The sequence below is a fragment of the Neoarius graeffei genome, chromosome 14 (genome assembly GCF_027579695.1).
Source record: "Neoarius graeffei isolate fNeoGra1 chromosome 14, fNeoGra1.pri, whole genome shotgun sequence".
NCBI classification, from domain to species: Eukaryota; Metazoa; Chordata; class Actinopteri; order Siluriformes; family Ariidae; genus Neoarius; species Neoarius graeffei.
Window position 1 is genome coordinate 47,065,136 of NC_083582.1, and position 144,179 is coordinate 47,209,314.

General features: G+C 41.3%; 4 protein-coding genes across 12 annotated transcripts; 2 read left to right on the forward strand and 2 right to left on the reverse strand.

Moving 5' to 3' along the window:
• Positions 1-21,796: 21,796 nt before the first annotated feature.
• shisa8b (shisa family member 8b) lies at positions 21,797-62,126 on the forward strand. The gene is made up of 4 exons (XM_060939834.1): positions 21,797-22,633; positions 36,484-36,605; positions 59,822-59,938; positions 61,403-62,126. Exons 1-4 carry the CDS (start codon positions 22,080-22,082, stop codon positions 61,879-61,881), a joined length of 1,272 nt encoding a protein of 423 aa, XP_060795817.1. The 5' UTR covers positions 21,797-22,079; the 3' UTR covers positions 61,882-62,126.
• Positions 62,127-64,444: 2,318 nt separating this feature from the next.
• On the reverse strand, positions 64,445-114,993 carry mrtfab (myocardin related transcription factor Ab). Of its 6 annotated transcripts, XM_060939824.1 has the most exons (19): positions 114,864-114,993; positions 110,902-111,105; positions 107,939-108,132; positions 83,494-83,559; positions 78,481-78,536; positions 77,001-77,076; positions 74,571-74,717; positions 73,430-73,584; positions 73,167-73,283; positions 72,784-73,040; positions 72,494-72,665; positions 72,021-72,416; positions 71,139-71,822; positions 68,592-68,795; positions 68,390-68,506; positions 68,066-68,209; positions 67,840-67,926; positions 67,646-67,706; positions 64,445-65,874 (listed from the first exon to the last, which is right to left on the reverse strand). In XM_060939824.1, exons 2-19 carry the CDS (start codon positions 110,922-110,924, stop codon positions 65,342-65,344), a joined length of 3,489 nt encoding a protein of 1,162 aa, XP_060795807.1. In that variant the 5' UTR covers positions 110,925-111,105; positions 114,864-114,993; the 3' UTR covers positions 64,445-65,341. The 6 variants fall into 6 exon arrangements, with proteins under 6 accessions (XP_060795807.1, XP_060795809.1, XP_060795810.1 ...); XM_060939826.1 differs by lacking the exon at positions 110,902-111,105; XM_060939827.1 differs by lacking the exon at positions 114,864-114,993 and having other exon boundaries at positions 110,898-111,105.
• An 8,126-nt stretch (positions 114,994-123,119) lies between these two features.
• Positions 123,120-135,592, reverse strand: rgs9b (regulator of G protein signaling 9b). 4 transcript variants are annotated; one of them, XM_060939830.1, is made up of 18 exons: positions 135,303-135,592; positions 134,151-134,260; positions 131,970-132,066; positions 130,465-130,515; positions 129,675-129,781; positions 129,514-129,565; positions 129,259-129,317; positions 129,044-129,120; positions 128,833-128,914; positions 128,423-128,485; positions 127,846-127,875; positions 125,865-125,926; positions 124,943-125,056; positions 124,738-124,853; positions 124,346-124,433; positions 124,003-124,141; positions 123,826-123,908; positions 123,120-123,699 (listed from the first exon to the last, which is right to left on the reverse strand). In XM_060939830.1, exons 2-18 carry the CDS (start codon positions 134,214-134,216, stop codon positions 123,546-123,548), a joined length of 1,440 nt encoding a protein of 479 aa, XP_060795813.1. In that variant the 5' UTR covers positions 134,217-134,260; positions 135,303-135,592; the 3' UTR covers positions 123,120-123,545. The 4 variants fall into 4 exon arrangements, with proteins under 4 accessions (XP_060795813.1, XP_060795814.1, XP_060795816.1 ...); XM_060939831.1 differs by lacking the exon at positions 130,465-130,515; XM_060939832.1 differs by lacking the exon at positions 134,151-134,260 and having other exon boundaries at positions 123,121-123,699; positions 135,303-135,587.
• Positions 135,114-141,916, forward strand: gna13a (guanine nucleotide binding protein (G protein), alpha 13a). The gene is made up of 4 exons (XM_060939835.1): positions 135,114-135,453; positions 135,973-136,199; positions 138,710-138,760; positions 138,887-141,916. The coding sequence occupies exons 1-4, from the start codon at positions 135,174-135,176 to the stop codon at positions 139,457-139,459; spliced, it is 1,131 nt and encodes a 376-aa protein (XP_060795818.1). The 5' UTR covers positions 135,114-135,173; the 3' UTR covers positions 139,460-141,916.
• Positions 141,917-144,179: the final 2,263 nt, after the last annotated feature.

A 144,179-nucleotide genomic window follows, 5' to 3' on the forward strand; every position in this document is an offset into this window, starting at 1 on the left:
GGACTATTTGTGTAGATTAATGGCAAAAAAAGGTAAATTTGAATCATTTTAAATTAAATCTATAACAAATTATGTAAAAACCAGAGGGGTCTGAATATTTTGAAACCCACTGTATTGTATACATTTTAGTGCATATTAATGTGATCCTCTACAAAAAATTATATTATTAAAAATTACATTGTGTATGTTTGGTGTAGTTTGGTTTTGCAGTTGTGTTGCAGTCAAAACAATAAAATAGAAATTATCATCCAATATTGTTAACTAATCAAATGTACAGTGTCAAAAAAGGGACGGAAAAAGATATTAAACTGTCCTAAATGATAAGCACTGATACCTAGTTGGGCATTTAAAATAATAATAATAATAATAATAATAATAATAATAATAATAATAATAATAATAATCTATTTACACATACAGTACATTATATGACAAAATGGATTAAAAGGGTGAAAAACAAAAAAGCATAATCTGGGGCCTAGTGTTGCAATGTCACATTTTCCAGTTTAACAATAAAAAAAAATTGGATTCCACCTTGTGGAGGAACTGTTTACTCACTGGAGGAATTTGTGTTTATAGTTCATAAATACTAGAAGGTGACACCAAGACATGCGTCATATACTCACTTCTATTATTAGTTCCATTTAAACCCTCTCTGAGTGTTTTACTATTCCTCAGAAGTGGAGTTGAACTGTAATCTCCCTCTTCCTAAACCTCTTTCTGAGGGGAATTTCTACTGTCAGATCCATTAGCTCAAGAATCAAGCCTTCCTTCCTCTATTAGTCCACAATTACAGGTCATCATCAGTCGTAGTTGGAACATCGATAAAATCACCTAGCTTAGCTACACTGTTGAGCATCTTCTCAAAAATAGAAAGTGACAGCTCGTAGTCATCTCTCAGTTTTCTCATGCACATTATTAATGCATTTCACATTTCACTACACACACAGTTCACCTTGTGAGGTAGTGAAGTATGAATTCCATTCTTGTTATTCTGAATATGCTAGTAACATCAAAATAAGACAAGAAAAAGGAAGGGGTGCATGCTATGCTTTGTGTGTAACTTAAGAAAGATTGACCAGAACAAAGATGGCAAAAATGAACACTGTCACTACATATGCCCTATGGCCAAAAGTTTGTGGACATGTTATAGTCAGCTCCATATGTGCTTTTTGAACATCCCATTCTAGATTTAGTCCCCATTTTGCTGTTATAATAATCTTCGCTCTTCTGTAAAAGCTTTTCACTTGATTTTGGAGTGTGGCTGTAGGGATTTACTCATTCCACCACAAGAGCATTAGTGAGATCATTCACTGATGTTGGATGAGGAGACCTGTGGTGCAGTCACAGTGGTGTTCCAATTCATCCCAAGGTGTTCAGTGGGGTTGAGGTCAAAACTCTGTGCAGGTCACTCAAGTTCTTCCACACCAACTGTGGCAAACGATGTCTTCATGGAACTCGCTTTTTTTCTTTTTTTTTTGCACAGGGGCATTGTCATGCTGGAACAGGTTTGGGCCTCTTTGCTCCAGTGAAGGGTGTGGTGGTCAGATGTCCACAAACTTTTGGCCATATAGTGTATTATAAAACATGGAGGCTGACAAAAAAAAAAAACAAGAAACAAACCCTATAAACAGAAAACTTGGAAGACAAAACCAAATTGTCATTTTGAGTTGTACTTTGATTCTACTGTTAGCTGAATGGTTATTTCCAGTAGTTTGCCATCTCACTTCTTGGTGAATACAAGTTGCAAACCCCTTTTAAGGAGAGGTCACTGCAGCAGGGTGGTGCCTCCCAGCAAGAAGGTTCCAGGTTCGAATCTCACAGCTGACGGGGGCCTTTCTTGTATGGAGTTTGCATGTTCTCCCCATGTCTGTGTGGGTTTCCTCTGGGTGCTCCAGTTTCCTCCCACTGTCAAAGACATGCAGGTTAGGTAAAATGCCCAGCCATTGGGGTTACAAGCCAGTGCATACTTAATGCTGGTCCCGGATAGATTAGTAAGGGTTGTGTCAGGAAGGGCATCCGGTGTAAAAACCTATGCCAGATCAAATATGTGGATCATGAAGAAGAAGATTGCAGCTCAGTTTAAAGTTATTCTGATTGATGATGTTTATCCTATGATATGCCCTCCACCACCATAGTCTGAGCATGGGTCAGCACTGTTTGGGGATTAGCTCCCCCCCAGCAGTGAATTGAGTGTGTGTGTGTGTGTGTGTGTGTGTGTGTGTGTGTGTGTGTGTGTGTGTGTGTGTGTGTGTGTGTGTGTCCATGAGCAGAGCAAAGCCAAAGCCATACAGAATAAACAGCATCTCATCTCATCTCATCTCATCTCATCTCATCTCATCTCATCTCATCTCATCATCTCTAGCCGCTTTGAGCTAAAATGATTCAACAATATTTGTATTGCAAAAAAATTACTATTGTGTGAGTGGGCAATGTGCACAGTTAAAAAAAATCTCACATGTGCTATTAATAATAATAATTCAGTTTGTTACTATACTCTTGACCTATGATACTCTCTAAATACCATTTAGTATAATTTATCATGGGCGGCATGGTGGTGTAGTGGTTAGCGCTGTCGCCTCACAGCAAGAAGGTCCAGGTTCGAGCCCCGTGGCCGGCGAGGGCCTTTCTGTGTGGAGTTTGCATGTTCTCCCCGTGTCCGCATGGGTTTCCTCCGGGTACTCCGGTTTCCCCCACAGTCCGAAGACATGCAGGTTAGGTTAACTGGTGACTCTATTGACCGTAGGTGTGAATGTGAGTGTGAATGGTTGTCTGTGTCTATGTGTCAGCCCTGTGATGACCTGGCGACTTGTCCAGGGTGTACCCCGCCTTTCGCCCGTAGTCAGCTGGGATAGGCTCCAGCTTGCCTGCGACCCTGTAGAACAGGATAAAGCAGCTAGAGATAATGAGATGAGATGATAATTTATCATTACACTGCCTACCGTTAGGTAAAAGTTTGAAGCAGTGTGGCAGGCATTGCTGTTTGAAATGATCATGCAGTCATACAGTAGGACTGCAGTTGTCGTGAACAGTTTTGCACTCAAGTTTCCATCAATGAAGAGTTATAACATCAACGAAACTAACTTCATGTTAAAACTGTTAAAAATGTTATAATCACGTTGTCTGTTATCACCCAAATGAGGATGGGTTCCCTTTTGAGTCTGGTTCCTCTCGAGGTTTCTTCCTCATGTTGTCTGAGGGAGTTTTTCCCTTGCCACCATCACCACAGGCTTGCTCATTGGGGATAGATTAGGGATAAAATTAGCTCATGTTTAAAGTCATTCAAATTCTGTAAAGCTGCTTTGCGACAATGTCTATTGTTAAAAGCGCTATAAAAATAAATTTGACTTGACAGTACCAGCCACATTGAAATGGACCAACTGTCAGACTGGAGCCCAAACAAGCCTTTTCCCTGAGGACTACTGTTTGTGGGATCAGTCAATATTATGGGTCCTATTTTGATTAGAGAATGAGTGATTAAAATAAGATGGAAAGCCATGAGTATTCTCAGTGGATCAATGCAATTCCAGAGCAGCTCACAATAATAATGAAATCAATACATAAACATCCAGTCATTAACATGTCTTTTCAGTCTGTAAAGGTCACGGTAGACAGAGAGGCCCTCAGATATTAGACTGACTTTTGTGTGTGTGATACTGCTATAGGAGTACATGCAGCTTACCAGAGTATTTTAGTGTCATTAAAGGATGTTGCTCTGAATATTCACTTCTTTCCTTTCATCTTGAATTTGCTTCTCCCCTTCTGTACAGATACATCCTTTGCTGAATATATATCTCTTTTACTGTTTATAATATTTTTGTTAAAGTTAAGTGTCGTTTTATCACGAGTGCTGAATTCTGCGAATGGAAGGTTCTCTGTATCCTGCATGCTCTTCTGATGAATTTTAAATCAAAATGAATAACAGAATCACTTTGAATTTATATAAACACTCGGTGGTACTCAGCACCTGCTGGTTTTTATTCGTATTGTGTTAATAATTCAGTTAAACTTGTCTCTCTGGCAATGACAAATTAGTGCTTATGTGGTGTAAGTCCAATTAAAAATAAAATCGTATGTCATAGGTTTATTCTATCTTCTTCTATATTCAATTAAACAGCTCTGTTTTTGCCTTTGCGCCTTCAGGAAAATGTTCAGGTATGATAAATAATGATCATGATCATTTAAAGATCATGCAAATAAGGTGTGTGTGGGGGAAGAGAGCAATTGTGGCAAACTGTAAACAAATAAATTCATGTTATTGTTGTATGTATACAATGGATATAAATTCTATACACCCCTGTTAAAGTGACAGATTTTTCTGATGTAAAAAAAAAAATTTAACCCAAATAAATAATGTTAAATCTTTTTCCACTTTTAATGTGATATGGCAACCAAATGATTTATCCCTCTATTATCTGTAGCCACTTATCCCGTACAGGGTCGCAGACAAGCTGGAGCCTATCCCAGCTGACTATGGTGGGGTTTACATTAGACCGTATCAGCGGATCATCAGATTAACGTTTTTAAAACGATTAGCGTGCACACAGCAACGCCAATACACGATTCGCGTGCACACAGCAACGCCAATACACGGATACGCTCAGCTCCGCAGGCATCCTGCACTCCAAATCACTCCGCCCTGAACAGCGAGTGCCCTCTGGAGGGTGCGCATTCCGGCCCTGCACAGCTCACAGAGCACGCGAGTGAAGTGCACGAGCAGTGATTCGGGACTGAGCCGCTGTGTGTGTGATCTCAGTGCATGTCGGGCATGCGCGTCACTTACCACTTGCAAGTGGAAGGATGGCAAGCCTAAAGACAATCATAACTACACAATGGGCAGTATTTGCATCAGTATTTGCAGTATTTTCATACTTTTATACTCTTTAATGAAAGGTGATACAAGGCGGAAGTCCGCGCCGTTTTTCAGCAGTCAATGTTTACACAGCACCGGACCAGACACGATCTGGATTGAATACGTGGACCCTGGCGGATTCCCGTTTCCCGGCGTTTTAATGTAAATGGACAGTGCATCCGCGAAGAAAACGAGACGGATACGGTCTAATGTAAACTTGGCCTATGGGTGAGAGGTGGGGTACACCCTGAACAAGTCACCAGATCATCATAGGGCTGACACATAGACACAGACAACCATTCACACTCACATTCACACCTACGGTCAATTTAGGTGGGGTTTACATTAGACCGTATCAGCGGATCATCAGATTAACGTTTTTAAAACGATTAGTGTGCACACAGCAACGCCAATACACGATTTGCGCGCACACAGCAACACCAATACACGGATACGCTCGGCTCCGCAGGCATTCTGCGCTCCAAATCACTCCGCCCTGAACAGCGAGTGCCCTCTGGAGGGTGCGCACTCCGGCCCTGCGCAGCTCATAGAGCGCGCGAGTGTAGTGTACAAGCAGTGATTCGGGACTGAGCCGCTGTGTGTGTGATCCCAGCGCACATCACTTACCACTTGCAAGTGGAAGGATGGCAAGCCTAAAGACAATCATAACTACACAATGGGCAGTATTTGCATCAGTATTTGCAGTATTTTCATACTTTTATACTCTTTAATGAAAGGTGATACAAGGCGGAAGTCTGCGCCGTTTTTCAGCAGTCGCGTCACATGACCAACGCCAGCGAATCAGGAAGGTGGATGTCACAGTGACGTTGTCCAATGACGACGCCAGCTAGAGCTCAGCACAGCGTATCCGCGTATTCTCAATGTTTACACAGCACTGGAGCTGACACGATCTGGATTGAATACGTGGACCCTGGCGGATTCCCGTTTCCCGGCGTTTCCAGGTGGTTTAATGTAAACGGACAGTGCATCCGCGAAGAAGACGAGACAGATACGGTCTAATGTAAACTTGGACTTAGAGACAAACAACCATTCACACCGATGGTCAATTTAGAGCCATTAATTAGCCTAACCTGCATATCTTTGGACTGTGGGGGAAACCAGAGCACCCAGAGGAAACCCACGTAGACACAGGGAGAACATGCAAACTCCACACAGAAAGGCTCCTGTCGGCCACTGGGCTCGAACCCAGAACCTTCTTGCTGTGAGGCAACAGTGCTAACCACTACACCACCGTGCTGCCAGACTGCAATACTAATTAATAGTAATTGCTATACTGTGGATATTTTGGGACTCATTTTATGCTTGAAGCTGATGCATAATTGTCAGCTCTCTTCTTTTCATATTGTAGTTTCTGTTTGAAAACAAGAAAAGGAATCCACTGTTGGTTTCATCTCATCATCAACTCACATTTCAACCAGATAAAATCTTCCCTTCATCATTTTTACAAAACAACTTCAACACCATTGATTAACATTCAGCTTGACCTTTTAACAGAATGTTAGATAGGAATGACATGTCTAACTACCTTCCACAGATTCTTCAGAATATAGATGTTTGTGCGAGCTCACCGTGTTAATATTTATATTTCGGTGATGAATAAAGTAAAAACAAATACCTCTTAATGTTTTAAAGATGTAATAATTTATTACATCCAGCAAATCAAATGTTTTATTTTATTTAATGTTCCTGTTATAGGCCACCAATAAATAATCCACATGCCTATGACGCTTAAAAAGAACCTTGTAGCCACATTACATATGACTTGTGGAAAGCATTTCTCCCTACTGTCATGCATAACTAATTCTTTTATTGAATCTCCAATCCTCCCACCCCCCTTTGAAATGTAACTGGAGGCATGGTTTTTTCCACTCCCTCAGTCTAATAGGCAATTCGCTTATTCCTTTCATTTCATTCTAACCTCCCTCTCCCTCACTCTTTACTTTCCCAACCTTATCAGTAAATCCACTGCTCTCTGTTACCGTCTCAGGATGGCTGTATTTCACGCTACAATGAGTTCATCATAGAGCAATAAAGTCATGCAGAATGGGTTGTCTTTTATCAGGAAAGATGAGGGAAATAAGAAGGGGAAAGAAAGAGAAAAGTAAAGGGAAAAAAGGGAAAATCATGGGAAAGCTTAATAAATGTAGAACAAATGTGTGAATGGTGTGAGTAGAGCGTGTAGCTCTGGGCAAAGGCATCCAGGGATGCCCAGTATTCCTGATATCTGTATTTGAAATACATGTTTAAAATACAAAATACCATGTTGTAATTTGTATTTGATAGCTGTAGAAAAAAAATTGAATGCAATTTGAATCACAATACTTTTCCAACTTTGTATTTTCAAAATATAAACTGAAGCTTATGCACTTTGTTCGTGAACAGTTCATGAAAAGTGCATCAGTGCTTCCAAATGCTTGGAGGATATGGAAAAGTAGAAATGTGTCATCTGACACATTGCTTTAAGGGTTCAGTGGTAGCATTTGTTTTTTGATTCTGAAAATAAAAAGTTACAATACTACCCTCATCTCATTATCTCTAGCCACTTTATCCTGTTCTACAGGGTCGCAGGCAAGCTGGAGCCTATCCCAGCTGACTACAGGCGAAAGGCGGGGTACACCCTGGACAAGTCGCCAGGTCATCACAGGGCTGACACATAGACACAGACAACCATTCACACTCACATTCACACCTACGGTCAATTTAGAGTCACCAGTTAACCTAACCTGCATGTCTTTGGACTGTGGGGGAAACCGGAGCACCCGGAGGAAACCCACACGGACACGGGGAGAACATGCAAACTCCGCACAGAAAGGCCCTCGCCGGCCCCGGGGCTCGAACCCAGGACCTTCTTGCTGTGAGGCGACAGCGCTAACCACTACACCACCGTGCCGCCACAATACTACCCTGCTGTTGTTATAATTGAATAATCTTTAGAATAAAAAAAATGAGGACAGTTAAAGTGAATATCTGCATCCTCTTTTCCCCCTTTATTAGCTTGCCGATGTCGGCCTGACAAAGGCCCGCTGGTCATACCTTTGATGGACTGTCAGCGCAGCTGACGGTGGACCGACATAGGTGTGCTATCTGGGTAATTGCAAGAAACGCTGATATAATGTAGCTATGTAGTTAAGCTTGTGCAAAGATGGAAAAAAAAAGTTGTAAAAACTAGTATGACATGTAGATGTAGTAGATGTGTAGCCACTGCCACCACTTTTCATTTCCCATGGTGGTGTGGGGCAAACTGAAGATTAATTGGAACACTTAAAATAAATATACACAGTGGTATTTATAGACCCAGCTAAATAGCTACAGTGCAGGTGGCATCTCAAAATTTATTTACGACATTCAAATATCAGGCTATATACAGTCCCCTCCAAAGATTTTAGAACAGCAAGGTCAATTCTTTTTTTTCTTTGCACACTGAAGACATTTAGGTTTGAGATAAAAAAAAAATGAATATGAGACAATAGATCAGAATTTCAGGTTTCATTTCCTGAAAGTTATATCTAGATGTGTTAAACAACTTAGAACATGATACCCTTTCTTGATTACACCCATTTTTCAATTCTCAAATTCTCAAAAATATTCTAAAATCAACCAAAGCCAATGCACAAGCATTGGGCATAGCCAACAGAACAATTTGGAATGTCCTGAAAAAGAAAGACACCACTGGTGACAGAAACATTGCGAGAGCCGTGAGCAAAGGTGCCCAAAACAACAACCAGTGACATCACCAATAACCTTGACAGGGCAAGAAGGTATCACAATACACTGTTTGAAGAAGATTTAGAAAGTAGAAATATAGATGCTAAACCACAAGATGCAAACAATTCACCAGCAGTAAGATTCAGAAGGCCAGATTGATATTTGCAAAGAAACACACAGATAAGCCACAAAAGAGGTCATCAATCAGGCACAGTGAAGGTAGTGTCATGGCTTGAGCTTGCATGGAAGGTTTTAGTCTGGCCAAGTCAATGACCAGACCTTAACCCAACTGAACATGCATTTCACTTCCTGAAGAGGAGACTGAAAAGAGAAACCCCCAAAACAAACAACAACTGAAAAAAGCTACGGTAAAAGCATCGCAAAAGAAGAATGTAACAGTTGTACCTGTGGTGATGTCGTCAGTGGGTCTTCATACAGTTTGATGCCATTATTACGAGCAAGGGATATGCAACCAAATATTAAAATCTTATTTACTTTTAAACTATCTGTTCCTATATTTTTGCTCACCTCAAAAAAATTCAGTAGTCTGCCTCCAAAGGTGCCACATTCTAAGTTGTTTAACACATCTCGATGTAAATATCAGGAAATGAAAGCTGAAATTATGATCTATCATTACATATTCATCTTTTGATCTCAAACCCAAATGTCTTCAGTGTACAACAAAACAAAAGAACTGGCCTTGTTGTTATAATACTTTCAGAGGGGACTCTGTAATTAGAGGTTGAATGGGGAGAAGGGCACAGACTAACCTCAGAAAAAATGTACAGCAAATCAATTGAGAGCTGTTCATTTTACCACAGTAAACTTTAACTCTGTGAACCATGAAATGAAGTGGGCAATACTATTAACTCTCTACATACTGTATGTTCTAATAGTTTTTAATCTTTGCTTCCCAAACTACCAACTATTATTCTATTTTTAATAATTCAATGAAGATAATGTACAATCCCAAATCAGAAAAAGTTGGGACCAAGAAGCATTTTTGTGGGCGGTGTATGTTCAGATCTATTTTCAACAAAGGATAAAATATATGAAGATGAAAAAATCCTACACGACTGATTGACACTGTTCAGTAACTGAAATGAATGGTAATTTTTGTTTCTTGAAATTAGCAACATAATCAGAAGTATCTGCAGAATCTGCCACTAACGGGTGGCATGGTGGTGTAGTGGTTAGCACAGTTGCCTCACAGCAAGAAGGTTCCGGGTTCGAACCCAGCGGCCGGCGAGGGCCTTTCTGTGTGGAGTTTGCATGTTCTCCCCGTGTCTGCGTGGGTTTCCTCCGGGTGCTCCGGTTTCCCCCACAGTCCAAAGACGTGCAGTTAGGTTGACGTGGGGTGGCCTTGGGCTGAGGTGCCCTTGAGCGAGGTACCGAACCCCTGACTGCTCCCCGGGTGCTGTAGTGTGGTTGCCCACTGCTCTGGGTGTGTGTGTGTGTGTGTGTTCACTGCTTCAGATGGGTTAAATGCAGAGGATGAATTTCACTGTGCTTGAAGTGTGCATGTGATGAATAAAGGTTTCTTCTTCTTAACATACAACCCCAAATCCAAAAAAAAAAAAATGTTGGGATGGTATGTTGAAATTGAAATCTCATTTTCATTTGCAATTATGCTGCATTTTGTGTGAAAAACTTATATGTTATAAACAAAACTGACATATAAGTGCAGCAACACACATAAGAACAGTATGCTTTTCCACCTCATACACATGTGCTTTAGGAAGGATCATGCCTAATCACAAATCCCAAATGATCAGTGACTTCTTTAGCTTGTTTTAGACAGACAGACAGACAGACAGACAGCTAGCCTGGAAATGGAGTGAACAATGTGACAAAGTAGTAGCTTGAATTTACTTGTTAAGTTGGCAAGTGTGGGTTATAGCAAAATTATTAAACTGAACACATTTCTATGACATTCACACTTAGTGGAGACTAATCCAAAAGTATGTGCGCTCCTGTCAGGGTTGCCAGGTCTCAGTAAATTTAAAGCCTATCTACATGCTAAAAACTACCCAAAAGACTTGAAAATACCCCCAAAAGTGTTGGACATTTGAAATGGGAGACAGACGTTTCTTCTTTTTCTCAGTATTTTGCATGAGAAAAAGTTCACTGTGGTGCACATGCATTTCTGATGTGCAGTAACTACAATACATTTTTTTAATCATTGCCTGATCCAGCCATCATTCACTACATAAATTTTTTCCTTTCTCGATCCTTGCAATATATTTTACAACAGAAATGATTCTGTACATCCTAGACACACTGTATGCAATTACACTTATCCTTTGCCTATGCTTGTGGAATTTCTTTAATTCTGATTACAAGAACAAGAAGACTTTATTTATCACATGTACACTCAAGCACAGACTTAAGCACAGTGAAATTCATCCTCTGCATTTAACCCATCTGAAGCAGTGAACACACACATGCACACACAAGTGAGCAATGAGCACACACACATACCCAGAGCAGTGGGCAGCTATGCTACAGTGCCCAGGTAGCAGTTGGGGGTTAGGTGCCTTGCTCAAGGGCACTTCAGCCCAACCTTTTGGGTATAAAACAAAATCTTGGTAGCCGCAAACTTTTTCTGTCTAACTTTCCCCCTCAAAACATGCCACCTATAGATTTGCTTTTGTCACCTGCAACATTATTTCAGAATTAAGACAATTTTGTAATCCCTGGCAACCCTGCCTCCTGTGGACAGCTGTGTGAAACCCAAGCTTGAAATGCTGACAAGTGATTAAAACATAATGTTGACGTTCCTCAGCAGTGGATGCGTGTCCATCTGTCTGTGAAGCTCAATTGGACACTTGTCTAAAGGTCAGGAAGCCATGTTTCAAACAGAGTTGGCTCTCAGTCACAAGATGACGAAAGAAGACAGCTGGTTAATACTCTGTTTGTGGTACAGCAATGCAATAGTAATAATTTATTAACCGTTTATGATTTAGTGCATACCAGCACCATGGTTTCTGAATTATACTTGAAGTGCCACTATTTATAAGTGCAGAGTATTTCAGAGGTTAGGTTCCTCTGAAATACTCTGCATTTTATTTTGATACATTTTTAATCGAAATGAATGTTTATTTTTATATAGTTATATTTATTATACTTTGTAATATGCAAATCTAGGCTGTACAGAAAGAAGGGGAAAGTAACAAGGGTCACACAGACTGTTTGCTTATGGGATTTGAATGAGATGCAAATAAAAGCTTACAATGAAAAGGTGATGAACTCAGGAGCCTCTTTCCCCGGCTATGAATGTATTATGATGCTTGAAACATTTATAGAGAAAAGTGCCTCAGAAGTGCATCAAATCTGAAAATTATTCAAATGTTTGCACACACACACACACACACACACACACACACACACACACACACACACACACACACAGGTTAATAATAATCTTTTCCATGACAGAACCTTCTCAAATTTCCATGATTATTTGATTAATTAGTTTAAAAAATAATAATAAATAATTTTTAAAAAGGGGTAGGAAAAAAATCCACCTTTTGGTGAAGTAGCTTCATCTCACATAGAAAAAAAATATCCAACCTTTAATTGCAATAATTTTTTTCAGAGAAAAACAAATCCCACATCAAGAAATAATTATTTTCAACAAAAACACATGTGCCACTATTATTGGCACCCCTGGAAATGATAGTGAACACAATGTAACTGAAGCATCTGAAGTTTCCCAATTAAATTGTACGAGTTGATTGGAGTATGTAGGAACTTTAAAGCTGTAATCCATAACTCCCTGATTAACTGGGGTACAAATATGAGGTGACACAAAGGCCAAATTCCCTTAGTCATCCATCAGCATGGGAAAAATAAGAGAACACACATTAAATGCCCCTCCTAGAACTGCCACCTTATTGTGGTGGAGGGGTTTGTGTGCTTGAATGATCCTAGGAGCTATGTTGTCGGGGGCATTACGCCCCTGTCAGGGTCTCCCAAGGCAGACAGGTCCTAGGTGACAGGCCAGACCAAGAGCAGTTCACCAAAACCCTTATGGAGAATCAATCAAGAACCGTGACATCACCCGGTATGGCGCAGCCAGGGCCCCACCCTGGAGCCAGGCCCGGGGTTGGGGCTCGTATGCGAGCGCTTGGTGGCCGGGCCTTTGCCCATGGGGCCCGGCCGGGCTCAGCCCGAAGCGGTGACGTGGGCCCGACCTCCTGTGGGTTCACCACCCACAGAGGTAGCCGTAGGGGGCCGGTGCAGTGTGGATTGGGCGGCAGTCGAAGACAGGGGCCTCGGCGACCTGATCCCCGGACACAGCGGCTAGCTGTTGGGACATGGAATGTCACTTCGCTGGGGGGGAAAGAGCCTGAGCTTGTGCGGGAGGTTGAGAGGTACCAGCTAGAGATAATCGGGCTCACCTCCACGCACAGCTTGAGCTCTGGAACCCAGCTCCTCGAGAGGGGCTGAACTCTCCACTTCTCTGGAGTCGCCCATGGTGAGCGGCGGCGGGCTGGTGTGGGCTTGCTTATAGCTCCCCAGCTCAGCTGCCATGTATTGGAGTTTACCCCAGTGAATGAGAGGGTCACCTCTCTGCGCCTTCGGATTGGGGAGAGGGCTCTTGCTGTTGTTTGTGCCTACCGGCCGAATAGCAGTATAGAGTATCCGGCCTTCTTGGAGTCCCTGGGAGAGGTACTGAGAGGTGCTCAGACTGGGGACTCCATTGTTCTACTGGGGGACTTCAATGCTCACGTGGGCGACGACAGTGACACCTGGAGGGGTGTGGTTGGGAGGAACGGCCTCCCCAATCTGAACCTGAGTGGTGTTTTGTTATTGGACTTCTGTGCTAGTCACGGTTTATCCATAACGAACACCATGTTTGAGCATAGGGGTGTCCATAAGTGCACGTGGCACCAGGACACCTTAGGTCGGAGGTCAATGATAGACTTTGTTGTTGTTTCATCTGACCTCCGGCCCTATGTCTTGGACACTCGGGTGAAAAGAGGGGCTGAGCTGTCAACTGATCACCACCTGGTGGTGAGTTGGATCCGCTGGTGGAGGAGGAAGCTGGACAGACCTGGCAGGCCCAAACGTATGGTGAGGCACGGGCGCAGATAGAGGGGGGGACGGGGGGGATTCGTCCCACCCAGATTTAAATTCACCTCGTTCGGTCCCCCCCACTTATAGGGAGGAAAAAACGTCTATGCTGTCTTTCTTTGCATAAGGCAAACCTCACGGAAAAATCAAAAGACTAATTACCATTCGGTTTATTGAGGTGCACGGCAGTATATACACAGTTGCAACTGCGCAGACTGCACAGGTTGTGAGCTCGAGCTTGGTTGCTATGGTTACCCACAAGTTTGACAGGCATATCGGGGACAGCGCCTCCTAGTTCAGGACCCCAAAACAGCATGATGAAGGGTGCCAAAAGGCAGAAAACGATTGCATCGTTTTTTTTTTTTAAACGACTGTAAGTAAACTGTGCCTTACTTTATCATATCACCTTGCAATTTTTTGATAGTCTGTTCAAAGTAATGTCGTAGTGAAAGTAAAATCGTACGGAGTAGAGATGCCTTTCTGGTAGCCTCCTTCTTTCGGTGGCAGCCTGTAGATACAGTGCTCAGAAGGCAGTTTTAATGTTTAATCTGGCGTTCCCTGCCATAATTTCAGCGAGCATATTGTTTCATAAGGAAACTTTGCGATGAGTTGTTGACTGACTGCCGCTCACGCAACACACAGGCACAGTTAGAAAGTCAGGATGCACTGGTTTACACTTTACACACACACGTAGCCCAGCCTCTCGCTATGGTTAACAGTTGGAACTTAGCGGTTTTAAAACTAATTTTGCAGTTTTGCAATTTCTGTGCGTGATGATAATGTGTAAACTTTGGATTTCCATAGGCTATGTTAAAATGTTATCATTGTCCTGGCCTGGGCGGCACGGTGGTGTAGTGGTTAGCGCTGTCGCCTCACAGCAAGAAGGTCCTGGGTTCAAGCCCCGGGGCCGGCGAGGGCCTTTCTGTGCGGAGTTTGCATGTTCTCCCCATGTCCGCGTGGGTTTCCTCCGGGTGCTCCGGTTTCCCCCACAGTCCAAAGACATGCAGGTTAGGTTAACTGGTGACTCTAAATTGACCGTAGGTGTGAATGTGAGTGTGAATGGTTGTCTGTGTCTATGTGTCAGCCCTGTGATGACCTGGCGACTTGTCCAGGGTGTACCCCGCCTTTCGCCCGTAGTCAGCTGGGATAGGCTCCAGCTTGCCTGCGACCCTGTAGAAGGATAAAGCGGCTAGAGAGAATGTGATGTGTGTGTGATGTGTGTCCTGGCCTGCAGGTAGTTCCTGGTGATGGCAGTGAGGGAGGTGAAATAACATGTATACACACTACCGTTCAAAAGTTTGGGGTCACCCAGACAATTTTGTGTTTTCCATGAAAAGTCACACTTTTATTTACCACCATAAGTTGTAAAATGAATAGAAAATATAGTCAAGACATTTTTCTGGCCATTTTGAGCATATAATCGACCCCACAAATGTGATGCTCCAGAAACTCAATCTGCTCAAAGGAAGGTCAGTTTTATAGCTTCTCTAAAGAGCTAAACTGTTTTCAGCTGTGCTAACATGATTGTACAAGGGTTTTCTAATCATCCATTAGCCTTCTGAGGCAATGAGCAAACACATTGTACCATTAGAACACTGGAGTGAGAGTTGCTGGAAATGGGCCTCTATACATCTATGGAGATATTGCACCAAAAACCAGACATTTGCAGCTAGAATAGTCATTTACCACATTAGCAATGTATAGAGTGTATTTCTGATTAGTTTAAAGTGATCTTCATTGAAAAGAACAGTGCTTTTCTTTCAAAAATAAGGACATTTCAAAGTGACCCCAAACTTTTGAACAGTAGTATATATATATATATATATATATATATATATATATATATATATATATATATATATATATATATACACACACAAAATGGAATCATTTGCTGACAGCTCAGTCCCCCCCAGTTCAAAAATCCTATCTGCGCCCCTGATATATATATATCTACACACACAAAATGGAATCATTTGCTGACAGCTCAGTCCCCCCCAGTTCAAAAATCCTATCTGCGCCCCTGTGGTGAGGGTCTGCTGGGAACGTCTGGCCAAGCACTCTGTCGGGGGGGTCTTTAACTCCCACCTCCAGGAGAGCTTTTCCCAGCTTCCGAGGGAGGCGGGGGACATTGAGTCTGAGTGGACCATGTTCTCTACCTCCATTGTAGACGCAGCTGTTCGGAGCTGTGGCTGCAAGGTCTCCGGTGCCTGTCGTGGCGGCAATCCCCGAACCCGGTGGTGGACACCAGAAGTAAGGGATGCCGTCAAGCTGAAGAAGGAGTCCTATCGGGCCATGTTGACCTCCGGGACTCCTGAGGCAGCTGACGGGTATCGGCAGGCCAGGCGTGCCGCAGCTCGGGCAGTTGCGGAGGCAAAAACTCGGAACTGGGAGGAGTTCGGGGAGGCCATGGAGAAGGACTATCGGTCGACCTCGAAGAAATTCTGGCAAACCGTCCGGTGCCTCAGGAGGGGGAAGCAGTACTCTGCCAACACTGTTTACAGTGCGGGTGGGGAGCTGTTGACCTCGACTGGGGACATTGTTGGGCGGTGGAAGGAATACTTTGAGGATCTCCTCAATCCCACCGTCATGTCTTCCATTGAGGAGACTGAGGCTGATGACTCAGAGGTGGACTCGTCCATTACCCAAGCCAAAGTCACTGAGGTGGTTTGCAAGCTCCTCGGTGGCAAGGCACCGGGGGTGGATGAGATCCGCCTTGAGTATCTCAAGTCTCTGGATGTTGTGGGGCTGTCTTGGTTGACATGCCTCTGCAATATCGTGTGGCAGTCGGGGACAGTGCCTCTGGAGTGGCAGACTGGGGTGGTGGTCCCTCTTTTTAAGAAAGGGGACTGGAGAGTGTGCTCCAATTATAGGGGAATCACACTTCTCAGCCTCCCAGGGAAGGTTTACTCCAGGGTACTGGAGAGGAGAATTCGACTGATAGTCGAGCCTCGGATCCAGGAGGAACAATGCGGTTTTCGTCCTGGTCGCGGAACACTGGACCAGCTCTATACCCTTCATAGGGTGCTCGAGAGTTCATGGGAGTTTGCCCAACCAGTCCACATGTGCTTTGTGGATCTGGAGAAGGCATTCGACCGTGTCCCTCGTGGTATTCTGTGGGGGGTGCTTCGGGAGTATGGGGTTCGGGGCTCTTTGCTAAGGGCTGTCCGGTCCCTGTACGAACGGAGCAGTAGTCTGGTTCGCATTGCCGGCAGTAAGTCAGACCTGTTCCCAGTGCATGTTGGACTCCGGCAGGGCTGCCCTTTGTCACTGGTTCTGTTCATAATTTTTATGGACAGAATTTCTAGGCGCAGCCAGGGGCCGGAAGGAATCCTGTTTGGGAACCACAGGATTTCATCTCTGCTTTTTGCGGATGATGTTGTCCTGTTGGCTTCTTCAAACCAGGACCTTCAGCATGCACTGGGGCGGTTTGCAATCGAGTGTGAAGTGGCTGGGATGAGAATCAGCACCTCCAAGTCCGAGGCCATGGTTCTCGACCGGAAAAGGGTGGGTTGCCCTCTCCAGGTTGGTGGAGAAGTCCTGCCTCAAGTGAAGGAGTTTAAGTATCTCGGGATCTTGTTCACGAGTGAGGGAAGGATGGAGCGTGAGATCGACAGGCGGATCGGTGCAGCCTCCGCAGTGATGCGGTCGCTTTACCGGTCCGTCGTGGTGAAGAAGAAGCTGAGCCAAAAGGCGAAGCTCTCAATTTACTGGTCGATCTACGTTCCGACTCTCACCTATGGTCATGAGCTTTGGGTAATGACCAAAAGAACAAGATCGCGGATACAAGCGGCCGAAATGAGTTTCCTTCGCAGGGTGGCTGGGCGCTCCCTTAGAGATAGGGTGAGAAGCACAGTCATTTGGGAGGAGCTTGGAGTAGAGCCGCTGCTCCTCCACATCAAGAGGAATCAGCTGAGGTGGCTCGGGCATCTTTTTCAGATGCCTCCTGGACGCCTCCCTGGGGGGGGTGTTCCAGGCATGTCCCCCCGGGAGGAGGCCCCGGGGAAGACCCAGGACACGCTGAAGGGACTATGTCTCTCGGCTGGCCTGGGAACGCCTCAGTGTTCTTCCCGAGGAGCTGGCCGAGGTGTCTGGGGAAAGGGAAGTTTGGGCTTCCATGCTCAGACTGCTGCTTCCGTGACCTGGCCCCGGATAAAGCGGAAGAAGACGAGATGAGACATCAAATGAGGGAGAAGTGTGTTGACCTTCATAAGTCAGGAAACAGTTATAAAAAAAATAGCTACTCACCTGAAAATGTCCATTTCTACTGTTAGGGCAATAATAAAAAAGTGGACACCAACTGGAACTGTTACAAACTCGCCTGGAAGAGGACCCAAGTTTATTTTGCCTCCACGTACAGTGAGGAGGAGGATAAGAGAGGCAAAAAAAAAAAATCCCCAAAGATCACTGTTGGTAAAACTTAGCATTGTTGGTAAGCAAAAGTAAAATCTTGCAGTTTCCAAGTCTTCAAAACCACCATCAGACGCCACCTCCCTGCCAACAGATAATGGGGAAGGTATGCCAGAAAAAAAAGCTTTTTCTGTCTGTTAACCACAAGCATAAGTGCCTGGAGTTTGTGAAATGCAACTACAACTTTGACTGGAACCATTTTCTGTGGTCTAATGTAACAAAAAATTGAGCTTTTTGTCAATAAACACTCACTGTGGGTTTGGTGTAAAAAAGAAGGGTGGCTATAATGAAAAGAACCGGACCCCAACTATAACATATGGTGGAAGTTCTGTGAAGTTTTGGGGCTGTTTTTCCTAAAAAAAAAAAGGAACCCTTGTTAGGGTGCATGGCATCATGGGCTCCATGAAATTCCAGGACTTTTTAAATCTAAATCTGGCTGCCTTTGTCAGGAAACTAAAACTGGGTCGTCATTGGATCTTCCACCAGGGCAATGATCCAAGGCATATGTACAAATCAACACAAAAGTGATTAGCTGACCACAGAATCAAGCTTCTGCCATGGCCATCTCAGTCCCCCGACCTGAACCCCAGTGAAAACTTGTGGGGTGAGCTGAAGAGGAGAGAGTGCACAAGAGAGGACCGAGGACCCTGGATGATCTGGAGAGATTGTGTAAAGAGGAATGGTCTCAGATGCCCTGCTCTGTATCTCCAACCTTATAAAATGTCATAGGAGAAGACTCAGTGCTGTTGTACTGGCAAAGGGCAGTTGTACAAAGTATTAAATACAGGAGTGCCAATAATAGTGGCACATATGTGTTTGTTGAAAACAATTATTTCTTGATGAGGGGATTTTCTCTGAATAAATTTATTTCAATTAAAGGTTGGATTTTTCTCATTTTTTCAGTGTGAGATGAAGCTACTTCACCAAAATATGTTTTTTGTATAACCCTTTTTTACTAATCTTTACAAGAGGGGCCAATAATTGTGGAGTTTTAATAATAATAGTGTGTGGTATCATTCTTTCTCACTTGACAGAGAATAGCACTCTGCGCCACACCACCTGCCAGCGTCCCTGCACCACATCTGCACATCCAACAATCAAAGAGGAAAGGATGAGAGGGAACAGAAAAGAGGAATGTATAATGACAGAAGAGTCATAGGAATTACTCTTATGTGGCTAGATTTTTTTTAACATAGCTAGATTTTTTTTTACATAGCTATTTTTTTGTAGCTAGATGACCTCTAAATCACAAAGATAGACATTAAAGGATTTGGAAATTAAATGTGTAAAGTATGTGCTGCTCTTACAAGAGGGTTTCTGGGGAGAGTAAGAGAGAAAGGCAGAGGCAGTGTTTGTGTGGAGATAAAAGAGATCTGGGCAGTTTGGTGCAGTACCATGAGGAAAGGGAAGTTGTGAGAAATAAGATTACAACCAGTATATTTGTGCTTTGGTGAAGCAATTAATAAAACATTTAGGCTACAGTCATACAGCAGACAAACGTGGTCCAAATCTGATTTGCTGACCACATTTTTTGTTAGGCTGTTCACACTATGCTTTCACTGCTGCCTTTATATCTGACATTAGTCTGAACAGATCATGCTTCTAAACTGACCCATATGCACAAAGGAACAATGTGTCACATGATACGTTCAAGCTCACTGTCCATGTTATTTAGCCATGGGCAATTCTTTGATTCTCATCCTTGGTTTCTTTAAATTTTGCTTTTAAACTTTTAACTTTCCTTTGGCACTGCAGCCAGGTTCTCCTATGGTTGAGTTTGCCCATTTCTTTTGAGATCTCTTCAAACACAGAGTGGTTGTGAAATGTGCCTTCTAATTTTGCTTGTACAGCAACATCACTCCAAATATTTCTGAAGTCCATTACCTCACTATCTTGTCACTGATGTCCTCCTTTACTGCTATGCTCCACCTTTTCTTCCCAGCAGCCCGAAATTATGACGAATGGTGAGTTGGATTGATCTAGGGCACGGTAGTGTAGTGGTGAGCACTGTTGCCTCACAGCAAGAAGGTTCTGGGTTCGAGCCCAGTGGCTGATGGGGGCCTTTCTGTGTGGAGTTTGCATGTTCTCTTTGTATCTGCGTGGGTTTCCTCTGAGTGCTCTGGTTTCTCCCACAGTCCAAAGACATGCAGGTTAGGCTAATTGGTGGCTCTAAATTGATCATAGGTATGAGTGTGAATGGTTGTGTGGCTCTATGTGTCAGCCCTGTGATGATCTGGCGACTTGTCTAGTCTCACCTCGCCTAGGCTCCAGCTTGCCTGCAACCCTGGACAGGATAAGCAGCTATGGATAATGGATGGATGGATGGATGGATGGATGGATGGATGGATGGATGGATGGATGATATTTCACTGTGTGCTTAAGTCTGTGCTTGTGTGTATGTGTGCTTCTTGTTCTTGTAAAAGTTGCATGAATTCAATCTGCTTGTTCAGACAGAGGTCACGTTGCCACATATCGGATACATACCGAATTTCAGTATCACATATGAAAGTGGCCCAACATGGAACTGAAAAGGTCAGATTCAGTGTGTTTTTTTTTGCTGTTCACACAGCTATGCAAGTAACAAATCTGTGTTACATTTGAAGATTTGGATTTGGGCCACTTTTGCCTGCTGTGTGAATGTAGCCCTAGTTTAATCCCAATGACACTATGGACCAAAGGAGAGAAATGTTTATGCATTTTGAAGAATCTTGATGGACAGTGGGTGGGTGACTCTTGCCAGTCATAACAGGGCTTGTACAGTTGGGATTTTGCAAATGCATGAAGAGGATTTGAGAATTGAAACCTGGATTTAATTATGCAGTCACACACATACATTTATAATTCCATGTGTTTATCTCAATCCTGCACCTTTAAGACAGTTAACAGTGACAGGCTTGGGAAGAAGAAAATTCACTACATACTACACTATAGCATGCAACCTGTGCTGATTGCTGAAATAATTCTCTCATCCTTTCCATCCATTTCCCCTGCTTACACACACTTAGAGGCACTTTTCTGCAAATATACACAATTAGGCTGGCATGAAAAATAAAAATAGGTTTTTGGTCCATAAAGCTCTTTTTAAAATTGTGATATCCTTAAATATAATATAACATCCATTCCTCACCCTTTTTAGTGAGCATCAGCTGCGTAGATAATATAATCCCCTCCTCCTACCCCCCATCATCTCTCTCTCTCTCTCTCTCTCACACACACAGAGTTGAGAGAGGGCTTCAGGCAGAGAGGAGGGATTTCATTTCTGTCCTGAACTGTTGCTTTTCACGGGACTTGAAGACTGGGCTCTGAGTGGAGTATGTTGGATTGCTACAAAAACGCCTGCTGTGAACTCTTTAGGACTCCTTACCTCAGGTAGAAGAGGAGGAACACCTCATCATAAAGGAACCACTAAATACTCATTTGTAGTGGCAAAAATTATTATGACACTGCTTGGATGTATAGGTCAGCTGTGTTGATCAGACTGCCTAGTCCAATGCTGGAAACTATTGACTAATATTCAGGAGCAAAGGAAAGCAGAAAATCTCCCATTTTTTTCTCTTTTAAGACAGAGGTAAAATATTATTTCTGTTGGTTTGATTGTGGTAATTAGTAAACATTTATTGTAACATTTATTTTACCATTTTACAGTGTTCTACGGTAATAACTTGTAAATTATTTGCATGTCTTAACAAACTGGTATTTGTCCTAGCCTAAATAGTAAATTAGTTAGCTTGTTAGTAAATTATCTAACTTAATAATTTAACTTGGTTGAATAATCTTTCAGCCCTGCGATAACCTGGCGACTTGTCCAGGGTGTACCCTGCCTCTTGCCCATAGTCAGCTGGGATAGGCTCCAGCTTGCCTGCGACCCTGTAGAACAGGATAAGCAGCTACAGATAATGGATTGATGGATGGATGGATAAATAATCATTCATTCAAAGTTCAAGCCTACATGAATAATCCTTGCTATCAGTTTAGAGAAGTCTTATAGCCCATAATAAATATTTAGAGCACCATGGTTAGCCAGTCTTTTCTACTCCACGTTGTCCTGGCTGCTTTACTTGGGTGCACATCAGAGGCCCAGGATGAGCCTATCACAGAGACAGACATGCAGCTGACCAATCAGACAGCAGATCCCACCGTGACATCAGAGAGAGCGCTAATACTGAGCTCACCTGCAGGAGAAATAGTGGAGGAAACAGTCCCACCCACAGGTACCCGGTGCCAGGGTTATTATGATGTGATGGGTCAGTGGGATCCACCATTTAATTGTAATGCAGGTATCTTCCTGTTCTGCTGTGGCACCTGCTTTTACCGGTTCTGCTGCCAGTTCCATCAGCAACGTCTGGACCAAACCTCATGCTCCAACTATGATACACCAATTTGGGCCAACACAGGTAAACCTGTGGCCACTATCACTGAGGTGCAGTCAGAGCATGAGAGGGATCGCACGCAAATGATTGTATACATAATCTGTGGCGTGGTAGCCATCATGGTTCTGGTGGGCATCTTCACCAAGCTGGGTTTGGAGAGGAACCGAGGTGGACAAAATGACATCACCAGCTCAAGGTGAGTATAAATGCTCTGTAAGTGAAAGTGCTCATGAATATATTTTGTGACCTTATTCTACAATGCCAAAAAACCCCTAATTTGTCTTATAATATACTTACTTGCAGTGTTGTGTTTGGGCCAACTGATGGGAAGGGCACATAAAAAGCTGGGACTATAATGTTTGTTTTATTCTTAAATTGATATAAATTAATCATAAATTAACTAACGTGAGAATAAATTTATAAAATACATTTCAGAATAAAACACCAAAACTTCTATCAGTAAAAATATTGGAGGTATTCTGTAGTATTATTTCCCCTCTCATAAGCTCTAAAAGCTCAACCTATCCTGCACATAGACTCATCATTTAAATATTATGGTTAATGAAGATTTTGAAAGATGACTCCCACCTTTTAGTAAAGGAAAGCAGAAAAGTTTATATACTTTCTAGGATTCAGATTATGCTGGTACACTGCTATTTGCAAGAAAAAATGGGGAAAAATTTGCAAGAGGAATAATGTAGACATCGAGTGCTCACAATTAGTACGAGATTATAAGAATGGACTGGTTTCCTCTGAATTGTTTACTTAATTGCCTTACATCTGCTCATGTCTATTTGGGCTGCTAGTCATTTAGTCGCACACATTCTTGACCACTACAGTTCCTATTATATCTCTCTCGTTCATTCTCTGAGTCAAGATTCTGACAAAATCAAAACAGTTTTGTCCTCATTTTGAATAATCAAGAACACTCTCTGAATATCAAATGACCTGTCCAGAATCATAAAGCAGAAAGCAATTCATAAGTGTGCCATGCTCTTCCCTCACCTTCCCAATGCTCACGTCTCAGACTGGGGCTGTGCTAATTATGTAAAAGCCCTTTAAACATAGGTGACATTTTGTGGTGAGAAAGACATTTTCCTAAAATTTGGTACTTTTTAAAGTTAATATCTATCTAAAACACAGCACTACTGATATGCTGATCACTGTTTCTGAGATGAACTAAGACTGACACACGACATGAAGAGTAAAGTCTTCCTTTTGCTCCCTTTGCTCTTTAGCTGCTCTGTGTGCATGTTTTGTCACAAATCCTCACTCTGCCTCTTGGTGCTTATATACAACCTCTGTATAAGACTAGTGCTTCTACACAACGAGCCAACAGTGTACAGTTTTTTTTTGTTACCTACTTAAGTATTTTGTGAAAGGTTTGTGATATGTTTAATACATTCAACAAACAAGAATACCTGTAGCATCTCTCCATCAACTACTTACCATGTAAATATCACCTTCCTTGTGTGACTTTATGGCAGTTTGGGGAGCTTTTAGCATCAGCTGAGGTGGTATAGAATAATATAATAAACCTTTAGGTGCTAATGTGGAAGGTTCCCAGTCAGTGAGTCCTAATTCAATCTGCATCTTGTACTACAGTAATAACATTTAAGACTAGCAAGTGCATGGCTTATAGAACAGATTAAAGAAAGTACTAGAGCCAGAGACATTACTGTGTAACATACAATAAGCCTCCTGTAGCCACAGAGGTAATTATGGAGGTAACTGGCAAATCAAAGGCAGTCTTGCTTCTGTTATGATGTATATGGGTGTTCTAAGGAAAGGTCTTTGAGATATTACATCTCAATAGTTTACATAATATTGGTTTTTCTGTTTAAAAAAATCACTTCAAGCATGGTTCTCTCTACTTCTTATAGTGCAACTCGTTATTATGAGAGTCACTGTAAATGTAGCACTTGGAGAAATGTGTTTTTTTTTTTGTGTGTGAAAATGAGAAGCCAGTGTTTGTACTGTATGTCACCTACAGTCCCTTCCAATCACTTCTTGTTCAAAACTGCCCAAATACATTTGACATGTACATTGGACATGGCTAGCTCAGCCCCGCGATGTGTGTGTGTGACCAGGGGTCCAGGTGTTTGTATGTGTTTCTGTCTGTCTGATTTGGAAAGTCTATTGTCTCCTGCTTAGCTGAGTCATAGTGGGTGAGCGTTGACATTTTCATCCTTCTGGCCCCCTGCCTACCCATGCCTCTTTCCCATCTTCTTCAGGCGCCCCGAGTAGTCTCGTGGCAATGCAAGGGTCCACACTCACTGACAAAACCTTGCACATCAGCATACTGTCATTTAGGGGTTTTTATGCCATTAAAATTCCCCATGGCTTTACCCCTGACCCCTTTCTGCAGTGTAGTCTAAGGGAGCCCTACAGAAGCAGACACAGTAAAGTCTACTCGAATGATCATGATTAATGGACACCATGTGCATTAACTCTATACAGCCAAAGCATGTACACACAGTCTTGGAATTATTTTGGAATTATTCTGTAATACAGTGCCTTGAACAAATATCCCCCCCAAACTGTTTCACACTTTGTAGTTAAACATTTGATCAAAATTATTTTTGTGACACAAATGTTAATGAAAAACAAACAAGCAACCCAAACATTTGTTGGTTGCATAAGTGTACGCCCCCCTGAATCAATGCTGTGTAGTACCACCTTTGATTGCAGTTACAACTTCAAATTTTCAGGGATGTGATTCAACTTTGCATATCTGGACCCTGTTATCCTTCTGGATATTTTTACATATTATTCCCATAAAAATTGCTATAACTCTTTCAGACTCCATTGAGACTATTAGCAAAGAACAATTTTTTTGTGGCGAGTCTTGTCACAAATTGAGGTCTGGGTTTGACTGGGCCATTCTAACAAATTCAGATTATTGGTTTTGAATCACTTAAGTATAGTTTTGGCAGTATCCTTAGGGTTATTTTCATGCTGCAAGGTGAACCTCTGCCACAGTCTCAAGTCTCTTGCAGAATGGAACCTTTTTTTCTAGAATTGCCCTGTATTTGGCCCCATCCATCTTGCCCTCAACCCTCAGCAGTTTCCCAGTTCCTGTTGATGAAAAGTATTCTCACAGTGAAGCAGCTTGTTGTGGGAATACATTGTGGCATTCCTGATGTTCTCAGCATGATGAGCAGTGTTCACTTTCCAGTGATTAGTAACATTGGTGTTCGCTTCGTGCCTTTTGGTTTTATCATGTATGCTGTGTCTCAAACATACTTTTGACAATCTGCAAGTGATATTACAAAATGAACTATTTTCAGTGGCTTTATTCTCACTATTCTTCCATAAAGCCCAGCTTTGTGGAGTGTCTGCACTGCAAAAAATGATGTCTTAGCAAGTAAAAATATCTTGAAAATAGTTGAAATTATCTAGTATTTCCTATTAGAAGAATACGAGACACCAATTCTGAGTTAATTAAACCTAGTTCTAGATTGCAAACAACTTATTCGAAGATGTCTTACCAAGTAAAAATATCTGTCCATGCAGAAAAAAATTTCTACTAGTATTAAGTAATTTTCTCCTCAAATTCAGTTTTCAATTTTTTGCAGTGTGAGCTGTGGCATCCTTTGATGGCTTGTACTCTGAGTTGGTGGCACGGTGGTGTAGTGGTTAGCACTGTCGCCTCACAGCAGAACGTTCTAGATTTGAGCCCAATGACGGGGCCTTTCTGTGTGGAGTTTGCATGTTCTCCCCATGTCTGTGTGGGTTTCCTCAGGTGCTCCAGTTTCCTCCACAGTCCAAAGATATACAGTTAGGTCAACTGGCTACTCTAAATTATCCATTGATTAAGCTTGGAGAGGGATGGGCTCCACCAAGTTTAAATGGCCTAAACACACCAGTGATGGACTTAAAATGTCATCAGTGGTGTCACTATGGCCCTTGCTGGCTATGGGACCAAGAAGAAGAAGACTCTCTGAGTTGTGGATCTCCAGCTTCTTCAGACCATTTTGGTTGCTCCTCTGACTAATGCCGCTTTTCCACTACAAACGCGGCTGTGCCGTGCCGAGTCGAGCTGAGTCGAGCTGAGCGGGGCTGTTGGAGTTGCATTTCGACTACAACCGCGCTGAACCGTGCTGGCTGGAAGTGGGTGGACACATTGGGTGGAGTTAGCGAAAGTGGGTGGACGTCATGTGATGTCGTTAAGCAGCGCAAACAGTGACATCAGTGACAGTGGCGGAACAAGTCAGAGCCGGGCCGGGGGCGGGGCAAATGACCGGACCCTTTATTAAAGCTTATCATAACATCATTTTAGGCTACAAAATGTCCGCAACTGCGGTGTTTACCAATTTCAACACTCCGGGGTGCAACTATGTTATTTTGTACATTAAGTCCTTCAAACGAACATGTAACTCAGAAACAAAAAAACATTCGGCGACATACTGTACATGGCTCATAATAAAACATCAATAGCCTACTGCGCGCATTATTTGAAGGGCATACGGCGAGCCTTGCGCTCCGCGAACTCGTCCACGATGCTCTGTATGTCACTGATTCAGTGAGCTTTTCAGCGGTAGTCTCACGACCCGGATAGTAAACAATAAACATGGAGGACATGGAGTCGTTAGTGTTGCTGGTCTTGGTGCTGTGGCTTGACAACGCCAACAGATACTGGCAAGAGCGTATAGATGAGGCGAGGCGCATAAGGCTTCAGAAATTCTCGTAATTCATAATTCTTCTTCTTCCGGGTTTGCGGTGTTTACAGATCCTAGCGCGCTCGCGGGGCGTGTGTGGGCATGTGAGGACACTCCTCCTCACCAATCAGTGCACAGGGGAGTGTCTGCTCACGCCCCCAGCCTCAGTCAGCACGGTTTGGCTCGCTTCAGCCCTACCCCAAAACGGTGCGAGTTTTAGGGGCTAAGCAGGGCTGAAACGAGCTGAGTCGTGCTGGTTTTTGGTAGTCGAAACGCGAGCCGTGTCGGGCTGAAGTGAGCTGAAGCGAGCTGAAGTGAGCTGAAAAAGGGTAGTGGAAAAGGGCCATAATACCCTCCTTATCTAGTCACTGACTTTCGGTGTACAGCCTTCTTTAGGCAGAGTTATTGTTGTGCCATATTATTGTTAATGTTGTGCTGCAGAATATTCAAAGCTTTTTAGAAACAACGCCTGATTGACACTTTCCCAGGACTGTGTCCCAGACCTGTTTTTATAGATCCTTCGTCTCCGTGATGCTGTTTGTTAAAAGATGTTCTTTAACAACTTCTGGAATTCCGTGAACAGGTGTATTCATAATAAGATCATGTGGTACTTTAATTGCACACAGGTGTCCTCCATTCAACTCATTAAGTCATTTCCGATTGCAACTGGATGAAGCAGAACTAATTTAGGGATTTCACAGTGATAGGGATGTCTACTTATGCAATCACAACTTTTAAATTTTTTTAATTTGTAAATATGCAATGCCAATTAAGTCCATTTTATTTCCAGGTTGTAACACTACTTAGTGTGGAAACCCTTACAGAAAAAACACATGAATTTCCCATGTATTTCACATGTGATCACATGTTACCACATGTGGAATACAGGGTATCAGATTTTGTAACATGTGTTACCATGTAGAGCACATGTGGAAAACGTTACCACATGTGGAAAACATTCCCACATGTGATTCACATAAAATTGGGCCAAAACCACAAGTTTCCCATGTGCAAATAACATGTTTCCCATGTGCAAAACACATTTTCCACATATTTCACATGTGAGAAATCACATGCGAAGTTCATGTGGTTTTTCTGTAAAGGGGGTGTTATTGTACAGTATGTGCAAAGCACTTCACAGTCTGTAATTCTGAGACCGAGCTTACAGATTTGATGGTCATTGAAACTTAATGAGACAGTAATCATGTCGCAGAACAATAAGAATTTTTTATTTTATTTTAATGGACACTGAGATGGACTTAAATGAAGGTGACAGGTCTTTAAATTGTTCACATTATGAGTCTGTATATTAGTCTTGGAAAGTGCAAAGGGGGTGACATTTTTGAAAGTGCTGTTACAAAGAGGTGTAAAGGATGGCAGTAAAGGATTTTTCATCTACACTCATGCTCTGCTGGACAGATTAGAAACTGGGAGAAAGAGGTATTGGGGCATTTCAGAATTTAATAGATAAATAGAGTCAAAGCAAACCACACTGACTATGCTAACACACTAAAACCATCTAAGGAAATATGTTGAAGGTCGATTTCTACACCATATTGTTTTTTAAACAGAGCAAGTGTATTTCTCACTTTATTGATACATGAATCATTTGATTCAATTTTAATTTCAACCAAAATTACTCACTCAGATGGGAAGATAAATTAGGAATGTAATTGCTGCTCCTGCTCAGAACTGCTGTACTGTATAATTAGTACCAATTAGTATCATGTTCAACTGCGTATCAATCAGAACATTTACAAGCAAGAAACATTAATTAAGCTGCTATTGTTTCTAGTGAAAAATGTAATCATGCTTTTAGCTGTAAAATGTGAGTACAAATTCTTTTGGAAACAAATTCTTTCGGAAAGAACAGCTGAATGGGCCATGCCTGACAAAGTTTTGGGGGGGAAGCCTTTGCTAAAAAAAAAATTCATAATGACTATTTACAGCCAAAAATTCATAAGTAATACTTTCAGTAATGTTGATTTTCATTGACTATGAACACTGACAATGTTTTCTGCAAAAAAAAAAAATTCAGCAGAAACTGTAATTCACATAAACAACTAAAAACTGTCAGAAACTGTGAGTTAGACAGGGGATTTTCTGATAGTTAAGGAATAGCGCTAGAAATGACAGATTTGAGCATTCTAAGAGTAAGGTTGAAGCAGCAGCTTCAAATTATCCTATTAAACCTTGAAAACAAAGGGAATTATGATGCATACAATTTTTTGACTGACCCACTAAAAGAAATTGTTCGTCTTCTCCTAGTTTGACAAACATCAAATAAAGTAAAGTAAAAACCCTACACACTATGCAGTGGTGGACATTAAGCCTCCAAACTTTATTTGTATTTGCATCAATCAGGATGATGGAAAACGTATTTTGCTTTGAGCATGCTGCTTTAAGTATGCCACACTTTATTTAAACCCAGTAGTGATCCCAGTCTTTAAACTCTGTACGTAACTTTGAATTAACACTGCTCTGGGTAACATTAGCTCACAAGATTAACACACTAGCTGACCTGAACATAACATATCTTCAAGCTTTTCCTTTTTCTGCCCTTTTTGTTATTTCTGGAATATGCTTCACCATTTATGCTTCACCATTGTTGTGCATCACTGTCCTCTCATGCCTCTCTGATGTGTTGTTGTCCTTATTTTGTGCCTCACTGGTCTACTGCCATTGGCGGTTTCTGACGTAGGAGAGCATACTTTCGTTCTGCAATCACATTAAATCTCATCATGGTCTTATGCCAGCCAGAAGGCTTGTTGTACATGTCTAGGCACTCACTGGGAACGCACATGTATGTTGCAGTGCCAGAGGAAATAGTATCCTATATTTCACATATGCATGTTTTAGGACTAGGTTTTGGACCCAGGATTGCTCTTGTCTTACTCAGAAACAGGTCTTCGATATCTGTGTCCTTAGTGTTGTTGTATTTCTCTTTGATATAGCATACAGTCCCTACTGAAAGTATTAGAACGACAAAGCCAATTCTTTGACATTTGTTGAAGCCATTTGTTTGAGATCAAAAGGTGAATGAGATGACTAATCTGAATTTCAGCTTTCATTTCCTGATATTTACATCTAGATGTGTTAAACAACATAGAACATGGCACCTTTTGTTTGAACCCACCCACTTGTCAAGTGATCAAAAATACTGGAAGATGTGACTGATGTGTTTCTTGTTGCCCAGGTGTGCCCTGTTAGATTAATTGTTTAAAAGGTTAATAGCTCTAAATGTCTACTCTTGGTTTAAGCCAAGCAGCCAGCCATTCTGAAGCTGAGAAAAGAGTTAAAATTGATCAGAGCCATTGCATAAGCATTGTGTATACCAGTGTTGTAGCTGAGTCACTAAACCTTGAGTCCGAGTTCACTCTCAAGTCCCCAGTGTTCAAGTCCAAGTCATTAAAGAAAATTCTGAGTCAAGTCCGAGTCGAGTCCACTACTGATCCCAGTTGAGTCTGAGAACAAGACTCTAACCGCACCATTTGATGGTGGCTGTTGCTGCCTTTATGTGAAATTGTCTCTGCTACTGTGTTGGACTAACGTTACAGCTTGACTGCCCCATTTTAGTTAATAGACTACAGATAAAAAAAAGTTCTTCATCATTCATGACGATTGAAGTTCGAGGTTGTCCCCATCGTCTCCTTGATAGTTCTACATGTGGAATGCATTTTTTCCTCACTGTACGAGAAGTCTGTATAAGCAAAGTGGATAATCCTAGGGGCGTTCTCTCCAGGCATTTTAACGCTGTTAACATTAGATTGTTCCTGAACATGACGTATGAACAGGTGAATGCGCATTCTCTTGCACAAAATTAGTATAAAAATTCATGTAGATTTATCTTATGCCAAATTATTATGGCATGTTACAAAAAAATAAAGAAAAAAATCTGAGTCCTCATCTCCAATTTACGAGTCTGAATGCAGTTAGTGCACGAGTCTGAGTCATCAGTGCTCAAGTCCAAGTCAAGTCACGAGTCCTTAAAATTAGGGCATGAGTCGAACTTGAGTCCAAGTCCTGGACTCGAGTACTACAAGCCTGGCATATACCCAATACAATAATTTGGAATGTCTTAGAAACCACTGGTGTACTACCAATCAGACACTGAACAGGTTGGCCAAGGAACAGAACAGCAATTGATGATAAACACTGTAAGAGCCAAATATTTAACAGTTATTCCATGAAATCGAGTCGTACATGAGCTGACAGCTGACGAGGAGCAGAGCAGTAAGTCAGCTATAAGCCACGTAGAATGAGATTGAGTGGAATAATTGTTTTTCTTCTATCCATTTTCACTGGATTTTGAGAAACAGAGCACTTTTTTTATTTTTTGCAAATTCGATAAATAAAAACTTCTGACAATATTTTGTGCTTAGAATGTAAACAAACTGGCGAAACGACAGTAGCAATTTGTGAAAAATGCAATAATAATTATTCTTGAAAAATAAAAAAATATGTTCTTACAATGAAATACTTTCATTCCATATATATATATATATATATATATATATATATATATATATATATATATATATATATATATATATAATTTTTTTATTTTTTTGTAATTTTTGGGGTTTTGTTTTTAAGTAGAGTTTTTATTTCATCCTCAGTTGGTTCAGTAACATGGTCCACCATTCTTCTTTAGGGTTTTTTTTGGCAGTTGGCAAACCAACTTAAAGGTGCATTAGCCGCCACTGACTGGGCTAGAGTGTGGAACAGGAGAAATTGGGGAGAGAGAGTACATTCTTTTAGCTATTTCTGTTTCTTTTAAATGCTTGATAACAAAGCGATATATCTGACTTAATGCGCTCCGCCATTATTGTTTTTCTTTACTCACAGTATATGAGCTGATGCCCTGTGATGACCTGGTGACTTGTCCAGGGTGTACCCCGCCTTTCGCCCGTAGTCAGCTGGGATAGGCTCCAGCTTGCCTGCGACCCTGTAGAAGGATAAAGCGGCTAGAGATAATGAGATGAGATGAGATATATGAACTGATAGCCTAGTAGTAGAGTACCCAATCAGAGTGTGCGATCGCTCATATCCAGTGAATGTGGATAGAATGTGTTATTTACTTGAATTTACTTTAAATCTATTTGTTACAATACTTTTACTCACCATAAGATTTGGTGGTCTCCCACGAAAGGTGCCATGTTCAAAGTTGTTTAACACATCTACATGTTGATACCAGGAAATTAAAGCTGAAATTCTGATCTATCATCTCATATTCATATTTTGATCTCAAACCCAAATGTACAACCCCGATTCCAAAAAAGTTGGGACAAAGTACAAATTGTAAATAAAAACGGAATGCAATAATTTACAAATCTCAAAAACTGATATTGTATTCACAATAGAACATAGACAACATATCAAATGTCGAAAGTGAGACATTTTGAAATTTCATGCCAAATATTGGCTCATTTGAAATTTCATGACAGCAACACATCTCAAAAAAGTTGGGACAGGGGCAATAAGAGGCTGGAAAAGTTAAAGGTACAAAAAAGGAACAGCTGGAGGACCAAATTGCAACTCATTAGGTCAATTGGCAATAGGTCATTAACATGACTGGATATAAAAAGAGCATCTTGGAGTGGCAGCGGCTCTCAGAAGTAAAGATGGGAAGAGGATCACCAATCCCCCTAATTCTGCACCGACAAATAGTGGAGCAATATCAGAAAGGAGTTCGACAGTGTAAAATTGCAAAGAGTTTGAACATATCATCATCTACAGTGCATAATATCATCAAAAGATTCAGAGAATCTGGAAGAATCTCTGTGTGTAAGGGTCAAGGCCGGAAAACCATACTGGGTCCCCGTGATCTTCGGGCCCTTAGACGGCACTGCATCACATACGGGCATGTTTCTGTATTGGAAATCACAAAATGGGCTCAGGAATATTTCCAGAGAACATTATCTGTGAACACAATTCACCGTGCCATCCGCTGTTGCCAGCTAAAACTCTATAGTTCAAAGAAGAAGCTGTATCTAAACATGATCCAGAAGCGCAGACATCTTCTCTGGGCCAAGGCTCATTTAAAATGGACTGTGGCAGGGTGTTGTGGCTCAGGTGGATAAGGCGCCATACCATAAATCCGGGAACCTGGGTTTGATTCTGACTTGAGGTCATTTCCCAATCTGTCTCTCTCCTGCTCATTTCCTGTCTCTACACTGTCCTAGCCAATAAAGGTGGAAAAAGCCCCCAAAAATTCTTTAAAAAAATGGACTGTGGCAAAGTGGAAAACTGTTCTGTGGTCAGACGAATTAAAATTTGAAGTTCTTTATGGAAATCAGGGACGCCGTGTCATTCGGACTAAGGAGGAGAAGGACGACCCAAGTTGTTATCAGTGCTCAGTTCAGAAGCCTGCATCTCTGATGGTATGGGGTTGCATTAGTGCGTGTGGCACGGGCAGCTTACACATCTGGAAAGATACCATCAATGCTGAAAGGTATATCCAGGTTCTAGAGCAACACATGCTCCCATCCAGACGACATCTCTTTCAGGGAAGACCTTGCATTTTCCAACATGACAATGTCAAACCACATACTGCATCAATTACAGCATCATGGCTGCGTAGAAGAAGGGTCCGGGTACTGAACTGGCCAGCCTGCAGTCCAGATCTTTCACCTATAGAAAACATTTGGCGCATCATAAAATGGAAGATATGACAAAAAAGACCTAAGACAGTTGAACAACTAGAATCCTACATTAGACAAGAATGGGTTAACATTCCTATCCCTAAACTTGAGCAACTTGTCTCCTCAGTCCCCAGACATTTACAGACTGTTGTAAAGAGAAAAGGGGATGTCTCAGTGGTAAACATGGCCTTGTCCCAACTTTTTTGAGATGTGTTGTTGTCATGAAATTTAAAAATCACCTAATTTTTCTCTTTAAATGATACATTTTCTCAGTTTAAACATTTGATATGTCATCTATGTTCTATTCTGAATAAAATATGGAATTTTGAAACTTCCACATCATTGCATTCCGTTTTTATTTACAATTTGTACTTTGTCCCAACTTTTTTGGAATTGGGGTTGTATTCAGTGTACAGCAAAAACAGCAGAATTGACCTTATTGTTCGAATACTTTTGGAGGGGAATGCATATTGTTCAAAGGCTCATCTTGATTTTTATAACTTTTTAAAGTCTTACAGATTAAAAGGCTTACAGGTTAAACCCACATGGAGAAAATATTCACAATTTTAGTGGAAGTATATTTTGCTGCTACTTTGCTGCTAACAAGCTAGACCTTTAAAGGAACAGTCCACCGTACTTCCATAATGAAATATGCTCTTATCTGAATTGAGACGAGCTGCTCCGTACCTCTCAGAGCTTTGCGCGACCTCCCAGTCAGTCAGACGCAGTCAGACGCGCTGTCACTCCTGTTAGCAATGTAGCTAGGCTCAGTATGGCCAATGGTATTTTTTGGGGCTGTAGTTAGATGCGACCAAACTCTTCCGCGTTTTTCCTGTTTACATAGGTTTATATGACCAGTGATATGAAACAAGTTCAGCTACACAAATTGAAACGTAACGATTTTCTATGCTATGGAAAGTCCGCACTATAATGACGGGCGTACTAACACCTTCTGCGCGCTTCGGCAGCGCATTGATACTGCGCTGCTGAAGCGCGCAGAAGGTGTTAGTACGCCTGTCATTATAGTGCAGACTTTCCATAGCATAGAAAATCGCTACGTTTCAATTTGTGTAACTGAACTTGTTTCATATCACTGGTCATATAAACCTATGTAAACAGGAAAAACGCGGAAGAGTTTGGTCGCATCTAACTACAGCCCCCAAAAATACCACTGGCCATACTGAGCCTAGCTACATTGCTAACAGTAGTGACAGCGCGTCTGACTGCGTCTGACTGACTGGGAGGTCGCGCAAAGCTCGGAGAGGTACGGAGCAGCTCGTCTCAATTCAGATAAGAGCATATTTCATTATGGAAGTATGGTGGACTGTTCCTTTAAGGAAATATATGCATACAAGTTATCAGTTATGATAAATCTGTGGGTCTGTAGTAGTTTCTTAACTGAGGAAAATCTTGCACTGTAGGCTGCTTTCTAAAATACACTCAGATTAATTGGCTATAGCATCAACATTGATAATAAAAATAACATACATACATGCATACATACATACATGCATACATACATACATACATACATGTGTCAAACCACATACTGCATCAATTACAGCATCATGGCTGCGTAGAAGAAGGGTCCGGGTACTGAACTAGCCAGCCTGCAGTCCAGATCTTTCACCCATAGAAAACATTTGGCGCATCATAAAATGGAAGATATGACAAAAACGGGAGATTACATACATACATACATATGTTTACTGTCAGAAGTTTACATACATAGACATGAATATCATCATTCATGATTTCTCTGAATTGTTCTTTTTCTGTGGCAGAATGATTGTACATCATACTACAACATACATATTTAATTCTAAAAACAATCCAAAAATTTGGTGCACAGGTTTTAAGTTATTTTTGGTTTTCTGAACTCAAGACAGGGACAAAATTATAAATACAGGGTCTAAAATATAAACACACCCAGTTAGATTATTAATTCAGTGGTGCTGAAAGTCCTAAAATGTCATTTAATATGCCAAGGCCAAGGCCTTTTAACTTCTTGTTAGTGGTCATGATTGACTATAGCTGGTAGCTTCTCTTTTCCAACATAAAAAGGGTTTGTTTGACAGCACTAATTGGCTCAACCAGCACAGTACAATGTGAAAGTCCAAGGAGCTCAGTGCAGATCTGAGAAAGAGGATCATAGATTTACACAACTCAGGAATGCCTCTTGGGTCGAACACTTGTATATAAGTACATGTTATTGGGAGATGAAGCCACTGAGAGGCTGCCATCCAAGAAAGAAGCCCCTGCTCCAAAATTGACACCTTCATTAAACCAAATATTACGTGTGCTTTATGTATATTTTTGGCCCTGTAATGTATAGAAATTGGGCCCTGTGTTGATTTCAGAAAACCCACAATAAATTGTGCACCAAATTATTTTTTTAAATTAAAAATGTATGGTGTACATTTGTACAAATGTATGGTGTATTCTGCCATAGAAAAAAGAACAGTTCAAATAAATAATTGAAAGCCCAATATTGCTATGACATTCATGTCCATGATGATGTCCGTGTACATTGTATGTAAAACCCTTAATGATTATTCAATTGTACCTCTGGGGTAACATGGTTAAGTTGTTAATACACTATATGGAACCGTAGACATTTCCCTATCACAAAAGTCGTTTTGGACACAAAGAATCTGTAAATATCCATTGAACCCCTAAAGAATCCTCAAATAACTCCATTTTTTAAAGAGTGTACTGATGTTTCCATCTTTGCTGTGCAGGACATTGCAGGAGCTGCTGAAAAGGCCAGGTGGGGATGTGAGCTCTGTAGATGGAACCATTAGCAGCAGCAGCACCATTGGAGCCAATGGTATTTCAACCCGGATGTTACGCAGCCACAGTGGTAAGACACTGAGGTCTTTCTGTCCCCACATTCAGTGCGTATATGCCATCATGGTCAAAAAAAGAACCAAAAGTCTCAAAGCATAGTTATGACTCATTGTGCACAAATGAATGCATGCTTCAGTGTATCTGTACATGTAATCTTGATTAAAAATGGATGTGCGTGTGTGTGCGTGCGGACTAGGCTATAAATCATGTGGGTAGTTCAGGAGTAGGTATAGGGCTTTCAGAAGTGAAAATGGGAAAGGAAAAGTCAAGTCTAGAAAATTTAACATCTTCGTTTTTCTGCTAGTTGATGTTACATCCACTAGCCTCATCTTAATTTTTTATTTTAGGATCTCAGTGGAGACACATAGCGCTAAAGTGGTCAAATATAGGCTATCAGTGACCTCTGTTTAACTGTGTATCCACCCCATTGCAGGTATCACTTAAATTATGCAAACGGTATTTGTGCCACCCTTGGTTAATCTTCCACAAATTACCAATGTTTTTACTGAATGTTATATTAAAACATTGGTGTTTTTAATAAAGTGCACTCGACAATTATTGGCACCCCTTGTAAAGATTGGATTCCAGACTGATTAGTTGACCTCAGAATCAAGCTTCTGCCATGGCCATCTCAGTCCCCTGACCTGAACCCCATTGAAAACCTGTGGGGTGAGCTGAAGAGGAGAGTGCACAAGAGAGGGCCTCGGACCCTGGATGATCTGGAGAGATTGTTTAAAGAGGAATGGTCTCAGATGCCCTGCTCTGTATCTCCAACCTTATAAAATGTTATTGGAGAAGACTCAGTGCTGTATTACTGGCAAAGGAATGTTGTACAAAGTATTAAATACAGGGGTGCCAATAATAGTGGCATGTGTTCTATTGGAAATAATTATTTCTTGATGAGAGATTTGTTTTTCTTTGAATAAATTCCTTTCAATTAAAGGTTGGATTTTTTTTTTTTAAGAGTGTGAGATGCAGCTACTTCACCAAAAGGTGGATTTTTTCTAACCCTTTTGACTAATCTTTACAAGAGGTACCGATAATCATGGAGGGCACTGTATATCATTGACAAGATCTTTGCTTTGGATAGTAATTAGTGCTGTAACAGAGGTACAATATGTTTTATGAGGTAAACTTCAGTTGGATGGTTTGCTAAGGTCCTTTAGTTCAGTTGTAAGGAAGATAAAAAGAGAAATGATGGACAAGAAAGAAGAACAGAGAAAAAATATGTTCTGATGCAATGGCTGTACACTCTCAGAAAATAAAGCACATTATTGTACCTTCAGGGGTACAACAGCTTGTCACTGGGGTAGGACCCTCTAAGGTATTTATTTGTACCCTTTATATATTGTTTGGGAATATAGATGCACCTTTTTGTTCATAAAAAGATACACATGGTTACCTTGAGGTACAATAGCGAGCCCTACATGGTACATTAGTGTAGCTTGTACCTTCGGGGACAGAAATGTCCTCCTGTACTCCAGTTTCTGACACTGTATGATGAAAGTCCACATTACAATGCTGATTGGCCCCCATTTCAATGCTGCAAGGAGCATGTGCTCTTTACCTTTTACCCATGTGTATGCCCAACATATATAGGAGAGTGTGTTCCATGGTGGTGTGCTCTCAGCCTTTGTACTCCTCCTATTTCCTTTTTCATGCCTCAAATTTGTATCCTTTACTCTTCTTATTCCCATTTCATTATTACCTATCTTCCTCCTATACAAACCTAATTAAACCCTCCTTTTATACTCATTCACATATACAATCAAGCTCAACAGAACTACTGAAAGTGCCACTTGCTGGAACTGCAAATGGAAGACTTCAGACCAACAGCTGATGTGGGATTTATGCTGTGCACTGTGCTTAAGTGGAGCATTCTTCTCTCCTCATTATGGCAAGGATTTAAGTTTGGCTCTCCGGTGCTCAGAGGTTTAATGTGTGTCTGACTGTACATACCTCCTGCATATCCTCTAGTTTCCTCCAGTAATAGCTTTAAGATCAAGAAGCAGTGCTGCTGTTGTCACATGGATTTTATAAAGCTTACTCAGGGAAATTGACATGTAACAGGAGGGTTCAAGAAGCCTGACATCTCTCCATGAATGCTTTGATCTGTCAGGGGTAAAGAAGGAAGATTATGGAAATAGCAGGCTGCTACACTGCCTCATATGCACTGAGCATGTTGGCGAGACCCTACAGGTTATATAATGTCTAGGTATTTATAAACAGACATAACCTGGTAAAGTGGCCCCAATGGCAATGTTGTTATTTCACTGGAAAGAAGAGCTGACATCATCTTTAGTGATGATCTTTAAAATTTAGCCTCATAGTTCCTGTTCAGATAGCCCAAACTAAATTACAAGCCTGTAAAAATTCCATGATATGTCATGATTTCATTTATCAAGACTGAGCATGTTTACCCCTTCAAGTGCTACAAAATTGTATCTGCTTTCAATTGTGACCATGTCTTGGCCATAAACTGAACCCAGAAGCATTTTTTGTGGGCATTGGATCTATTTGCAACAAAGGATAAAATATTTGAAGCTTAAAAAATTCCACACTACTGATTGAGACTGTTCAGTAACTGAAATTATTAGGGTTTTTTGTTGTTGTTGTTTGTTTCTTGAACTGAGAGACATAATCAGAAATATCTGCCACTAACATATAACCCCAAATCAGAAAACTGTGGGGCAGTATGTTGAAATTACAACTGAAAACAATGATTTGTAAATAATATTTGACCTGTATTGCACTCAAAACAATACAACAGCACGTTATTTGATGTTTTACCACATTAATTTTATTGTTTTTTGAAAATAAACTTTTACTTCAATTTTGATTCTTGCAACACTTTTCAAAACAGGTTGGGATGGTAAAGCATTTACCATTTTTTAAATGTTGTGATTCCTTCTCACAATATTTAAAAGATGTTTAGGAACTGAAGACACCAAGTGATGAAGTGTTTCAGGCGGCATTTTGTCCCATTCTTCCTGCAAACAGGTTTTAATGTGTGCAACAGTAGGGGTCGTCATTGTTATATTTTTGTTTTAAAATCCTCCACACATGCTCTATTGGGAACAGAGGGGATAGGCACCCTCTTCTTCCACAGTCATGCCACTGTAATGTGTGCAGAATATAGTTTTGCATTGTCTTGTTGAAATATCCCTGGAAAAGATGTCATCTTCATAGCAGCATATGTTGCTCCAAAATCTCAATGTACTTTTCTGCATTAATGCTGCCATCACAGAAGTGTTGGTTACCTTTGCCAAGGGCACTGATACAACCCCATACCATGACAGACCCTGGCTTTTGGACTTATTGCTGGTAACAGTCTGGATGGTGCTTTTCACCTTTGGTCTGGTGCACACTGCATCCATTTCTTCCAAAAAAGACCTGGAATACTATTTTGTCTGATGACAATGCATGCTTCCTTGGTGTGATGGTGCATCCCAGATGTTTTCAAACCCAGAGATGTCTATAGCACTTCTAGACACAGTTAACATAAGGCTTCCTTTTTGGCCCTTTTCCTTTCCTCAGCCCATCTTTGCTCTTCAAAGTCTAGGCCTTTCCTGGATACCGATTTTGTACCAAATCATGATTACAATCACCTGTTGGCATCACCTGTTTCAAATCACATAATTATTTCTAAATTGTTTTACCTCATTAATAGCCTGAATTTCCCCTGTCTGTATGTACAACCCCGATTCCAAAAAAGTTGGGACAAAGTACAAATTGTAAATAAAAACGGAATGCAATAATTTACAAATCTCAAAAACTGATATTGTATTCACAATAGAACATATCAAATGTCGAAAGTGAGACATTTTGAAATTTCATGCCAAATATTGGCTCATTTGAAATTTCATGACAGCAACACATATCTCAAAAAAGTTGGGACAGGGGCAATAAGAGGCTGGAAAAGTTAAAGGTACAAAAAGGAACAGCTGGAGGACCAAATTGCAACTCATTAGGTCAATTGGCAATAGGTCATTAACATGACTGGGTATAAAAAGAGCATCTTGGAGTGGCAGTGGCTCTCAGAAGTAAAGATGGGAAGAGGATCACCAATCCCCCTAATTCTGCGCCGACAAATAGTGGAGCAATATCAGAAAGGAGTTCGACAGTGTAAAATTGCAAAGAGTTTGAACATATCATCATCTACAGTGCATAATATCATCAAAAGATTCAGAGAATCTGGAAGAATCTCTGTGCGTAAGGGTCAAGGCCAGAAAACCATACTGGGTGCCCGTGATCTTCGGGCCCTTAGACGGCACTGCATCACATACGGGCATGTTTCTGTATTGGAAATCACAAAATGGGCTCAGGAATATTTCCAGAGAACATTATCTGTGAACACAATTCACAGTGCCAGCCGCCGTTGCCAGCTAAAACTCTATAGTTCAAAGAAGAAGCCGTATCTAAACATGATCCAGAAGCGCAGACGTCTTCTCTGGGCCAAGGCTCATTTAAAATGGATTGTGGCAAAGTGGAAAACTGTTCTGTGGTCAGACGAATCAAAATTTGAAGTTCTTTATGGAAATCAGGGACACCGTGTCATTTGGACTAAAGAGGAGAAGGATGACCCAAGTTGTTATCAGCGCTCAGTTCAGAAGCCTGCATCTCTGATGGTATGGGGTTGCATTAGTGTGTGTGGCATGGGCAGCTTACACATCTGGAAAGACACCATCAATGCTGAAAGGTATATCCAGGTTCTAGAGCAACATATGCTCCCAACCAGACGACATCTCTTTCAGGGAAGACCTTGCATTTTCCAACATGACAATGCTAAACCACATACTGCATCAATTACAGCATCATGGCTGGGTAGAAGAAGGGTCCAGGTACTGAACTGGCCAGCCTGCAGTCCAGATCTTTCACCTATAGAAAATATTTGGCACATCATAAAACGGAAGATACGACAAAAAAGACCTAAGACAGTTGAGCAACTAGAATCCTACATTAGACAAGAATGGGTTAACATTCCTATCCCTAAACTTGAGCAACTTGTCTCCTCAGTCCCCAGATGTTTAAAGACTGTTGTAAAGAGAAAAGGGGATGTCTCACAGTGGTAAACATGGCCTTGTCCCAACTTTTTTGAGATGTGTTGTTGTCATGAAATTTAAAAATCACCTTATTTTTCTCTTTAAATGATACATTTTCTCAGTTTAAACATTTGATATGTCATCTATGTTCTATTCTGAATAAAATATGGAATTTTCAAACTTCCACATCATTGCATTCTGTTTTTATTTACAATTTGTACTTTGTCCCAACTTTTTTGGAATCGGGGTTGTATATAGAAGGCCGAATGTGTAAGTCCGTCCTGGTAGTACATAGCCTCTCCAGCATTAGGACCCTAGTTGTCACCTCTCTGTGGTACCACACAGAAACTGGAGGCTTGCACCTTCAGGCTAATGCGGCTAGGGATCTTGGAGGAACTCAGCCCCCAGAGGTGTGATGTGCAGGCCCACCAGCATGTGGACATGTCCTGGCATCCACCAACTGAGCCCCAACTCTGGGTGAAATAGTGAAGACGCTGACAGCAGGGCGTTGGATGGTGTCAATGGCAGAAGAACTCTTGGAGCCAATGGCAAAGACACTGGATGGCATGCGGAGGAATCAGATTATTGGTAAATGGATGGCATTGCATGGCAAGTTAGTTGTCACTGTGGGGCAACCTTCCTACCCACCAAGTCGTTGCACCTTTGCGTACCACTTGGGCTCAGATGGGGCGGTCCAGAGAGAGAGAATAGCAGGGGCATTACGCCGTTCTGTCTACAACACCATGCAAGGCATTCTCTCAGGCGAGTGACATGGGAAAACCTATGGCAATGGAGTGAATGCGACGGCAGCAAGCCTAAGAAGCTGCACATAGGTGGCCCACACGTGATCGTCACAGTCATTACTGAATTTGAGCACCAGCAGGACTGAAGCAGCTGTGTGGGTGACCAGGCATCCCTTTTCAGGGATAGCATTGCCTGCCCCGTAAGGGGAGGCCCCAAGAAAAGGTGGGGTAAAGAAAGCGTTGTTCAGCCCTAATCCTGGCTGGCTGACTGCAGCCAGCGGGACTTCACAACAGTGGTGAGAAAAGCAAAAAGCTTAAAATGACAATCACAACATGGAATGTCAGAACGATGTTGGACGACAACTTGAGACCGGAACGCAGAACCGCTCTGATCTCAAAGGAGCGGGATCGATATGGGGTGGACATTGCTGCAGTTCAGGAGACACGAATTGAAGGACAAGGATAAATCCAGGAGAAGGAATATACTTTCTTCTGGATTGGCAAGTCAGAAGGCAGAAGAGATGCTGGGGTTGCACTGGCTATCGCCAACAGAATTGCAGATAGACTACCATTGCTCCTGACTGGGATATCTGAAAGGATAATGTCCCTGTGAGTTCCCCTCAGAAGCAGTCGTTACTTGACTGTTATCAATGTCTATGCCCCAACCATGTCATACTCAGACGAGGACGAAGAAGCCTTCTACCAGGAACTCATAAGAGTGGTAAACAAAGTCCCCACCGAGGACAAGCTACTGATCCTTGGAGACTTCAATGCCAGAGTGGGCATGGACAGCACTACATACAAAGGCGTCACTGGCAAGTTTGGCAGGGGTAAGAAAATCTCCACCACAAGTTGGCCTAGTGGTTAGCGTGTCCGCCTCTTGATCGCGAGTTCTACTCGCAGTCGGGTCATACCAAAGACCATCATAAAAATGGTAGCTATTGCCATCTAACAAGGCATGTTGCAATACAGATGTGAGTCAAACTCTTGCGGTTACCAGAGGACTAGCCCTCCACTGTAACCCTAGCTATGTAATAGGCAAGAGGCCGAGGAGATTGGCGCTGCCCTATGCGCCATATGGTGTGGGAAGGACTTCAGAAGAAAAACTCCAGTGGAGAACTCTTGCTGAACTTCTGTACCCAACACATGCTGTGCATTACCAACACTTTCTTCTGACAGCCCGATAAGAACTTCTACACGTGGATGCATCCTCGCTCCAAGCACTACCATCTGCTGGATTATGTACTGACTAGAAAGCAAGAAATGTCAGAGGTTCTGTCAACAAAGACAATGTGAGGAGCGGAATATTCTACAGATCACTATATGGTAAGATGTCAGCTTAGACTTAGGCTGGCACTGCCTAGGAGAAAGTGAGGAAGTGCCTAGGGGGAAGGAGGAATTTCCTAGAAGGAGATTGCCAGAACAATCACTAAAAACCTGAATGTGAACAAACTGGCCATAGATGAGTACCAGCAACGCTTGGCAGCTGCCCTCTCCTCTAGCCTAGATGATATATCCCTTTTCACAGGGGGTCAGGATGACACTGAAGAACACTGGTGTGATCTAAGGGAGATTGTTTACTCTACAGCGTGCAAGGTGCTGGGCTACTCTAGCCACAAGACTCCTGACTGGTTCTGGGAGCACGGCGAGGCTATCCAGAATCTCCTGGACGAGAAGCGCAAACCATTCAACTGCAATCTGAAGGAAAATTCAGACAGGAGCAAGGCATCCTTCAATGAAATCAAAACCAAAGTCCAATGGGAGATAAGAGCTTTGAAGAACGACTGGTGGTGCAAACAAGCACAAAGGCTGCAGGAAATGGCAGATAGACATGACTACCGTAGCCTTTTCGACAGACTGAAAGCAATTTATTGACCTAAGTGTAATGCAGTGACCCCCGTGAAGTCGGCTAATGGAAGAATACTGTGCACGGACATTGAGGACATACATGCAAGGTGGAAGGAACACTTCTGCACCTTGCTCAACCAGCAAGGCACTGCCAACCCTGAAGCATGCCGCTGGTTAGAAAGGAGGCAAACCAGAGAGGATCTGTGTGACGATATTTCCATGGAGGAGCTTGATAGGGCACTCAGGAGTACCAGTTCTGGAAAGGCACCTGGGCAAGATGGAATTCTGCCCAAGGTGCTAAAGCATGGTGGATGTGCTCTGAGAGAGCATCTGCTAAGACTCTACAATGCCTGCTGGCACAACATGTGCTTGCCGCAAGATTTTAAGGATGCTCTGATTGTCACCATCTATAAGAAGAAGGGAGACAGGAGTGAGTGCAGGAACCACCGTGGCATTTCGCTCCTCTCAATTGCAGGGAAAATCCTGGCCAAAATCATTCAGAACAGACTCAGAACCATCACTGAGGAAGTTCTACCAGAGAGCCAGTGTGGTTTTAGATCTGGTAGATCCACTACAGACATGATCTTCATCCTGCAACAATTACAGGAAAAGGCGTCTAAGCAGCATCAACCATTGTATGTTGTCTTTGTGTACTTCTCAAAGGCCTTTGATACTGTGGATAGGGAAACACTATGGAAGGTCCTGGAAATGTATGGGTGCCCAGATAAACTTGTGAATGTTATCAAACTCTTCCACGACGGAATGACTGGAAAAGTGTCAGCCAGTGGTGTGCCCAGCGATGCATTCACTGTTAATCATGGCGTAAAACAGGGTCGTGTCCTTGCTCCTACGTTGTTTTCCCTCTATCTAACTGCAGTACTGGAAATGATGAGCATCAACCTGAACAAGGGAGTGTACATCAGGACCAGGTCAGATGGAGGACTCTTCAACTTGGCCCGACTACGAGCGTCATCCAAGACAAGAGAGCATTGTCTGAGAGAGCTTCTCTATGCAGATGACTCTGCCCTGATCACCACTGATGTATATGCTATCCAGGAAGTTGTCGACAGATTTTCCTTTGTTGCAGAACTGTTCGGGCTCCGTATCAATGTCTCTAAAACTGAATGTACCAACCCTCTCCTGACTGTCCCATTGATGAAAGAGAACCCCAAGATGTGCTACTCAATGGTGCAGTACTGAAGAAATCTCATCACTTCACCTACCTTGGCAGCACAGTGACCAATACTAACTCATCTGATCTTGAGGTGGAAAGGAGAATTCAAGCAGCTACCAAAGCCTTTGCAGCCTCGCAGAAGAAACTCTGGAGCTGCCAGGACATTGGGCGATCAACTACAATCAAAGTTTACAAGGCTGTTGTACTACCAGCCCTGCTGTATGCAACAGAATGCATGACCCTGTATTGACACTACATCAAGAAGCCAACAAGAGTACAACTCTGGCGCCTCCGCCAAATCCTGGGCATTAAATGGCAGGATAGGGTACCTGACGTTGAGGTGCTAAGGAGAGCTGAATCAGTCAGTGTCGAGGCACTCATCATTGCTTTCCAACTTTGATGACTTGGCCACGTCTGCAGGATGGGGGACTCGAGACTGCCTAAAGAAGTACTGTACTGTGAACTTAGCCGAAGTTGGCATATGCAGGGCGGGCAAAAGCTGCGATATAAAAATGTGATCAAATGTCACATGAAAAATGTGGGAATGAGCATCCCCATGTGGGGAGATGCGGCTGACTGCATAAAGTGGCGACACCTCGTGAGAGAATCAATCAATGTCATTGAGCTGAAAAGACTGAAAGAGTATGAGAGAGCACACGAAAGAAGACACTTGACTATGGATCAAACAAGTTTCATTTGTCCACACTGCGTCTGCCGCTGCCACTCTCAAACGGGCTTTGTGGCTCACATGCGGGCCTGCCAAAACTAACCTGACAGCACAGTCATCGTATCGATGGACAGCCGAAGAAGAGAATTATTTCTAAATTGTTTTACCTCATTGATAGCCTGAATTTCCCCCCTCCCAACTTTTTTTGGAATGTGTTGCAGGCCTGAAGTGCAGGAATGGATGTATGTTAATACATGAAATGAAGTTGACTAGGGCAGCACGGTGGTGTAGTGGTTAGCACTGTTGCCTCACAGCAAGAAGGTCCTGGGTTCGAGCCCAGCTGCCAACGAGGGCCTTTCTATGTGGGGTTTGCATGCTCTCCCTGTGTCTGCGTGGGTTTCCTCCGGGGGCTCCGGTTTCTCCCAAAGGTATGCAGGTTAGGCTAATTGGTGGCTCTAAATTGTACGTAGGTGTGAATGGTTGTTTGTGTCTATGTGTTGGCCTTGCAATGACCTGGCGACTTGTTCAGGGTGTACCCTGCCTCTCGCCCATAGTCAGCTGGGATAGGCTGCAGCTTGCCTGCGACCCTGTAGAACAGGATAAGTGGCTACAGATAATGGATGGATGGAAGTTGACCAGAGAAAACAAGAAATACCTTGGGTTCATACTGTCTGTAATGAAATACAAGTCAAAGTAAATTTAGAAATCATTTCTTTCTTTCTTTCTTTGCATTTTCCATACCATCCCAACTTTTTCTGATTTGGGGTTGTATTATTTAAGAAGTTACAGTGTTTCAGGAGCCTCTTTCTTTGCCCTTTTCTACTCTGCCCCCATTTCATCTTCTCTGTCAGGTAAACTTTCTTTCATCCCTCAGTGTTCTACTTTAGCAATGCTCTTCTTTTCTATGCTTCTTCCTGCCCATCCCCCCTCCTGCCTCTGCCAAGCTCCCCACAGAAAATAAGCAAGTATCTACAACCTTAGTTACAGTACATATTTCTTTCCCCCTATCATATCCCTCAGCATGAAAAAAAATCTTACCACCACAGACAGGAATTCTCATAGAATCATGTAGTGACTAAAGTAGTCTGGTTAAAAAAAAAATCAAATGAACATAATTTCCCCAAATATACGTAGTCTGAAGTTCTATAGTATCACAGTTACACGTGAGGCTAATATTAGTGAGGCTTATAATCATCAGTTTGGAACTGTGCAAAATGCATGCTTACAATATCTGTTAAATAAGCACAGACTTGCTTATACACTATGTAGCCAAAAGTATGTGATTTTTGAACACCCCATTTCAGACTGAAGAAGGTTTTCCACTAGATTTGGTGCATGGCTGTGGGGATTTGCCCATTCAACCACAAGAGCATTAGTGAGATCAGGCACTGATGTTGGGTGAGAAGGCCTGGTACACGGGAACTTGTAATGCTATAGCATACAAAGACACCCTATATGATTGTGTGCATCCAACTTTGTGGCAACAGTTTGGAGAAGAAATACATATGGAATGGTCAGGTGTCCAGATACTTTTGACCATATAAGTATATATTTTAGGTGATGTGGGTGGTAGAAATGGGCAGCTGGACTTGCTTGAAGATTCTTGAAAACGTTTCACCTCTCATCCAAAAGGCTTCCTCAGTTCTGTCTGACTAATAGGGAGTATCAGATATTTATCCTCTCCTGGATCAGAATCAGAATTCTGATGACCAGCTCATCTAAGGTGTCATTGAGGCATCATGTTGGTGTGGGTCACTGGAGGCTGGGTGTGAACGGCGAGTCATTAGGGTGATCAAAGGATTGTCCGTTAGGGTGATCAATGGCAATCTGACTCTCTCTGTCCTCCTGTGAGTCACTGAAAACAGCTGGGTCCTGGCGTACACCCAGCCATCTGGGAAGACCACACCAACATGATGCCTCAGTCACTACGTTTACATGCACATAGAGAGAATCGAATTTCTGCCGTTGCTCGACTGAAATCGAAGTTCAAAATGCCATGTATACACCTTAATTCGGCTGAAATTGAACCGAACTTGATTTCTCGGAATCGAGCTACACGACCTAGTTTATGCGATTTCTGCCGAGCTACATTAGTGCATGTATACCCTATCGAGCTAGTTGTCGAGCTACTTCCGGAAGTGACGAGTGACGAGACCACAAGCGGGAAACACAACAGCCTCGGTCGGCATGACAACGAATCATGACAACGGCATGAATCTTTTCTTTTTGTGGCATTGTTTGCACTGTTAAAATTTAGCTCACTTATTGTATCACCAAATACATCTGTACAGCTGTTGCATAGCTGTGAATTGTGTACATAAACAAGTCATTGTATTTGTGTGTGTGTGTGTGTGTGTATGTATGTGTATGTGTAATATATATATATATATATATATATATATATATATATATATATATATATATATATGTCCAACATCTGAAGAATGTCAATAAAAACAAAACAATTGAACTTTTTGTGTGTTTATTAAGACATAAGTTAAATTGTAAGCAAAAAAAATATTTTTTTGTAAGCAAAAAATGGACTTTAGAAAAATATTATTGTGCAAAATAAGTTGTCTTACAAAACAGTGGTCTGCGCCGGACAGTTTGTAGCCATACAGTCTGTTAGAGCAAGCCTAACAGCTTGAACACGGAACTGCTAGTGTTGCCAGATTGGGGGTTTTAAATGCATTTTAGCGGATTTGAACATGCTTTGGGCTGGAAAACGTCAGCAGTATCTGGCAACACTATAGCTCTTCTTCATGACGACAACCGGAAGTGTACCAACACGATGGGGCGTGTAGCGCCACGTGTGGCTCGGGTGCACAATGCACCTTGCACAATAGCCCGATTTCACTTGTGCATGTAGGATTGGATTTCTCTGGCACCCCTGCTGGGACCCTTTGCTCGATTACCGACAGCAGCTCGATTTGGACGTGCATGTAAACGTAGTCAATGACACCTTAGATGAGCTGGTCATCAGAATTCTGATTCTGATCCAGGAGAGGATAAATATCTGATACTCCCTATTAGTCAGACAGAACTGAGGAAGCCTTTTGGACGAGAGGTGAATAGTGTTGCCAGATACTGCTGACGTATTCCAGCCCAAAACATGTTCAAATCCGCTAAAATGCACTTAAAACCCCCCAATCTGGCAACACTGGAGGTGAAACGTTTTCAAGAATCTTCAAGCAAGTCCAGTTGCCCATTTCTACCACCCACAGTTTACTATGACCTGGATGATTGAGAATCTTCACAGACATTTTAGGTGATGCAGAAATGTGATAATGTTCATTTAAGGCCACACTGAACGATGAAAAGTTAAATAAATAAAATACATACTAAACGAGCGGCACGGTGGTGTAGTGGTTAGCGCTGTTGCCTCATAGCAAGAAGGTCCGGGTTCGAGCCCCATGGCCGGCGAGGGCCTTTCTGTGCGGAGTTTGCATGTTCTCCCCGTGTCCACGTGGGTTTCCTCCGGGTGCTCCGGTTTCCCCCACAGTCCAAAGACATGCAGGTTAGGTTAACTGGTGACTCTAAATTGACCGTAGGTGTGAATGTGAGTGTGAATGGTTGTCTGTGTCTATGTGTCAGCCCTGTGATGACCTGGCGACTTGTCCAGGGTGTACCCCGCCTTTCGCCCGTAGTCAGCTGGGATAGGCTCCAGCTTGCCTGCGACCCTGTAGAACAGGATAAAGCGGCTAGAGATAATGAGATGAGATGAGACATACTAAACGTGTATACAGTGGTGCTTGAAAGTTTGTGAACCCTTTAGAATTTTCTATATTTCTGCATAAATATGACCTAAAACATCATCAGATTTTCACACAAGTCTGAAAAGTAGATAAAGAGAACCCAGTTAAACAAATGAGACAAAAATATTATACTTGGTCATTTATTTATTGAGGAAAATGACCCAATATTACATATCTGTGAGTGGCAAAAGTATGTGAACCTTTGCTTTCAGTATCTGGTGTGACCCCCTTGTGCAGCAATAACTGCAACTAAACGTTTCCGGTAACTGCTGATCAGTCCTGCACACCAGCCTGGAGGAATTTTAGCCCATTCCTCTGAACAAAAGAGCTTCAACTCTGGGATGTTGGTGGGTTTCCTCACATGAACTGCTCACTTCAGGTCCTTCCACAACATTTGGATTGGATTAAGGTCAGGACTTTGACTGGGCCATTCCAAAACATTAACTTTATTCTTCTTTAACCATTCTTTGGTAGGACGACTTGTGTGCTTAGGCTCGTTGTCTTGCTGCATGACCCACCTTCTCTTGAGATTCAGTTCATGGACAGATGTCCTGACATTTTCCTTTAGAATTCACTGGTATAATTCAGAATTCATTGTTCCATCAATGATGGCAAGCCGTCCTGGCCCAGATGCAGCAAAATGGGCCCAAACCATGATACTACCACCACCATGTTTCACAGCTGGGATAAGGTTCTTATGCTGGAATGCAGTGGTTTACTTTCTGCAAACATAATGCTTCTCATTTAAACCAAAATTCTATTTTGGTCTCATCCATCCACAGAACATTTTTCCAATAGCCTTCTGGCTTGTCCACATGATCTTTAGCAAACTGCAGACGAGCAGCAATGTTCTTTTTGGAGAGCAGTGGCTTTCTCCTTGCAACTCTGCCATGCAGACCACTGTTGTTCAGTGTTCTCCTGATGGTGGACTCATGAACATTAACATTAGCCAATGTGAGAGAGGCCTTCAGTTGCTTAGAAGTTACCTTGGGGTCCTTTGTGACCTCGCCGTCTATTACACGCCTTACTCTTGGAGTGATCGTTGTTGGTCGACCACTCCTGGGGAGGGTAACAATGGTCTTGAATTTCCTCCATTTGTACACAATCTGTCTGACTGTGGATTGGTGGAGTCCAAACTCTTTAGAGATGGTTTTGTAACCTTTTCCAGCCTGATGAGCATCAACAACGCTTTTTCTGAGGTCCTCAGAAACCTCCTTTGTTTGTGCCATGATACATTTCCACAAACATGTGTTGTGAAGATCAGACTTTGATAGATCCCTGTTCTTTAAATAAAACAGGGTGCCCACTCACACCTGATTGCCATCCCAATTGATTGTAAACACCTGACTCTAATTTCACCTTCAAATTAACTGCTAATCCGAGAGGTTCACATACTTTTGCCACTCAGAGATATGTAATATTGGATTATTTTCCTCAGTAGATAAATGACCAAGTATAATATTTTTGTCTCATTTGTTTAACTGGGTTCTCTTTTGGCCCTTTTCCACTACCCTTTTTCAGCTCACTTCAGCTCGCTTCAGCCCGACACGGCTCGCGTTTCGACTACCAAAAACCAGCACAACTCAGCTCGTTTTAGCCCTGCTTAGCCCCTAAAACTCGCACGGTTTTGGAGTGGGGCTGAAGCGAGCCAAAGCGAGCCGAGTGAGGCTGGGGGCGTGAGCAGACACTCCCCTGTGCACTGATTGGTGAGGAGGAGTGTCCTCACATGCCCACACACGCCCCGCGAGCGCGCTGGGATCTGTAAACACCGCAAACCCGGAAGGAGAAGAATTACGAATTGCGAGAATTTCTGAAGCCTTATGCGCCTCGCCTCATCTATACGCTCTTGCCAGTATCTGTTGGCGTTGTCGGTGACAACAAGCCACAGCACCAAGACCAGCAACACTAACGACTCCATGTCCTCCATGTTTATTGTTTACTATTCGGGTCGTGAGACTACCGCTTAAAAGCTCACTGTCACTGTTTGCGCTGCTTAACGACATCACCTGACGTCCACCCACTTTCGCTAACTCCACCCAATGTGTCCACCCACTTCCAGCCAGCACGGTTCAGCGCGGTTGTAGTCGAAATGCAACTCCAACAGCCCCGCTCAGCCCGACTCAGCACGGCACGGCTCAGCCCGACTCAGCCGCGTTTGTAGTGGAAAAGCGGCATTTATCTACTTTTAGAACTTGTGTGAAAATCTGATGATGTTTTAAGTCATATTTATTCAGAAATATAGAAAATTCTAAAGCGTTCACAAACTTTCAAGCACCACTGTATGTCAATCAATACGTAAGCTTCTCTCACTCATCTTCATTAACAGCTGATATCTGCGCAGAGTCCGAGCTGATGCAGTGATCACCATACACACAGAGTTTGCCCTGACAATTATCTAGGCATTAATGTCCTTGAATTCATATTCAAGAGCTTGAATTCATGCTCATGTTTATGAGTGTGCAAAATATGTGTGGATCCATCCGTGATCCATATATGCAGGGTGGCCTGATGCACACATTAATAAATGTGCACATGTGCCCATCTGCTCCTCATCACAGTCTTTCCTGCATAGAAGGCCTGTTAGTGTGCCATTACAGCCATGTCCAATGGGTCTGAGAGCTTCAGGGCACAATAGTTGCGTCTAGTGTGAGATGATGGGATTATGCTGAGGACAGTGAGTAGCAGTATACACACACACACACACACACACACCATGTCTTTCTGTTCCGTATCTCTACTGCACACACACAATGTCCAACTCGGTTTACATTCAAACCCAAAATTCAAAAACAAACAAAACCTGGATGGATATTTGCCTTATAAGCATATAAACAGTTAATCTTGTATGTGTTTGTATGCCGTGACTGTAAGGTTATACCCCTGACTCAGTAGCTCTGTGTTTCCGGGGTGGGGTGGGGGTGTTTTTTGAAAAAACAAACAAACAAACTCCCACAATATTTTGTATTCTGGAAATTCAAAAATAAATCTTGTAAGTAGGACATGAGAAGAAGGGGAAAAAAACACCTAATATTAACCCACCAGGACTTAAAAAAAGGGTTTTGATTTACTTCATAACACTTAATGAGGACATTTTTATTTTTTGTATAGCACAATCATAAATTTACTTTGATGCAGTCTGATGGAAGTTACTCGGGTTGAAAAAGACCCGGCTCCTGAGATATGCCTTGGTCTGACAGCTGCCTAATTAACCCCTACTTTTATCCTGCATCATTATCAAACAGTGGAGGGGGCTGGCTTAGAGAGAGGCAATGGCAAATGTGGATGGTGCCGGTAGTGTTACAGCTGTTGGGTTCAAGCATGGATTTCTTTTACCACTCTGTCCAGAGGGTGTTTTGCAGTATATGAAACAGGTTTCAGTGTATGAAATTAGGTTTCAAAAATAGGAAAATATCTCGTAGCTAGATTAATTTCATAAATTACTTGATGAGATAAAAATCATTGATCATAAAAGCATAGAAACATTAATCTTGTCATTTGTGTACCTAATAAGACATTAATATAGACCTACAACAACTATAGCTCTAATTGTTTGGCTGCTTAGTCTTAAAGAAATGTTGATGCTAAAGGTATAAAATTCAGAATTTTAAATTCATATTTCCGCCACAATTTTACTGTGCTGTTTTCATAATGCATATCTAAATAGTAGGTATATAACAAATTGATGCACTGAAGAATGTGCTTGTGGTTTTTGTAAGCCTTCCTTTAGAAAACTAAATATCTTCCTTGCCATCAACAGGAAGCGGTAGCATAATTCTTTGAAGATATGATGCAGGTTGGCCCGGAAAAAACACTGTGCACATTGATCATAGCTCACCACAGTGCTATGTTTAATGAGACATGACTAATAATCAATGGAAAACATGAAGTAAAACAGCAGCCAACATTCACTAATTGAATCAGTGGCCTGTCCATGTTAGCAGACAAGTGTGGAAGTAGGCCATTCAGACTGGAGCAGAGCTCTCAGCGTGGCCTGTGCCACATTTGTGTGTCAATATATGACATGGCAGGCAAGCAGAGCAAAACAGCACTATTATGCCTCAAACCAGCAAAGACACCAAATTTAAACCTGTCCCTAGTGTTTGTGCCTTTTTTTTTTTTTTAGTATCACCTTGTAAAAGTAGCACAAAATTATAATCTACTTTATTTGATTGTTTTGCTGAGCATAATCATACACAGAGACAAACAAATAGCAAGGCTTATTTGGAAACCAAATATTTTATTACCATAGTTCTAAATATATGAATAGGTAAGACCACAAGTCTCAGTACACATTTGTTTATTCAGAAGATGCAAATAGTTCTCCTAAGTGATGTTTTTATAGTCTGTAAGGCTGTTGTGTCCTCATTCAGAGATGCTGCTGAACTACAGACTTCCCCACTAGAGCACTTTCTCACAACCTAGATCCATGCATACATTCAAACCCATAACAGAAGAAAAAGGGGCATAATCTAAATTAAAAATCATAAATTGCAGAAGGACGAAAATAAATTATGCTCCGTCAAGCTGGTTTACCACAACACTTACTTATGGAGTTTTATAACCTTCACAGAGGACAAATATAAAAATTCATGTTAATGTGCTGGTCATTACAAACATACTTGTAATACACACACTTGCTGCTCAATTTATTAGGTACAACTACCATATGATTTGCTGTCTGTCCCCCATCTTTTGCTATGTACAATTTGTCTACCTTTCCCATCAGAACAAAAGGAGCCACCACTTGGCCAAGTTTACATTAGACCATATCTGTCTCGTTTTCTTCGCGGATGCACTGTCCGTTTACATTAAAACGCCGGGAAACGGGAATCCGCCAGGGTCCACGTATTCAATCCAAATCGTGTCTGGTCCGGTGCTGTGTAAACATTGAGAATACGCGGATACGCTGTGCTGAGCTCTAGCTGGCGTCGTCATTGGACAACGTCACTGTGACATCCACCTTCCTGATTCGCTGGCGTTGGTCATGTGACGCGACTGCTGAAAAACGGCGCGGACTTCCGCCTTGTATCACCTTTCATTAAAGAGTATAAAAGTATGAAAATACTGCAAATACTGATGCAAATACTGCCCATTGTGTAGTTATGATTGTCTTTAGGCTTGCCATCCTTCCACTTGCAAGTGGTAAGTGACGCGCATGCCCGACGTGCACTGAGATCACACACACAGCGGCTCAGTCCCAAATCACTGCTCGTGCGCTATACTCGCGCGCTCTGTGAGCTGCGCAGGGCCGGAGTGCGCACCCTCCAGAGGGCACTCGCTGTTCAGGGTGGAGTGACTTGGAGCGCAGGATGCCTGCGGAGCCGAGCGTATCCGTGTATTGGCGTTGCTATGTGCACGCAAATCGTGTATTGGCGTTGCTGTGTGCACACTAATCGTTTTAAAAACGTTAATCTGATGATCCGCTGATACGGTCTAATGTAAACCCCACCTAAATGTTATTGGGGTGATGGCCCATTCTTAGCAGAGCTGTGACACTGACATGGTAGTATGATAGGTGTACCTGATAAAATGGCAAGATACTCTAAAGGTAAGTCTACTTGAGTCACCCAAACTGGAGTTAAGTCAACCTATATTGTCTAGTAGAGCTGGACACAAAATATAGTGAATATATTGCAACACATTTTTTTTGTTAGTACATTTGCTATAAATAATAAAACATGGGTAAAAAGTGTCCTAAATTAATCAGAACAAACCTTGCTTTTTATGCCTTGATTCATCAAAACACCATAAAACTTATCTGGAACTTTAGAAATTAGTCTGCTGACATTTTTTAAATACATCGTTCATAATACGGTTTATTGGAGTATTGTAGGCTTCTGTATTGGAAACCTTGCAATGACAATTACCAAACTATTGTCCAAATATTGCAGTGTTTTTATACCTCAGTCCATCAGAGGTGACATGACCAACTGAAGACATTTCAAAAACATGTGTGGTGGTCAAGAGAAGCTGAAGTGTAGAATATTCACTCTGAATGTTTGTCTTTGTAAGGCAATGTTGGTTAAAATGCCTTATTCCAAATGGTGGGGTTGCTTTTATCAGCTGCATCTTTGTTCAGCAGGGCCTGACCCAAGGGTCCTGAGAACATGACTATGTGCTTTGGGCTTGTACAAAGCCCAAACAATTGATGTGGTCACTGAAATGATGAGCTAGGCTGTGGCGATTTGAGGGTGCCATATGTCCAGTCCCTTTGTCCATGTTGGTTTCTAGTTTCTGAAACTTGCTCTCTTGTCTAGCTCACAGGGTACATTTCACAGGGTTGATGTACACATGTCCAGCACTGCAGGCTATGCCACACTTGGTGTCATCAAGAAACCAGATTGGCAGAGAGAAACCCTATGTTCTGGCCTAGGTATCCCACTGCCAGGATTGAGGTATCAATGATAGCTGCAGATTGGGTTGATTGTTCTAATGCAATCAAGTTAGCAGCCACAGAGTTCTGAAAGGACTCCAAAAAGTAAGAAAATTACACTTACTGTAGCTGTGAAAAGACAACAGGATTCGATCACATGATGGAAAGGGTACCTGTAGCACTAACCACAGTTACAAATTGTTATGCATATAGTTCCACAGCGTATGTGAGGTCCGACATACAGTGGTTCTTGAAAGTTTGCGAACCCTTTAGAATTTATATTTCTGCATAAATATGACCTAAAACATTATCAGATTTTTACACAAGTCCTAAAAGTAGATAAAGAGAACCCAGTTAAATAAATGAGACAAAAATATTATACTTGGTCATTTATTTATTGAGGAAAATGATCTAGTATTACATATCTGTGAGAGGCAAAAGTATGTGAACCTCTAGGATTAGCAGTTAATTTGAAGGTGAAATTAGAGTCAGGTGTTTTCAATAAGTGGAATGACAATCAGGTGTGAGTGGGCACCCTGTTTTATTTAAAGAACAGGGATCTATCAAAGTCTGATCTATACAACACATGTTTGTGGAAGTGCATCATGGCACGAACAAAGGAGATTTCTGAGGACCTCAGAAAAAGCGTTGTTGATGCTCATCAGGCTGGAAAAGGTTACAAAACCATCTCTAAAGAGTTTGGACTCCACCAATCCACAGTCAGACAGATTGTGTACAAATGGAGGAAATTCAAGACCATTGTTACCCTCCCCAGGAGTGGTCGACCAACAACGATCACTCCAAGAGTAAGGCGTGTAATAGACGGCGAGGTCACAAAGGACCCCAGGGTAACTTCTAAGCAACTGAAGGCCTCTCTCACATTGGCTAATGTTAATGTTCATGAGTCCACCATCAGGAGAACACTGAACACCAATGGTGTGCATGGCAGGATTGCAAGGAGAAAGCCACTGCTCTCCAAAAAGAACATTGCTGCTCGTCTGCAGTTTGTTAAAGAACAAGTGGACAAGCCAGAAGGCTGTTGAAAAAATGTTTTGTGGATGGATGAGACCAAAACAGAACTTTTTGGTTTAAATGAGAAGCGTTATGTTTGGAGAAAGGAAAACACTGCATTCCAGCATAAGAACCTTATCCCATCTGTGAAACATGGTGGTGGTAGTATCATGGTTTGGGCCTGTTTTGCTGCATCTGGGCCAGGACAGCTTGCCATCATTGATGGAACAATGAATTCTGAATTATACCAGCGAATTCTAAAGGAAAATGTCAGGACATCTGTCCATGAACTGAATCTCAAGAGAAGGTGGGTCATGCAGCAAGACAATGACCCTAAGCACACAAGTCGTTCTACCAAAGAATGGTTAAAGAAGAATAAAGTTAATGTTTTGGAATGGCCAAGTCAAAGTCCTGACCTTAATCCAATCAAAATGTTGTGGAAGGACTTGAAGCGAGCAGTTCATGTCAGGAAACCCACCAACGTCCCAGAGTTGAAGCTGTTCTGTATGGAGGAATGGGCTAAAATTCCTCCAAGCCGGTGTGCAGGACTGATCAACAGTTACCGGAAACGTTTAGTTGCAGAATTTAATAATTTATTGCTGCACAAGGGGGTCACACCAGATACTGAAAGCAAAAGTTCACATACTTTTGCCACTCACAGATATGTAATATTGGATCTTCCTCAATAAATAAATGACCAAATATAATGTTTTTGTCTCATTTGTTTAACTGGGTTCTCTTTATCTACTTTTAGGACTTGTGTGAAAATCTGATGTTTTAGGTCATATTTATGCAGAAATATAGAACATTCTAAAGGGTTCACGAACTTTCAAGCACCACTGTACAAAATCAAATCAAAATTTTCTACACACAAATATACACTATAAAGAGCTGGAAACAGCACTAAACAAATGTAATATTAAGTGTAACAACCTAATATTCTTACAATCAGGGGCGCAGATACATTTTTTGAACTGGGGGGGACAAAGCTGCCAGCAAACCAACCCCAACCCCACCATGTGTTGTCAACATGTGTTGACTTTCTAACTATGCCTGTGTGTTGCGTGAACGGCAGTCAGTCAACAACTCTTCGCAAAGTTTCCTTATGAAACAATATGCTCGCTGAAATTATGGCAGGGAACACCAGATTAAACATTAAAACTGCCTTCTGAGCACTGTATCTACAGGCTACCACCGAAAGAAGGAGGCTACCAGAAAGGCATCTCTACTCCGTATGATTTTACTTTCACTACGACATTACTTTGAACAGACTATCAAAAAATTGCAGGATGATATGATAAAGTAAGGCACAGTTTACTTACAGTCGTTGTTTTTTTAAAAAACGATGCAATCGTTTTCTGCCTTTTCGGTTTGGCACCCTTCATCATACCGTGTTGGGGTCCTGAACTAGGAGCTGTCCCCGATATGCCTGTCAAACTTGTTGTGGGTAACCATAGCAACCAAGCTCGAGCTCGCAACCTGTGCAGCTCAACCAACCGAATATCAGTCTTTGTTTTGTTTTATGTGAGCTGTTGCAACTATGTCTGTACTGCTGTGCACCTCAATAAACCGAATGGTAATTAGTCTTTTGATTTTTCCGTGAGGTTTGCCTTATGCAAAGAAAGACAGCATAGACGTTTTTTCCTCCCTATAAGTGGGGGGGACCGAACGAGGTGAATTTAAATCTGGGTGGGACGAATCCCCCCGTCCCCCCTCTATCTGCGCCCATGCTTACAATGTATCAGTAATCTCAGTTACACTTTGTACAGTTGTATAAGGAAATTGGCTAACGAGTTTTTTTTCTAAGCAGAAAAAGCCCCAAGCTTAGAGAATCTTGGAGAACTTGCCACAGTTCTTCTTGAGACTTTGACTATCACACTTGCTTGTTTTTGCAGCTAAATCACTGAGCCAGCATTGATTTTATGTCTGAAAAGTGGTCTATTATGCAGAGCATTTTTTAAGGATTTTCCACTAGGAAACCAATTGGTCTGGGCAATACAATCACAGGCCCCAGAGTCCATGCGGCTACACCGCTGCGGCATATTCTGTGATGCAAATTGCCGCATTACGAATCCTCGTTTCAGCCAGCATAATATCAACATAGTTAATGCAGTGCCAAGTTTTCCTTGTTAAATGTATACTTACATGGTACTTGGTTAATTAATTGCAACTGATTGAACCAAATGATAAGACATAACTTGGTTTAAAATTTGGTCTCCCAGTGAAGCTGGTTTGGCATTGACTAGGAGACCATTTGGTCTCCCAGTAACTATGTTAAAAAATGCTCTGCTATTATGTAATATGTTACTTTCTTTACTGGCAGACATTTACCTGTAATTTCTGTTCATTTTCATTGGTATACAAGATGCCCATGTGGTTCTCACTGCCTCTGGCATTTATTTCACCCCATTAGGAGGGTTTAAATAAAATATGTGCAAAAAATAAAACTGCAGTAAGTTAACATAAATTGAAGATGGGTCTACCGGAGCACAAAAATATCTTAAAGTAGACAAGTCGGCAACAAAGTAATGAATTTCACTAACCACAGATTAATCAGTAATATGACATGTTTTTAAAGCTACAAAAGTCACTTGCTCTTGCTTTCTCCTATTCCAGAGCAGTATCACCTCAGCAGCACAGCATTCAGCCCGACAGTTGGACACACTCATCCCCAAAGCAACAGTAGTCTCTCTGGCCTCACACACAACAAGTACTCCTCACTGAAGGCTGTTGGTAAGAGACTGGATGAATATGGTCTGTCAATCATTGGAATACTAGAAACCCAGCCTAGCTCTACTGTGCTATTTACATTTTAATCAGATCCTTTTGATGGTTATCATGCAGTTCAGTTATCATTTATTCATTTGATTTAACATTCTGTGGCAGCAAAGAATTATATAAAGCCTTTCATAGAGTTTTTACTTCATGCAGCATTTGTATCAGAGCTGTTACCAAAACTTAGGGTTTTCAGGCACTGGCTACACATACCAATTTATAAAACAGGACTTGAAACACATCTCAAGACACCTGATGCAGAGTTATAGTTACTATATCTCACTCAGTATCTATGATAATGCTGATTCAGTTATAACGTCAAATCAGCACTATTTCCTGACACAAAAAGAACCAGAGAGCTATAACAGGTTATCCTGTGCCTTTAATAAGCTCTTATCAGAGCACTTTCTGCTTGATTGCAAAGTGTTTTGTCAATTTCTTTTGCAGCTAAATACTTCAAGCTTGATATGTATAATATAATAAATACAAATAATGGCTCTATTTGTGGTTTTATGTCATACCCTATTTATCAACTGACACAAATAAAGAAACACATTCAAGTAGTACATGTATGTATGACAGTGGAAATTAGCAGCTCTAGATTATTGTATTATTTGTTTACTAGAACTGGCAAACTTAATTTTAAGGTAACACATAATATGTAATGTAGAATGCCATTACATTTACCAGTTTTCAGTTGACTAAATTTTAAACCTAATAGCCAGCTTTAGCTCGTTGTTCATCTGATAGAATTCACAAAGCAGCTGACACAATGATGCTAAATTGTGATAAACCTTTGAAAGCATCTGTAAACCTGAGTGTCTAAGTCAGGATACTAAGGGGACAATAATAAACACTCAGTGTTTAGCGCAAATTGCAGGTGTTGGGGGGGGGGGGGGAACAGACATACGGTTTCATCCATAAGAAAGCATTTTATTTTCATGAATAACTACAGTAGTTATAGATATTACAGCACAATGCCATGAAAGGAAGTTCTAACAAGAGTCAGTACAGCCATTCATTGTACCGTCAGTTAATCTATTGGCACGAGTACACTTCCTCCCCAACAGTGAAAACCTAAACAAATAAACACTGAGAACATAATGAGTAGAGACAGAGAGCAGCTTCCAGGTCAACTCATGTAGAGAGAGGTAGCTCATGTCTGAGGAATGACCTTAATGCTCTGATGCACTAATCTGAAACGACACCACTGCTCCATGTGTTTGTTCATGGCACTCAGGAATAATAAAAGTTGAACTTTTAATTTCTAACTCCGTGTAAAGCCCATATTACACCAAGGCAAAAGGGCTCAACTGGCAGTTTACGAAGTTCATGATTTCATTTCAAACCTCAAGGGACTTTGTCAATTATTAGTGTGGCCAGTTCTCTTCAAACTTCTCTCTATCTCTCTCCATCTCCCAGCAGATACAGCCAGCAGAGGTTACTATAAGAGCTATCCACTTATGGACTTTTCTCAATACCAAACTACTCCTGCACCATTTCAACCCATCCCAGTGCACCAAAAAGACAAGTCCTTTTTCCATCAAGATGAGCCCTACATGCACCAGGCTCTGCCTTCCCATGACAACATCCACTCTGCTCTTTCTATTTCCATCCCCACTAACCGACCTGAGAGGAGCTGTATTCGAAAGACCAACACTCATTCCTTACACCTAAGCTCAAGCTTCACAGCGTGTGACTCAGTAAACCGACACGTCCATCGGCAGACCTCACACCCTGGACACCCTAGTCGCAGGCAGACCTACGCCAACAGAAGGCAATACAGCACAGAGATGCTTCCTGAGCTTTTCTCACAGCCCATGTCCTACAAAGGACCTTCACCCTACCCTCAGAAACAGAAGAGCTTTCATACCAACAGCAAGACAGAGGTTACTGTCTAAGAGTCATCAGTTGTTTCATTTTATTTACAGACACACCAATGATATAGCTCTCTTACCACAGCTGCTTAGCTTCCCATCAGGTTCCTCTGGCTTCAAAAGTTCAGTCTCTGTCCTCTGTTCCTTATGTCTCTGCTATAGCACACTGTCCCACAAGCACAGAGCCAGGACAGAAGTTTGCAGCCTGGAACACTAGAATGCTCCTGAAGATTACATTAATGCTACAGAGATAATGCCACCATTACATCAGCCCTAGGTCTACCTTCACAGGTGATGACAGTGTGAATTATTCATCATTTTGGGGATTCATTATTGAGAAAAACTCCACATAGTAATATAATTCATTTGTTCGGCTAACCCCAGGCAGAAGGCAACGTTGAATTGAGTAGGTGTTGATCAGGTCTCCTTCAAAGACGTACGTAAGAAGCCTGGGACGTGAAACTGAAGCTAGAGGGACACATTCTTTGTGGGGCTTATGAGATCTCCTTGTTTTCTTGGGTCATGTGGTCAGTAAAAGGCAGTGCTAAAACAGTCTGCAGGTTATAGTATTACAGATTACACATATTACATTGTGGTCATACTGTAAATTAATACAAGAGTAGTCAGTAACCTCATTTCTTTTCTCCAAGTCTCATCTGAGCTCCTCCTTATGAGAGTCAGAAGCAATTGAGCCCTCACTGTGATGCTGAGTCACATTTTCCTGAACTGTTCTTACACATCCAGCTCTCCGCAAGGGAAGACATCTCCAATTACAATTCCCATTTGTTGATCTTATGACCTAGAGCAATAATCTGGAACTGTGAAATCTCTTTCCACTATGCGCAAGACACTTTTGCTCAGAGATCTCACCAGACCTCTGACAACTGTGACATGCCAGTTTGCAAGGACAGATGAAGAATCAAGTTGCTCCATTATTAAATACAACTTATGCAAAGGTGAAATGATGAGTTTTAGTGACAGGTGACTTCCACCTTCTCACCTTTTAACTCAGTTTATGACCAGGATTAAGCAGTGTGTGTGCATCCATTTCCTAAACCAACACTGACTCACCTGTTGTGGTGGACTAGAATCTCACAAGATTATCCTGAAATCTAGGGATAGGCTGGTGGCGAGAACGTTAAAGATTCCTCGTAGATTTCTGCATTTCAAGAACATTTTATCAACAACAAAGACTGTTTAATTTTATACAATTTATAAAATGTTTGTAGTATTCAGAATATATAAAGTGCTTCCAATAATCTCCAGTATTAACATTTGCTCAGACCTCCTAACTCTGTGAACATCACATTTGTGCATTTTTGTAACCTTAAATATACATTTCATGATTCTACACATGAATATTTGTGTGGACAGCATGTGAATTACAGATTACGCTACACTTGTAAAACAACTTTGTAAGAGATTGAGATATGATGGAGTGTTTCCCTGTCAGAAAGGTTTCCAAGTAGAACCCCTTTTGGGAGATAAAAATAAACCCTTAAATATCCAATGATCCTGAAAAGAACCTATGAAGAACCATTTTATCTGAACTGTATTACATGTTATGTATATACCATTATATCTTGTGTACATACAATTATTACAATAATCTTTTAATTAAGGGCTTTTCAGAACAATTAAAAGTAAATCTTGTATGCAACCTTATTAGCAAAAGTAGTAATATCTAGAGCTACAATATTTGCACTGAATGCTTAGAGGACAGTGATGACAATTCAGAAATTATCGAAGCTGAAAATGTTTGTAATGGCACAAAAACAAAAGACCGAATGCAAAGGGTTTGTAGTAAAATTTAGTAATTGGTCTGAAAATGTCAAAAGAAGGGCACCACACAGTGCACCGAATGTGTAACAAAATCAATTTTGCCCTTAAAAGGTCAGATCTCTGCCAAATCCCTCTACCAATGCCTAAATACCTGTTTGAATATGACAGTTACTCATAGTGTATAATATATATATCAGTCTGAGTGTTTCTGTGCAGAATGTGAACTCAATGTCTGTATAACAAATATGCTAACCATGGTTATAGAAGAACTGTATACAGCAAAATATGGCAAAAAAAAATTCTTAGTCACTTATTTGTACATTGCACTACATGGTCATTTTCAGAATAAAATTATTCTAACGGTTACAAATTCTTTAATATCTCTGACCCCCCCCCCAAAAAAAAAAAAAAAAAACCCACTGAACTAAGGTTACATACAATACCACACACACTGCTGTACTAAACAGTATATGGGAACAGAATTGCTGTTATAATTTTAAATCTTCTGCATGGCAGTATATAGTTCTGCTAACCTGCTAATGTGCAGATGTCCACATCCTTAATTCTAAACACACATTTCCAAGTCCTTTCTGCTGCTTGAGCGGGCAAAAAGTTCAAATGTTACCAGTGTTTCAGCACATAGCCCATTTACGAAGAGGCAAAACACCTCTGGTTCTCATGTAGGGTGCCAAATTGCGCCCTCTGTTGGGCAGGTTGGGTACTGCAGAAGAAGAAATGCGCTCTAACGGGTTATTTCCTCACCAGAGAGAATGCAAAACTGACACAAAATAATGCAAAACTAAAATTCATTTATGTATTTTATTTTTTGTTTTTGTTTCTTTTTAAAAAATAACAATTTTCAAATATTATGAAATCTGAATCCCAAACCTGACATCCAGTAGCTAAATGTAATCAGTGAAGAGAAAGGCTTTAGTCAATAACATGTACCTCAAATACAGCAATGCATAGAGCAAGGTGAACATCACCAAACCCAGTTCCCAGCAGAGTTTTTTCAGTTGGAGGTTTCCTTAGACCAGAATACTGGTCAGGTCAGCATAAGTGCAAAGTTGAAAAGCACTGGTGTTTTGGAAGCTATTCCAAAGCCAGTCTTAGAAATTAGGTGAAGAGTATCTCTCTGCTTAATCCTTCTTCCCATTATGTGCCCATGTCTCTCAGTGCCAGCAGGGAAAATTGGGTGGAGTGACAGCAATATGGCATGGGAGGTAACTCACATAGCTAAACACCGTCTTTCTGGATATCTCCAGAAAATCCTGACATTTAAAAATCGGCAGGATTCAAATACTATTTATTCAGGACAATAAGCAACCAGCTGTGTGAGCTTAAAACCCTCATTACACAGTCACCCCAACAGCTGGTGCAACCATTTATTTGGAGGGTTTTTTCAGGGTTTTTTTTTGGGGGGGGAGAATACATTAGTTACTCTTTTTGGACAGGAGGTGAATACAGTGCACTGTACCATGTTTATGTTTGGTTCAGAGTGTAAGGGGTAATACTCAGTGCTTTAGTAGACGTATTAAGCAAGTGAATGCTTAAATATACACCAGTTTAAATGGTTTAGCATTTGAAACAGCATGTATGTTGGTGCGTGTGTGTGTGTGTGTGTGTGTGTGTAAAGGCTGTGCACTGTATACGAGTAAAGGTGCTAGGTTGCATTGTATCTGCTAAGCAATTAAGACCAAATCTACAAACAAGAGTCCCAATGGAGCTGCAGGTCTGAACTGTCCAAAAAGTCTGCTGAGAAAACACTGGGAGGTGTGTGTGAACTCAGAGGAACTAGGACTGTCCCTCCCGCATTGCTCCCTCCTCCCATGGATAAATCCAGCCAGTCCATACCATCAAGCACGGGGTCTTCAAAGTCCAGGCTGGTGGGATGGGGGGAGAAGCTCAGCTCACTTGTGTCCATTGGGGAATGGGGATGATCGAGAATACTAGAAGTGCTCAGCATTTGGTTGTGGAGGTCGTCGATCAGGGTCAGCGGACCATCAGGTTCCACACCAAGCAGCGGTGACCCCGTGGTGCTCTCCAGGAAGTCCTCCAGACGGCCACTTCCTGAGCAGGACTGATGCTGTGCGTCAGGAGGCTGATGGGAAGGGGTGGGGGCAGTTGGAGAAGTGGGGGGTGAGAGATGAAGCGGAGAGGATGGAGGAGAGGGGGGGTTGGAGTGCAGCTCTGAGAGAGAAGGGTCTGGATTGGCCTTGAATCCTGCTGAGATTTCTGGTTCAGAAAGAGGGAGAAGACAGCAGATAATAAGAGGCATGAAATTCTTCATTATTTATGAATGCATGTTTCTTTATTAACTATAGGCACATTTAGAAGAAGAAACCTTTGTCACATGCACACTTCAAGCACAGTGAAATTCATCCTCTGCATTTAACCCATCTGAAGCAGTGAGCACACGCACTCAGAGCAGTGAGCAGGCACACCAGAGCGCCCGGGGAGCAGTCAGGGGTCAGGTACCTTGCTCAAGGGCACCTCAGCCCAAGGCCACCCCACGTCAACCTAACTGCATGTCTTTGGATTGTGGGGGAAACCGGAGCACCCGGAGGAAACCCACGCAGACACGGGGAGAACATGCAAACGCCACACAGAAAGGCCCTCACCGGCCGCTGGGTTCGAACCCAGAACCTTCTTGCTGTGAGGTGACCGTGCTAACCACTACACCACCGTGCCGCCCACTGAGATGCTAGAACCTTTTTAAGATCTAAAGGTTCTGGAACAATCTATGAGAACAACATGAGTTCCTGTGTTGCATTCCTCTACACTGCATGGACCATGACCATGTATGTAAAATAACAAGTGATGCAAACTAACCAAGTCATTGTGTCACAAGGTACAGCAACACACTGAAGGTTCTGCTGTTCTTTATTATTTCACTTTCTTAGATGACTTATCACTGATGTAATTTTTCTAAACCAGCCATCTGAGCACAGAGCAATTTCATGCTTTTAGCCTTTTTTTTGGTGAACGTGGACAGCATACTACCAGAAGCGAGTTCACAATACACCCTTTTTCTTTTCACTCATCCCTTCTATACAAATACGACATTTTATTTTTTTCTTGGTGCGGTTTCCATCAAATCCTGCGCTCTGATTGGCTGGCGAGCAGGTCCGTATCCAACGGTACGGACCCCAGTTACGGACCTCTGGCGACTCACTCGTTCACAACAACAAAGATTGTAGCATTTTTTTGTCAACATTTATCTTTTTTTAATAAAGATTTATTTATAAGATTATCAAAAATCTTATAAATTTTTGCCAGCATTTCTCAGGAAAATAGCATTAATTTTACAGCATGGATAATGATAATGACAGTCTTCACAGCGAAAGCAAGTTTTACTACCCTGAGGAAGAAGAAATAAAATAAAACATTTCAGGAGAAAGCTAAAAACCTCTACTTGCTAACGCCGAGCAAAAATATAGCTGAATCCTGAATGACTCAATTTTATATAAATAGGGGACTACATAGGCGGCAAAATGTAGTTTTTTTCCTGCCATGAAAGTGCACTTGTATACCGAGGAGGAAGCAATTTGCATTACAGCTGTGAATGAGGATTCAAAATGGCGGCTCGGCTCGGTTTCCCTTTTGGGCGCTCTCGTTTTCTGTCAGAATTTGGTAAAGTAAAGAAAAAAATTTATTTACCAGCTGGGAGGTCCGTGTCGTGAAATACCGTGACCTCAGCCTTGAATACTGACCTTGGCCCAGAGGGCCTCGGTCAGTACGGTATTTCACGACACGGACCTCCCAGCTGGTAAATTATATACGATTTCTGAGACACAGAACGGTGACCAATCAAGAATGGGAACTAAAAATAAATAAATAAAATAAATGCATTTTTCATCAAGCTCCAGCCAAGGAGCCAACCTTGATCATGATTCCTCCAGAGAAACCATGCTTCAAGTTCCTGGCTTCCTGAAAATGTTCTTACAGTGTAAATGTACCTTAAAATCATATTTCAAAACATATTTTAAGAATTTTTTTTTCTTACCTCCACTCTTAATGAGAATGTCAAACAAATCATCGACATGGTGATTGTTGGAACAATTCTCCTGTGGGAATAAGAATATTATTTTAATCTATAGCTCTGATTTGCCATCAGGAAAAGAGAAACAAACATTAAAATATAGCAATGGAGCAGACAAAGCAGATGCAGATGAACAAAGTGCAAAGAGAGAGTCGTACTTTGACATGATGGGGGTTATGGGATTCCCGTTTTGGAGATGGAGGTGTAAATAAAGTGTGTCGGTCAAAACTTGGACACACCTCTCCCTGCAAGAGAGGGAGATAGATCATGGTGGAAAAGGAAAAGGGTGGCATACAAAAAGGGGAAATGAGACGTGAAACAGGAAATGTTAAGATGTTATGAGATGATGAAATGCAAAGCTGGCTGGATTGGATAATACTGTACCTTGAGTGAAGCAGGGGAGCTAGGCTCGATGAGAGGGTGGGACTCCTCACTAAGGAAAAAAGGATGAAGACTGGGCGGGGCTGATACTGACTCACTTGACTCTTGAATAAAAGGCGTTTCTAAATGCAATCCTGCCTTTTGTACCTGGAAACAGAGTTAAGACTCGTTACATACTGCAATAATTTAAATGTATTGCATGTTCAAAAGGGACATCAGCTAAATTTGTTACATGATAGAAAGCACTCCATCAAATTACCAGATGTAACAAAACATTTTTTAAACAACCCATACTACTCTATCAGTGTTAAATGCCTATTCACATACTTTCGAAGTAGGCTGTTTGACAGGAGCAGTTTTCTGAGACTGTAGGGATTTGTTCACAGGATGAGCATCCTCATTAGCCGCTTGGCTGGGTAGCCTGACAGGTGTGGACTGCATTCTCTGAAATAAATCATGCAGAATAAGCGAATCTATTTAACAGCATAAAAACTACATTTCCATAGGTCAATGCATTCATACACATTACCTGCAGGGTGATGCGTCCATTGCTTTTGCTTTGTGGAGATTCACTGTTCCGGTTATCCACACTGTTATTGGTAAGTGCAATGAGATAATGGTTACCATTGCCATCGGTGACAAGAGTGGGTGCTGGATGAGCTTTGAGAAGATCCAGTGGGAACGATGTGGTCACTTGAGTACCACTTTGCTGGTTGACAAACACTTGGGAGACCTATGAAAAAAAAGCCATGGATTAAAGTACAGTAAAGGGCAGTAATTAACTGAAGCTAAGCTAAAATTCAGACAAATACAAGTCTTTCTTTCAATGTTCTATCAAAAACAAAATCCAAGAAGGTGGGCATTTTTGGCGGTCTGTAAAGATGCTTCCTTGTAGGGCTGGGTGATCTAGCTGAAAAATTTCACACTAAAATGGCTCATTTCAGTTGATATTGATAATTATTGATAATTTTAATCACCCATTTTTAATATTACCAGGAGAAAACAAAGGTTGAATTCAACCACTTTGTTTTGAATTAAAAAATACCTTACTTTTATCAACAACTTCCTCATTGCCTGCAGTGTTTCCCCACACACTGACTTTACTTGGGCCGGTGTTCTGACATTTTGGCATACTTTATCAGAATAGCAGACCAGTAATCCAAATTTATACCCATACCTATAGGTCTGTCATACTTTAAATCAAAATAACCTATCTGCATAACCCCAACTGTAGCAGAAAACATGATAAAATTCGTCTACACACACATTAAACCAGGGTATGCCATTTTGATAAAGCATGCTAAAATGTCAGAATACCTGCTGCCCAGGAATATTAATGGTCGCCAAAAACTACCTGTTAAAATGGGTTGCCAGATAAGTATGAAGAATGAGAATGTTCTGTGAGCAATAGAGAAATAATAATGAACATAATATACTGCATCTCTAACTGTGTTGTCCTGGAATGATTGGCCAAATAGCCGACCACATGAAGGGAGAGCTTTCACGCTGTAGACAATCTTAATCAGTGTGCATGTTACATGTTATTGTCAACGTTACCATGACAACATGAAGTACCCGAATTCAGTCAATACATTCAGCTTTGTAACAGTACTTTTGTTCAAGTCCCTATTTAACTGAATATTAAAAGTACATTAACTGCCCACGCACATTTGGTCACTATTTTCGTGTCAGTAACAGAAATTAGTAGATTAAATAAATAAATAAACAAACAAAACAAAACCCAACAACATAGCATGCGTGATTTACTGAGCAGCTCAAGCAGAGAAGATTCCAATCCACACGAGTGGAGCAAATTTCAAACTGCTTAAGAAAAGATGATGCCAATGTGATCCAAAATCACATACAGCAGAACATTTTTGCGGTGGCAGGTAATGCAGGCCCTGTCCACTGGCTACGACCATAAGTACATTTAAGACCTGTGGGAAACATTGCTCATTTTCTCACTCCAAGCCGTGTCTGGTGTTCTGCATTTAATGCATTCACGTTCAACTATCAAACAATTTTTCTTACTGCTATTGATAAAGTGTCTATCGATGGTACTTACTGCTTTCGTTTTATCGCCCAGGCCTATTTCCTTGTCTTGACTGACTGGATGCTGGTTGTCCATATTATTAGTCTTTTCCCCTTCAGTACTGTGCAAAAATCTTAGGTACCCTATTTTTTAGTAGAAACTTTGTTGCAGATTTTTAACCTTGTTATCGAGTCAATACAAAAATATTTTAAAATTTACAAAACAGTTTTCCAGCACAAAATTAAATATTACACAAAAATGTTTGTATGTCAGTAAAGAAAGCAGGATATTATGCAAGAGACCACTTTTCACACAGAAAAACAATGAAGGCTGCTGGGTTTTGCTGCAAAGATAAGAAGCAAGTGTGACAAAGTCTCCAGCAGAACTGGGACTGCTTCTGCAAGATGCTCAGTAAAACTTGCCAGCTAAGTGCCTTATAAAACTGCACAAATTATACCCGAGACTACTATTTTCTTTAAAATGTCTTTAAAGCATTTGATTGTCACACCAAATATTGACTTTGTTTCATTTACCACTCTTTATAATATTTTTTTAATGTAGAAACATCTAAATTTTTTATTTCTAAACACATCTTTGCTCTACAGCATTTCTTTTTATGTGCCCAAGACTTTTGCACAATACTGAAGACTCTTGTGCACCACAGAGATTAGAGCAGATACCTTATTATGCTAAAAAGTGAAGAGAACTTTGCCCAAGATTATGAAAAACTAACAAAATTACTAACCCTACCTTTAAGACTTAAAAGAAGAGGAGAAAAAAAAAAAAAGGGCCGACCAGCATGAGTGACTAGAGCCATAAAAACAGAATAACTGTTTTATGGAAATATTTGGTTTTATTTAAAGTGGAATTCACCTGAATTAGCCAATGGGATAACGAGTTTAATACAAATACTAATTTATATAATAAGAATAAGCTATCCAAGAAGTGTTAAGTCACATTTTAGAGGCCGGGGTGCCTTACCGGCTATTATTAAACACCTTTTATACTAACTAATTGTTCATTACTCACTATAACCTGACTGACCTGTTGTGTCTGTAACGGTTGTTGTTTCTGCTGCTGTTGTTTTGGTGGCCTCTGTTGCTTCTTCTGATTGGCCTGTAGCTGCTTCGGCTGGCTCTGCTGGATAATGAGCTGCTGCAGCTTCTGTTGTTGTAGTGCCTGCGGCTGCTGCTGTTTTGACTGCTCTGACTGCATTTGCTGCTGCACCTGCAATCGGTGGATTTGCTGCAATTTGAGCAGTGTCTGCTGAGAACATTGTGTTTGTATCTTTCTCTGAGGTTGTGGCTGCGGCTCTGCTGAAGTTTCCATGTCCTCCCTTGCTTCCTCTTTTACCTTCACAGCCTCTCTATTGGCCAGGGCTACTCCTTCAGCCTTGACCGTTATTTCCATTCCCTCTATGGTCGAGCCACGCTTGCCCTGCTCAAGCTGTGAGCGCAGAGTCTCTACAAGTTGCTGTTTCTGCCTTAGCATGCGGGTCAGCTGCTCGATTTGCTTATCCTTCTCTTGGAGCATCTGGTCTTTGTCCAGCAGAGGTGCTGAGGGTGCCAGTGGGGCTGTCATTGGATGCTCCTGAGGCTGAGTAGCTGAAGAAGGGACAGCAGTAGGGTGGGACATGCAGCATGATGACTGCCCAAGAGGCTCCTCTTTAACTGGGGATGGATGTTCTGAGGATGGGTGCAGACTCAGCTGAGTGAGAGGTGAGCTAACCTATTTAGGAAGAAAGGCTCACATTAAATAATTAAATAAAACATTATGCCTTCTTGTGAAGAAGGGCCAGTAGCATTTAACAGTAAAATAAAACATGAACTGAAACATTTGATGTGAAATGTAACGTCAGCCTGGAACAATAGTATCATTTATAAAACAAATTTATAAAATACTTCCTGAGTGGAAAACAGAACCAACCATTTCTCCAAACACATCCCCATTACAGCTGGTCTCATCGGGACTCATTCCAGCCACTGAGCGTTCAGATGGTGTAGGAGATACAGGAGGGGAGGAGCTTGTACTGTTGAAGCGTGTGATTTGGGGCAGGGCTGCAGCTTGGATGCCGCTGCTCACGGTCACTGGATAGGCTGCCACCATCCCGTTGGTGTCTTTAGATTGGTGTGTGCCAGGGACAGAGGTGGAAGACTGAGCTGCCACTTCCTGAGTTAGAACTTGAACCGTTTTCACAGGTCCAGATCCTACTGCTGCACCACCATTCTGTTCCTGGTAGTTCTTCAGTCTCTCTATAAGGTCATTCTTAGTGCCAGACACAGTCAAACCCCTCAGTTTCAGCTCCTGTTTAAGTTCTGCAACCTGAAATGAAAGTAGACTAATCATGTACTGACCTTTATAACGCATTGTAAAAGTGATCCATTAGAAAGCTGGCTTACTTTGAATTCATCCAAGTTTGCAGGCAGTACTCCTGGCTTGACCCCTCCTGCCACTGGCTGGCTTGAACGATTAGCTCCATTCTGAGTGGATGCGGCAGCAGATGAGGAAAGTGATCGAGATGGAGAAGGGCCAGAATTGGCTGGCTGTTGCTGCTGCTGTTCAGAAGGACGTCTGGATGTACAAAGACAGAACATTAACATTTCCTGCTTGCTGTGGAAATGTTATACAATTTTTCTTTATTTGGTCTGACAGCAAAAAATATAAAACCCTACAAATTTCCTGAACTCACTTGGGTGGTGCAGGTAGGATGGTGTGATAGTTGTAGTGCTGCTGCTGCTGGCTGATGATCTGGAGCTGGAGGAAGAGTTGCTGTTGGTGGAGAATCTTGGCATAAGATGAATCCAGCTGGGGAGGGGGTTCACGGTCATTCTTCTGATCAGGAGGAATGTACTGGTGATATTTGAGCTTCTTCACCTTAGGTTTGTTCTCTTTAGGCTTTTTAGTCCGCTGAGCAGAACGATCAACACTAGACTTTGACAGGGAGTGCTGCAGTGATGATGCATGAAGAACAAAGATTAATAGTGACAAAGAGTAAAATAATATGAGATTGGTAAACAAATGTTTGATAAAGGAGAGATCTGCAAGAATGTGTTAGTGCTATCGGTCACTGACTTTGGCAGATCCAGTAGGAGGACGGGCACATACAACCATCGAAGTTCCGTTGGTCAGGTTTTGTGGGGAAGAGGACTCAGGAGCATTAATCAGAGATGGTGCAGCCTGGGTAAGGAACTGGAAATCGGAATTTATAAGTTAGTTATTTCAGCAACTTCCCTCTGTCTCGTACCGCAACATCAAAATGCAACATTTAATGTTTTCCAACATGTTGATTAGTTTTCTGTATCATAAGCAAGATGTAACGAAAGCCTGGAATGTACCTGTGTGGGTGAGGGGTTTCTGTTCAGATTAAGCATATCCGAGGGGGAATGCTGAGGGACAGAGCCAAGTGGAGAGTCCTGACTGCCTGGCTGTTCAGGAGATAGGCCATCACTGCTGTCCTCATCCAATGAAGAATTCTCACCCTTTGGAGAACCTGTACATATGAGAATGTAGAAAAAGAAATAGAATCTCCAGCCCCCTTCATACATGAAATTCGTTATTGTATAAGGTAAAAACAACATGGAATAGATGATAAATTTTCATTCTCACTCAGTCTTCCATAACAAAAAAATTACATACATCCCATATTCCCACCTGACTGTGTTTAATGGAATGCTACAGAGCGCGAACCTCCGCGAGATGTATAAAACATGCAAGACCGGACATGATGCATAATTCACAAGTCCATTATTGTGAAAAGCCCAAGCTAAGACATTAGCTAGTTAGCAACATGGCATGAGTCAAGCTGCATCACCTCTCTGGTGAGAGAGTTCTCTTCCTGTTTCTGAACATTTGTTTTGTTCAAGCAGAGGCCATTTATAAGATTTTTGTGTATATCTGCCAATGGTTGCTTATTGGTTTGAGTTTGCCGTTGGTTACTTTGCATTAAGGCAGTAGGAGTAGTTCTGTCACAATATCACCACATCATTTACATCACAACTGGTCAAACCGTTAATGTTCCTAAGCCACCAGAGGATATATTAAAGCTAGACGGCCTCACGATTTCTGTAATATGTCTCACAAAAAAAAAAAAAAAAAAAAAAAAAAACCCACAACCCCAGGCCATTCTGTGGCTGGGAAGTTATTTCATTGTTCTATTCGGAAAAAAAATACAATTGGAAGTCTGTGATTCAAATTAAGTAGCTTTCGGTTCAATAAACAAAAATAATTGGGTGTCGGGGAAAATTCTTATGATGCCCTACAAGTGAAAAATCTGAAAGGCAGTCTACCTTTAATGTTTCAACTTTGCTGTTTTGTCCCCATTCCCACACAGCACCCTTATAGCAGAAAATATACGGTTTTCAGTGCGAGTGGAAATGGGATACAAGTACAAGTTTAGCATGATACTACTTTGACTGACTAATGTTGACAGTGAAGAGTCTTGTGTTATGATGTGTAATTTTGTGGTGTAATGCTGACCTAAGAGTGAAGGCACAGGCAGGATGTTCTTATGGATGAGCTCAATAGGGCCGGGCCGGTGAGAAATTTTATCATTGAGGTCATCAGCCAGGCGAGCCCTCTTTAGCTTCAGTTGTTTGGCCTGCAGAGATGGCTCCACTGACGTCTCTGTGGATGGGAGAGGCGCAAACTTACAGACCTTGCAACCAGACAGCATGTGCACAGCAACAGCAAAGCCACACCGATGAGATGAGATGATTAAACTCCATTTATTCTCAGATTTTTTAAAAAATGTTATAGCTTGTTTCTGTTCATCCTAGCCATTTCTGAATTTTATTTCAGTTCAAATTCAGAAATTTAACAGAACTGAGACAAAAGCAAGCAATATCCATTATGGCACAAACAGAAATGGCTCCTTTGCATATTTGCATGCAAAATTCATTGGCAAATAAATAAATAAGAGCCGATGGCATATCTTCCTGCAGTTACAGTGGTGTTCGAGAGTTTATGAACCCTTTAGAATTTTCTATATTTCTGCATAAATATGACCTAAAACATCACACAAGTCCTAAAAGTAGATAAAGAAAACCCAGTTAAACAAATGGGACAAAAATATTATACTTGGTCATTTATTTATTGAGGAAAATGATCCAGTATTACGTATCTGTGAGGGGCAAAAGTATGTGAACCTTTGCTTTCAGCAATAACTGCAACTAAACGTTTCCGGTAATTGTTGATCAGTCCTGCACACCGGCTTGGAGGAATTTTAGCCCATTCCTCCATACAGAACAGCTTCAACTCTGGGATGTTGGTGGGTTTCGTCACATGAACTGCTCGCTTCAGGTCCTTCCACAACATTTCGATTGGATTAAGGTCAGGACTTCGACTTGGCCATTCCAAAACATTAACTTTATTCTTCTTTAACCATTCTTTGGTAGAACGACTTCTGTGCTTCGGGTCATTGTCTTGCTCCATGACCCACCTTCTCTTGAGATTCAGTTCATGGACAGGTGTCCTGACATTTTCCTTTAAAATTCACTGGCATAATTCAGAATTCATTGTTCCATCAATGATGGCAAACCGTCCTGGCCCAGATGCAGCAAAACAGACCCAAACCGTGATACTACCATCACCATGTTTCACAGATGGGATAAGGTTCTTATGCTGCTGCCTTAAGACACTGATTGGCTGGCTTATAATACACCAGCCAATCAGAATGAGGGTTTAAAAAAGTAGTTTGGATGAAAAAAAGGCTCATTTCTAGTGCGCATGCCCTGAGTAACTGGAAGCACCATTTGTAAATAAAAATGTTTTTGGTTGGAACAGGTTACAAGCATGAATTTCCGTCGATTTCTGGCATGAAACATGCTTTAAATCAAGTGAAAATTGATGACAACCTGCTACAGAACCGGGAGATATGCATGAAATGTGTCATATATGGGATTTTTGATTTTCAAGTGAGTAAATGATATATCGTATCCTCGAAAATCGTGCATGATCGAGTATCGCGAGCTGTGAGTACAGCCCTAATGCAGTGTTTTCCTTTCTCCAAACATAACGCTTCTCATTTAAACCAAAAAGTTCTATTTTGGTCTCATCCGTCCACAAAACATTTTTCCAATAACCTTCTGGCTTGTCCACATGATCTTTAGCAAACTGCAGACGAGCAGCAATTTTTTTTTGGAGAACAGTGGCTTTCTCCTTGCAACCCTGCCATGCACACCATTGTTGTTCAGGGTTCTCCTGATGGTGGACTCTTGAACAGTGGCTAATGTTAAATGTGAGAGAGGCCTTCAGTTGCTTAGAAGTTACCCTGGGGTCCTTTGTGACCTTGCCGACTATTACATGCCTTGCTCTTGGAGTGATCTTTGTTGGTAGACCACTCCTGGGGAGGGCAACAATGGTCTTGAATTTCCTCCGTTTATACACAATCTGTCTGAATGGATTGGTGGAGTCCAAGCTCTTTAGAGATGGTTTTGTAACCTTTTCCAGCCTGATGAGCATCAACAACGCTTTTTCTGAGGTCCTCAGAAATCTCCTTTGTTCATGCCATGATACACTTCCACAAACATGTGTTGTGAAGATCAGACTTTGATAGATCCCTGTTCTTTAAATACAACAGGGCGCCCACTCACACCTGATTGTCATCTCATTGATTGAAAACACCTGACTCTAATTTCACCTTCAAATTAACTGCTAATCCTAGAGGTTCACATACTTTTGCCACTCACAGATATGTAATATTGGACCATTTTCCTTGATAAATAAATGACCAAGTATCATATTTTTGTCTCATTTGATAACTGGGTTCTCTTTATCTACTTTTAGGACTTGTGTGAAAATCTGATGTTGTTTTAGGTCATATTTATGCAGAAATATAGAAAATTCTAAAGGGTTCACAAACTTTCAAGCACCACTGTATATGATTTTCTGAGTTAGAACTTAACTTACCCTCTAGTATGTGCATCCTCACCAGCTCTGACCTCTCGGGCCGACTCCTGATCTTTCTCTTCAAATAGTCCTCAGTCTAGAGAGAAGAGGAGAGAGACCACACGTGACCTGGGTGTATGCAATGTACAAAAAGTACATTGCCTGGCAAGCAAGCAAGCAAGCAAGCAAATAGTCACCATTTGGATTTAAATAAGCAAATACTTAAGAGCCTTTCGTTGGACAATTACTGCAGTGATTAATACGTTTCAGCTGACAAAATTCTTTTAACCCTCACTGATGCCATAAGTAGCTTCTCATTTCTTAAACAACCATGTCAGAAGAAAAATCACATGGTCATGGAAAAGATGTTACTGTGTTTCAGAAGAGTGAAATTACTGGCCTGCATCAAGCAAAGGAAACAACGAAGGAGATTGCTGAAATTACTGGAATTGCGTAAAGAACTGTCCAATGCATTACTAAAACCTGGAAGGATAGTGGTGAACAGTCAACTTCAAGGGAGAAATGTGGTTGGCAAAAAATCTTGACTGACTGTGATTGGAGAATCACTTCAATTCTTGAAGTCTATTCATAAAAAGGACTGACAGTAGAACTCACAGCTAGGTTTAATAGTAAGAGCGATGTTTCAAAGTAAGAGCATTTCCATACACACGGGGCAACAAGAACTCACAGGATTGAGACTAAACAGCTGTGTGATAATAAGAAAACCACTTTTCATTCAGACGAATTGGAAGAAAAAGCTTCAATTTGCTTGGGAGCATAAAGGTTGGACTCTGGAGCAATGGAAAAGGGTCATGTGGGCTGACGAATCCAGATTTACCCTATTCCAGAGCAATGGGTATATCATGGTAAGTGCAAGAAGCAATGTACCCATCCTGCATAGTGCAGTGATCTGAAGTTATTTTAATACTGTAGGTCAGGCTGAGGCTCTGCAAAGTTATGTGGTAATAAAATGAAGTCAGCTGACTACCTGAATGGACTGAATGACCAGGTTCTCTCAATGAATTTTTTTCTTCCCCGATGGCATGGATGGCGACAATGCCACGATTCATCGGGCTCAAATTGCAAAAAAAAAAAAAAAAAAAAAAAAAAAAAAAAGAGTGGTTCAGGAAGCACGAGGAATCATTTTCATATATGAACTGGCCACCAGAGTCCTGACCTTAACCCCACTGAAAATCTTTGGGATGTGCTGGAGAAGAGTTTACAGAGTGGTTTGACTCTCCTGTAGTCAATACAAGACCTTAGCAAAAATTAGTGCAACTCTGGATGGAAATACATGTTGTGATGTTGCATAAGGTTGTTGAAACAATGTCACGGCAAATGTGTACCATAATCAAAGCTAAATGTGGTCCAACAAAATGTGTGCGCAACTTTTTTTTTTTTTCTGGCTAGGCAGTGTACTAATAAGATGCCAAACCTTAATTTCTAATCTTAGAGTTCCACTCAAAAGTCAAATCAAAGGGTTTATAAAAAAGTTACTCACCCGTGCTCTCTCAAGACTTTTTCTCTGCTCATGAAAGGCAGCAGGACTCTTCAGCGCTGTTGGCAGAAAAAGGAGTGCTTATTGCTTTACTGCACCAGCCATATTTGATATTCAGGAAAACAAACAGTGAAAGCAGAACTGTCTGTTTTGCAGAATAGCAGATCAGTTGTAGACTCATAATGGAACCTTTAACAGGGGAATTCCTACAAGACACCAACTTACAGGGTAAAAAAAAAAAGGAGAAACAGAGGTTTTTTGGATAATGACCTAATCTAAACCCAACACATTTACAGTGGTGCTTGAAAGTTTGTGAACCCTTTAGAATTTTCTATATTTCTGAAATAATTATGATCTAAAACATCAGATTTTCACACAAGTCCTAAAAGTAGATAAAGAGAACCCATTTAAACAAATGAGACAAAAATATTCCACTTGGTCATTTATTTATTGAGGAAAATAATCCAATATTACATATCTGTGAGTGGCAAAAGTATGTGAACTTCTAGGATTAGCAGTTAATTTGAAGGTGAAATTAGAGTCAGGTGTTTGTCATCCCATTGATTGAAATCAGGTGTGAGTGGGCACCCTGTTTTATTTAAAGAACAGGACTCTATCAAAGTCTGATCTTCACAATACGTGCTTGTGGAAGTGCATCAGGGCACGAACAAAGGAGCTTTCTGAGGACCTCAGAAAAAGCGTTGTTGATGCTCATCAGGCTGGAAAAGGTTACAAAAGCATCTCTACAGGGCTCGATATTAACGGTTGTCCGCATGTCCGGGACAAGTGATACTTAATGTCGGACAAGCTCATCGTCTCAGTTACTTGTCTGATCGGACAAGTGCCAAAATACGCCGATATTCGGGTTACATATCAAATTTATCAGTTTATTCACATGATTTCCGAAGCATCTCACTCGCCATATTGTTTTGATGAATCGCTGGATGTTTCTATTCGGAAAGAGTGATGTGCGCATGTGCAATATTCCACTTGCGAAACCAGCCAATACCGCTTCGTGTATTTGAGCTGAAAAGTAAACGGTCGTTTATGATTGGTTTTAATCGTGTCATACACGTGGATTTGTTGACATTTCTGTTGGCGGGATCATTATTCAACTGTATATTTACGTTGAGTGTGTGGTAATTTCCAAATCTTTGAATTGTTGTTGATGGTGTTCGTTATATAGCCGAGCGTGTGTGGTGGGGTGTGCTGGGCTTGGAATGCGCGCCTGCATGCGCGTGGATTGACAGGGAGTGAGGTAGGAGTGGGGAAAGTTATCTATGAAATACCAAGCTGTCAAATGGCTGCTAATTAGGCTACCGGCTGTATTAATTAACTAATTAGTAATGGGAGTTTAGGGATTTGAAACATAGGGCTCTATAATTTAGATATAATTATGGATTATTTGAAATTACCTTTTTTTGACCATTAAATACCATACAGGAGCCACACTGAATAATTAGACAACAATTAATCAGTGGAGGATATATATTCAAAATTAATAATTTAAAAATGAAAATATATAATTTTAATTTTCTGGTTTTCAATTTCTCATAAATAAATTAATGATTGATGGAGTCCAATTGATGGAACAGAACTCAAGGGTTGATAGATGAAGATGAATAGAAACTTTATTTGTATCCATTCATCTGTGAGTCAATAGAGGTGTGGAGGTTTTCATAAGAACATATATTATCTTGTCATTTGATAACTAGATTTCAGTGTATAATAATCAGTTATTTACAGTATTAATCAGTCAAATTTTGTTATCAGTTGTTTTTATTTGTAGCATTGCTGTTATTTGTTTCTCTTGTCCAAACTAGTGATATCTCATCAAGTCGTAAATTTTATGATAATGTTACTTTTTGTGATATTTGTTACTGAACTGCAGAGTACTGATCTGTGTATATATAATGGTTAGTGTTTCTGGATCTCATAGTATATTTATTTTGTTCTTAAAACTTTATGTTCATAATTTCTACTCAATTGGAATATATTGCTTCTGAACTTCAGCATAATAATTGGTGAATTATGGTATCAATCAGTCTGTTTTACTATATTTTTTAACTTTTGCCTCAGTATATCAAGTATTGATTACTTTTGATTCATAGATATTATGCATATGTTGTGAATTCGGAAACAAATGCCATAAAGATTGTTGGGTTACAAATAGCTTATTTGTGTGTGTGTGTGTGTGTGTGTGTGGGGGGGGGGGTTCTCAAATATTTTTCGGACAAGTCAACTTCATATTCGGACAAGTAAATTTCCTTTCAACTTGCCCGACAAGGCAAGTGGTTTCAAAACTTAATGTAGAGCCCTGCTCTCAAGAGCTTGGACTCCACCAATCCACAGTCAGATAGATTGTGTACAAATGGAGGAAATTCAAGACCATTGTTACCCTCCCCAGGAGTGGTCGACCAACAAAGATCACTCCAAGAGCAAGACGTGTAATAGTCGGCAAGGTCACAAAAGACCCCAGGGTAACTTCTAAGCAACTGAAGGCCTCTCTCACATTGGCTAATGTTAATGTTCATGAGTCCACCATCAGGAGAACCCTGAACAACAATGGTGTGCATGGCAGGGTTGCAAGGAGAAAGCCACTGCTCTCCAAAAAGAACATTGCTGCTCGTCTGCAGTTTGCTAAAGATCCCGTGGACATGCCAGAAGGATATTGGAAAAATGTTTTGTGGACGGATGAGACCAAAATACAACTTCTTGGTTTAAATGAGAAGTGTTATGTTTGGAGAAAGGAAAACACTGCATTCCAGCATAACAACCTTATCCCATCTGTGAAACATGGTGGTGGAAGTATCATGGTTTGGGCCTGTTTTGCTGCATCTGGGCCAGGACGGCTTGCCATCATTGATGGAACAATGAATTCTGAATTATACCAGCGAATTCTAAAGGAAAATGTCAGGTCATCTGTCCATGAACTGAATCTCAAGAGAAGGTGGGTCATGCAGCAAGACAATGACCCAAAGCACACAAGTCATTCGACCAAAGAATGGTTAAAGAAGAATAAAGTTAATGTTTTTGGAATGGCCAAGTCAAAGTCTTGACCTTAATCCAATCGAAATATTGTGGAAGGACCTGAAGCGAGCAGCTCATGTGAGGAAACCCACCAACATCCCAGAGTTGAAGCTGTTCTGTACAGAGGAATGGGCTAAAATTCCTCCAAGCCGGTGTGCAGGACTGATCAACAGTTACCGGAAACGTTTAGTTGCAGTTATTGCTGTACAAGGGGGTCACAACAGACACTGAAAGCAAAGGTTCACATACTTTTGCCACTCACAGATATGTAATATTGGATCACTTTCCTCAATCAATAAATGACCAAGTATATTATTTTTGTCTCGTGTTTAACTGGGTTCTCTTTATCTACTTTTAGGACTTGTGTGAAAATCTGATGTTGTTTTAGGTCATATTTATGCAGAAATATACAAAATTCTAAAAGGGTTCACAAACTTTCAAGGACCACTGTAAACTTCAGACGTGAAGACTATTAGCAAGCAAACACAAATGCTTGTGTCTCACAGAACCGAAGCTGTATCAGGATATTTCTGTTCTGATTTATCCTATACAATTCACATGAAATGTAATAAAACTACTGTGTGGATAAAACAAATGTGAAGAGCAAAAAGTATAGAAGAATGACATGGTAAATGTTTGCATTAAAGAAAATGTCAAATAGAAAATCTAGCGGATACAAAAATCCCAATTTCTCAAGACCACAATACTTCTAAATATTCTACATATTATGCACAACAATGAGAAATGATAGGGTGGCAGTTACATGTTGTGTAAGAGAAGCAATTGGGTAACAGTTGATGGCATTTCCTCACTGAATGGGCTGAACACTGACCCAAAAGTGGTAATCACAATCAACCGTGTGAGTGGTCTAGATGAAACTAGTGCAGCCAGTCCCTTTTTTAATATATGAGATGATGCATGAATATAGCATGACAGCTGAAACAGACCCTCCCAACACCTGTTGTTTGTCTCTGCCTTCTCTTTCAATAATTACTTCAATTATTTTTTGAGCATGTGGCCGTCGATGTACAGTAAGATCAAGAGTTTGGATTCTTTGACGGCTTTCCAAATTCATTACACACAATGTGGGTTAAATGGCAGATGGGAACTGCATGAAGCAACAATCTTGTTAACTGCATACAGTTACATTACAGCCTTCATGTGTTATGGAAGCCATTTTTGGCTTTCACTGCTATAAGGTTTAGTTGCACTTGCTGCAACAGGACTTCCTCCTTCACACAGATAGGCAGAACAGAGAGCAGTGTGAACAGCGTGCTGCTTCTTGTCTGATGAGCAGAAGCCAGAATACGGAAGTGGAAACCAAGAGGGAAGCAGGACCACCAGATAACACGCAGTCCATTTTCACAATGATTGAGTATACAAACTCGTTAGCCAGGTCAAAGACATAGACCTCGATTTGCTAAATTGTCCATGAGAACCAATGGTTTTAACAAAGACTTGTTGTATGCAGTTATGAAAATATAGGTTAAGGTGAAGTGTACAGCATACATTTTACCCTCAGATTTACTAAATTAATTATTTAAAGGATCAGGAGGTTAAATCCTGGCAAAGTGGGGTCACCTGGCATGTACCAAAAAAAAAAAGTAAAATTTTGGATATTGCTTTTATACAGCTAAGCACTAGCACTGAAAGTTACAGATGTCGCTACAAGTCTTGCAACACGCTTCATCTGAAGCCAGTGTAAACCCCTTCCTTGTTTGCTGAGGTTTTTGAATAAAGTTAGCAATAAGTCCTGTACTCATTCAAATTTGAAGTGAATATGTAAATATGTATTTACAGTCTTGTTAGCATGCTTCGTTAAGGATTCCTCAACACTACAAATGACGTATGTTAACATTAAACATAATAATATGCCTCACTGTAGCACTGCTGGACTTTTTGCAAAACATAAAAGAATCTGCTTGCAATAATGTGCACAAATATAATTTAAGTGTTCAGCTGAATAGCAGAGAGCTGAGGACTTACGCGGCATGATTCCTTGGCTGATGAGCTCCTCTCGTGTCCTCCTCTGCTGTAGTTTGATTTGGAGGACTGCATGAGGACAGAAGAGCAGCGTTAGACGATTTAAATACACTTAAATCACATCAGATCGGTGATGTTATGATGTTTTGTCCTTCAGTGCCTTCTTCACATTTAAGGGTCTTAGACTGTCTACGCATCGTCTGAAATACGGATTGCTAGGTCTGGCTTTAGTAACGTGTAGGGGAAGGGGGGGAGACACTGTAGGCTGTTTGTTCTTACACACTTCCTGTTTCTACATGCTCAACTTTTTTTGTTTGATTCAAAAAGGGTTCTATACAGTGCAAAAGAAGGGAGGGTCAGGGTCAAAAACAGGAACATATGGAGCACTGGCACAAGTCAGAGCAAATTACTCAACAAAACTGAAAAGGAGAAATTAAGATTAGATAAAACTTTATTGATCCCTTTGGGCGGGTTCCCTCAGGGAAATTAAGAACGTGTATCACTTACCATCTGATTTGAACAAGTAGGCCTGTGTGATATATTACTCCAATTATATAAGTGCCATATTCGCCAACCTTTACGCATTTCGTACAAGAGAAAAGTTGTTACTCAAAAAAGAGCTTTTTCTCTCCAGTAAAATCACAGATGAGCCAATCGACCTTTTGATCTAGAATGATTTGTGTAGGTGTTTTGTACCCCGATATTAATCGACTCTGCCTGATGGCCCGGACCCCTTCCACTATTTCATGCTTTAAATATGTAGAAATTGTCAGATAGAAAGAAACTTGTGGTGATGTGTTCCAAATATAAATTCTTCAGTTACAGTGGATTGTGCATGGATACCACAAAATCTTACAGAAAGCACAAGTAAACTGCATAATTTTTAATGTATTGTGCCAGCGTTTAAAAGTTGTTGTTAGACATTCTCCTATGCTGATTGATGTATCTACAATGTAATGATTGCAGTTTTAAATCTGTTACAGTTAATTTTTTTTAAGTGTTAATTGTATTGCTTGATCAAGTTTGTGTTTTAGTGACTGCACATGTTACAGATCGAGATCAAGTTGAAAAATGCTGGAATAATTCGAGAGAGAGAGAGAGAGAGAGAGAGAGAGAGAGAGAGAGAGACACACACACACACACACACACACACACACACACACCCCAGATACAGAGTCCCCTCTGAAAGTTTTGGAACAGAAGGGCAAATTCTGTTGCTTTTGTAATACAACCCTGATTCCAAAAAAGATGACACTGTAAAATGTAAATAAAAACAGAATGCAAATGATTTGCAAATCATTCAAAATTTCAATTGAATACAGTACAAGACATTCAAATGTTCAAACTGAAACTTTATTGTTGTTTGTAAATATACACATTCTGAATTTGATGCCTGCAGCATGTTCTCAGAAGGTTTGGAACGGGGCATGTTTACCACTATTAATTCTTTTTTTTTTAAACAACACTCTGTAAGCATTTGGGAATGGAGGGCACAAATTGTTGAAGTTTTGAATGTGACATTCTTTCCCATTCTTGCTTGATATGCGACTTTAGTTGCTCAACAGGCCAGGGTCTCGGTTGTGTTTTGTGCTTCATAAAGCACCACAGATATTTAAAATGGGAGGCAGGCAGACCAGTTTACCCCTACACTCTTTTACTACGAAGCCCCAGTGTTGTAACACGTGCAGAACATGGCTTGGCATTGTCTTGCTGGAATAAGCAGGGACATTCCTGAAAAAGATGCCATCTGAATGGCAGCATACACTACTCCAAAACCTGCATGTACCTTTCAGCATTAATGGAGCCATCAAGTTACCCATGCTATGTGCACTAACACCCCCCCCATACATGCTGCTTTTTGATCTTTGTGCTGGTAACAATCTGCATGGTCCTTCTCCTCTTTAACCGAGAGGACATCATCCATGATTTCCAAAAATAATTCAAAGTATGGACTCGTCAGGCCACCGCACATTTTTCCACTTTGTGTCACTCCATCTCAGATGGCCTCAAGCCCAGAGAATTTGGCAGCATTTCTGAATGTTGCTGGATGCTTTGCATGGTACCGGTAGATGCAGTAATGAACCATGTTTATCGACAACGGTTTTCTGAAGTGTTACAGAGCCCAGTAACGTCCTTTATACAATCATGTCAGTGCCACCTGAGGAATCGAAAGTCACAGGTATTCAGTGTTGGTTTTCGGTCTTGTCCCTTACGTACACAGATTTCTCTGAACCTTTTGATGATCTGGATTGTCGATGGTAAAATCCCTAAATTTCATGCAAATGTACATTGAGAAATGCTGTTCTTAAACTTTTGGACTATTTGCCCACACAGTTTTTCACAAAATGGTGAACCTCACCCCATTATTGATTGTGAACAACTGAGCCTTTCCAAAAACTATTAACACGTTTACCTGTAGAATGTTCCAAACAGGTGTTTTTCAAGCATCCCAGAACTTTCCTAGTCTTTTAGTGCCCTGACCCAACTTTTTTGGAACATGTTGCAGGCATCAAATTCAGAATAAGTGTACATTTACAAAAAAAAAAAAAGTTTACCAGATTGAACATTAAACATCTTTTCTTTGTACTGTATCCAGTTGAATATAGATCGAAAATTATTTGCAAAACACATTGCATTCTGTTTTTATTTACATTTTACACAGAGTCCCAACTTTTCTGGAATGGGGTTGTACACTGGAGACATTTGGGTTTGAGATCAAAGGAGAACGAGATAAGATGGATCAGAATTTCAGCGTTCATTTCCTGATGTTTACATCTAGAGGTGTTAGTTAAATCAAAACATGGCAGACCACCCAATTTGTTAGTGAGCAAAAGTGCAGAAACAGTCTTAAAGCAAATTAACACTAATAACATTTAATATTTCGTACATATACCTTGCTTGCAATAACTGCATCAAAGTGGTGACCCACTGACATCAAACTGTTACATTCTTATTTCGTAATGCGAGGCCTGTACATGCAGCTTCTTTCAGTTGGTTGGGGGGGGGGGGTTACTTTCAGTTGTTGGGGGGTTTCCCTCCCTTCAGTCTTCTCTTCAGGAGGTGAAATACATGTTCAATTGGCTTACGGTCTGGTGACTGACTAGACCAGTCTAAAAGTGTCCACTTTTTCCCTCTCTAATTAAGTCCTTTGTTGTGTCAGCAGTGTGTTTTGGGTGATTGTCTTGCTACATGATGAGAAACTTCTGCTTTCAAAATTGGTGAAAGCAGTGGATTGCTCGAAAGGGTAGATTGTGAAATCTTCACTCCTGGAGTTGTGAAGGTTGTTGGTGATGTCACCGACTTGTTATTTTGGGGGTTTTCTTCATAGCTCTCAAAATGTTCTCATCAACCTCAGCCTCCTCAGGCCCCAGGTGTGACACGCCCAGGACTGTTTGCAGTTTGCGCACCAGCCAGGTGTTGGTGTGGAAGACACCATCCTTTACCTGCTACACCGAGCCCACTTGCATCTGGATAAGGGAAATGGCACAGTGAGGATCCTCTTTTTGGACTTCTCGAGTGCCTTCAATACCATCCAGCCCCTTATACTTCAGGACAAACTGAACAGGATACGAGTGGACCCTTGCCTGGTCACCTGGCTCTCCAGCTACCTTACCGACAGGCCGCAGTACATCAGGCTGAAGGACATCACGTCTGACACTGTGATTAGCAGCACCGGAGCACCCCAGGGCACAGTGCTGGCCCCTCTTCTCTTCACCCTGTACACCCCGGACTTCTGCTACAACTCGGAGATGTGTATCACATTCAGAAGTTCGCCGATGACACAGCCATAGTGGGGTGTAATCAGGGACGACAGAGAGGAGGAGTATAGGAGCCTGGAGAGGGACTTTGCCGTTTGGTGCAATAGGAATCATCTGCAGCTCAACACCTCAAAGACCAAGGAGCTGGTCATTGACTTTGGGAGGTCCAGACCAAGGTCACGACCAGTTCTGATCAAGGGAGTCGAGGTGGAGGCTGTGGATTCCTACAAGTACCTCGGGCTGTGGCTAGACAGCAAGCTGGACTGGACTTGCAACACCAACCACCTGTACAGGAAGGTACAGAGCAGGCTGTACTTCCTGAGGAGGCTGCGGTCCTTCAACATCTGCAGGAAACTCCTGTGGATGTTCTATCAGTCTGTGGTTGCCAGTGTCCTGTTTTACACCGTGGTGTGCTGGGGGGGGGGGGGGGGGGGGCAGCACATCCAAGAAGGACACATCCAGGCTGGACAAACTGATCAGGCGGGCCGGCTCTGTGGTCGGCATGAAGCTGGACTCTATGGTGATGGTGGCAGAGAAGAGGACTATGGACAAACTACTGAACATCATGAACGATGCTAGTCACCCTCTGCACACCGTCATCAGCAACCAGAGGAGCCTGTTCAGTGACAGAATGCTCCTTCCCAAGTGCAGGACTAACAGACTTAAAAACTCCTTTGTCCCTCACGCCATCAGACTGTACAACTCCTCTCTGGGGGGGGGGGGGGGTTTAACAGGAGGACAGAGCATGGGAAGGAGCAGTAGCCTAGCCTGACAAAAAGCAATACTGAACAATGTGCAATATAAATGTGCAATACCTCTCCTGCTAGGTTTTTTTTCATATTTATATATGTTAATACTTAATTTATCTAGAAGTTCTCTCTATTTTCTATTCTCTGTTTATTCTGTAATGATGCTGCTGGAATTTTAATTTCCCTGAGGGAACCCTCCCAATGGGATCAATAAAGTTTTATCTATCTATCTATCTATCTATCTATCTATCTATCTATCTATCTATCTATCTATCTACAACTGCTGTCGTTTTCCTTAGCTGACTTGTTTAATGTCTGTTGGCACTCCAGTGGTTGCTTTCTTTTTTCAGAAAAGCCAGACAGACAATCAATATAACAAGCCACACTTGGGCAACAAGCAACACCTGCCAGTCATGTGTGCCAATATTTCTGATCACTGGACAAATGGGTGGGTTCAAAGTAAAAGGTGCCATTTTATTTAACACATCTAGATATAAATATCAGTAAATGAAAGCTGAAATTCTGATCTCAAACCCAAATGTTTTCAGTGTACAACAAAAGAACTGGTCTTGTTCCAATACTTTTGGAGGAGCCATCGCACGCATACACAGTACAGTATATACAGAATGGGATATTTTTCTGCACCTTTTGAAATTTCCAAAGAAATAAAAATGTACATTCACCACTTCACTAATAATACTTGTACGCCTGCACATTTACCCGGTTATCCAATCACTCAATTAAGTTCAATTAAGTGGGACTATGAGTGTGTTTAGATGTTCTCAGAATTATTTGAAAATAAATCTAAAAACTGAAGTGCAGTGGATATAAAAACCTTACACTCCTCTGTTAAAACTGCAGGTGTGTGTTTTAGGAAAAGGGAAAAAAAAAAAAAGTTAAACCAGTATCAGTATCCTATAGTTGCATAAGTGTGCACAACCCTTAACTAATACATTACACCTTTTGCCTGTAATACAGCACTCAGTGTTTTTGGGTAAGCATCTACTAACTTTGCACATCTTGATTTAACAATTTTATTTCACTCTTCCTTGCAAAAATGTTTGCGATCTATCAAATTGCGAAGACATCTCCTGTGCACAGCCCTCTTTAGATCTGGGCTCTGACTGGCCCGTTTAATAAATAAATAAATAAATAAATAAATAAATAATTGATCTTGTTTTTCTGAAGCCACTCCTTTGTTGACTTGGATGTGCGCTTTGAGTCGTTATTGTGCTAGAAGGGGACATTTTTCTTTATATTCAGCTGTTTATCAGAGGCCTGCTGGTTTTGTACCAAAACAGCTTGGTATTTGGAGCTATCCATGATTCTCTTTATCCTGACTAGAGCCCCAGTCCCAGCTGATAAGAAGCACCCCCACAGCAAGATGCTGCCAAAACCATGTTCCAGCATGGATATGATGTTCTGTGGGTGATGAGCTGTATTGTTTTTGAGTCAAACATATTTCAAAATTACATCCAAAAAGTTCCATCATGGTCTCAAACAATAAATTTTGGAGCTCCTTTAATGTTGGCAGTCTCCCTAAGATTTTGTCAATTTTGCAGTGACATCCTGTTCCTGGTCATGTAACTGTGGTGCCCCATTTTCTCCACTTGTTGATGATGGCATTCATGGTGTTCCATGGTACAGTGTTTTGGAAATTATTTTGGATCCTTCTCCTGATTGACAGCTTTTGAAAAGAGATCCTGTAAATTCCTGTTTTGTAAGTTTTTGGCAGACCAGCAGTCGGATGAAACCAAGATGTCAAGAAAGTCCCACAGAAACAACTGATCTTTATTTGGGGTTAATTAGAAATCACTTTACTGATGACAGGTGTAGAATTACTTTTGATGAATAACTGATTAATTCTAAGCACAGTCACATGCACCATTATAAAAGGATGAGAGGCAACCAGATTATTGTACCCTTTTCTTCTTTTTTCATGATTTATCTTGTCTATCTATGTATATCTACCCACACACACACAGTCAATAACACATCCAAACAACCTTTTTCTGGCAAGGCTGAATACTTTGGAAAAATACAGTGCCTTGAAAAAGTATTCATACCCCTTGAACTTTTTCACATTTTTCCACCTTACAACCATGAACTTAAAAGTTTTTTTATTGAGATTTTATGTGATAGACCAACACAGAGTAGCACATAATTGTGAAGTGAAACGAAAATGATAAAATGGTCTTCAAAATGATACCTCTAAATACAATCCAGTGCAATCAATTGCCATCAGAAGTCATCTAATTAGTTAATAGAGTCCTACTGTGTGTAATTTACTCTCAGCATAAATACACTTGTTCTGTGAAGGCCTCAGTGGTTTGTTAGAGAACAGTGAAGAACAAACAGCATCATGAAGACCAAATAACTCACCAGACAAGTCAGGGATAAAGTTCTGGAGAAGTTTAAAGCAGGGTTAGGTTATAAAAAGAAAAATATCCCAAGCTCTGAACATCTCAAGAAGCACTGTTCAATCCATCATTCAAAAATGGAAAAAGTGTGGCACAACTGCAAACCTACCAAGACATGGCCATCCACCTAAACTGACAGAGCGAGCAAGGAGAGCACTGGTCAGAGAAGCAGCCAAGAGGCCCATGATCACTCTGGAGGAGCTGCAGAAATCCACAGCTCAGGTGGAAGAATCTGTGCACAGGACAACTATAAGTCGTACACTCCACAAATCTGGCCTTTTTGGAAGAGTGGCAAGAAGAAAGCCATTGTTGAAAGACAGGCATAAGAAGTCCCGTTTGCAGTTTGCCAGAAGCCATGTAGGGGACACAGCAAACATGTGGAAGAAGGTGCTTTGGTCAGATGAGACCAAAGTTGAACTTTTTGGCCTAAATGCAAAGCGCTGTGTGTGGCGGAAAACTAACACTGCTCATCACCCTGCACACACCATCCCCACTGTGAAACATGGTGGTGGCAGCACCATGCTATGGGGATGCTTTTCTTCAGCAGGGACAGGGAAGCTGGTCAGAGTTGATGGGAAGATGGATGGAGCTAACTACAGGGCAATCCTGGAAGAAAATCTGTTGGAGGCTCCAAATGACTTGAGACTGGAAAGGAGATTCACCTTCCAGCAAGACAATGACCCTAAACATACAGCCAGAGCTACAATGGAATGGTTTAAATCAAAGAATATTCATGTGTTAGAATGGCCCAGTCAAAGTCCAGACTTAAATCCCATTGAGCATCTGTGGCAAGACTTGAAAATTGCTGTTCACAGACGCTATCCATCCAATCTGGCTGAGCTTGAGCTATTTTGCAAAGAAGAATGGGCAAAAATTTCAGTGTCTAGATGTGCAAAGCTGGTAGAGACATACCACAAAAGACTTGCAGCTGTAATTGCAGCAAAAGGTGGCTCTACAAAGTATTGACGCAGGGGGGCTGAATACTAATGCACACCACATTTTTCAGATTTTTATTTGTTTAAAATTTTGAAGACCATTTATCATTTTCGTTTCACTTCACAATTATGTGCTACTCTGTGTTGGTCTATCACATAAAATCTCAATAAAAAAAACGTTTAAGTTCATGGTTGTAAGGTGGAAAAATGTTTTCATCAAGGGGTATGAATACTTTTTCAAGGCACTGTATATAGACAGACACACCTGTCATCCTAATGCAATGACATCATGATGGTCATGCAGTTGCTGTGTTTACTGATCAGTTGTTCTGACCTTCATAGACGCCATCATGGGGTTTAGTGCTGGGCTTTATTGAGCAACAGTACCATTCACACACTGCACTGTACACACACGTGCCACACAGGCTGAAGGCCAAAACACACCAAACAGTATGCAGCAGAACTATGAAAGATACTTTTATGAATATATATTTAAAAAAAATTATATATATATCACACTCGTGTCCATTTCTCCACTCCCCCTTGTGAAGTGAATGCTTTTGTTCATTCCACCGTTTTGTCTATTATCTAAAATTCTTCTCACTTTCATTTTAACAGCAGCTTTTGAAAAGCCAAACCCCTCCTCCTACCACCACTATTTCTGTCCCAGTCGCACCACTAAAGAAATATAACCCCCAACAGCCCATACCTCACTGAGACTGGTACTGTAAATCAGTCAGTCAGTCAGTCAGTCAGTCACCTTTATAATAACAGTTCTTCTTTTTTACAGTAAAGGAGGGAACTGATAAGAACAGTTTCATCAGTGACCAGACAGTGCCTTGCTTCCTGGTCCTTAGGAACCTACAGAAGGAAAGAATCAAGAGCCTAAACCCACAGCAGCCAACTGGGTTAAATTGCTAAACCTGCCAGTTGCTGAGCTCAGTTAAACAAGGCTCTTGCCCCCAAAGACCCTGAACAGGCACAACAGATAGGTCAGGCCAGTTCTCACTCTTGGCTTCAAACTCAATGTGAATTTCAGGGGAATGAGCTCAACTGGAAGATTTTACACTAGACCTCGTATGCTAAACCAATTAATATCGGCATTAATTGAATACAATTCACATTTATATAATGGTGTCGAAATGGAAAACAACCACTGTCTAGTTCTACTAAATTTTAATGCTCAAATGAAAAGTGGAAGAATGGGCCTACCTTCTTTAAGGCTATAATAGGCATGTCTGTCGTAGTTCAGCCTCGATGGCTGTTTATCTTGTTTAGTTCTGTTTGGTTGATCCTCAAAAGAGACTGTATCAAAGTTGAAGCACTGGTTGGTATCCAGCATGACTGAATCCAGCATTGACGATACTGATCCTGCTTTGGTCTCAATTTAGCATGGAGACTAAAGAAAGCAGGAATCATAAACCAATAATCACAGCTGTTTTCCTGAGGTATGAAAAACCACATGTGCAGTGGCTCACAGAAGGAAAGTTTTCCTTAATAATTATATTTGTTCAAAACAATAGCAGATTTTTCCTTCAACACAGAGATTAAGTAGTTCATGCTATGAATAACACCCAAGTTCCACTTCTGTCTAGTCAAAATGAGCACTCGCCTCTGCTTCTCCTTCTCTTCTGACTTTCCGCTTTTCTTGCAGCAGAGGCAAACTAGAAATCTCCAGACTGAACAGAGATGCTCTACCCATGAATTACATCCAGAGAACCCAGCAAAAAAAGTGAGATGCAGTGAAGAGGACAGGGACATGCTACCAGCAAGAAAAACCTGCTCTCAGGGCACCATTCACTCTCGCCCAAGTCCCAACATGCGCACACAGTTATAGGAAGAGAGTACTGAGGGTCAGTGACTGCACTGTCCACCTCAGCTGTTGCCACTCGTTCACTCATTACAACTTGCAGACTCTTATTGAGATCAAATTACACCAACCCAAACTAAACCCAACATTCATAGTATACACCCACTAAAACAAGGACTTTTACCAAAACTTTTAAATGACCTTTATGCAGTCGTAGCTTGCATGTCATCATATTAGTGATCAAAATATCTGACCTATAAAAAGGGGTTAAAAAAAAAAAATCATCAAGTAGTCATCTTCCAACACTAGATATTAATGGGCTGTTCATAGTTCATATTTCAATAAATGCTTACAGGCTGAGATCATGTTTTCTCTCATTATGTTGCAGTTTACAGTAAAAAAAAAAACAAAAAAAACGCCCGCTCCATGTTTCATTATGACTTGAAAATGAAGGACAGGAAGGTCTGAGAGGGAACGGGAATCTCCAATGACCTTTGTACTCCCGCCTTGAAACAAAGTGTAGGAGTTTCGGGCAGCATTTCCAGCTCTTGACAAGCATCTGTGTGTGTTCTCAATCCTCTGTGTAGCTCCTGCAAAATTTCACCCCCCACCCCTTGGGTTCTCTCCCAGTTTTAAATAGTATAGCCAGCTGGCCAAAAGGCTCTATATTCAGCTTAGTATCACCTGTGCAACCACTGGATAGAATTACTCACAGATATTCCTCCACGAAGACACTCGCAATTAGGCCGACATGCATTTACACATGCAATATATGCAGAATAAAAAACTGCATGCACACGCACCAAAAAGGCCGCTGACAAACATGCCAGAGTTATTTAAAACTGCAGATACTCATTTCTCATCATACAGTAGAACTTCTTCATACTGTGAAGACAATTTACAATACACTGTGGGGCTTTACAGTTTTAGTTGAACTGAAATTAAAGCCAAACAAAAAAATAAACTCCTTTATACTGACCAATAATATCCAGACATGTTCGATTATTCGTTTGTTCATATTTGTACCCATATACTGTGCACAAATTCTTTTTCTTTCAAAATAAAACTTCTCTGGGCGCTGCTCTCTTGCTTTCTCCGAGGTTCAAATATTGCACTCCGAGTGCAAATTACGCAAGAGAATACCAGATTGTGACGCATCTTAAGCTGCTTTTTCACAGGCAGCGGGAATAAGTTGCACCCACTTTCCTTCGTGTTTACACGCTCACTCTCTATCGGTGGCAAACTGAAGGTTAGACAGGTAAACTCGAAAGTGTGCATGCACAAATCAGTGATCAGACGCTTATTTTTAACTTGATTTATTGTTCTCTCGCTGCTCGTTTCTGTTTAAATGCTCGTGGATTTGGCGGTAAATTGGCTCATCGTGGCCCAATTTCTCCAAAACCAACTGGGTGTCAGCATCTCCCCATAACTGGATGAGGGGAAGAACTTCTTTAGTCCGGTTATCACTGCGATTGGCTTGGGAAATGCTTAACTCCATCGTTTAAAGGCAGAGAAGTTTGACACGGAAAAGCACTCAAGAAGAACTGACCACTGAATTTGCCAAGAAGTGGTCTTGTCCAGATGATAAATGATCCGGCTGAATGCTACTGCACATGTGTAAGCCCTCCTACTTGCCACTGATTGTGTTTAGATGGTAAGTAGGAATAACTTGCACCCGGAACAAAAATGTTTTGGAACAAGTTGCGCCCACCAGTGTCAAATTGTTCCAGAACAAATCACGCAGGCAGTTGTACTGGGGCAACTTGTTCCAGCACAAGTGCCCGTGTAAAAGCAGCTTTAGATCAACTGGATACATCACTTCTAAATTGTTGTAAACAACCCTGAAGAGGCACGAGTGTCAAGCTTTTGGATGTAAAAATAAGCCAGAACGTCGCAAAGGGAAATCGTTTTTGCCATTCCCAATCCTCTAAAGGATATTACTTTGAGGGCGCAAACAGGCATTTCATCACTTCCACTGTTTGTTTCTTCCTCCCCAGGCTCAGATTCTGATTCAAACATTTATGATTGAATCACTTTTTGTTCAGGCACATTTTCCATGTTTGCACAGCAAAACTAAAAAAAAAAATAATAATAATAAATAAATGAATAATAATAATAATAATAATAATAAAAAATTACAGAAAATGTGTATGTCAATAGGTCTGTGTTACTAAGGCAAACAGTGTACTAGCTGCACAAGCTACGTCACAAGTGGATATCCTGTTTCAGTGCAAATGGCTACACCCAGGTAAGCCTATTTTTTAGCAACCTCACAACTATAAAAATTGATAAATTGTTAAAGTTTTATCCTTAATTAAAACCTGCAGGGAAGCACATCAGGGCACTTTCTGTGATCAGCAAACAGAGTTTATTTTTCAGGTTTTGTTTAGCTTTAAGAAAGGCGGTTAACTAATGAAAAGCAATCTTTAGTGCATGCATAGTGCATCACTGCACTGGTATTATAAAAAAACTTTTTCAAATAGACAGAACACCCTGAAATTGATAAACACCATATAATTTCCATTCACTATATTAATTACATTTCCAATGGCATAATGCCCAGCCCAAAAGGCTTTGCTGGACCGCTGTCATTCCAAAAGGCTTTAAGGGAGTGGTGGCAGACTTTTATAAAAACTAAATCTATAACAGAGGTGCACAGAGGACTGTTTTATGGCCGATCCAATAAGTTTCATCAATCCTGTCTGCTCCCGCAGTTATTTTTGTTTGCAATATTTTCTTACAAATGTAGTTGGTTCTTTTTCCAAAAATCTAAACAAATTTAGTCATTTAAGTTTAATTAAGAAATTTAAATTTTCCAGGAGGAAGCAGAGAAAGCCGTTTAAAAGATCACAGTACATCAAGTTTCTCAGGGCAGGAGAGACCAGCGTGTCACAACCAACGGCGAGAGGGATCTTGGCCACAGCAAATGACTGGGAGATTCGGGTAGACCTACGAAGGCAGCTGAAGTTCCCGGAAGAGGTAACGACCACAAGTTTTAGGCCAGATGTCGTTCTCTGGTCAAAAGCCACCAAGCAGGTCGCATTGGTGGAATTAACTGTGCCTTGGGAAGAGAGGATGGAAGAGGCACATGAGATCAAGTGTCGGAAATATCAGGCCCTCATCCTCGAGTGCCAGCAGAACGGGTGGAAAGCCTGGAATCTGCCGGTGGAAGTGGGTTGTCGCGGCTTCGCAGGGAAATCACTCTGGTGGACACTAGGACAACTAGGCATTGAGGGACTGGCTAGGAAACAGCTTATAAGCAGCATGACCAAACAGGCGGAGGTGGCATCCCGGTGGATTTGGCTGAACCGGGATAAGCGATGGGAGAATGGAACATCAAGAATTTAGAGTAGGGTGTCAGGAGGTATAGGGTAGGGTATAGGTCAGTAAAGGGCTACTGAGCTGAGTGGCAGAGGTGGGGGTAGCTCCAGGATGCTGGTTCTACGGCCGAGCCCCCTGGAGGCGTCATGGGACTAAATCGGCGAAACGCCGGTGAAGGGGGGGGTGCCCATTTGACAACCCACTGAAGCCTCTCAGCTCAGGTCCTGGTGCCTCTGGAGGGGGAGGGGGTAGTGAGAGAGAGAGGGAGCCATGACCAAGCTACTGGCTCAAAGGTGGGATAGGAGGAGGGCCTGTAAAGTTGAGCCAGGTGCGATGAACAATCGTCTCATCTCATCTCATTATCTCTAGCCGCTTTATCCTTCTACAGGGTCGCAGGCAAGCTGGAGCCTATCCCAGCTGACTACGGGCGAAAGGCGGGGTACACCCTGGACAAGTCGCCAGGTCAGCACAGGGCTGACACATAGACACAGACAACCATTCACACTCACACCTATGGTCAATTTAGAGTCACCAGTTAACCTAACCTGCATGTCTTTGGACTGTGGGGGAAACCGGAGCACCCGGAGGAAACCCACGCGGACACGGGGAGAACATGCAAACTCCACACAGAAAGGCCCTCGCCGGCCCTGGGGCTCGAACCCAGGACCTTCTTGCTGTGAGGCGACAGCGCTAACCACTACACCACCGTGCCGCCCATGAACAATCGTATTCTGCGCATATATATATATATATATATATATATATATATATATATATATATATATATATATATATATAAAATCTTAATCAATTCACGGACTCATCACAGCTGTGGCTGTCTGGGTGCTTCGTTTTTAGCTTTGATAGTAGTAATACATTTGGTCAGGTGAGCTGACTCAAATGGAATAGAAAATGTACAAGAGCATTTCCACCTCAGCTGTTTTCAGCATCTGTTTGCAGCCTCTCTCTGCAGCTTAATACCATCAAAAGGATAAAGACTTTGGCTAAAGCCAACAGCTCTCAGGCAGTTACACACCTCATTAACGAGAGAGATGATTTGGAAGTGTATGAACAACATTGTGTGTACGGCACAACACATTGGCTAACAAACAGCCATTACAGGTTTCACTGTTCATAACCATATCATATTTTTTGCGCGGTGCAGTTTCCATCAAATCCTGCGCTCTGACTGGCTGGCAAGCGGGTCCGTATCCTACGATACGGACCCCAGTTATGGACCTCTGGCGACTCGCTCATTCACAACAACAACAAAACACAACATGGTAGAATTTGTCGTCAACATTTTTTTAATATAAGATTTATTTATAAGATTATCAAAAATCTTATAAATTTTTGCCAGCATTTATCAGGAGAATAGCATTAATTTTACAGCATGGATAACGATAACGACAGTCTTCATAGCGAAAGCGAGTTTTACTACCCTGAGGAAGAAGAAATAAAAGAAAACATTTCACGAGAAAGGTAAAAACCTCTATGGCCGCTTTTCCACTACAAACACGGCTGAGTCGGGCTGAGCCGTGCCGTGCTGAGTCGGGCTGAGCGGGGCTGTTGGAGTTGCATTTCGACTACAACCGCGCTGAACCGTGCTGGCTGGAAGTGGGTGGACACATTGGGTGGAGTTAGCGAAAGTGGGTGGACGTCAGGTGATGTCGTTAAGCAGCGCAAACAGTGACATCAGTGAGCTTTTAAGCGGTAGTCTCATGACCCGAATAGTAAACAATAAACATGGAGGACATGGAGTCGTTAGTGTTGCTGGTCTTGGTGCTGTGGCTTGTTGTCACCGACAACGCGGACAGATACTGGCAAGAGCGTATAGATGAGGCGAGGCACATAAGGCTTCAGAAATTCTCGTAATTCGTAATTCTTCTTCTTCCGGGTTTGCGGTGTTTACAGATCCCAGCGCGCTCGCGGGGCGTGTGTGGGCATGTGAGGACACTCCTCCTCACCAATCAGTGCACAGGGGAGTGTCTGCTCACGCCCCCAGCCTCACTCGGCTCGCTTTGGCTTGCTTCAGCCCCACTCCAAAACCGTGCGAGTTTTAGGGACTAAGCAGGGCTGAAGCGAGCTGAGTCATGCTGGTTTTTGGTAGTCGAAACGTGAGCCGTGTCGGGCTGAAGTGAGCTGAAGCGAGCTGAAGTGAGCTGAAAAAGGGTAGTGGAAAAGGGCCATAACTTGCTAACGCCGAGCAAAAACAAGGCTGAATCCTGAATGACTTAATTTTGTATAAATAGGGGACTACATAGGCGGCAAAAGGTATTTTTTTTCCTGCCATGGAAGTGCACTTGTATACCGAGGATGAAGCAATTTGCATTACAGCCGTGAATGAGGATTCAAAATGGCAGCTCGGCTCGGTTTTCCCTTTCGGGCGCTCTCGTTTTCTGTTAGAATTTGGTATAGAAAAAAATAAATATATTATTTACCAGCTTAAGGTTGGTCCATACGGTGAAATACCATGACCTCGGCCTTGAACACTGATCTCGGCCCAGAGGGCCTCGCTCAGTAGTTTCAAGACCTTGGTCACGGTATTTCACCATACAGACCTCCCAGCTGGTAAATAACATATATGTATCATAATTTCATCAATTGTAGATGCATACTGTATGTGGCTGAATTCAACGCACTGTTAGCCAGACTTGCTAGCCACCTCACACTTTTGAGTACATCATTTTTTTTTTTTTTTAAAGCAGGCTCTTCTATAGTAGACTCTTCCAAGGAGAATTTTAGCAACAGGTTTGAGCTGTGGAAGCTGTACATGTGAACGTTGAGAATTGCTCTTAAAAGTCTATTCAGACTATACACTGTATCATGCTGTATTACAGTCAAGACCAAATGAACAGAGCAGCCTGACAAGATGTGCATTTGAAATGGTTGGCATCACTCAGATAGTATTGACTTCTTTCTTACAATATTGGAGATTTTTGATTACCAGTCAAATTAAAAAAAAAAAAGAAGTAGTAGTAGTGACCTTGTGAATGACCCACTATAACTTTATAAGCTCTGCATCATCAATAAATTGCAATACATATTTTCAAGCACAGAAGACTGTAGGCACATGCCTTTTCTGTCGCTGTGCTGCCACCTTTTGTATCTGCCTCCAAAATAATTACCAATTTAGAGCACTTTTAGGGCTGAAAACGTTTGTATATACACTACCTGATTTCTAAGAATTTTTTTTTTTTACCATCCCTGACTGGAGATCAGCTTCACTGAATATCTGAATCATATGTTTGCAGTTTCCCCTCAGTGCTAGGGTATGAGAACACAGTCAAATGCGGTCTATGCTTTAAGGTGTTGAAAATGAGCTCACACCAGCCCAAAGCTGCTCACAAGCACCAATGCACCACCTTGTCCAAACAGCAATAAATAGGAAACAAAGTCCACCAGTATCACAGGTTCACAGCTACTCAAAGAACAACAGAAAGACAGACAGTAAAGAAAGAAAAAAAAAAAAAACACCTTACTGTTTGTTATGACTAATGCAGTATTATGGCTGCAAGAGTCATGAGTGATTTATTGTTTAACACTGCAAATGTAATACAGAGTGGAAACGTAAGTAAGTGGACAGACAACATCACTTTGACAACAGCCAAGAACACCACAAAACTGATATTCACACAGTCAAATTTGTATTTAAAGCACGATAATAAATAGTTTAAAAAGCCACTACACTAATCCTGAAACTGATGAATAAGTGTTGATGACCTCAAACCTTGGTGTGAGCTTTGTAAAAGGGTGTCACAGAGGAAACAGTTCTCTCTTGATTAGGTTTTTAAGTGTATTAAACTTTAACTGTAACTCCGGCCATATAAAATCACTAAATTCCACTCTACACTGCGTATTCTTTTTAACATTCCTCCCTGTTTTCCTGCACACACATGCCACATTCTCCTGGCTACGTACTGAGGAAGGAAAGGGAGTTCATCAACCTCTCTAACTCACCCAGAGTTTTAACCTGACATCATATTAAAAATATACAAATTTCCTAAAGTCTGTTGATACCACGCTCACCAGGCACATGGTCTAAAAAGAAAATAGTTTATATATTCCGTGGCTCCTGCTACTGGTGTGTCGTTTCTCATCTCCCTCATTCAACTTCTGTGTTCAAAATTCACATTATTGTTAAAGAGCCTCTATTGTTCAAGTTTCCTCTTTTATATTCTTTGTCCAGAAAACCACCTATGTTTTTGTGGTGTTATGTACCCAGTGGAGTAGTTTATCGTTTTTACATGACCATTTTCCAACTTCTCATTCTTCATTACAATTAAAATGGATAATATTTTTGTGCTTTTAAGATGACTAGATAACTACCCTTGGCTGTGACTGGCTGAGCACATGTGAAATACACTCCAGTGACACTTGCAAATTATGCAGAACTGTACAGTGGAAAAACACTGGAAGATGAAAGAATGGAATCTTATCAACACATCAACTCGATGTTCGAGCCACGATCCGGTTCAAAAATGGTCAGAAAAAAGATAAACGAGTCTAACCGCAGAGTGCAGCAGACTATTTTATATAAACAAAAGGTAGACTTTGAATATAAATTGTATATTATAGCCATCGTTCAGCTAGTAAATACACACTCACAGACACGCTGAGATGATAAACAACTGAAGATAGAAGATACTACTAACAGTGCATCTGCAGCCCAGAGAAAGCCTTGCATATACAATAGAAGGTTCATATACAATACTTATTTACAGATAAGAGATTAAAATGAAATGCATCACTTACAGGGGGCAAGTTTTGACAAAAAACAACACTGGATCATGCTTCATTCAAAAAGCAGTCCTAGCTGAAGTGTACTGGGAAAACAAAACAAACCTGTTAAGCTTAGAGCGACACCAAAACAAGCAAACACGGAAGCAACTTCTCCCCCTACCTTCTGATGGAGTATCTGGCAACACATAAAAATACATTTGCCATTCTGATAGCCAGGAACACCACAACCACCAAGAGAAATTTATTAAAAAGTGTTGTCTGTGCAGATTAGTTTGTGTTGTATGGACTGAGGACAGAACAGCAACTGTTCTGTAACAAGGGAGGCACGGTGGTGTAGTGGTTAGCGCTGTCGCCTCACAGCAAGAAGGTCCGGGTTCGAGCCCCGTGGCCGGCGAGGGCCTTTCTGCGCAGAGTTTGCTTGTTCTCCGCGTGGGTTTCCTCCGGTTTCCCCCACAGTCCAAAGACATGCAGGTCAGGTTAACTGGTGGCTCTAAATTGACCGTAGGTGTGAATGTGAGTGTGAATGGTTGTCTGTGTCTATGTGTCAGCCCTGTGATGACCTGGCGACTTGTCCAGGGTGTACCCCGCCTTTCGCCCGTAGTCAGCTGGGATAGGCTCCAGCTTGCCTGCGACCCTGTAGAACAGGATAAAGCGGCTACAGATGATGAGAATGAGACAATACAACAAACTAGATTATATTCTCTTCATTATTCTCACCACCATTAGAGGTGTTTCGAAAGTTTTCTTGTTCCACACTTTACAGCATTAATACAACAAAGTAGACTATATTTTTAATTTTTTTTACAACACAAAAGAATGGGACCAGATGGCAAATATGTAGGTTAAATGTGTCCTTTACTAACTTAAGCGAAGCAAGTCAAAGGGACAAAGAAAAAGGAGGATAATGAAATATGATCGCCTTGAATACATGAAGTAATATGAGGCACTGTAAGGAGCAGGTTGTATTTAGAAAATTAGGTTTTTCAGACAAAAGTTCAGATTTAGGCTCCTAGTTTTAGACAGAACAGCCAGAAACAATTCTAATCTGAACCCGGTGCACCGGACTTACAAGATAACGCGAGTCATTTTATCTGCAAGGTAACGTGATTCTCTGGGTTGCAAAACCAAAAGAATCCACAGCACAGAGACATTTTAGTATTCTAATCTTTTCTTAAAAACCTACCAATTCAAGGACAGAAATCACTGTTATGCACTAACGAGAACAGCAGTACAAGGTTCTTCATCAGTGTGGAATAAGCAGATGATGACTGCTTAACAGACTGCCCTTCTCGTTATTTGCTACTGATAAACTGTCCCCAGCTTCCCAGTACAATAGTCATGCTTGGTCTTTAGTATGTTTTGAATGTGTTTGATGGATACCTCCAGTGCTGTTAATTCAATCGTGGTGACAGATTCTTGGCTGCCTTACAAGAAATTAATATAAAGGAACAACAGATATATATTTGATAATGAGGTCAGTCAGCAACAATGATCGCTCACTGAAATATGTGCATAAGACATAGGAAATGGTAGTAGACATGATAAAGTCAATAGCATGTTTGAATAAAAGCTGAAACATTCACGATTGTACACTGTGTTCAGTATGACAAATTGAAAATTTGGCTTAGTTTATCAGCAGCAGATTTTGAAATGGTAGCCATCCTGCAACCAGCTGTTCTTGAGGCAGCATATCAAGTTGTGTTCAGTATACACAATGCACTTTGTTTTAGCACATTAAGCAAAGTTGAATGAATCATTTGGCAAATGAACATTTTAGGAAAAGATCCGATCCACGCACAGGAGCAGTTTTGCATCTTTCTATATGCATGTGCATACAGCTTAACTGAGCCTAAACTCCAAGACAACACACAAGGGGTAACCAACACTACGTTCACACTGCAGGCTGAAGTGACTCAAATCCGATTTTTTCACCCATATGTGACCTGTATCCGATCTTTTATTGACAATATGAACGACACAGATCCAATTTTTTCAAATCCGACCCAGGCCGTTTGGATATGTGGTCCTAATTCCGATTCCTATCCGATCTTTTCATATGCGACTTCAGTCTGAACCGTCAGGTCACATTCATCCGACTTACACATCATCAACAAGCCACAAACGTCACTATTCTGCGCTGAAGTAGGCGGCGGGTCTCTCAAAAAAAAGTTACAACAACATGGCTTTGATGTTCCTTTGAACGGAGGTTGCAGTCACTACCCCGCAGAACGCCTGAGCCAAAACCCTTGCCCTCTTCCTTCTCAACCTCCTCCTTAACATCAGGCTATTGTGCATGTTCTGGCTCTGTCGCAACAACAACTGCATCATCGCCAGGTACTCCATGCTGGCTACTGTCATACACAGGAAACTTTAGGTTACTTCCGTAAACACTGGCCATGCTCACTGCGTGTGACGTCGTCGTATCCTGCAATGCGCATGCGGAACACTTTTAGGTCGCTTTTCGTTCATACTGAGGATCACATACAAGTCGCATATATTTGTTAATGTGAACGACCTCACAAAAAAATCGGATTTCACAAAAAAATCGGAATTGAGCATTAAGCCTTGCGGTGTGAACGTAGTGCAAGGCACTGTCAGAGTACAACTGCACTACTCGTCAGCTTTTAAATACATTGATCTAGTCTAATATATTCAGAGTTGTCACATGCATCACCACAATTAATGGTAAAGTTTCTCATGTTCACAGTCTATACTTCTGCACTTGCTGAAAAATGTGCGAGATTTAGGTGAAAACACACTTTCTATAGTTCAGGGACACGTTCCATATGCTTCAGTTCAACAAACCAAAATAGAACGCAAGCAAGTCAATGCCCCGATGTAACCACATTCAGCCATTTTGCATCATTTTACAGTCAGTGTCATTTTAGACAGCTATGGTGTGATGAGGCTGAACTGCATTCATGCACAGTCGTGTGTCTCATCTTGTCAGTGATGATAAGAAAAGTCTGCTCTCGTCTTCCCACTCCATTTTGAGTTTGTGGAAGTGTGCCAGACCTCCGGTCCTTCACAGAGAGTTATATAACAGAAAACCAGAGTAGCTCAGAAAAGTAGCAGACAGCCTGCTGTCATCTCCTTACAACAATCTCTCTCAAAACGACACACACCTAGAGTTCTCTGTGTTTATAACATAATGCCTCAGTCATGTACCGGTTTCCAGAGGAAAAAAAAAAAAGACACATTAACTGTAAATAGTCCATTTTTTTTACAGCTAAAGCTAAGCGATGACATTTATATTCTTGGAAATTTACATTCTTTGAGATTCTTGGAAAATTGCCTCTGACCTTTCAGCCTAATTGGTTTTACAATAAGCAGAGCATTCACAGCCACCTGTGTATAATCCTTCATTTAAATCTGCAACTGATAGCCAGAATTATAAAATAAGCATTTATTTTAAATAAATAAATAAAATAGCATACATGTGAACATGAAACACAAATTAAGTGGAAAAAAAAAGATTAAAAACAAAATTACAGAACTGAATTTATTTGTAAAATTGCTTCCCCCCCCTTTTTAGATTTCTTAAATACTCAAAATTATAATTAATTAAACTCATAGTACTAATTTTGCAGCCTAAATACAGTCTCATTAGATGGCAATACTTCACGTCACACATACTTTGGGTAGGCTTAAAAAAAAAAAAAAAAACACAACCACCCACTGGAAATGAACCTCAGCTACGTGTGTGTGACTTCAGTTCTCGACAGACTGACTACGTTAACAGAAACAGTGATCGACAGAATGTGTGTGAGGAATAGCAAAAATTGTAATCATTTAAACAACGTTATAAAATGGATTTGGGGTGGGCGAGGAGATTAACTCAAGTAATTAACTCACTAATGTCCGAGACGCTTATCAGGAATTCCTTTGCAAATACTGTTCACAGCAACAGTAAGCCTGTGATTGTCTACATTTCACACAATAAGCATGATGTCAACCATATTACACTAGGTAAGGTCAAATACGTATAGATTTAAAAAAAAAAAATCAAGACGATGTCACAATTTATTTCCTCATAAACACACACACACGTCTAGGTTATGGGATGTGCAGCTTTCCAAAAGTTATCAGCAGCTTTCAATGCAACATTTAGATCTTGGTGTACTGCCAGAATAAATATTACAGATATTGTCAATGCGTGCATATAATGTGCACTTATTCATCCCAAGTCTAAATAAAAATACAGAAAACAAAATTCACAAACACCCCTACTTGAAGCCAAACTGAATTTCAAATGAAAATAAAAACTAAAAACGTGAACTATAACACTGCTCGTAAAAGATTAACACTGTCCTAGTTATTAGATGTTACAAGCTGAATCCTGTCTGTGTAAGTATGTGATGCCAGCTGTCATGTTCTCCTGACATATCCACTGATGAAAGAGTGCTATCTGCTGCAGCAGCCGCCATAATGTCTTAAATGTTAGATGGAGTCATAATGCGTTAACTGTGATCTTGGTTGTAATGCATTTGTAAATCAATACTGGGCCAACATAATAACTGACAGTTATGGGCACGAGTTATTGGTACTGATATTATGAGGGAAGTGCTTAAGCGCACTCTGGATAAATAGAATTAAAACTAGAGAAAGCTCCCTCCCATCAACCTTATAACACCAGCACATTACTTGACCTTGGACGACCAGCTGGATTTTCCTTGTACTATGAAGAACTCTGCAAAACATAAGCATTATTTAACCTCAGTTAAATGCAAGAGGAAAAACCCTCAAAGGTAACTATTACCAAAACAGTCCTGATGTCAGCTTTGTGCCAGTGTCCACTGATTTCACGCATCAGGCCAAAAGCTCTGCATGTTTCCGCTTCTTTTACTCCAATAACGGGAGTGTATGCACTTAACGTTTTGCTCTCTGCATTAAGCCCCACTCCCAGTCCCCCAAGAGCAGACAGCTGGTTTAGAGAGGAGAGAGGAACAGTGAAGGACTCATTCCACACCCGGCTCGTTCCAGCTGGACCAGCTTTGGGTACAGCATCATACAGTTTTATTTACAGTGCTCAGAGTGCATCAAGAACAAGCAGATTAAAAAGTTATTCAAGTATGCATCTGTTTTATTTAGTCATAAATGAGCATTTGGTGAATGTATATAATCTAGTGTGTTTTACAAATAACCACCACACTTCTTTTTAGTCTCGTTTAACACTAATTATTTCCGTTTCCCTATTGTGATGATACCGGGATGCCATTCTGCACAAAATGCTTTCGAACTGCTTCATCTAATCTGAGCAGTCTTGGGAAACCTCAATCCAAACAGGGCAATAAAGCCTGGACAACAGCATGCTTAAACAAGATCACTTTAATAACTGTCAATCACAGCCACCACACCTGCAACCAGCCTCCTCCTGTAAACTCAATTCTGCAACATGAGTAAGGACTGTAGCTGCGTCTATGGCAATATCCTACCTTAACTGAAAGTAAAAAAATGAACTCACTCGCCAAGTTCAACAATCCATTTGTAGATCAGTTGAGCAGAATAAATAACAGGACAAATAACCAAAGAAACAAAAGAAAAATGAAAACACAGAATGAATGAAGCAAAAACACTTGGCGTGGGAGAAAAAAAAAATCCAAAGGCTATACAAGGACCTGTAGAACTCTTCTTTATACATCTCACCTTCCCTCTGACTACATCCAGTCTCTCCTGAGTTGGCGTGTATGCGCACGCCCAGCCCAAGTGGGTGTGTCAGTGCAAGTTTTCTAGCTGGTTTCTTCCTTCTGATTCTCTTTTAACTCAACAATTTGGATCATTTTCCCCACTTCATGGAAAGGGACTTTAGACTGAAGTTGACATCAGTCCTTTGTCTTGTGTCAGACTTAAAAAGTAATAGCACTCAGGCAACAAGAAAAACACTGGTATGCAAACGCATTCCTGGCCACCTCTGACCCCTAAAGTGCTCCCTCCTATTTTCTCCCTGATTGCTTGGGTCTCTGCACAGAGTTACGCAATTCAGCGCTTTGGAAAAAAAAAAATATCCTGTCTTGCTCCTCTCATACAGTCCCTTCCCCCACGCTTACAAAACTTCCTGGAGATCCTACAGTACTTTGGATTTAGTTCTACAGTGTGCTACTACATTACTGCATGAGCATCTTTCAGACAAGTTACCTGCAATACACGTTTTTTTTTTTTTACTTTATTCAGGAGCCATGCAAAGACTTCCATGAGAAAGGTAAAGGTAGCAATTACCGCTATAAAGCATTTCAATGATAATGGAAAAGCCCCATTTAGCAAGTCTAATACCAGAGCGTCTCTGGGGTGAGATACATGAAAGGGGCCCTGCTATAACATGTCTCCAACTCTGAGACAGTCCTCAGTACAAGTACAGCTCCAGGGTAAAAAAGTGTGAAAGAAAAGAAAAAAAAAAAAGAAGTGGTGGCTAAAGGCCAGGAGCTGTGAGATTACACATGCCCCAAACAGGGAAGCAAAACCCCACCACTGTAATTCAGTCTCAGTAGCGTTGCAACTTCCACAATGCTTCAAGAGGTCATAATAACTCAGTATATGCATTTCTCCAAAGGTAAAACTTATTCCATCACAATGCAGCATTGTAAAACATAAAAAATAACAAAGGACACAGTAATCAGTTTTGAAAGCACAATCAAAATGCATTGCAGGAAAAATATGAGAGCGAGAGAGAGAAGAGCTTACTGAAAGTAGCATTATCTATGTGCCATCAACTCACCATTCTTCCGCTCGCTCAAAGGCAGCAGAGTAGGAATGGACTGAAGCGAAAGCTCCTGCAGCTCGCTAGTCATGGCCTCACTTTGAGGGCTGGGAGAAACGCCTGAGGCAGACACCATCCTGCCGGCACTCAGCTCCTTCCCAACCACGATCTCCTGCGCTGCCAGAGTGATGGGTGAGAGACAACAAACACACCTGTGAAAGGGTATAAACGGAGAATAATCATTAATGGGGATTCAATAAGCCTTTTCTTCAGAATATTTTGAAATGGTGCTAAAGGAAACTTGAATGGAAACATCAGAATTTCAGAATTAAGAGCAAATCACACCTGAACATCGCAAATAGTTTTTCACCTCATTCAACTGTGAAAAAGTATGTGCATCGCTAAAGATAACATGATATAAAGGGATCAGTATGAACAATTAATATGATGGCTGTAACATGGATGTTTCCTGGATTGCTTTTGATTATATTGTGGTGCTGCCAGATCCATTACCACTAGCAAACCAGTGCACTTAAAGTGCATATCACGGGTAAATTCAGGAGCAAGCTCAATGTAAATTCTCCTATTTTATATTAAACTTTGGTCAAATATGTCACATTTTGTGCAATTTTTTTACCTTGCACAATACCAGAAAAATTCAGTTGAAATCAAGCCATTTGAGGCGAATTGGTCCGCCTCTGAAAAAACTTGGCATTTGGATTTCCCGGCAAACATTGATTTTCGTGACGTCGCGTGTGGGACGCCTCCCTCTGAATCCTACGTCAGCGCTGGTTTGTTTATGAGAAAACGACCTGGTGGTTTTCTGCAAATTTCTTCAACGTTATCACGTAATTATTAAAAATGGTTAACAGATGTATCGTAGGAGGGTGTAGCAACACCAATCATGATGGGATTAGTACTCATCATTTTCCAAAAGACCGGACAACGAGAGAGAAATGGGAGCGCTTGGTCTACACAGGCTGTGCACTGAAATCGTGCAGGCTCGCGCAGCCTGCTGGCGCTTCCGCAAGTAACGTCACGAATCTGGCTCCAGACTCCCTTGGGATTTTTCCAGACGTGTTTTGTTATTTTATTTTTTTCTGCTGTAGACAGATGGCCTTATACAAAATTACCCTTCTGGATGAGTGTGTAAAGGGACATGCTTTCATATTTAAAAAAACAAAACAAAATTGGTCCAGGATATGCACTTTAAATGAATCAGATACTACTCTGGGTGCTCCAATAGATCCTAGGAAAGGTATAAGTGCTCTTGCAGAAAGCGCACAGTGAAACAGGGAGCCATATGGCAGGCTCAGGCATGCCACATGGTGTGCAGCCCCAGTTGTGCAAGACCAGTAACAACACTCAGAACACACACACTTTAAATAACATCAGCGAAAAAACTTGAGTCCTCCAGCAGTTTGTAAAGAACAAAACATTCTTGTTCATCCATCACCTATATATCCAAGAACAAATTACCCTGAAGAGCATATTTTCAGTGTTACAAATCAACAAGATGCTTTGGTCATGATGTTAATGCAGGGCTGTGTACAGTTTACACTGCTGAAAAGGAGGTCTGATTACAGTATGTATAGTGTGTGTGTGTATATATATAACACACGCAAAACACAAAAATAGCTAGTGTAGCCAAAAATAATTAGTCTAGCCAACAACACCTTTACAGAAAGCTATTTAACAGTCACTTCAAGCGATACTGGTAACATGCTGAGAACTTCAAAAGACCTTCATTTATTCTCTCGAGTTGTACTTTGTTATGTCCACAATCAATATAATACACACTATACATACATACTGTAATTAGCAGGACTAACTTTAGCATCAGTACCGAGCTGCTCAATGTGATGAGAAAAAAAAGTAATGTAGCAAAGAACGTAGGAAGAAAACCAACATGCGACTGGTAACAGTTTAACAAGACAAAATCAACTACTACCAAAAAGCACATTTACACCCCCCCCCAAAAAAAAAAATAAAAATCAGACTAAGGCTTTCCTCAAGCGTGTCATATATAAGCCTCTACCCCCAGGCTTTGAATTGCACACAAATATCCTAAACTTCATGTAATGGAAAGCAACATCTCAATTAGTATAGCAGTTAGATGCCTTGAACAGATAAACACAGTGTTCCTCAGAAAAGCAGCATTTCCACAAGAGACAAACACACTCATCTTTAGAAAACCAATGCCTTTGGCTATTCTTTCTAAATTGTGTGTACTAATTCCTGGGCAATTTCTTATCAAATGCTGAAAAGCTAGAATGTGGTTTCAAAAAACATGTAGACCATTTAAGAATGCATCAACCCAAGGAGTTTAAAGACAGAAATAAGAAATAGCGCTGGAACAGATTCTGGAAATGCCTTCATTCACTGGGTGGATCTCTAAAGTTTACAGTCTGACATCAACATGGAAAATTACCACCCGGATAAATACTTACTTAACTTCATCCATCTGTAACAACACATTAATAACACATACAATAGTCTTTGCACATCAAGCACTACCTTGTCTGTCGAGAACTATGTACAATACATCATCAATGTTGTGCAACAATTCTTGACCCACTTTAAAAACGAAGACATTTTACATGTTCTGTTCTGCTTGCAAATAGAGGTCATATAGACACTGATGTTCTCTGTGAAGTCAATCACTGGTTGGATTAGTAGCTGAGCCAAAGGTAGATTAAAAAATATTTATTTATTAAGACTATATAAACCAGATCATAATGACTCCTCGATTATGTTCTCCATGACCTAGTAAACATTAACTGATTCCACCCATCATGAGTTTTGTTATGATATCCGCATTCAGTGTGACTTGTTTGTGTAACCAAGTAATATAATAAATCTGCTCCCATACACAACAGGGAAATCGAGACTCTTGTCTGTGTTTAGTAGCTTGATGTGTCGCACACATGCACGCATCATGGTACACCATCAACTAACATCATTATAATGCATTCACCTACACAAGGGTCTCTTCGTTGCTCATGTGTTAGGAGTTACATAACTGGATCACTGCAAAAACCTAAACAAGGCTCTGCTGATGCACTTTCTGGAGTTTGCATGAGCCTCTTGTGGAAGTGAAGACAGTGTTCAGACATGCAGCATGAAAACCCTATTACAATGTAATGGGGAAGAACACATTCCTCATTCTGCAAGTCCATACCTGTCTGGAGAGGGGAGAAAAAAAAAATCACCTTTAACCACTATGCCTGGGACAAATGCTTCCACCTACCAGGCTGCTGAAACAAAACGTGTCTCTTTTCTTCCCCTGAGAGCACATCAGGAACCAGCTTAACCTGTCAAATTGGTAGAAGTGCAACTAATACATGTTATCCGCTCATTCTATACCGCTTACCCATTGCAGGTTGTGGGTGAGCTGAAGCCAATCCATCACGGGGCTAACATCTCTAACACAGATGCCCCTTTTCCACCAAATCAGTTCCAGGGCTGGTTTGGGGCCAGTGCTTAGTTTGGAACCGGGTTTTCTGTTTCCACTGACAAAGAACTGGCTCTGGGGCCAGAAAAACCGGTTCCAGGCTAGCACCAACTCTCTGCTAGTCTGGTTAACACCAGACCATATCACAAGTGAAATATGGTCTGGAATCCGCCTACTGAATTTCTCGTAGGGGAGGTGTGGTTTACGATTGTCAACGGCCGTTTATTGGACATTGCGAATGTCTATCATTTGGCATATACGTAGCCCATGGCCAATCATGGCAGTTGTACCCGGTGACGTAGTTAGAGCGACGAAGAAAGACTGAAACGCCAAACGCTGTTCTTTTTTTAAAACAAACTTTCGCTCTAAACTATTCAGAACAGTGTCTAAAGCTTGATCGAAAGTTTGGTTCGTATCGCTCGCCGCCATGTTAAATGTGATCCGTAAACAGTCCCAAATAAACTACAAGCTTCCGTTTGTCGAGTAGTACGCGTCACCGTCTTTCCACCCCTCCCCACTCTCTGATTGGCTCCCTAACTCAGGCGAGCCTTTAGACCATAGTTTCCATGCTGTCTTTTCAGATCGGAACGATTGTGCAAAGCAGCATGGGATTTCCCAGGCTAACTCTCTGCTGGGCCAGAGGAAAGAACCGCTTACGTCAGTGGGGGGGCGGAGTTGTTAAGACCAACAACAATAACAAGACCGGGAAAGATAGCCATTTTTAAGCGACGAGAAGCAGCAGCTGTACAAACGCGAAGTAATTTATTATTATTGTTGTTGCCGCTGCTGCTTCTTCCGTGTTGTTTTTGCTTTGATATTCGCGCCAAGGTTTATGCAAACGTAGCGCCGTAACTTCCATATACAGCGACGTAACTGACGTATGCAGCGACGTAATGACGTGGCTCCGCTTAGCCCCGTGAGCTATGGAAAAGCAAACTGGTTCTCAGCTGGCTCGCAAGTTGAACGAGTTGTGAACCAGCACTGGCTCCGAACCAGCCCTGGAACTGATTTGGTGGAAAAGGGGTAAGAGAGACAGACAGCCATTCACACCTAATGGCAATTTAGAGTAGTCAGTTGACATAATCCGCATGTCTTTGGGCTGTAGGAGGAAACCAGAGCACCCAGAGTAATCCCACACAGACACAAGAGCCACTTTCACACAACCTGCTCAAGGTGGAAATCTTATGCCTTTATTCAGCCTCCCGTTCTGGACAAAACATCCAAATGTGGAACAGGCGGTCTGTGTTGTTCCGCCTCTGAGCCAGAACAATTGGTAGTAACAGAGCCGGAACTGAAGCCTATGGAAAAGGGACAGCCAGAATGGAGGGACAGAGGTGTGACGCTTTTGACCTTGACATTGTACTTTGAGACAAGCATGAATTCAAACCTCCCCATCTACGGCGTCTAAGGTCCACACACTTTTCTGCCTCAGATCGCTTGCTATTTATCATCACTTTATCTTAACATATTTCTGATCCACAAACATGCTACTTGCACAAGTCTCCCCACTCCTCTCTTCCTCGTTACCTTTCTCTCTGATTCTCTTGCTTCTCTCAGTTTGTGTGCACAGTTACCTGTGACAGAATTCCCCCCCCCCGAAAAGACAGCTCAGCTAAAGAACACAAACCACAAACAGGTTAGACATACAGAGAGAGGATGTTACTTCCCTTAAAAGTGAATTATTTAAAGGAAGTGACTACATGTTCAATATGATGCTCAGCAATTTTGCTTGTGTTTGAAGAGTGGCAATACTTGTACACGGCTAACAAAAGCACCTCAACACTCAGTTCACCCGTCGTTGTTTGAAAAGCAGCACTAGTATGCTCTGGATATTCGTTTTTCCAACATGTAGATACATCACCCTAGATATCAACACTCCATTATGACATGCCTCTGGTTGCAAAACGCCAGCCTGCAACATAAAAACATGCACTGGCACGGCTTCATTTGGTTCAGTGTAAATCACTAGGGCCAGATTATTAAGGTGTCTTCTTTATGCCAACTTGGCAGAATATCCGTGTAAAAAGGGTGAAAGAGAACATGCAACCTTCACACAGAGAGGCCCCAGTCGACTGGCAGGTTCGAACCCAGAACCGTGAGGCAACAGTGCTAACCATCCCCTCGTATTAAGTCAAGTCTATTGTCAAATATGCTATACATGCTCGACATACAGCACAAATGGAATTTCAGTCCTCTCTGACCCACGGTGCAAACAGGCAGTGCAATAAATAAAAATAGAATAATTGAAATAAACAATATAAAAACAGTATAAACACTCTAGATAAGAACTAGACATAGACTAAACACTCATATACACACAAAGTCAAGGGCACTTGAGGTATAGCAGTATAAACAAACTAATAGCTGTTCAGGTGAGGTAGTGCGGAATAGTGCAAACGAGCGAGGTAAAGTGAAATGTGCAGTCCGAGTTCAGTGTGTTAATGAACGTTGAGAGTATGTGTGTGTGTGTATGTTGGGGGGGGGGGGGGGGACTGTGAGGGTCATTAATTAATAGTATGTCCATGTCATGGATCTATAAACTTTAAAGATAACAGTTAATCTTGGATGGTCATTTATCGTAGACAGTCATGTTTAACATGCAATCAGTTATTCATACAGGTTCATTTAAAATCTTAATGTGAAGAATATGAAAATGTGGCCTATGTTCATAAATCCTCTCCATCATGTCTGTGCAACACACAGCACCAGAAATATAGTGAATGCCTAGTAAGTTCAGATTTATGATCATCAAAAATAAACACCACTGAAAGCACAAGGTGAAAGAAGTAAGGTAACTTAAATCATCATCATCCTGACTAAGACCGGATGTGGATGAGAAATATGTTGGCTCAGTAATAAAAGACAAGTCGAATTTTATCATATAATCTGATATTTCCTGTCAGTGATGGAATTTCACTGCAGATCTTTCATTCTTTTTGCAGTAGCTGTTATCCTACTTATTATTTCTCTCATGTACCTCTCGAGCGAGACAGAAGCTGGAGCTCAGCATGTGTTGACTAGAAGTAGGTGTGTCCTGTGCTAGATGCCTGATGTTTTCTAATCAGAAATCAATCCGGATGTGAAAAGTGTGTGCTCGGTAAATATGAACGCTGATTTCACTTTTATCACAGTAACACCGGAGTTAGCCAGCCTCTTCCAATCACAGGAAGCGTTAATGTGAGGAATAGAAACATCTGTTTCTGTTTTTACAGTGCCGAAAAATGATCAGCTAGCACGAACCAAATGGAAATACCTTCAACACTATAACCGAGACAGTTTATTCTAGTAGATACTAAAACCAGCGTTATGATGCAGCACATAGACGACTCGCTACTTCACTCCAGCAAACCACAAACACTGACTGCAGCATTACTGGAGTCACAGCGGGCTAGCTCACGGCTAACTACTTATCAGACAACTAGCTGAACACTTTCCCCTAGAGTTCAAAGTGACGCCTGTAACTTTAACCACTATTTCTAAACAACTTACCGGGTTGCGAGGATCTAAATGAAGTAACTAGTGAGGTTTTAAAACGCTTCATTTATTCCCAAACCTGTGCCGTCATGGTTAGCATGAAGCTATGCTACTCAGCGACCCTGACTACAGCGCCTCCGCAGTGTGAACTCCCACTACTTCCGGGTGACCACAATCCACTCAGAAAGAAATTACGTCAAATGTATAAGCAGTTTAGGTTTTTTTTTTGTTTGTTTGTTTTAAATTGATGGGCACACTTAAGGCTTAACATTATATAAATGAAAATCTGTATTTATATGGAAATGTTTGAACACATCTACATTTTATGACGCTAGCTGTGATTTGGGTGGAAAAGCACAACAGTACTAAAGTTACATAACAAAGATGTAATGCAGTCTGTTTGTATGCTACACTGAGAAAACAAACTTAAGTACGATTCGCACGGGATAAGTATTACCTATGGACCTCTGGTAATTCGCAATTACCCCCGCACCTCTGTGTTATTGTGTGGCGCATTCGGACGGGATAAGCAAAAGTCTGTAATTCACTGAATTTACAGACATTGTGACCGGATGTGTCGTAAGTTCACAACATCCAGTTTCGTCTTGTAGAGATGGGATTTATGGCTCTTTGATGGGATCCGCATCTTTGTGATCCGTTCTTTGGAAAGAGCCGTTCAAAAGACTGGCTCATTTGGCTCTTTTTTAAAATATTTATTCAGTTTTAAGAAGACAGCGTCTAAAGAAGCCAGATCCCTCTGCTTAGACAGTGACATCAATATTTCTGGACATACCTTTTATATAAAGCAACCTAGACTTACATTATTGTAACCCCTAAACGCTCATAAATAACCATTAAAAAACAATGAGGGCTTCAATGAATGTCCATGCAGAACGGCTTTTCTGTAAAAAAGAAAAAAAAAAAAAAGAACCCACTCAAGAACATAGTTATCAAGAACGCAAGAATATTTTATAGAAAAACACTTGTTTTACAAAAATATTTAAGTCTGAGATACAAAATAGATACAACTACAACAAATATAACACAAGAACTAGTTATCACACAAGAACATTTTAATAGAAAAAAAACTTTCTATATTAAAAATATTGAAATTGTAACAAAAATAGATACAACTAAACAGTCAGATAAATAGATAAAGTTATAACAAGAACACAAGATTATTTTAATAGGAAAAAACAAACTATTAATGCAAAAAAAATTATTATTAGAAATAGATACAACTAGACAAACAGATAAATAAATAAAATACACAAAAATAGAACAAACAAAATGACGATAGAATAAATTAAATGAACGTCCGTGCAAAGTAGTTTTCCCACAATATTATCATTAATATCACACAACAACATTATAAACTATATACAAAACAATTTGAACTATTAGGCAAACAGATAAAACTTGAATAAATAAAAGGCAAATACTGTTTAGCCTACTTCTTGTCCTTGGGCAAAAGCTTTTTCATCTGAAAATCACAGTACAGAAAAAGAACGACAGAAAGAACGGCTCCCCCAGCTCGAGACTCGGTTCTCATCGTTCATGCCTAGGAGCCGTTCAAAAGAATCGGTTCGTTCGCGAACGTCACAACACTAGTAGACAGGAGTTCAAAATGCTTATCTGGTTCAAATACGGGATAGGCCTACTACCACTTGCCCCTGAAATGCTGTTTATCAAAATTTCACCCGTATCCTCCATTATTCACTCCAGAAAAGTGCAAGAAACGCGCGTTTAATAATTACAAACACAGACGTGCGCGCGGTGGTGTAGTGGTTAGCGCTGTCGCCTCACAGCAAGAAGGTCCTGGGTTCGAGCCCCATGGCCGGCGAGGGCCTTTCTGTGTGGAGTTTGCATGTTCTCCCCGTGTCCGCGTGGGTTTCCTCCGGGTGCTCCGGTTTCCCCCACAGTCCAAAGACATGCAGGTTAGGTTAACTGGTGACTCTAAATTGACCGTAGGTGTGAATGTGAGTGTGAATGGTTGTCTGTGTCTATGTGTCAGCCCTGTGATGACCTGGTGACTTGTCCAGGGTGTACCCCGCCTTTCGCCCGTAGTCAGCTGGGATAGGCTCCAGCTTGCCTGCGACCCTGTAGAAGGATAAAGCGGCTAGAAATAATGAGATGAGATGAGACAGACGTGCGCATTCACACGGGACTTGTATTACCACTGGACGTCTGTGTTTTGCCGAAACACAGTAGGTAATTCGCGGCGGAATTATTACTTGGCAAATTACGGACATGGCGCATTCGCACGGGACTAAGAACTCAGACATTTTCTGTAATTATTCCGAATTACCAGAGGTCCACAGGTAATTCTTATCCCGTGCGAATAGGGCTTTAGACACTATATAAGAGCTACTAGACTGTTTCTTACAGCTGGCTTGGTCTGTGGACTCGCCCAGTTATCCTTATGTGCCATCTGCTGGTACTTTAATAACAAGAACACGACACTGGCTTTAGTTATCTTATGGCCCATGTTCCCAACCTTGGTCCTGGAGTACCCTCTATTCTACACATCTTAGTGTTTTCCCTGCTCTAACATACCTGATTCGGTTAATCTATTAAAGAAGACGACAAGACAAGAAACCTTTATTTGTCACGCATACACTCATGCAGAGGAGACATTTCACTGTGCTTAAAGGGATCCTCCAGTGGATTTACTCTTAAACTTATGTTAAGTAAAAGTATTCGCTGATTTCAACAGTCAAACATCCATTTTTGGAGAACAAATAGTGTTCTAGAAAAATAAATTTTTATAAAAATACCAGACAGGCTGGGGCGGCACGGTGGTGTAGTGGTTAGCGCTGTCGCCTCACAGCAAGAAGGTCCGGGTTCGAGCCCCGTGGCCGGCGAGAGTCTTTCTGTGCAGAGTTTGCATGTTGTCTGCGTGGGTTTCCTCCGGGTGCTCCGGTTTCCCCCACAGTCCAAAGACATGCAGGTTAGGTTAACTGGTGACTCTAAAATTGACCGTAGGTGTGAATGGTTGTCTGTGTGTCAGCCCTGTGATGACCTGGCGACTTGTCCAGGGTGTACCCTGCCTCTCGCCCGTAGTCAGCTGGGATAGGCTCCAGCTTGCCTGCTGCGACCCTGTAGAACAGGATAAAGCAGCTACAGATAATGAGATGAGATGAGACTTATGTTAAGTAAAAGTATTCGCTGATTTCAACAGTCAAACATCCATTTTTGGAGAACAAATAGTGTTCAAGAAAAATTAATTTTTATAAAAATACCAGACAGGCCGGGGCGGTACAGTGATGTAGTGGTTAGCGCTGTCGCCTCACAGCAAGAAGGTCTGGGTTCGAGCCCTGTGGCCAGCGAGGGCCTTTCTGTTCAGAGTTTGCATGTTCTCCCCGTGTCCGCATGGGTTTCCTCCGGGTGCTCCGGTTTCCCCCACAGTCCAAAGACATGCAGGTCAGGTTAACTGGTGACTCTAAAATTGACTGTAGGTGTGAATGTGAGTGTGAATGGTTGTCTGTGTCAGCCCTGTGATGACCTGGCGACTTGTCCAGGGTGTACCCCGCCTCTCGCCCGTAGTCAGCTGGGATAGGCTCCAGCTTGCCTGCGACCCTGTAGAACAGGATAAAGTGGCTGGAGATGATGAGATGAGACCAGACAGGCCTCTGGTGGAAGTGACGTATGCGATGATGTGGTTTAGTGGAACTTTGGAGCAACTCAGCTGTTTCTATCCTCTGCTTACATCGTGGTTTTGTTAGTTTTACAAGTACAGTATATTGGTGGCACGGTGGTGTAAGTGGTTAGCATGGTCACCTCACAGCAAGAAGGTTCTGGGTTTGAGCCCAGCGGCTGGCTAGGGCCTTTCTGTGTGGAATTTGTATGTTGTCTGCATGGATTTCCTCCGGGAGCTCCGGTTTCCCCCACAATCCAAAGACATGCAGTTAGGTTGACGTGGGGCGGCCTTGGGCTGAGGTACCTGAGCAAGGTACCTGACCCCTGACTGTTCCCTGGGCGCTCTGGTGTGGCTGCTTACTGCTCTCTGTGTGTGTGTGTGTGTGTGTGTGTGTGTGTGTGTGTGTGTTCACTGCTTCAGATGGGTTATATGCAGGGGATGAATTTCACTGTGCTTGAAGTGTTCATGTGACAAAATAAAGGTTTCTTCTTTATATAAATGCCAAAATTATGCTAAAAAGAAGGACGAGAAGATATCTTTTCACCTGGCCAGAATCGTCCAACTATTCACAAGAAACGGATTCATGCCAGTGCCGCACGGTGGTGTAGTGGTTAGTACTGTCGCCTCACAGCAAGAAGGTTCTGGGTTCGAGCCCAGTGGCCGACAGGGGCCTTTCTGTGTGGAGCTTGTATATTCTCCCTATGTCTGCATGGGTTTCCTCCGGGTTAATTAGTGGCTCTAAATTGACTAAGTGTGAATGGTTGTTTGTCTCTGTGTCAGCCCTGTGATGACCTGGGGACTTGTCCAGGGTTTACCCCGCCTCTTGCCCATAGTCAGCTGGGATAGGCTCCAGCTTGCCTGCGACTCTGTAGAACAGGATAAGCGGCTACAGATGATCGTCTTTTCTTTCTGAATAAAACTGAAAACCCCCATTAATCTTGCTTTTAATTCCATCGATTCATCGATACAGGATGATTCAAAATGTTTGGAGCATAAGTAGGGCACCGCAGGCAGATTGTTTTGAGGTATTCTGATGGCATGAATCCATCCATCATCTGTAGCCGCTTATCCTGTTCTACAGGGTCGCAGGCAAGCTAGAGCCTATCCCAGCTGACTATGGGCGAGAGGCGGGGTACACCCTGGACAAGTCACCAGGTCATCACAGGGCTGACACAGAGACAAACAACCATTCACACTCACATTCACACCTATGGTCAATTTAGAGCCACCAATTAACCCGGAGGAAACCCATGCAGACATGAGGAAAACATGCAAACTCCACACAGAAAGGCCCCCATCAGCCACTAGGCTCGAACCCAGAACTTTCTTGCTGTGAGGCCACAGTGCTAACCACTGCACCACTGTGCCGCCCCAGGACAAGGGTTACTCCAGGACCAGGTTTGCAAACCTGTCAGTTAGCACTTTATCCTGGTCCAGGTTACAGGGGATCTGGAGCCTATCCCATAAACATTGGTACCTCCTTTCCACCAGTGCAAACTAGGTGCTAGTTCTGGTCTTGTGCAAGTGGCGGGTCAGAGTTGGTTCAACTTGTGAAATTTCTAAGAACCGGTTTGCTTTTCCATGATCTCGAGAGCCTATTTGAGCCATGTCACTACATCACTTTATATATCTGTATATGTCTCCAGTTTCCAGGCAACACTACTAGCTCTGTTTTTTTTTTTAATGGTGGCCACAAAGTTTTAGTTGCTCTTGTCATGATAATCCTGGCCCCAGCCCCTGATGTAAGCAGTTCTTGGTTGTAGACCAGCAAAGTATTGGTACCACTATCAAACTATGGCTCAAATTGTCTTGGTGGAAAGAAGGTATGGGTGTGAGATGGGAACACACTCTGGATGGAACATTAGTCCATTGCAAGATGCACATTATATAATCATACTATGAGACAGCATCGTTACCCATTGCACCACTGTGCTGCCACTCAGAACATCTCATCTCATCTCATTATCTCTAGCTCCTTTATACTGTTCTACAGGGTCACAGGCAAGCTGGAGCCTATCCCAGCTGACTACAGGCGAAAGGCGGGGTACACCCTGGACAAGTCGCCAGGTCATCACAGGGCTGACACATAGACACAGACAACCATTCACACTCACATTCACACGTACGGTCAATTTAGAGTCACCAGTTAACCTAACCTGCATGTCTTTGGACTGTGGGGGAAACCGGAGCACCTGGAGGAAACCCACGCGGACACGGGGAGAACATGCAAACTCCGCACAGAAAGGCCCTCGCCGGCCGCGGGGCTCGAACCCAGACCTTTTTGCTGTGAGGCGACAGCGCTAACCACTACACCACTGTGCCGCCCACTCAGAACATGATATTAATTATTTTATGGGATCCATAATAGACTGAGCAGGTTAATGCAGTGAATTTTTCATTTGTAAAAGTTGAATCATATTTGCAGGAGATTCTTCATTTTTTAAAATATTTTATTTAGGCACTTACACAAGTAAAATATGAACAATGACCACATTCACATTCTGTAGTGAACTGTAAACGCTTTAAAAGGTAATACATTCAGACAGTACATTTCCCATGTGCTGTCTTCCTGGAGATACTAAGTGAAACTATGAAAATATTGATGATTTCTTAAAACGGTGCATGTCAATGCATCTTTGCTAAATATAAAATAAAATAATAAACAAGTACAAAACCTTTGCAATACTAAACAACTTTACGGATTTGCTAAAAGAAAGCTCTTCTAAATTAAGGCCTCGACTTCTCATACCCACAAACAGAACAAGCAGATACAAATATAAAATCCCACAACCATGTTAGAAGCACTTTTCCATCAGCTACTAGAACATGTAGGTGCTACCTAAAAGCTATCAGAAATACAGACATGTTTGACATGTTGTTACTTCAAACATCATCTTCCAGAGTATGTCTAGGCGGAAACGATGATCACTTTGTTACACATGTGGATCTTTCTGTATGTCTGTCATGTCCTTTGTGTGGTATCTCTACCTTGCACCATCATGTTTGGTGACAGTTTCCCAAGGGCATATGATTTCCTTGACTCCTCCTTGTGCTGCACCAGGACTCTCCTCCTCCTCATCTTCCGAGTCAATGGGGTAGATGCGGCATTCAGGGGGAATGTCAACTTTGATCTGGAAAAAACTGGAGTACCAATGGCATAGGATTATAAGATTAACTAACAGGCCAAAATGGCTTATTTCATACATGTGAATTCTGTATGTCTTATTTGTTAGATCTTACTAACTTTGCAATCCTCTTGGGCTGGGGCTGTACAAGTTGATCCACTCCGAGTGGTTGTACCCTTCCTCCCCCTGCTGTCACAGTACATTTTGGTGAGAGACTGGCAAACATGGATGGGGCATTGCATCCTCGCCGAAGGATTCTGCTGAGCGACAGAGCTACACGGGACTTGGACGCAAGAGGCTGACTCTCCTCTGACACGGATGCCTCAGTGCTTTCAGTGATAGATGGGAAGTGAGATGAGGCAGGTGCCCCACCATCAAATCTCCTCTCAGAGGCTGGGGTGCTGTCTATGGCCACGCTTATTGGAGAAGGACACACAGCACTGTTGGGCAGGGTCATTAGTCCTGGAGAGGCAGTGGACTGGGCCTCACACATACCTGCGTACACAGCCAAGTGTGGCACAGGTGCTGTGTACCGACACAACTGAAATGCACAGAAGGTACAAAGTTTAAATAGCCAAAGCTAATTAAAACTTGTAGACCAAATCAAAACATATATTTATACTTTTTGTCTCCACCTATAAATTGGTTTTGTATTTCTCCTTTTTAATTTAAATATGCTTTGATGAGAGAAGCAATATATATATATATATATATATATATATATATATATATATATATGCTAGTTAATGATTTCCCATAAAATGTTGCATGTACAATGGCATTAGAAATATATTACTTTGTTCTGAATATATACTGCAATAAGAGTTTTATTTCATATACTGTATATATGAACATACACATTAAAACTTAACTCATATTACATACATATATTTGATACATTATATAATAAAAATAAATAAATCAAACAACTTTTACGATATTACTCCTAATAGTTCTTCAATTTGTCCATCTGTGGAAAGCCTTAAAGGTTACCTGTAGAACCCTAACAGATTGTTTCCATTTGAGAAAGTCTCCAAGGTACCCTTTAGGGAGTTATAATTCAGTCTTTAGAGGGTTATAATTCAACCTTTGTTGAACCTTTTATTTTATTTTTTAAGATTTAAATTTAATTTATTTGGCTTTGCCATAGCGAGATATATATATATATATATATATATATATATATATATATATATACACATAATGGCTGGGAAACTGCTGCAGCTTGCACTAATGGCAGTGGCTCCATTGTACCTAATCTGCATGTCTGAGTGGAACACCAATAATAATAATAATAATAATAATAATAATACACAATGCATTACTGCACAATTTTACTTACGTTTTGTAAAGTTCACAATAATATCTAATACTAATACCTCATTCATTCTTTTTTTTTTTTACATCAATATTTTACACTGCCAAGATACAACAACAATACCATGGAACAAAACAAAACATGTAGAACCCTAAATAAACAATGACAGATAATGAATGACAGACACGTGATTTGGAGACACAGGACAGGAACAGTTGGGAATTGGAAAATATGTATAACTTTATTACATGGATGGTAAAGAACAGAAATGGACAGAGCAATTTTATGCAAATGGAACTATATGCAAGTGATAATGTTTGAACACAAAATAACAGAATCTGACATAACACAGATGTTCTCATGACACTCATGTACAATGAAAAATATGGGCTACAAAAGAAACACATACAACACAATATATTAACCCTTAAATTCCCTTCAAGCCTTAGCTTATTCTACTGAACATATAATTATTAAAGATCTAGCAGTATACATTAAAAAGATTTACAGTGTAAAGTGCCTAAAACTAGTATTTAGTCATAGCAAAAGATGTGTTAATTTGATCTATGATGAAAGTCTGTTAAAAATACTGTGGCTGTATTTATTCTATTTGCTCATTTTTTCTGAGCCAGTTTGCTCATAACCTGTGTGATGTCCACAGGGCCACTGGCAGCCAGTTTGGCTTTTTGCGCCTCCTCCTGCTGCCTCAGGATGATGGGACTCAGGCTGGGCCTTCGCTTCTTGGCATTCTGCTCCAGCTGAGCCTCACTGAGAGGAGACAAAATGTCATGTGTATTATGACATTTGCACTCTGGAAGGGTCAGTTGGTACAGACACCATTTCAATTTTAACAAAAGAATTATTATTCTTGATGCTTTCCACTTTAAATCTAACCTGAATCTGTGCGGCTCAGGAGCAACAGCCTTTTTCTGGGTGTCCTTAAATACAGAGGACTTCAGATATCGTCCATAAGAATCCTGAATGCAAATCAAATATTATTTCATGGTTGTAAAACTCATCAGAACATTATATAGCTGATTGGTGCTGATGGTTTTTGGGAATATGCCTGACCTTCTTCATGAGCATGTAGATGTGGGTCTGAGCAGCATCCAGGACATAGCGATGTGGGTGAGACAGACCCTTCACAGTGATCTCCATGGTCTTTCCATCAATGTTGATCCAACGAGGTGCTCCACGAGCCAGGAAAGTCCTACAAAAAAAAAAATGTCACAAAATGTAACATCAGCAAAAATGAATTTTAAAGAACAGCCATTCAAATGTTGTATTCATGCGGCATGCATATAAAAACCATATTAGAAAATGACAGAAAACAGACGGTGGAGAGGATTGTGTATAATGTACAAAGAGCATTGAGAAATTTCATAATAAAAAAAGTATGTGGTGTTACAATTACTTGTAGATCTGCTGAGCTTTCTCTTGCATTGTAGCTGCAGCCCCCCATTTCAGATCTTCACATGCTTCCCAAAATGCAAGATTCTCACCTATTTATCAACAGAAACCATCTCTAAATCTCATAACACCATTGAAAACAGACACAATGTCTTGTGTCTTAAACCATCACCGTCATCATTGTCTTTGTTAACTCTCATATGCTTTGTATGAATGTGAAAATGTGGTCTAAATCTGCTTTGCAAATTTCTTTTGTATCATCTGGGAAATCTATCACAATAGAGGTTTTGATTTTTTGTGAGATGGACTATAAATTCAATGACTTTACAATACAGCAGTGGTGTAAATGTGTTTCAGAAGCAATGAGTTTATTCATGTTTATTGCATTTTACATACCACTGAACTCCTTTTTCAGAAAAAGACGGAAATCTGCCCGTCCACGTGGATCACAAAGCAGTTCACCAAAGCTGAAAGTCCAGCGCTCCACTCTCATTTTTGTAGGATTTTCAACACTTAAGACAAAAAAAAAGAAGCCTTTTATTATTTAACCTCCCCCCAAAAAAATACCACTTTAAACTCAATGAGGAAATAATGGACTTACGTTGGCATGTTAAGGTCCCAGTATGTGACATCATCTGTTAACCATGGGTTGCTTGGAAGGCATGGATAAAGGAAGGGGTCATGCTGTTTGCATGTTCCTGTGTACTTGACAAGGCTGCAGTGATGTAATGTGGGACAACAGCATTATATATAGTTAGGTCCATAAATATTTGGACAGAGACAACATTTTTCTAATTTTGGTTCTGTACATTACCACAATGAATTTTGAACAAAATTCAGATGCAGTTGAAGTTCAGACTTTCAGCTTTAATTCAGTGGGTTGAACAAAATGATTGCATAAAAATGTGAGGAACTAAAGCATTTTTTAAACACAATCCCTTCATTTCAGGGGCTCAAAAGTAATTGGACAAATTAAATAATTGCAAATAAAATGTTCATTTCTAATACTTGGTTGAAAACCCTTTGTTGGCAATGACTGCCTGAAGTCTTGAACTCATGGACATCACCAGACGCTGTGTTTCCTCCTTTTTAATGCTCTGCCAGGCCTTTACTGCAGCGGTTTTCAGTTGCTGTTTGTTTGTGGGCCTTTCTGTCTGAAGTTTAGTCTTTAACAAGTGAAATCCATGCTCAATTGGGTTGAGATCAGGTGACTGACTTGGCCATTCAAGAATATTCCACTCCTTTGCTTTAATAAACTCCTGGGTTGCTTTGGCTTTATGTTTTGGGTCATCCCAAACCCTTCAACCAATTTTAATGTGGATACCCTCAAATGAAAGCTGAAAGTCTGGACTTTATGTCCATTATATAACTATAACTTGAATATGTTTCAGTAAACAGGTAAAAAAAGAAAATTTGTGTCAGTGTCCAAATATATATGGACCTAACTGTATAATCTGAGTATAGAAGACATGTAAAAATCCTCTTGCAATGCAAATGTGTGCATGTTTTGATAAAGGACATACGCTCCAATAGACACAGATGACTTCACTCTTGGCCTCATGATGCACTGTTGAGTGAAGATGATCTGCAGCGGGGGGGCGGGAGATAAAATTGGGTAATATATGTTGAAATGTGTCATATGCAATGTAATATAGTGTCTGCAATAGTATTTTAAAAAAAAAACCCACACCATTCTTACACACACACACACACACACACACACACACACACACACAAAATGGGGTCCAAAATTCCGAGACCACTAATGAAAATGCTTTTATCTTACATTATTTTCTAATTTAATTAGTTTCAATTTTCAGAATCTCAGAGTTTTAGTATTCGGTTTGTCTCCTTTTTGCTTTAATGACAATGGCATGCATAAACCAATCTGGCATGCAAAAAGATGTAATCCATTTCAGATGAAATCCATCGTAGTGTCGTTTGAATACATAGTTCAATAGAATCGATTAGGCATGAGGAAAATCTGCCCTTTTGTACAAAGCAGTTAACATGGTCAGTATCACAAATTTGTTTACATTTAAATAGGGACCTAGATAAAGTATAGAATCCATCCATCCATTATCTCTAGCTGCTTATCCTGTTCTACAGGGTCGGAGGTAAGCTGGAACCTATCCCAGCTGACTATGGGTGAGAGGCGGGGTACACCCTGGACAAGTCGCCAGGTCATCACGGGGCTGACACATAGACACAGACAACCATTCACACTCACATTCACACCTACGGTCAATTTAGAGCCACCAATTAGCCTAACCTGCATGTCTTTGGACTGTGGGTGGTAAAAGAGAGCAACTGGACTTGCTTGAAGACATTTCACCTCTCATCCGAAAGGCTTCTTCAATTCTGTCTGATTAATAGGGAGTATCAGGTATTTATCCTCTCATGGATGAAAAAGCAATCCTAAGGTGTCGTTGAGTCATCCTGTTGGTGTGGGTCACTGGGGGCTGGGTGTGAACGGCCTAGAGAATCGTTGGGGTGATCAATGGTTGTTGGTTGAGAACTTGAGAATTTTTTTTTTTTTACAGGGCTAAAATTCCTCCAAGCCGGTGTGCAGGACTGATCAACAGTTACCAGAAACATTTAGTTGCCGTTATTGCTGCACAAGGGGGTCACACCAGATACTGAAAGCAAAGGTTCACATACTTTTGCCACTCACAGATATGGAATACTGGATCATTTTCCTCAATAAATAAATGGCCAAGTATAATATTTGTCTCATTTGTTTAACTGGGTTCTCTTTATCTACTTTTAGGACTTGTGTGAAAATCTGATGTTTTAGGTCATATTTATGCAGAAATATAGAAAATTCTAAAGGGTTCACAAACTGGGACACCCTGTGTGTCTCATCTCATCTCATTATCTCTAGCCGCTTTATCCTTCTACAGGGTCGCAGGCAAGCTGGAGCCTATCCCAGCTGACTACGGGCGAAAGGCGGGGTACACCCTGGACAAGTCGCCAGGTCATCACAGGGCTGACACAGACAACCACTCACACCTATGGTCAATTTAGAGTCACCAGTTAACCTAACCTGCATGTCTTTGGACTGTGGGGGAAACCGGAGCACCCGGAGGAAACCCACACGGACACGGGGAGAACATGCAAACTCCACACAGAAAGGCCCTCGCCGGCCCCAGGGCTCGAACCCAGGACCTTCTTGCTGTGAGGCGACAGCGCTAACCACTACACCACCGTGCTGCCCACCCTGTGTGTGTGTGTGATATTATGATTGTTTATCTGGGGAAACTGCGACAGACCTAGCAAACCAGCGGTAGATGAAGTGTGCTCAAGATAGATGCAGACAGCCTCATAAGAAGCTGGCAACTGACAGACCAATTGGCCTAAAGATTGTCCGCGTGAGTGAGTGGATAACTACATAAATGAGTAGGTCTACAGGTTAATAAAGTGGACAGGTTATTAAAGTGGCCAGTGAACATGTATGTATATGCATGCAAAGTAACAAACCATAAGAAAGAGAGCACCACTTACTATTCTTCTATAGAAGTCAGATGTTTTTTTCTGAAACATAATTAAAAATAGGACAAGATAATGCCTTGGAAAACATTGCTTCTATATGCAATGAACAATTACCCCTGTATCCACTAAATACCTCAATCTCAATTCTCTTTTAATCATACAGTATATTATAAAAATAAATTCATGTCAAGTAAAGATAATCTTCTTTCACACAGGTGACAGCAGTTTCATTCACATTTCAGGAAAGAATCTGGAAATAAAAGAAAGGAAACAGAAAAACAATCAGAAACAAAGCACTAACTTTATTTCTCAAACGATGTACCCCAAATCCTGATGCTTAAAATTAATAAGCTAAAATCATAGCCATCATAATAGCTATCTTCTGGTCCAACATATTAAGAATATTATGTCTAAGTTTAGCAAGCTCTCCTGCAACAGTGAGATTAGAAATCCTCTTGCATATAAGCTGATAGACTAGTGTCCTTGACAGATTAGAGGCATCTACTTTCTTCGACAGCATGTTAACATCTCAGCAATATGTATAACTTGTCCACAGAGGCAACTCAACAACTGTAACTTACCTTTTTACCTCCTCCTGATTGGGATCTACTAGTCGTTCCAGTCCATAGTCCATCCCACTAACTGTTCCTGGCTGTTTGGTGAACAGTAAAAAAAAAAAATAATAAATTTAAAAATAAAAGCATTGCTTTTCATGGTCACATTGCCATTTGCTACAAGTATTAAAAAGTAATTTATTTTCAGTTAGAGTGCAAAAATTAAATCACTGCATATAATACACAGTTTTAAAACAAATTTAGCAGGTCAAATTATACAGTAAAAACTTGCTTTTCTGTGTCACACATGACTTATTCATTATTTTAATGTAGATTCAAAAGCATGCATTTTTTTTAAAATGATCACTTAAATTTACAAATGTAAATTTTGCCCTTTTTTTTTTAATTACTGAGGGAAAAACCTCCTGTTGCCTTATTATCTCACCGGTGGTCTGTGTACTACCCAGTAGGCTCTCTCCTGGCAGTCAAAAACCACTCTGTCTGGTTTCTTTCTCTCTTTCCCTGCCCTGTGTGTGAAGTAAACACATACTGATGCACTTGAAAAATCTAACACCTAAGCTTTCAAGAGTCATGCTGATTGTATGAGACAGACACCACTTGCAAAATGAAAAATATAATCTATAAAACTGACAGACCTGTACTGCTCTTTAGCCTGCATCACTATGAAGTCCCACTTGTGGTTCATCCATTTATGTAGATGATTATACTGCTCCTGATAGAAGATATTTATTATTATTTTCTCATATAATGAACACCACACATGTATACTCCGGAAACAGCAACCACTAATTCACAGATATGATTAGAGCGATTCTAAAGAGGTGTATATGAATACTGTCATAGTCTTTACCTGTTCATGCAACTCTAACATCCCCTTTTTTCGTATATTCCTCTTTGCCAGGTATATTGCTTTAAAAGTTCAGAAATATAACCATTAGGTTTTCTACAGACCAGGATTATTCTACATTTTTTTATACTATAACATTCAATGGCAAATATTTGGCAAGTTCCATTTGGCATGGAAAACCTATATTCATATTGCACTGTATATTAATGAATATATTAGCAGGGGGAAAAAAGAAAAGACAACAATGTTATTACTGACCGTAATCAGTGTCCTCCACTGGCCACTGCTGTGCAGGCCAGAAATATGGTGTCTGTAAAAGTATAATGAAAAACTTTTGTGTTATTAATACCATCATCAAAAACACTGATAGTAAATCAAAATCCTGTGTGAAAATTTTGAGATAGATTCATTAACGTTACCTGAAAGCGATAGAGTGAGGCATCGGATCTGATGATTAGTCTCTTGTGATCCTGCAGTGGATAAATATATCCAAAGGCCACCATCATGGTGCCTAAGGCTCGTGCCTCTACAATCAAATAAGACAGAAACATTCTCTCACGCAAATAATAAAGCTTATACATGTATATTTGCGTTTTAATTTATTTGAATGATTGCATTTTTAACAGACAAACTGAGGAAGGCTAAACCCAGCTAAGCAACTTCAGACAATTTAGGATGACTTAGTGCGGGGGTGGCACGGTGGTGTAGTGGTTAGCACTGTCGCCTCATAGCAAGAAGGTCCGGAGTTCGAGCCCAGCGGCCAACGAGGGCCTTTCTGTGTGGAGTTCGCATGCTCTCCCCGTGGGTTTCCTCCGGTTTCCCCCACAGCCCAAAGGCATGCAGGTTAGGCTAATTGGTGGTTCTAAATTGACCGTAGGTGTAAATGTGAATGGTTGTCTGTGTCACCCCTGCGGTGACCTGGCGACTTGTCCAGGGTGTACCCTGCCTCTCACCCATAGTCAGCTGGGATAGGCTCCAGCTTGCCTGCAACCTGGTAGGACAGGATAAGCAGCTACTGATAATGGATGGATGGACTTATTGCGGTGAAAAAAAACAACTTACTGTACTATGAATAAACAATGAGATCACAACAGCATGCTGGCAATTTGTTACATGCAGGTAATGTATGCTAAAGCTTTGTGCATTTTCTCTCTCTCCCTCTCTAAGAAATCCTCCTGTGACTGGCAGAGAGAAAACGCCCCTACTTACCAGCAACATCTATTTTGAAACGATTAGAAATCCATTCAACAATATCTTCTCCTGGATGAAATGGAGAAAAATATAGCCATGATTATGTCAGTATTATGAAATAAGGAATCTAAGTATCAGAAACACAGAGAATGCTATGAACAAGTGAGACTGAGCCTGATTCTGTTCTAGCTCAGACTGTAGACTCATGCAGCCTATTAGTCTTTTTTTTTTTTAAATTTATACATAGAATGACATGCCCCCTACATTTGAACTCCATAGAGCATGACTGATAAATGTCGCAACCAATATCATAGCAGGTTGGACAACTGACTTTTTCTTTAGGTTAATTACTGAAGCATGGCGAACACATGTAGTACACATAATGTCTAAAAGTGAACTTCGATGGATCAGAGGTAAACAGCATAACAAACGGAATCGCAGTGCTGTGCTCCCCTCTGCATGGCACAGTTTCATTTTATTTATTTATTTACTTACTCAAACATTTCTTTCAGCTCATGACAGGCTTGGTAATTAGCTGTCGAGTGCTGGTGCACATGCGGGTTGAAAAATGAAACACTAATTGAAATAAGCTATTTACTTGCCAAAATGGGAAAAACAAGAGGCGCTATGGAGTAAAAGGCTAAGGATTAGACAGTCGAATTAGAAAGATTTCTGTGTCGACTACATGAATGTTTTGAGGAATCCATACTACAGTTGGATCCATTTTGTCGAAAATAAGATCTTTCTGTCCTTTTTGGTTGTTTGCCAGAAGACAGCTGAAGAGTTTTCGCAGAGCACCACACATTTATAAATTTACATTAAATGTCCTTCTATTAAGTAAACACCATTTTAATGTTCACTTGGTAAACCTGGGTGCATCTTACAACAACTGACACATCACGACTAGATTCACTTATACAGGGTCAGCATGAGCTCTTTTAATTGGGGCCAAATGAGCAGGAGTCTGTGCGAGTGAATCAGAGCAGCTTCATTAGTGATGAGGGAGGGTTGGCCTGCTGATCCAATTCATGTGATTTCACTAAATCATTCATCAACACCTTGGGTGTCCTCTCCATACCTAACACACTTTCCACAAACAGTGCTAAGCATAACTTAAACCATGTTGCACAATACCATCAGCAGAAATGTGTTTTGTGTACACAGAAGAGGAAAATAGGCTGCCCCTATTTCACATCTCAGACTGTTCATGATTTTGGAGCTAAGAAGAGAAGAGCTTTTCTTCCCTGAGACCACACAGCCTCAAGGAGGGAGTCACTGTAGCCAGCCACACTGAGGTTGTCATGGCAATGGATACTTCATAAGAGGACTCTAATGCATGGTCCACTGGAATAACTAACAATATTAAGGAGTAAATGCTCTCAAGAAATCAATGCATGTAGGAGAACTGCTCTGCAGGTCATAGTGTCTCAGACGCTTTGTATTGACAAGTGCATTTCACAGGATTCTCTGCTGCATTATTATCTACATTGTCACACAGCAACTAAAAGGCATTGTGCTTTTACCTGTGATGGCATGAGGGATGGTGGTGATGACAAGTCTCTGGGTTTGAGACTTTACTCCGGTCTTAGGGTCCTGCATTTCCAACACCACAGCTTCCATCTGCCATTATATATACAAAATGGGGGGAGAGAGAGGAGGGAAAAAAAAAAAAAAAAAAAAACACTTTCATATGCATAGAATTCACCATTAAAGGGGAACTTCAGCCAGACACTGAGTGCACACAATACACACAAAATAAATAAAGCAGGGTTTTCAGTTACTGCTGATATAACATTTCTTGTGTTGCTTTGTGTGGACTGTATAAATAAACCATTGTATAAATTAACTATAAATTACCTGACTATCTTCAACTTCAATGTCATTCCAAGATAGACAGGATGATAATTTGTCATTTTCTAACAAGCCCATTTTCTTCACATATGGAAATTAAGTGGTTAATATTCATCAGTCTGCATATAAATTTACCAGCAAAGCATCCTGGACAATATGAGTAATAGTGCATCACAAGATGGGATTCACTTAAAATGTTTGCAGTGAATCCCAAGAATGATTAACTAATATGTTATCTGAGAAGCAATACATTGCACTGTTTATGTTGTCAGATTTATGTCAATATATCTCATCTCATTATCTCTAGCTGCTTTATCCTGTTCTACAGGGTCGCAGGCAAGCTGGAGCCTATCCCAGCTGACTATGGGCGAAAGGCGGGGTACACCTTGGACAAGTCGCCAGGTCATCACAGGGCTGACACAGACACAGACAACCATTCACACTCACATTCACACCTACGGTCAATTTAGAGTCACCAGTTAACCTAACCTGCATGTCTTTGGACTGTGGGGGAAACCGGAGCACCCGGAGGAAACCCACGCGGACACGGGGAGAACATGCAAACTCCACACAGAAAGGCCCTCGCCGGCCACGGGGCTTGAACCCGGACCTTCTTGCTGTGAGGCGACAGCGCTAACCACTACACCACTGTGCCACCCTGTCAATATATAATGGGACTCAATTCATAAAGCTGTTGAGTAAAACATGAAGTGTGAGGGGGAAAAAGCCCATCAGGTTCAACCCCATTCCATGTTGTCCTACTGCTATGTATCTGACATTGTTTGCTTGTAAACATTTACAGAGGGCTCATATTCTGCATACCAGGGAAAAAAAGAGCTTCACAAAATGCAAACTGTTTAATAGCAAAAAAGCAGTTTCCACAGTCTGTAAGGTCTGAAGCCTGCAATACTGATGGACGAAGTGATCCCTGCTGGACTCTTACATGCTGTTTCATTCCCCGATAGCTGACCCCTTTGAAATATACCCACTGCTTGACTGGTTGATCTCTATGACTGTTTGAAGTTGCTATGAGCTTTCTCAGGGTGTCTGGCTTTTGAAGATGATTTGGAGAATCATGCACCCTCATCCTGATCACAGCAAGCTGTTGACCAAATGATTGGTCTATTACAATCCCAACAGGGACCAAGTGTCAGGTTTTTTTGAAGCCCAAAACACAGTATTTGTTTACTTCAAAATATGAATCACTCAGGCAATATTTTAGGGTTGCGAGCGATTTCATTGTTGCATAAAGGTGGGCGATAAAGCTAGTCTAATACCTTTAACCACACGGTCCCCTTACCTTTGATGGGAATCAGTTCTAAACATGATAGGGTGGACAATTTATTTGCAGGTAGAACCTTTGCATTCATATAGTGTGTATATAAACTATAGGATTAAACTGCTTTTATTTGGGAATCAGGATTTCCTGACAGACTCAAGATACAGATAACAAAAACACACAGGTGTTCTCAGTAGCTCAGTTTTATTTGAACAAAATTGATGTTGTTTTCACCAGACACACAGTCTGGCACAATTAATAAGTCATGTGACGCTGTATGTTTAGATATACCTGAATAGACAAAAGCAACAGTTACTTATAAAGAACATGCAAATGCTGAGGTCAAGTGTGGAGTTAGTCAGATACAGAAAAATGCATTGCAAAAAAGCATCAGGTATGTTATTGTATTGCACAAGGTGTATATGAACATTAGACCTGACTGAAGAAAACACACTCAAACTGTAATTCACACTGAAACAGCCGATCACTAGAGAACATCACCCTGGTAAACCCATGTGTTTTGCTGGATAAGACACAAAAACCTTAATTGATGATGTTTTGACTGTCAACCCACCTTTTTCAGACAAGCCATCCGCGGTCTGTAACGCTGACCGTGATCCTGCACGTTTCTTATAGTCATGTTGGCGTCTTTAGCCTGCGAATACGTTTACAGTCCACCGATGGCTGAAAAGGACCAAGGAATAAAATGAAGACGCAGACGTGCGAGGCTTTCCGATCCGGCTGGCGTCTAATCTCTTATTATCATAGTGATATCCACAAAGACGACGCTGAACTCCGCCAATCAGCGAGCAGTTCCGCTTCTACAAGTAAAAGCCTACCATAGCATGCAGAGAAAGCTGAAGGGAGCTGTTTTACACCCTAAACACTACCAGAGGGCGCTGTTTTACAAGTTAAACACCACCAGAGGGCGCTGTTTTACATGCCAAACACCACCAGAGGGCGCTGTTTTACAAGCTAAACATCACCAGAGGGTGCTGTTTCATGCACCAAACACCACCAGAGGGCGCTGTTTTACATGCCAAACATCACCAGAGGGCGCTGTTTCACACACCAAACACCACCAGAGGGCGCTAATTCCTCACCTGTTGCCTTTTTTTCCCCTACCCGTAGCCTTCGCTTCACCACGAAACGAAAGTCATGGCCTAGCATTACAAACAATGTCATTTTGTTTATTAATTTAATAAATACACTTTATTAACCTGTTGTAGGTTTATAGTTTTGTGTAATGAATACTTATTCAGCAAAAAAAAGCGCGCAACACTTCGTAATAAAATCAGTGCACGTCTATTATCTCCTTGTTTATCGACAAAAATGATAAGTGAATTAATTGATAACCTAGGTTGGCTTTGAATGTCGAGATACTAAACAAAACTAGATTTTAAATAGTTTAAAATAATATTTCATGGCTTATTTTAAAGGATGTCCGAGTATTTATTAAAAAAAAAACCCCAAACAAACAGTGATTAGCAACCTGAGCAAAACTCGATGCTAAGTTACCGCCCAAGTTTTTTTTTTTGTGCACGCGCACGGAGCGCGCTCTCGTCAGTGATGGATCCATGAAGTTGTTACTACAAAAATGGCTGATTTCCTGCCCTCCCGGACGGCGATAGTTTGTATCCCCAGTTGTTTGTTGTCCAGCAACGAAGTCGAGCAGCAGAGGAAATCTAAAGAGATAGACAGATGTATTAATCGGGAGAAGACGTACGTGAAGCGGCTGGTGAAGATATTACTGCTCGGAGCTGGCGAGAGCGGCAAGTCAACTTTCCTGAAGCAAATGCGCATAATTCACGGGCAGGACTTCGATCAGCGGGCCAAAGAGGAGTTCCGGGCCACCATCTACAGCAATGTTATCAAAGGTGTGACGGTTTGTCGACTAGGGAAGTTTTTTCTGATCTGTCCAGATTGCTCGGCTTTCTCGTATTTCGCAGTGAAGGTGATTTCCGTGACCGACTTGTTGCGAGAAGTCTCGAGGTGAAGCGGATAAAAGCCGTCAGACGTGAATTAGCCACAGTAGCTCAGCACTGCGCGCCACGCCTTGTACTTCACACAAAACTTTGTTTTCTTTCCTTTCGATAAACTCTTAACTGTCTTTCGTTTATTTCTTTAAGAAAGCCCACAGTCGATCATACGAAATATGATAGTGATGATGTAACACTTGCTAAACTGACTCGAACTGACATTTTATTTTAGGATTTTTTTTTTTTTTTTTTTTTGCACTTAGCTAGCTAGTCTAGCTAAAGTCCATGTTTTTGTTATTCAAATTAAAATTTCTCCATGCTTAAGGCTTAACTTCTGCTGACCGAAATCGTACTGAACTGGAAATAGTAGCACCACGTGCATGCTTTTATATATATCTAATCACTTGGTGTGTGTAGGAATCCGAGTGCTGGTTGATGCCAGAGAGAAGCTGCACATCCCTTGGGGAGACTCTTCTAACCAGACACATGGGGAGCTCCTGATGAGCTTTGACACACGCTCAGCCACAATGTCTCAGGGAATTGTAGAGACCAAAGTCTTCCTGCATTATCTGCCCTCCATCCACACCCTGTGGGCTGACAGCGGCATCCAGAGCGCCTACGACCGCAGAAGAGAGTTCCAGTTGGTGAGTTATTGAAAACCAGCATCACACCTTATTACCACAGGAATCGTACAGATGAGCGGAGCATCCAAACAAACTCTGTGAGGTTCTACTGATGCTGTGATTTATCAAAACTACACATCTGGTGCATGAAATGTTCGCAGCACTTATTAATGTTACATTTTGCAAAATGTAAAATTCACACTTGGTTTTATTTTCAGTGGTTTTTGTGACCTCATGAGAAAACCCTGAATAAGTACTAAAAAGAAAATGAAATTAAAACACTCCGTTTTCTTTATGTTCTGAAGAGCCGTGTGTACACAGGATGTTTGTAGCTTGCTTGATTTGAGTTTTAGTTATGAAGGTTTTTGTTATGCTGGTGTTTGGTGGTCTTAGTATAGGAATGTTGAGCTCTTTAATCCTTGCCTTAGCAGTCATTCCTCCGTCATACTGGTTGTACGGTGCTGTCAAAGTGTTCTCAGCTGTAAGCTGCATTCCACACGCATGAGCTGTAGATACTGTTGTTATAACAGTATTTATAATACTTTTATATATGTATTCATATTTGAACCAGACGTGAACTTGACCTAAACCAGATTTTTACTATTAAAGTTATTTGTAACTTGTTAGATTTTACACTTTGCCAATTGTCCTTTTTGTTGGATAACTTCTCAGGATCCTGTGAAGCAGTGCTGCTGGGGCTCCTTAACTGGCAATGTTTAATATTTATTTAAAGTAATTAAATACATTTTTGAAGAGCACACATATGTTGACCTGTCCACTGTGGTTGTAGATAGATGGATAGGTACAGGTAGATGTACTTTAGTGATCCTGGAGTTTGGAGCAGTGGTTATATAAATACAAGTATTTTGTGAATTTTTGCCCACTAGCAGTGTTTTGGTCGGGCTACTGGAGCAAACCGCTGAAGACGGCCAATAATTAACAATTATTTGCCAAAGGTGACATGAATATCAGTGAATAATAACCGAAATGAAGTCATAGTTATTATTCACTGAGCCTGAGGCAGATAATTGTTTTAGTAAAAATACACAGGTTTTTATTTAAAAAATAACTTCAAAAGCGGCATGCAAATGTAATGCGCACAAACTTGTCACTTATTTATGCTGAGTCACATAAAATACTTTGTTTTGAAATAGGTCAAATTAATCACAATTTCACTTTACCTTTGAATAGTTTTGGGCCAAACTTCGTAGCATCTTTTAGTGCTTTTTGGAACAGCATGTTCTTTCAAAATTTGTTATTCTTTCTCACTTATGGTGACAAAGCGATTGGCCGCCATTTTCCTGAGTTGCTCGAAGTGATTATCGAGAAATAATCCAAATTTCTTGACCACTCGGTGCATGTGATTTTCTGTAATACCTGCGTATTTATGCTAAAACAATAGTATACCACCTATTTAAAGCCCATTATCTGTTTATTCTGAATAATGTATTTGTATCTTCATGCACACACCCTTTACTAGCCACTATTGGACCATTTTCTGTAGGAATAATTGCTGAACCATTTAGACCAGTCTCCTATCAGTAAGCAGTGAGAATGTCTAATTGAGGTCTCTTTTTATAAAAAAAAAAAAAGACTTGAACTTTTAGACATTTCAAGCCTTAAATCCAGTTTTAGATTTTTTTTTTTCTTATTTCCTTGCACAGTCTGAAATCTAGGGTTTTAATGTAAGAAGTCATCACACAATAGTTCATAGCAGAAAGTGAAACTCCTGTCATGTGGTCGGTGTTTTCTTGTTCCCTTTTCATTTTCCTTTAGCAGTCTCTTGGAATCAAAGTAAGCTAATGCCAGTCTATTTCGGTAAAGTTTATATAACTTATCATTTTATTTGTAATCTTGGTAACTCTGAAATGCAATTAAATAATCTCAGGATTTGTGGAATCATGTGAGTTGTAAGATCCAGGAACAGATTCAAACAATATCACTTTGACTGAAAGCACAGGCTGAAGGTTAAAATGGAGCACTGTTCTCATTACATGAAGGAGGGAAATAAGGGATTGGGGAGAACTGGTGATTTTTCTGTTTAGGCTTGAGCACTGAGGGGCAAGGGTCATGGTTGTTATGCCAGAAAAATTTGAAGTAGCTTATAATGCGCTGGGATTTGTGTTGCATGTCTGGTTTCGTAACCGATTTCCTATTCCATAAAAGTTGTTGAACAACACTGAATTTATTGTAGTGAATTTAATAATCTGATTCATATTGGTCATTATGCATTCTGAGGTGTTTAGATGGATTTTCTATTTCAGTCAAGACTTTGTTTTGATTTTATTATTTAATTAACCCTTTTAGAAATTTGTAGTGGGTACAGGTGGATGTATATGGGGGGAAAAAAGTTGTTTTTAATTTATAACTATCTAAACTTGATTTTCGCATGAATTCACATAAATTAATGTCCATATCAGTTCTCAAAAAATCCCATGTTTTTACTGGTGCTGAATTCCTAGGTAGTGTTGTATAATCATTGTATGAATTGCTGGATTATAACATTGAGCTCCCTCCCCCTGTGTCTATAGGGTGAATCAGTGAAATATTTCCTGGACGGTTTGGACAGAATCGGACACGTGGTAAATCCTATTGACTTGAAAATTGAGCAATACACTGTAGTTAAGGAGGATAATATATACATACTAAAGATTTTTGCTATGATTGTTTTATTTTTATAATGGATTTTTTTGGTCTTTTACTTGTAGGATTACCTACCAACCCAACAGGACATACTTCTGGCACGAAGGCCTACGAAGGGCATCCATGAGTATGACTTTGAGATCAAGAACGTTCCATTTAAGATGGTGGATGTGGGCGGGCAGCGGTCAGAGCGTCGACGATGGTTCGAGTGCTTTGACTGTGTCACTTCTGTGCTCTTTCTGGCATCATCTAGCGAGTTTGACCAGGTTCTTATGGAAGACCGTCAGACCAACAGGCTCATGGAGTCACTCAACATATTCGACACCATCGTCAACAACCGAGTGTTTTCTAAAGCGTCCATCATTCTTTTCCTCAATAAAACAGACCTTCTGGAGGAGAAGGTAAAGACTGTGTCTATTGCTGACTATTTCCCCGACTTCACTGGAGAGCCCCACGATCTGGCTGATGTACAGAAATTCCTGGTGGAATGCTTCCGTGGTAAGCGGCGTGAGCAGCAGCTGAAACCCTTCTACCATCACTTTACCACAGCTATTAACACAGAGAACATCCGTCTCGTCTTCCGAGATGTCAAAGACACAATCTTGCATGAAAATTTGAAGCAGCTTATGCTACAATGAGACGTGCCGTAATGCTTAAGATCATTCCACTTTTAATGAGGTTTTAATTCTAGCGCAAGTGATTCAGCAAAGACCCAGAAATTAACACCTGTAGGCAGATTGTTCCCCTCACAGATGAGACTTTTTTTTTTTTTAATGCCAATTTCAGTGTCCCTTTCAATACATTCAGCTGAGTCACTTGTCTGTTTTACTGCTGTCTTTGCCACTTAAAAAAAATTATTTAAAATTTTGTCTAATTAGAAAACTCCCCCTATGTATGGTGATTTAACCTCACGCAAGGCATTTCTCGCATTGTATTTTCCACCATTCAGTACAACAGTTTTAGCAAGTCTGGAGCTTCCCTCTGTTTCAGAGCAGAGATTATTTTTTCATCTGAAGAAGCAATCACCTACAATTTATCTATTTTCTGTTATATTTGCATTTGGCAGATGTTTTGTATGTGTGTCATTCATACAACTGAGCAATTGCAGGTTAAGGGCCTTGCTCAAGGGCCCAGCAGTGGACTTGCGATATTCCAATCAGAAGTCCAGTGTTTTAGCCACTGAGCTACCACTGCCCTGGTTCGAGGCCCACTACCACTTACGCAAAAATATTTAATTTCCCTACTCCCTCAGCTAAAGTCCTAAGCTGGATTTTATTGTAATTTTTATATACTTTTTTTTTTTTTTTAAGAAGAATTTGTCTTCCATAGTTCACATCTGGACATGCCTTAAAACCAAGTGGTAAACGTTAATCACAGTCCAAGATGCATGATAACTGCTGAGACTCAGGGGCTGTAAATATGCATTATAGACGCGTTATTGGTGCGTGGCCTTCCATAATTGGGATTAGACCCCTTTTCACCGTTTCAGGATTTAGCAAGTCCTGTAATATCCCACTTTGAAAAACACCATAGCGGTGCACTTGGATTATGTAGAAAATGTAGTGGCCCTATTATTAAGGTACCTGTGTATGTAGTGCTATTGTCTTTGTTCCTTATTAAAAGGGAAAGACTCTTAAATGTGTTCTTTGTTATACAGAATTTATATGTTGTATAGATCCTTTTGTCTATAGGGTGGGGATTTTTTTTTTTTTTAATTAAACCATTGTGTGGCCATCTTTCACTTTTCCATTTTAAGTGAAATGTAACTAGCATTGTGTATGAATCTTCCTAAAGCCTAGGTCACAACCGGACGTACAATTTTTTGGCGTTTCCCAAATTTTGTTCATGGAGAAAGACGCGCGTTGGCCGTAAGTTTGTCTTGCAACCTGAAAAAAACATAAGCGCCCGTAGAGTTTGTTTGACATGACAAAGAACCTCCGCGGCCAGTCTACGGCTGAAATCAGCACGTCACACGCGCGCCCTCCGTGCGTTTCTTGCATTTTTTGCACGTAGACCAGCCGTAGGAGCATGTACGGCCGGTTGTGACCGAGGCTTAAGGAGGTTTATTATAATTAATTTACCAAAAGTAAGGTGTGTGTGGGGGCGGCACGGTGGTGTAGTGGTTAGCGCTGTCGCCTCACAGCAAGAAGGTCTGGGTTCGAGCCCCATGGCCGGCGAGGGCCTCTGTGCGGAGTTTGCATGTTCTCCCCATGTCCGCCTGGGTTTCCTCCGGGTGCTCCGGTTTCCCCCCCAGTCCAAAGACATGCAGGTTAGGTTAACTGCTGACTCTAAATTGACCATAGGTGTGAGTGTGAATGGTTGTCTGTGTCTATGTGTCAGCCCTGTGATGACCTGGTGACTTGTCCAGGGTGTACCCCGCCTTTCGCCCGTAGTCAGCTGGAATAGGCTCCAGCTTGCCTGCGACCCTGTAGGACAGGATAAAGCGGCTAGAGAAGATGAGATGAGAAGGGGTGTGTGTGCGTGTAATATACACACACACAGAGAGTGTAAAGGCTAAATTGACCTTAAGCCCTAGCTAATGAATAGGCTAACATGAACAATTTTCAGGGTTTGTGGTGTATGGGGGGAATTTTTTTTTCTCCTCCTCTCCATGAAGTATATTTTGCTTCCAACATGGACTAAAACCTTCAGTTTTCTTCTCAAGCTGAAATATCCAAGACAACCTTGTGCATTATGTAATTAATATCTCAGGTGTATTTCATAGTTTGTCTGAGTTCACTGGCTGATTTTAGGCAGTGATTAAAGATGGGCTCGTAAGAATATCCTTTACATCTTATGTTGACTTCTGCCATATGCGACTGAGAATTCTGGCTTTTTGTAGTGCCGACTGTACCTGGTTGTATACATAATTTAATGTCCTATGGTCTCAGCCTTAGTTTTATTCATCATGATCCTGTAATCTAACTTGTAGTGACCTGATATTTCATGGAAACTGGCATTGGTGTTCAAGCTCACCAACAGAATTTGCTTTAAAATTTAGTCCATTTATGTCCCTTGTACAGTATCAGTTTCATATTTTTCAGCCTTTCTTTGTATAACTTTCTTTGGTCCATTAAATCAAACTATTTTACAGAGATGTTCATTTTTGAGTTGTTGGTGTTCTTGATTTGCTTTAAATTGTGGATATTTAAATCAAGACAGTTTCACTACATATAAAGTTGTTTTTTATTATTATTACTACTACTACTACTACTACTACTATTAATGAACAACTATTTATGGCAGCAAAGTGGTGCAGTGGGTAGAGTCCTGGGTTCAGTCTGCACTCAGGTTAATGTCTGCTTGGAGTTTCCATGCATGTTCTTCCAATGTCCGCGTGGGTTTCCTTCAGGTTCTACAGTTTGCTCTCCACTTCCCAAGTAGGTGGATTGGCCATGATAAATTGCCCTTTGGTGTGTGTGTGTGCACAGTTCCCTGGAATGAACAGGCAGCACTTTCAGAGTATATTCCCATCTCCTGCTCAATGTTTCTGGGATAAGCTCCTGATCCACCTCAGGCTTGACCAGAAAAAAGCGGCGAGTGAATATTTATTTATTGACGTAGCACACTCGTATCACAAAATTCAGTATGAAGTGAAAACCGAGTGAAAAGGTCATCAAATAATGAAATAAATACAAGTGGGTTAAAAAAAATGGAGGAAATGATACAAAATGGTATAAGACAAAAGGGAAAAAAAGTATTTCTGCTGTTTTTAATCAATGTTTTAGTCATTACTCAAATCACTACTACTTTTGACTGTTCATGTTAGGGGTCACCACAGCGGATCATGTCCCTCCATCTCTTCCTGTCCTCTGTATCTTTTTCTGTCACACCAACCATCCTCGTGTCCTCCTTCACCACATCCATAAATCTCATCTTTGGCCTTCCTCTTTTCCTTCTACCTGGCAGCTCCATCTCCAACATTTTTTTCCCAGTATACCATGGATCTCTCCTCTGTACATGTCCAATCCATCTCAATCTTGCCTCTCTCACTTTGTCTCCAAGCCATCCTGCATGTGCTGTCCCTCTGAAATACTCATCCTGTCCAACTTTGTCACTCCCAAGGAAAATCTCTGCATCTTCAGCTTTGCTACCTCCGGTTCAGCCTCCTGTCTTTTTGTCAGTGCCACTGTTTCTAAGCCATACAACATAGCTGCTCTTACTACGGTCTTCTACACTTTCCCTTTCACTCTTGCTGACACTCAAATCGCATAATTAAGATAATCTTGAAAAGGGCATTATGTAAAAAATGCGTGTATTGTTGACATTTTTTTTTTTTTCCAAATCTTTTTATTGAAAAACAGAGAGACAACATGTGCCCAATACTGGAAATACACTTCACACATTTTCAAAATGTGTACATGTACACAAAGAAAATAAATGAAATTTAAAAACAAATCTGAACAATGCAAGAACAAAGGAGATTTCTGAGGACCTCAGAAAAAGCGTTGTTGATGCTCATCAGGCTGGCAAAGGTTACAAAACCATCTCTAAAGAGTTTGGACTCCACCAATCCACAGTCAGACAGACTATATACAAACGGAGGAAATTCAAGACCATTGTTACCCTCCCCAGGAGTGGTCGATCAACAAATGGCCCTTTTCCACTACCCTTTTTCAGCTCACTTCAGCCCGACACGGCTTGCATTTTGACTACCTCAGAGCAGCACGACTCAGCTTGCTTCAGCCCTGCTTAGCACCCAAAACTCGCATGGTTTTGGAGTGGGGCTGAAGCGAGCCAAACCGAGCCGAGTGGGGCTAGGGGCGTGAGGAGACACTCCCCTGTGCACTGATTGGTGAGGAGGAGTGTCCTCACACGCCCCGCGAGCACGCTGGGATCTGTAAACACCGTAAACCCGGAAGATGATGAATTACGGATTACGAGAATTATGAAGCCTTATGCACCTCACCTCATCTATACGCTCTTGCCAGTATCTGTTGGCGTTGTCGGTGACAACAAGCCACAGCACCAAGACCAGCAACACTAACGACTCCATGTTTATTGTTTACTATCCGGGTCGTGAGACTACCGCTTAAAAGGTCACTGATGTCACTGTTTGCGCCACCTAACGACATCACATGACGTCCACCCACTTTCGCTAACTCCACCCAATGTGTCCACCCACTTCCAGCCAGCACGGTTCAGCGCGGTTGTAGTCGAAATGCAACTCCAACAGCCCCACTCAGCTCGACTCAGCCCAACTCAGCCGCGTTTGTAGTGGAAAAGCGGCAAAAGATCACTCCAAGAGCAAGGCATGTAATAGTCAGCGAGGTCACAAAGGACCCCAGGGTAACTTCTAAGCAACTGAAGGCCTCTCTCACATTGGCTGATGTTAATGTTCATGAGTCCACCATCAGG

What these genes read in the sequence shown, in the direction of transcription:
- mrtfab (XM_060939824.1), bottom strand. Translation starts at nt 110,924, where the DNA reads ATGAGCAACGAAGAGACCCTTGT. An exon ending in GAGGATGCACATACTAGAGG is followed by an intron (nt 74,718 to 77,000) that starts GTAAGTTAAGTT and finishes TCCCATCCACAG; the next exon opens with AGACGTCAGTGGAGCCATCT. An exon ending in ATCCTACCTGCACCACCCAA is followed by an intron (nt 72,666 to 72,783) that starts GTGAGTTCAGGA and finishes TTGTACATCCAG; the next exon opens with ACGTCCTTCTGAACAGCAGC.
- gna13a (XM_060939835.1), top strand. Translation starts at nt 135,174, where the DNA reads ATGGCTGATTTCCTGCCCTCCCGGACGGCGATAGTTTGTATCCCCAGT. An exon ending in GCAGAAGAGAGTTCCAGTTG is followed by an intron (nt 136,200 to 138,709) that starts GTGAGTTATTGA and finishes CTGTGTCTATAG; the next exon opens with GGTGAATCAGTGAAATATTT. An exon ending in TGGACAGAATCGGACACGTG is followed by an intron (nt 138,761 to 138,886) that starts GTAAATCCTATT and finishes TTTTACTTGTAG; the next exon opens with GATTACCTACCAACCCAACA.
- rgs9b (XM_060939830.1), bottom strand. Translation starts at nt 134,216, where the DNA reads ATGACTATAAGAAACGTGCAGGATCACGGTCAGCGTTACAGACCGCGG. An exon ending in CAGGCTAAAGAGCAGTACAG is followed by an intron (nt 128,915 to 129,043) that starts GTCTGTCAGTTT and finishes CTTCACACACAG; the next exon opens with GGCAGGGAAAGAGAGAAAGA. An exon ending in TGGGACCTTAACATGCCAAC is followed by an intron (nt 124,854 to 124,942) that starts GTAAGTCCATTA and finishes TTTTGTCTTAAG; the next exon opens with TGTTGAAAATCCTACAAAAA.
- shisa8b (XM_060939834.1), top strand. Translation starts at nt 22,080, where the DNA reads ATGGTTAGCCAGTCTTTTCTACTCCACGTTGTCCTGGCTGCTTTACTT. An exon ending in AATGACATCACCAGCTCAAG is followed by an intron (nt 22,634 to 36,483) that starts GTGAGTATAAAT and finishes TTTGCTGTGCAG; the next exon opens with GACATTGCAGGAGCTGCTGA. An exon ending in GATGTTACGCAGCCACAGTG is followed by an intron (nt 36,606 to 59,821) that starts GTAAGACACTGA and finishes CTCCTATTCCAG; the next exon opens with AGCAGTATCACCTCAGCAGC.